The sequence below is a fragment of the Schistocerca cancellata genome, chromosome 6 (genome assembly GCF_023864275.1).
Source record: "Schistocerca cancellata isolate TAMUIC-IGC-003103 chromosome 6, iqSchCanc2.1, whole genome shotgun sequence".
NCBI lineage: Eukaryota > Metazoa > Arthropoda > Insecta > Orthoptera > Acrididae > Schistocerca > Schistocerca cancellata.
Genome location: NC_064631.1, coordinates 145494111 through 145638289, shown reverse-complemented (window position 1 = coordinate 145638289; position 144179 = coordinate 145494111). Strand labels below are relative to the sequence as shown.

Sequence of the window (144179 nt, the reverse complement as noted above, 5' to 3'; positions counted from 1 at the left end):
GAAAGCAATGGAAATGGTGTTTTGGAGATGAAGTTGTGAAGTAACAAGAATAGATAAATAAGATATGAAGTGCTACGAACACATATGAGAGTTACAAAAGATATTGTACAGAGAACTGATAAACGGCTAACATGGAACGGAGATCTTAGAAGAATGCCAGGGGAAAGATATCTGGAGACCTCCACGGCTACATTAGAACGATAGAGTGAGGCGTGTGATGCTGGACAGGGTAATACAAGAAGAGGACTGGCAAGATAGAAGGTGGAAACTTGAAACGGAGAGACGTCGCATTGTGTAGAAAATTCACAGAAAAAACAGAAGAGAACTTTCTTCTCTGAACGTGAAAATATTGTATTGTTTCGAATCTACATAGGGAGAAACGACCATCACAATAAACTAAAAGAAATTAGAGCTTGTACAGAAAGATGTAAGTGTTAATTTTCCCACTCACTCGTAGAGAGTGGAACGGTAGAGGAAGAGTCCTCTGTCGGGCACTTAAGTTCAACTGCAGAGAAGTCATGTAGATGTAGACGTGTGATTCGTCTGTGAGGTCTTGCGTTATTCAAGTAATTTGTAACTTTTACTTGTATATTACTCTAGGTCCGTTTCCTCTACATTCACATCTTTACTCGGCCGCACTGAAGTGTGTAGCAGAAGATAGAATTTGAAACGCTGATGGTCGTTTACTGAACAAAAGATCGGAACAGATTTGTGACTGGATTCTGGACTTCCTTGCATACAGAAGGGAGCAAAATGGACAGATGTAAAGCTAGTTTCAGGAGTACCTCAAGGAAGTGACGTAGATGATCCAGTGGATAACGTCCAAAGCTCCATGAGGGAATTCGCAGATAGTAAGATTGTCAATGAAAAGACAGCAACTCAGACAGTTGCTGGTAGGGGCAGGGACTGGCAGTTGACTCTGAACATAAATAAATGTAATGTAGTGCGCATAAAGAGGCGAAGAAATCCACTACTCTGCGATAATATAAATGGCGACAAATCAGTGGAAACAGTAACTACAATAGAATACCAAGGAGTAATCATGACGCGCGACCTGAACTGCAAAAACCACATAAAACAAACTGCATGGAAAGCAGATGGCGGGCTGAGATTCATTGGAAAAATCTTAAGGAAAAGCAACTATCCCACGAAAGAAAATCCTTACAAAACACTTGTCTCACCGATTCTCGAGTATGGCTAATTAAACTACGACCCTTGCCAGGTTCGATCAGTAGAAGAGATAGGAAAGATCCAAGAAGAGTAACGCTTTACATCACGGGATCGGTCAGTCGGTAAGAGAGAGTTGTGGAGATGCTCAACTTTAAATGCGAACATTTTTAGGTTAGGCTTTACCGTGACTGTTACTGACATTAAATGAAACAACAAGTTTACTGTTACCAGTCACCGTTTTATTTTATTTTTTCCACGACGCGTTTCGAAGGTTTAAACCTCCATCATCGGGTGGATTTACATTAGTTAGTATTACATATGTGTGTATGTTGTGTTACGATTTTGGAGGAACTTGTGGCACTGCCTAGTGGGGAAACAAGACACTATTTCAGAATATGGTTCTGGATAACTTTTGACAAAAAATAAACTGATATCTAATGGTAAACTTTAATAAGGAAACTAGAGTACCTCCAGTGATCACAGGTTCCTTTTTCTGTCGTAACACTTCACATGTATACTGCCACATTTGTAAACAAATATGGCGTCTGGAATCAGCTGGGTGCAAGGTTCGTACAGCAGAAGAGAAGACATAATCGCAAAGTGCAAAGAATATAGATCGTAACAACATTATTACAGAATAATCGTTTAAACCATTTGGGGGTGTTTGTTTTGAGCTGTCGAATATATGTGTGTGTACTTCAGGTGGTATATAAATCCAATTTTGAAAAGTAAAAACAGCTAAACATTCGTACTCGTTTATGCAATCAGGTGAAATGTTAAAATGGCTTTAACTTCATACTTGCTGTACGAACCTTGCACCCAGCTGATTCCAGACGCCATATTTGTTTACAAATGTGGCAGTATACATGTGAAGTGTTACGACAGAAAAAGGAACCTGTGATCACTGGAGGTACTCTAGTTTACTTATTAAAGTTTACCATTAGATATCAGTTTATTTTTTGTCAAAAGTTATCCAAAACCATATTCTGAAATAGTGTCTTGTTTCCCCACTAGGCAGTGCCACAAGTTCCTCCAAAATCGTAACACAACATACACACATATGTAATACTAACTAATGTAAATCCACCCGATGATGGAGGTTTAAACCTTCGAAACGCGTCGTGGAAAAAATAAAATGGTGACTGGTAACATTAAAGAGATGCTCAACACTCTACAATGGCAGACGCTACAAGAGAGGCGCTGTGCATCACAGTGAGGTTTACCATAGAGAGTCCGAGAGATTATGTTCTGGGAAATGTCGGGAAAGATATTACTTCCTCTAGTGAGATGTCCACAGCGAAAAGATCATAAAAATTAGGGCTGCTGTGGAAGTTTACTGAGTGCTATTCTTCCCGGGCGCCACTCGCGAATGGAGCAGGGAAGTAGGCAACAGATAGTGGCAGTACACACCGCCGCACGCCGTAAAACGACTTGCAAAGTGTAGATTTAGATATGTACGCGAAAAAATACTTTTCGCAACCCTCTGTTCGTGGACGAATTGCACTATTTTTATAGTCTGTGCTAATACACGAGTTGAACGTCGGAAGAGGTAATGTGCTTGTAGACTCGCTTTCAAACAGGGCTCGCGTTTGCGAGTAAAGCTCTCCGTGATGCGTAAATGTTTTCTTGTTACGCTTCTCGTTCCAGTTTTTTGAGAATTTCTGTGACACGTGGACTAAACGAATCCATGACTCCAGGTGCATATCGTCAGAGCTTAGAACGCCAGTTTTCCTACTCTGTCTCGACTTATACAGGGTGATTCAAAAAGAATACCACAACTTAAAAAATGTGTATTTAATGAAAGAAACATAATATAACCTTCTGTTATACATCATTACAAAGAGTATTTAAAAAAGTTTTTTTCACTCAAAAACAAGTTCAGAGATGTTCAATACGGCCCCCTCCAGACACTCGAGCAATATCAACCCGATACTCCAACTCGTTCCACACTCTCTGTAGCATATCAGGCGTAACAGTTTGGATAGCTGCTGTTATTTCTCGTTTCAAATCATCAATGGTGGCTGGGAGAGGTGGCCGAAACACCATATCCTTAACATACCCCCATAAGAAAAAATCGCAGGGGGTAAGATCAGGGCTTCTTGGAGGCCAGTGATGAAGTGCTCTTTCACGGGCTGCCTGGCGGCCGATCCATCGCCTCGGGTAGTTGACGTTCAGGTAGTTACGGACAGATAAGTGCCAATGTGGTGGCGCTCCATCCTGCTGAAATATGAATTGTTGTGCTTCTTGTTCGAGCTGAGGGAACAGCCAATTCTCTAACATCTCCAGATACTGTAGTCCAGTTACAGTAGCACCTTCGAAGAAAAAGGGACCAAAAACTTTATTGGCTGAAATGGCACAGAAAACGTTCACCTTAGGCGAGTCACGTTCATACTAAGTTGTTTCCCGCGGATTCTCGTCGATTCACTTCTGCCGTACTCAATAACACAAAAAGCTTTCTGTTGAGCGGTCGCCATCTTAGCATCAACTGACACTGACGCCTAGTCAGCAGCGCCTCAAGCGAACAAATGTACAACTAAATGAAACTTTATAGCTCCCTTAATTCGCCGACAGATAGTGCTTAGCTCTGCCTTTTGTCGTTGCAGAGTTTTAAATTCCTAAAGTTGTGGTATTCTTTTTGAATCACCCTGTGTATGGAGGCCAACGCTCTTCGTGGCCTTATTAATGACATTGTGAAACGACTGCTCAGCCCGTCCACATAGTCGTCTGCCTTTGGTTTCAGGTTGTCGCTGAAGAAACTACAGCAGAAGATGCTACTCGCACGACGCATCCGTAAGAGGGATGGGATAAAAATACAGATTTATAAAAACATCGATATTTTTTCCATTCTGTCGACATGCGTCACGAAATTTAAACTACCGATATGTCGATTAATCGAAATTGAATACTGAATATCGAATATCGACAACGATATTTTATATTGTCTGTCTTTTACTGACTCAAACGCACTTTAGTTCTCAGCAGCACGTTTCTTGCTCATTCTAGCTACCACCAATGTGCAGTCTGACAGTAAATGTCTTACAATGGGCTTAATTTAATTTCATTTTCACTGCACTGAATGGACACCAGATTTCAACGCGAATGTATCTGTGCTGCATATTCATGAAAGCTTATTTCTTCCGTGTGTCATCCATTGCAAATGATAAATCTGAGGTGCGAAACGCACGCGCTTGGTGACATCACTGTATGAGCATTGTGTAAATTACCGTTCCTTGCTCCCAACTACGAAGCGGAATGCGCCTCGATTAAAAAAAGAGAGGCACTCGGCAAAAGTAATGTAGACTCAGCACGAAAATCGCACTCATTTCTGAATTGGTATTTAGTGGAAAGTGGAGTTGTCTGGAATATTTATGGTAAGTACAATATTTCATGCTCAGAACACATATAAAAAGTGTTTCACCACCGAGACTTCCCTCGCGTCAGCCATTTGGCTTCTACTGGCTCGTAGGTCAGGCATTTGTGGCACGATTAGAGTTGTAATACTACCTTAGGTTACTGTAGACTATCGTAAGTGCAGACTGCAGTATTTTTCCTAGTGGCCTTGGCCACTTAATATCGTAACCGTATTACATGTACGTTCGGTGCGTTGCAAACCTATCGAGATTCCCCTAGGAACCGGAAGTGGTGAGCATTCTAGGATATACATGGTTATTCTAAATGATGGACTCATTTTCAAAACTTCGTATGTATTCAAGAGCAAATTCAAAATGAACAAGTTTTATACCAATGAAAAGAGGAAGTTTCAAAGTTTTTGGCGGTCGTGCAAAGGAAAAAGCACAGGCCGACCGCATGTGTCAGAGGATGACGTCCGACGGATTCAAGAAAGTTTTGTGCACAGTCTCAGTAAGTCTACCAATAGAGCCAATGGATAACTTGGAATTTCCCAACCAACGGTATAGAAAGTTCTGAGACGGCGTTTTCTGTACAAGACCCATCGATTACAACTTGTGCTGGCTCTCAACCCCAATGACAAAGAGAAGCGTCTCGTATTTTATGGTTACGTGCCAGCAAAGATGGAGGATGACGCATTACTACAAGGTGTAATTTTTAGCGATGAAGCGACGATCCACCTTAGTGGAAAAGTCAACAGACTCAATGATCGCATATGGGGTTTGGAAAATGCACATTCACCATTGCAACAGGAAAGAGACTCACCGAAGATCAACGTGTTCTGTGCCGTTTCCTGTACAGAGGTTTATGGACCATTTTTCTTTGAGGGAAAGAACTGTAACGGAAATCATGTACCTGGACATGTTGGAACAATGGCTATTCGCTCAATTTGTGGAAGATTCCAAAGACTTCATTTTCCAACAGGATGGAGCTCCGCCCCATTGGTATCGTGATGTAAAGGCTTTTTAAATGACTCCCTTCCTCAGCGCTGGATCTGTCGCATGGGACTTCAACACCTACCTGGCTCTGCATTTCTGGCCACCGAGGTCTCCTGATCTCACACCTTGAGACTATTTCTTATGGGGTTATGTGAAGGAAGCTGTTTCGCACTCAGTAACAGGAGATACGCTTTCGCGTGTGTGTTACGAGTTTGGCTACCTCGTCGATGTTTGACGTGCAGCCAACGCTGAGCACATTGAACATTTATAACATTTATCTCATTTCTAACTATTAAATAATTATTAAAAGCTAATTAATCATTAAATTTATTAAATTGATATCAAACATTATGTAATAAAGCTTTGAAACTTCCTCTTTTCATTGGTATAAAGCTTGTTCATTTTGTATTTGTACTTGAATAAATACGAAGTTTTGAAAATGGATCCATGATTTAGAATAACCCTGTATAATGGGCCACATTTTTGCTCTATATAGTTGTCACCAATCTGTTACTTAACAGTAAAGAGTACTTATAACAAAATTGGAATTGTCAATGTTAAATTCAGGTTTTATTTGGAAATTGTTGATCTGTAACGTGAAACAGAGAGATGCTGTAGCAAAACCTAAAAAGAAGCAATACAGATATATCATGTAGCAGTAGAAAACGAAATTTCCTACAAAAGAAGGTACAATTTAAAAAAACGCAAAACGAAAACGTATAAAACATCGCTTCAATACATAAAACATATTTCTGTTATTCATAAAAAAACGTACCCAATTGTAAATAATAACACGAATCTCTTCCCATTTCATCATGCTGAAGGACATACCATTGAGTACAAAACAGCAGCAATAATTACATAAATTTTTTATGTCTGTGCGTGTAAACCGTACCTGCATAAAATACTTGCTTTCATTAGATAAAAGTGCAGAAGTTATGTGATCATCTAATTTTTCTTAATTGTAAAATGAAATTTATATTTTGTAATGGCATAAAATACACACCGTACTAACACTGGATAACACCAGACAATGTGCGGGAGTAATTATGTGCAAAACAAACAAACAATCAAAAAACAAAGAGAAGTCGTCTCTCATACACTCATTTACGTTTCTTTCCCTATCAATGCTGCCAGACTATCGGCAATCCCACCATTTGCTACGACATATATGTACCATACCAAAACTGCAGAACCGCACCTCAGGTAGAGTGCAACTGAAGGCACGATCAATACGTATTCCCGAGAACAGTGCCACCCAGTGTAGCATATCGCATTGCGCATGCCATCTATTGACGATTCGGTGAAACAATTCTTGTGATATCTAGAACATCTACCGAAGAATGACGCAGCTTGACGTCCTCCTTCCAGTTACATTTTAGTTGTTTAGCTAGTTATCGCGACGTGACATACTAGACTGCGTCAGTGCAAAGCAGGACACTGTGCCGACGCTGTTATACCTGTATATGTCCCTGTGATTGCTTGCAAAATGCAAACTTCTTAGTAACAGTGTTTGGTTTGGCTTCAAGCTGATTTGAGTTTCCAGAATAACCATGTCTGCATTTTGGAAGTTCTTTTCAAAACACCACAATAGCGAACGCGTTTGCTGTATATTGTGTAGTGAAACTTATAAAATTTTCTGGTAACACAACCAACGTGTCTACTCCACCGAAACGTAAACGTAATTTTCCCTATTTTCAACTGTCGAAAAAAGCAAAATCGTGTCGTCAGTGTCAACTCCAGCAACGTTTACAAACAGGCAAACGACTTCTCCTGAAGGCAATATCGATAGTGCCTCTTCAGATGTTTCAGTGATGGGCCACATGGATATTCCACTGTTGATGATGTAACTAAATGTAATCGTCATACAAATTAATATTAATTAACGAAGTAGTTATCTAATTAATTAAATGATCAGTAATAATTGTGGGATTTCATACTCTTTAAGCTAAAAGGAATAGGCTCGATTCGGCCTAAATAATCAATCACACAATGCGAGGAAAAATACTGAATTCATCACACCTAGGAAAATCCAATAATTTCAGTTACATATGGATTAGGGACCAATCATCACCCACATAGAGATTCGTTGCACTCAGTGTAATTAGTACCACGTAATTAAAGAAGGAACCTGGGGCAAGACAAGGAAGGACAGGGCCACTGTGCAAAGTAAAACACATTCAGTCCAATAAAACTGTTTTACGGAGGATCGTAAGCAATCACGCAGGGATTCGTTATAGTCAATGATCTTTGCACTATCTAACAGAATGGTCTTTTATCTGTAGAACCCAGAGTGGAGAACAAATAGTGGACAGAGCCACACAAAGGGTGTGTTTGAACTACCGGACGTATGAAAGGGTATAAGGAACCAGAAAGAAAAAGATCCGCAACATTGGAAATAAATCATTCACATAGCACGCCACGACAAAGCCCTCTGCGAAGAACTGACACTGAACAGTCACATCGAAAGATGGAATATTAAACTTAGCAACAACTAACATACTAAGCCCACGTGGCCGGTAACTAAGGACAAAGAATATCTGCAGGATCGCACGTAATAGACGAAGTCAATTAGATTCAAAATGAGAGCCTCACTAAAAGCGTTAATAATTGCTAACTCGATATGAAAACGTTGATTTACTCATAATTACTAACACAACATGAAAACGTTGATTTAGTCACACCGGCCGAGATCTCAGCTCGCACAAAGCAACCTGACTTTGTATCGAGCAATCGTCGCCAAACTTTCTTCCTTAAGAGCTGATACTGACATTGTGGAGAAGCACCTCGGGACGTGTATGTACCGATCTTACTTTTAATTGGATGGTTGGTGTGTAGACTAAACTGCATGGTTATCAGTCTACTATTAACTGCTAACATACATAAAGTAATATGCTATGAGCCCCCAATAGACTACGTATAGTAAGAGCATCATAGGTTGGCCAGCTCCCCATGTGAATGACATCAGATTTTTGAGTTTTTAGAGTCAGCTGCCTCTTTTCGAACCAAACAGATGTCTTGTCTGAATCAATTTGTAATTTTTTGATCATCTGATGATTTTACAAGACGGTAAAGGAAAGGATCGTCTGCAAACAAACGAAGAGGGCTGTTCAGATTGTCTCCTAAGTCGGAATAGCCGTTAAAAGTCGGCACCATTCGAATCACTTTCTGTTTGAGATTGTTGCCATCCTCAGCGACCCCAACGTTGTGACACTATATTTACCTAACGAAGTGTTGCTGTGTTGTCTGCAATAAATGAATTATGCAATATGAGACATTATCACACATCTTTACTAAATGTTATGAATGCCATTTTTCTTCTACTTATTGCGTTGTCGTACAGAAACCTTAATTCAATTTCATATTCCTTGCTACAAATATGTACCGCATTTTTTATGGCGTATGTATTTCGAAGACTAGTCTTCGAAGTCAGATTTCACAAAAAAGTCATACAATCCAGGTACTGATAGCTCCGATTATGCATGCAGCGATGTATCTGATTTTCTATACGTCGAGTGCTTAGGGATCTGAAGATGATATTATTCAGATGCTGAAACTTATCAGGTAAATAAAATAACAACTTCTGAAAACATACGGCTGATGGTGATTTTTCTTTAGTAAATATCATATCGGCCGCTGTCCCGTACCCCCGATGCATCAATAGAGAAATATCAACTTCTTTCCTTCAGCAAACAGACTACGAGTATTATTAGACGAAATTCTAAATTGGACTGGTCACGTGACTGCAATGTGCAAGAAGGCATCGGCATCTCTCCATGCTATACAAAAATATAGAAAGCTCTTGCCTCTTGACCTGAAAAAGAAACTTCCACGAACACTTATTTTTCCAATTATTGATTAAATTGATGTTACTCCGTATGTCCTTTGTCAGGAAAGCTCACAGAGGCTAGAATTAATTATGAATGTCTTTAGTCATTATATCTGTGATGTTCGAATCTTTGACCGTATTTCATCATCTTATGCACAGCTATCCTGGCTGCATACAGACAAGTGCAGCTAGTTCCGTACCCTCTGTCTTCCCTACTGTCTAATTCACGAACACTGTCGTTCTTACATCTCTTCGACCTTACCGCTTTTATGTGAACAACATGGCACGAATATCCAAAGGAACTTCGTATCTTAGTTGAGGATAACACAGCCACTGCGATATCGTGTTTATTCATCAACACCGGGCAAGCCGTTTTCAAGTACAATGTTTTGTCTGTATGGGAATACACGTAATAGATGTACGAGTACAGGTTATCACACATGGTTGACGACAAATGGTGAGATGTGGCACATCACTCTCTCACTTTAGCAACACTCTCCGTCAGATTAATATTCATATTTTAGGTCATGATCTTGGTGTTCCCCAGTACTACATTAGTACGTGTGGTTTATGACTTTTTACATGCCGGCCAGTGTGGCCGAGCGGTTCTAGGTGCTTCAGTCCGGAAGCGCACGCCTGCTATGGTCGCAGGTTCGAATCCTGCCTCGGGCATGGATGTGTGTGATGTCCTTAGGTTAGTTTGGTTTAAGTAATTCTAAGTCTAGGGGACTGATGACCACAGGTCTCCCCTAGTGCTTAGAGCTATTTGAACCATTTTTGAAGTTTTTACATGAGGAAATTGTGGGTAGAATGTTCATATAACTGCATGTGTAGCCTGTGGAGAACTTGTACCCGAAGGTCCTTAGTGGAGACACTGGAGAACAGTGAGAAAGATGGATTACAGGCCATAAATGCTGCCTCCAGCGACCTGGCTGTGCGAGTGATTGTGGGAAGCAGTGCCCTGTGAATCGTACCTGCAGAGGACTATGGGCCATGGCATTCCCCTCTTCCCACTTAGATCAGAGTAGGACGGCGCTGGTTTGCAAAACATTTTACCTGGGCCACGCAACAGACCCTTGCAAAGACAGCCAGTGGGCGCAATGTGGGTGGAAGAAGCCATTTAAGAGAGACTGTTGTAATCTGAGCTTTTGCGCAAATGGTGGGACGGTCATAAAACTCCAAACATTCTTGTATTAGAAGCTAGGATGATACGGACAGAGTGGCTGGTGCACGTGTATAGTGGAAGCAAGACGGTAAATCGCCTGACGCCAGGAAGTCGCCAGGTTCTTTTAGCTAGCGCCGAAAACACGTATTTCATGTGTACGACTGTCTAGGAAACTTAACAGCTTTCCTTCAGAAATTGGAAAAGGACGACCTGTAAAGATTAGATCCCTCTTTAAATGAGGAGCTGTGGTTCCGTCTACGTAGACGTTTCTTGCTGAAACCTGACCACACGAACCGTGAGAACGACGCCTCCCTAGTCTAAAATCTTCTTTTTTCAGACAAGAGAGATTTTCAGTTGCTGATTGACTCCTCTCAGGATATGCAAAGCAGTGGCTTGCTCCCTCAGCGTGGGAACCCGAGTGCTGTGTCTGGACTGGCTACCGGGCCAGCAGAACAGTTAAGTGTGGAGATTCAATGAGTAGATAGTATACTACTGGCCATTAAAATTGCTACACCACGAAGATGACGTGCTACAGACGCGAAATTTAACCGACAGGAAGAACATGCTGTGATATGCAAATGATTGCCTTTTCAGAGCACTCACACAAGGTTGGCGCCGGTGGCGACACCTACAACGTGCTGACATGAGGAAAGCTTCCAACCGCTTTCTCATACACAAACAGCAGTTGACCGGCGTTGCCTGGTGAAACGTTGTTGTGATGCCTCGTGTGAGGAGGAGAAATGCGTACCATCACGTTTCCGACTTTGATAAAGATCGGATTGTAGCCTATCGCGATTGCGGTTTATCGTATCGCGACATTGCTGCTCGCGTTGGTCGAGATCCAACGACTGTCACCAGAATATGGAATCGGTGGGTTCAGGAAGGTTATACGGAACGCCGTGCTGGATTCCAACGGCCTCGTATCACTAGCAGTCGAGATGACAGGCATCTTATCCGCATGGCTGTAACGGGTCGTGCAGCCACGTCTCGATACCTGAGTCAACAGATGGGGACGTTTGCAAGACAACAACCAACTGCACGAACAGTTCGACGACGTTTGCAGCAGCATGGACTATCAGCTCAGAGACTATGGTTGCGGTTACCCTTGACGCTGTATCACAGACAGGAGCGCCTGCGATGGTGTACTCGACGACAGACCTGGGTGCACGAATGGCAAAACGTCTTTTTTCTGATAAATCCAGGTTCTGTATACAGCATCATGATGGTCGCATCCGTGTTTGGCGACATCGCGGTGAACGCACATTGGAAGCGTGTATTCGTCATCGCTATACTGGCCTCTCACCCGGCGTGATGGTATGGGGTGCCATTGGTTACACGTCACGGTAACCTGTTGTTCGCATTGATGGCACTTTGAACAGTGGACGTTACATTTCAGATGTGTTACGACCCGTGGCTCTACCGTTCATTCGATCCCTGCGAAACCCTACATTTCAGCAGGATAATGCACGACCGCATGTTGCAGGTCCTGTACGGGCCTTTCTGGATACAGAAAATGTTCGACTGCTACCTGGCCAGCACATTCTCCAGATCTCCCAGCAACTGAAATCGTCTGGTCAATGGTGGCCGAGCAACTGGCTCGTCACAATACGCCAGTCACTTCTCTTGATGAACTGTGGTATCGTGTTGAAGCTCCATGGGCAGCTGTACCTGTACATGCCATCCAAGCTCTGTTTGACTCAATTCCCAGGCGTATGAAGGCCGTTATTACCGTCAGAGGTGGTTGTTCTGGGTACTGATTTTTCAGGATATGTGCACCCAAATTGCGTGTAAATGTAATCACGTGTGAGTTGTAGTATAACATATTTGTCCAATGAATACCCGTTTATCATCTGCATTTCATCTTGGTGTAGCAATTTTAATGGCCAGCTAATTCGGCTCCCGTACCAAGGCTTTGTGGAAAGTGATTGTGATTCTGTGGCTGTTACCATCTTCTAGTCTTCCCCTGATGGAGTGAGACTTGTGCACTGCAACTTGTGGTGGACAAGAACCAGTAGCAGTTTCCAAATGTACCGACAGTGGAACTGTGTATCATGTCGGACATATTGTGCGTCACGTGGGTGAAATTATTCGTCCTGAGTCGGCCGTCTGTCGTTTGACAATTCCAGTACGCACCGTCGCGCCTGTGAGTCACATTCGTTTGGTCAGACATCACATTGAAATCTGCTGGGATTTCGGAGCTCTGATAGGGAAGTTCCCCGCTCTCTAATAATCAGAACGCCAGTCCGCGTAGTTTACAAATTTTCGTGGACGCGTCAGAACATTACAGCTAACTCAGCGCGCCGCTCCTCTCGAACAGCGCACCGTTTTCTGCTGCCACATGAATCGAGGTAAGAGGGTAAACTATTACTGCAGCTGCGTATGGTTGTTAAATGATATTTACAACTCCATGTTCTCCAGAGAACCACAGTTTGTGGTGTTCTTGGTCGTAGTTGATTCCAGTTGAATAGATTCTGCCTCACAGTGGATTCATGTAAACAAAGTCCAACTGCGTTGTAAAAGGGAGAATTTCTATGGTTTCCACCCCAATGAATGCTTTGCCAAGTAAGCACTGTCCCTTCCTGATTTGTGTTTGTCATTTTTTCGTAAAATTTATCAGCCCATTGTAAGTACAAAAGGATTACTAAAAACTTGTCATTATTTTTGTAAACTTAAATACGCTATTGTTCTCATTCATACTCATTCAACTATTTATTGTTTTTTTTTTTAATTGTGGTGATACATGAATACACTAGCAATTCAGAATTCAATCGTATTAAATTATTTAATTTGATTATTAATTTGAGTTCTGAAAGTGCCTGCAGACATAGGCAACAAAAGTGCCATGAATAAATTCACAAATTTCAGAACATAAAAATTAAGGGTGTAGCTCACAATTTTAAAGTTATTGACAAGGTAATACTTTCATTTATGTAAATATAACAATATTTAGCATCACTTGGACATATATTTGTGATTAAAGCAAGTGGCGGCTTGCAATGGAATATGACGTTTTTTGTGCTCATGTTTATCTTTTTAACAGATCGTCTAATGATGGGCAACGCCTGATACTTGTAATAAAGAGTTTGGATTCAAAACAACATTTGCACTGAATACCCAAGATCTCTTATTAGCGACCAGTCAGAGTTGTATAAGTTTACTAACTTAGGTGGATTTGGTGGGATCGTCGAAATTTCTGGAGTGTAGGGTAGAAGGCGAGGAAAGCGGTGTCATCAGCATAGTGAAGGAGATAGGCTGGTGGGAGTGGATTGTAACCTCCCAACAGAAAAAATAATTATATAACATTCACATTTAGTGTAAGCACCCAACAGTTTATTATACTGTAACCACGCAATAATTACGTGACTAACCTCCCAATAAAAAATGTGACTCATATGTAACCTTTCAATAATTAGCTGACTGTGAATCTAAACTGGTAGATTTGGACGTCAGCAATGCTGCGTCATGGGCCTGAAAGATCATTCTGAATAAACTGAAAATTCTTACCTCAATGAAGTCGCCGGATAACGCGTATATATCTGCTCCTATAAGAAATTTTTCAGGCACAGCCTAGTGCAATGCTGGCCGCTAGATTTGTCATGTATAAAAAGAAACAACTGATTTTTCTTTACGATAATCGGGATGACCATGGATTGGAGAAATTAGTAAATTCTTTAAATTCCGATGAATGATTGTCAAAAAGTTAATTTTATAAAAAAGATTATTATAAAAAGATTTTTAAAACATTTACATGAGACTTGATATAACAATAGTACTAATTTAGTTGTAACAAATTAGATATACGCGCAGCTGCTTTTACCTTACATTACATCGCTCAAGCACGACCGGCCCAACCGCCCGACTGCGAGCTACCATCACTACTGCCCACACTGTTCTTACTGCAGCCGACACTGCTCTTTGCAGCCGACACTGCTCTCTGGTCTGCGATTCTATTATAGGTTACGTATCGCATGCAGCGCGTGAACAATCCATCGAAATTACATCTGCTCGAGAGCGCAGTCAATAGATTCCTTAGTCATGGACCTCTTACACAACCCTCTACTGGAAGGGGGTAAAAATTTGGCAGCGATGGTGAGTCAATTGGACTTGCCATGAGCAACAAATTTTTCTATAATATCTTTAGTTTACTAAGTCTACAGTCACAGGGTATATACATATATATAATATTATTGGTAAATAATATAAGTACAGAACATATTAAGAAATGAAATAGAGTGCACACGCACTGAGTACAGAACATATTAAGAAATGAAATAAAGAGCACACCGACTGTATAAGTCTTTACCATTTTACAGGAATTTAAACGTTTTGAGAAATGAACTAAAGTGCACACGCATTGTATAAGTCATTACCATTTTACAAAAATTTAAACATATTGACAAATGAAATAAAGTGCACACGCACTGTGTAAGTCTTTACAATTTTAGAAGAACTAGGAAAGGAATGGGAAAGATAGCATCATGGTTGTATCACAGTTGGTTGCACATAGCTGCACTAAAAGTCCATATCTTTCTACAGAAGCACAACACCAAGTGAGACAATCTGAAGTTATCTTTCCTGAAGCCAAGACACTGAAATGTTGTACTAATATTGTATGTTATCATTTGGTAGTACATCAGGTACACCAAACAGTAGGACCATAATGACATCTCCTTCGGTCAGAGTGGTGGACAGCTTCGTGTCAACACCTCATTCTTGTAGAATCCATACTCTTACATAAATGTAGAACTAGTGCAAAAACCAAATATAGTGCTCCGTGATCATGAGGATGGACAGGACATACGGATATCGCAGTAATTGCTGGTAATTAGTTCAGAAGGTGAAGGATACATTGTCTTACGCTAGCCATCATTCAGAACTACACTAGAGTATCATCAGATTTGAATAATTATTGGCACTCGTTGGCCAGTTACAAAGCATTTATGTAGAACTATAGCTTATTATTCAGAAGTCATCTCATTACAGTAATTATTGGCATCATAAGTCATCTCATTACAGTAATTATTGGCATATCATTTATGAAGAATTACAAACCATTATTCATAAGTCATCTCATTACAGTAATTATTGGCATCATAAGTCATCTCATTATAGTTATTATTGGCACTCGTTGGCCAGTTAGTTTTATTATGCATTATTCAGAAGTCATAATTCAAAACAGGAGTTACTGCATGTAGCATTAAGCTGCTAGTATTTCTATATAATATCATGCAAGTGACATAAGATATATTTAAAACGTAAGACATTGGAACTAGTATTCAAGGTATTTAGTCCAATAATACATAGACATAATGGAATTAATACATCAGAAAAATTTGCATTATTTTTAGCACTGGAAATATGTCTTAAACAGGTAGCATTATTTAGTTGTATACTGGTAGTAATTGGGACCAGTAATAATTTTTTTGTGCTAGCAACACTTTGCGTTGGGATCGATAGTGAATTGCTGGGGCATGAAAATATTTGCTTTTGACTTATTGCTGGAAATAAGGATTAATAACGTCATTTGTCCTGAGTCAGTTGTATCAAGGTTATGAAACAAGTAGAGTATATGTGATCACATTCATGAATAATAGAGACAACTGGATAAAAAAATGCAAGTACTAGAACAGGTTTAATAACTAAGTGCTTGTAGCATATTAATATCATGAAAAGCTTCTCCTGGAGAAAATATAAAGTGGATTATTGGGCTGAAAGAACAAATGTATATGATGCTGAAAAGCAGTAAACTTCGAATTAACAGGTAATGAAACGTGTACTTAATATATATGTACTCTAGCTGTCTTTCCCAAAACATTCAGTCATTATACTATGCGACATAAGGCATACTGTCAAAAAGAACTGCAACAAATGCTTAAATAACTACATAGCATCTCTTAACTAATAGAAAATATAAAAACTTCGTCATTATCATCATCGGCAAAGAAAAACTTCATTATTCATATTACTATATTCTTCATACAACTATTCATCATCATTTATTATCATCTGCGAAAACTGGATATTTCATTATTCATATTCATATTACCGTTTTCCTCATACAACTACTCATTATCATTCATTATTTCATATATTATAGAGTTTTTTACATCTAGCATATTTCATCACTAAAATTAACATGTGTAGTTCTGTATGACGGCCTGCAATAATCATCTCGTATTCTGAAAGAAAAATAATTAGTCAAGACTGCTATCATACAGTGTGTATGGTATATTCTTGTTAATGATTGTTAATTCTGATCCATTTACCCTTCATGACAAGGTATTGCATTTTCTTTCGTTCATTCCGATGGTGAAATTTCCATTTCATAGTAAACCACTGTGGTTTGTTTATTTTACACGGTATTGCTTTCTGAAAATGATGAATATGGATTAATATCTTGCACTTAATTCATATACCCATTAAATGAAAACTTGTTTCTAGTCATATGACTAAGCATACAGCAAAGCATGACAGAAAACGTATTAGGTCAGAAACATAGACAGTTTTCAAGTGCAAAAATGTACAGACAATATCATAATGTAGAAGCAAAAAATGTAGGGTAGTCAAGATATTGAGATATCATAAGGAAAAAATGTCAAAGCTAACTGGTGTTTGTTACATCTTAAAGATTTCATAGTATGTACAGAGAAAATTCGACTTTCGATAGGAAAAACATCATATATACATAAAAATGGAAAAGTGCACGGTCTGATATATAACGACAAGAAAAGCGACCTGCTAACCTTACCTTGCCAGGCACTTGCCAATAAAAAATATGATGATCATCAGTAAGTGTTCATATAAATATCTGCAAATGACATTACGTTGTGATAAATCATAAAGTATGTTTATTCAATAAAGGGTTTAATATTGGAAATATGGTGATTGCCCTTGGTTTTTCTGGTTCTCAAAGTTTCGGCGTGTACTACATTGGTGTGAGGAATTCTGCGAATTCTATGTGGATCTGCGTATAGAACTCAAAGTTACTGCATCTATTATTTCCTCTGTTGGATAAATAGTGTGTGCGTACTGATATCTTCTACCCTATGTTTAAGTCACGGCGTGTACAGACCTGTTTTTTGCTGTCTTCTCCGGCGCTCTGTGGCACGTTTGATGTTGTTCAGCGCAATGTCAATTATTTCATGTTGGCGCAGTCGACGATATCTAGGAAAAGATACTAATTCTTTAATTTTGTTGAGTGGTTCAACATTTTTCAATGTAACAGTCGGAGATAGCATAGTAGATTCATTTGGTATGGAGTTAATTACATCCTGGATTAGAGTATGTGTGTGTCCCAATCAATATGCCTTTTATGGCAGTATATTCTACATAGTTTACCAATTTCTTTCATCAATCGTTCAGAAGGGTACGAAGAAGCCTGATACATGGATATATAGATCGGACAAATATTTCTAGCTCGTAACATACGTGTCCATATCGCAGACCGAAACTGTGGTCCATGGTCGAAAATTACTTTCAATACATACACTACATGAAATAAGAAATGTTTTACAAATGCTTTCGAAATAGACTTAGCAGTAGCTTTGCGTAACGGAGTAAAGGTAACAAATTCTGAAGTGAGTTCAACAGCGACAAAGATGTAGCAAAAACCTCTATTAGATCTGGGAATCGGACCAGAAATGTCTACAGCGGCCACGTCTCAATTTAATAGGCACAATGTTATGTAACGGAGGAATATGTGAAGTCGTGTCTGATTTAGCTTTCTGGCAGATTTTACATGCCGCTAAAACTCGTCGAATACGTTTCTCCATGTTGGCAAATTAACAGTTCTGTCTCAGTAAAAGAAAACATTTTCTGATTCCATAATGTGCGTAACTTAAATGAGTATACCAAATTAATTTGTTAACAAGTTCGTCAGGAATACGTAATAACCAGTTGTTGCTGTCAGGGTGAGAGCGGCGAAACAGAATGTTATTGCGTACAGTATAATTCCTATCTTGCCAAATGTGTTTAATTTCTTTGCATACGTTGTCTTCGCTCTGCTCTTGTGCTATGTCTCGTAATGACGACAAATGATATTTCCAAATGCAACTTGTTGAATATACATGAGGCTAAAATTTGCTTGGCAGAAGTCCGTTGCGACGTCTTGCTGATGGTTGCTGAGAGAACGGGATTGTGCGTCTGCTACAAAATTTTGTGTACCGGGAATGTGAACAATTGTAAAATTAAATTCCTGTAAATAAAGCTTCTATCTTCTTAACCTGTCATGAGTAAATTTAGCAGAAAGTAAAAATTGTGTAGCTCTATGATCTGTATATATGGTAGTATGTGTTCCATAAAGAAAAGGCCTAAATCTGATAAATGCCGATACAACACATAATGTTTCAAGTTCTGTAACAGAATAATAGCGTTCAGCAGGTGACAGAATTCGACTTGCAAAAGTGATGTTTTTAATTACTGTGGCACCGTCTTCTTCAATTTCCTGAAAAATGTCTACACCTAAAGCTGTGTTAGACTGTCGGTGGCAATGGAAAAATTTCTGGTAGGATCTAGGTGTGATAAAAGGGGTGCATTTAACAAGGCATGTTTCAGATTAATAAATTCAGACTGTGCTTGGTTATCCCAGGACCAAATAGAGTTTTTACCCGTCGACTGGCATAATCTAGGGGTGTCTAAAGCAGAGTAATGAATAAATGAGCATGTTTGGGTCGTCTCACGCGGTCTGCACGTCCAGCACGAACGCTGGTCCAACTGAGGCGCCAGGTGGAAATGGCATGGCAAGCCGTTCCACAGGACTACATCCAGCATCTCTACGATCGTCTCCATGGGAGAATAGCAGCCTGCATTGCTGCGAAAGGTGGATATACACTGTACTAGTGCCGACATTGTGCATGCTCTGTTGCCTGTGTCTATGTGCCTGTGGTTCTGTCAGTGTGATCATGTGATGTATCTGACCCCAGGAATGTGTCAATAAAGTTTCCCCTTCCTGGGACAATGAATTCACGGTGTTCTTATTTCAATTTCCAGGAGTGTATAACCTTTCAATAATTAGCTGACTGTGAATCTAAACTGGTAAATTTGGACGTCAGCAGTGCTGGGTCATAGCCCTGAAAGATCATTCCGAATAAATTGAAAATTAGATATGCGAGCAGCTGCTTTTACCTTATATTACATCGCTCAGGCACGACCGGCCCAACCGCCCGACTGCGAGCTACCACCACTACTGCCCACACTGTTCTTACTGCAGGCGACACTGCTCTCTGGTCTGGATTCTATTATAGCTTACATATTGTAGGCAGCGCGTGAGCAATCCATTGAAATTACATCTGCTCGAGTGCGCTATCAATAGATTCCTTGGTCATGGACCTCTTACAAGTTGTACAAGTTTATTAACTTAGGTGGATTTGGTGGGATCGTCGAGATTTCTGGAGTGTAGGGTAGAAGGCGAGGAAAGCGGTGTAATCAGCTTAGTGGAGGAGATGGGCTGGTGAGGGTGGATGGGCATATCAGCTGAGTACGGGAGACAAAGGAGAGGAGAGAGGACGTAGCCTTGCAGGACTCACACAGTGGGATGAGAGGTATGGAAACTGTGTTCGTAGTGAGAAAGGATGGGCGATTAGAAGGCAAAAATAGCGGATTTATGTGAGTTGAGTTGGAGGGATAGGAGATGGGTGAGGTGCAGGAGCAACCAGAGGAGAAATTGGAATGGAAGCTACTCTCATTAAAAGCAAGAAGGTGGTGTTGGTTGTAACCTCCCAGCAAAAATGTATGAGAAAAAGACAATAGTGTAACCTCGCAGAGAAATTTTCTTATAATGACAATAATTTGAAATGACAATTATAATAGTGTAACCTTCCCACAAAATTTTTAAAAATGGACAATTATTTAATATAAATAGAGCCAAGAGTAACCTCCCCGGAGAATTTTGAAAGACAATATTTAAATGTTAACGAGAATAGAACCTAGTCTAACCTACCAGCAAAAATATAAAGTCAATTCAATAAAAAAAAATGAAATCTCAATGACAATGAAAACGCAAATAGACCGAAATGTCGATCTTAGGCCCTGGTTAAACTCAAATTCTTATCTCAGTAAAACTGCATCTGCTCTTATTTTTCGCCATAGCTTGGAGGAAATGAATCGCAAATATATATATATATATATATATATATATATATATATATATATATATATATATATATATATAATTCCTTAAAGAATGTAATGCAACTGCACTGAACTCTCGCGCGCTATTACTCTCTCGCAACTGCTGACTACATGCTCTCTGGTCAGAGATTCTGCGGCTCGCCATCGCTGCCTATGAAACGTACGCATTTCATGGTTCTTCTGTGACGTCTCGTTGTCACTGTAGGCTTGTACCGCGGGAAGCAAGGAGATGATGTTGTTTGGTGGCCGGTATCCTCTTTCTGTAACATAACTGCATGCATATATTAAAATGGTTCTTTATTCATGAGAGCAAGAAGTTAATTAAGTTAAGATAGTCCAGATGTTGTGGTACAAGGTCTTACTAATCTGACTGGTTCTGAGCTACAGGCTGCGACTGGGACTCCCACTGCACTGCGACTGATGACTCGACTCGTTGACTCACGGATATCTGACTGACTGGGCCCCGCAGTCCGCGGCGGCGATCCAAATACCGGTGGCAGAGAGGGCATTGGAGGCGCGTTGGCCTCACTCCTGATAGGCTCGCTTGTTCCGGTGTCTACTATCGATCTTCTCGTAACCTCTTTGCTGCCCCGTGGGCTGGCGACACAGGTTCTGGTGTTTGTGGATGTCTCGAAAGAGGATGGTTTGGAAGACCTTGCTGAACACTGAAGCGAGTCAGGTAGGGCAGTAGGAGGAGGTATCAGCAGGGGATAACTCATCTGAGAATAATAACCCCAGGCTATGATTACACTTCTCCTACATGTGAGATAAAGTTCCTGGAGACAAATGTAAAGTATTTCCCGCATTATTACATGTAGTAGTTGACAGTTTATTAGTTTTGACACCAAAACCTGTAAATTATAGTCGTTATAATTAGGATACTCATAGAGAACATTTTAAAGCAGAAACATTCCTGGCCTTTCGACATGCTACTGATGGCGTGACGATTTATAGCACTAATCTCATCTATTCCAACTCCATTAACTGTACATAGTATGCAGGACGAGTTTAATAAAATTTTTATTAACTTATGTATTTGACCAAGATGGTTCAAAATGGCTCGAAGCACTATGGGACTTAACATCTGAGGTCATCAGTCTCCTAGACGTAGAAGTACTTAAACCTAAGCACACCCCACACCCATGCCCGAGGCAGGATTCGAACCAGTAACCGTAGTAGCAGCGCGGTTCCGGACAGAAGCACCTAGAACCGCTCGACCACATGACCAAGATGTTTTGTATTTTTAAATTATATTCAGTTGTACATTGTGCATCATTAACTGCCGCCACTGGCTAGTCCACACAGTTACCACCATGTGTAGCCGTAAAACATTAGTCGGCGGTTTTAATTACGACCGCCTTACTTGTTTCATGTACATAAGTTTTTTAAGTATAAACTAATAATAAAATGATACTCGTGCGACTGATGATTTGTCTTTTTATTGTACAAAGCATTTAATTTTGTCAGTGACCATGATCATCTTTTCTATTACATTGTTTAGAATTATATTTTCGTGTAGCTGAAGAGCTGCAAACTCTATGCGCTGAAGTAACAATAAAAAAAAGATTAATAAAGTGATAAACATACTAAGTGTAAAATAAAGTTAATACATGATTTCAGTGCATCACACATGTGAGGAGGATGCTGTAGATTTGTATGACGTACACTGAAATCAGCTGTGTTGTAATTGTAAACAGCGACCTCAGTGTTAACTCAACCTCTGACATGAATAGTCCACAGATAAAAAAAATATTTTAATGTTTTCAAATGGTTCAAATGGCTCTGAGCACTATGGGACTTAACTCCTGAGGTCATCAGTCCCCTAGAACTTAGAACTACTTAAACCTAACTAACCTAAGGACATCACACACATCCATGCCCGAGGCAGGATTCGGTCACGCGGTTCCAGACTGACGCGCCTAGAACCGCACGGCCACACCGGCCGGCCTTTAGTGTTTTAACTTGCATTTACTGGTATGTGTTTTATGACTGAGTCACATTTAAAGCTTATGCACGTTACCTTATTGTAACTGGTTCTTCTGATGTTTTCTTAGCACTGAAGATGGGCGCACGTGACCGAAATCCACATACGTAATAAACGTCATTTGCAACTTCTTGCTGTGCCCTTTCCTGCTTGATAAAATGATTTACTTTACTTTTTCGCTGTGGTAATCAAGACTTTACGACTGCGTCTCGTTGTGGGAACACATGTCAAGCGCGCCATTTTTCAGACATCACCGTTGAGAAGGTTCGCTCAGCCTTTGGCGCAGCGCCAGGCGTATGCGCACGTGATGACGTGACGTGCCCGCTTCATTACGGCAGCGCGCGTCCTGCCTTGGGCAGTCGACTGGGAGCGTTGCGCTGCACAAACACTACGCCGCCGCCTGCTGTCCGAATGCAGCTTAGGTGAGCAAACTCTTTGTTTACACTCAGTTTTCGGGCGCGCAGTGATCTCAGGACTGTTGAATACAGCAGTGTGCGCGTTACCCGGTTTGCAGATTATCCGTGATCAATAAAAAATCTTAACATAATCGAAACCTGAAGTATTCTTTTATAACACGAACAAGTACTTCCGTTTATAATACACTGTTCGTCATATGACTCATCTCTTATTTCTAAAACATCGGAACAGTTAAGCGAATTTTGCCCTACGTACTCCAGTAACAGACCAATGCATTTCAGTGCATCGACGTGCGTCGTAATGGGATCGTGTACTGCCGACATTTAGCTCTCTACCTTCGCCGAATTCACTTTCTTCGCAATATCCGTGATACCTACCTGCTCAAATCCCGGTTCATACGCCGGCCAGTGTGGCCACGCGGTTAAAGGCGCTTCAGTCTGGAACCGCGCGACCGCTACGGTCGCAGGTTCGAATCCTGCCTCGGGCATGGATGTGTGTGGTGTCCTTAGGTTAGTTAGGTTTAAGTAGTTCTAAGTTCTAGGGGACTGATGACCTCAGATGTTAAGTCCCATAGTGCTCAGAGCCATTTGAACCATTTTTTAACCGGTTCATACAGATCGCTGCTTCCATCATCTACTTGTTCATACCAAGGAGTTTGTTTCAAAACATACGTCAGACAAGAACAGTATCGCATTCCTGACTATTTCACCGACGTTTTACTGTTAAGAAAATGAGAAACACAGTCAGAACATAAGTGTATGGAAAAAGGATACGGAAGAAAACTTGACGATTATCTCCCGAAAGTGAACAGAAAGCAACTGATACGAATTGCAATTTTGTGACTATGTTTCCCCTTTGTGGCGAGTAACGCGTAAGTAATGCACTGGACTTTCAAATGCAACATGTGATAGTCTTTTGTAAACAGCAGTTTCCTGTAAAACTATTTGTACTCTGGATTATATGTGTTTTCTGTTAGCCTTACAGTTTCGGCCCGCTTAACCAGGAAAATCGGAAGCAGTGTGTACCTAACTTTATTTCTTTATTATTACTTAATTCCCCGAAAGCAGATGGACCGCCAGATTTAAAGTATCTGCTCGTCAACCGTACTGTTATTGAAAGTAATCAAGCTGAGGATAAACATACTTGTACCAAAAGGTGGTAAAAAATACGAATTTCAAGAATTGAACTAAACGATCTCCATTTGGCGATGGATATCTGGGATGGCGATGTAATGCAGCCGAAGATGGCGATATTGAAGATTTTTAGTTCGGTTCCACTACTTCGAGTAAAAAAGAAAAAAAAATCCGCTGTAATGGAACTACGGAACGGAGAAAAAATGTGGGATACGGGTGGGAAGCTGGGTTGATCGCATAGGATCTTACTGCGGTAATAGTGTGGCAGAGTAGGGATGCTGTGCATATGGTGTTTGTGGCAGCTAGAGGGGAAAAAGTGAAATGGGTGTGATTCTAAACCTATGTAACTGTAGCAACAGTGTGAAATGCTGAATGGTTAGTTAGTGTGAGCGAACTGTGGTTAAGAAACAGATTATATCTTCGATGATTAATAGTTCTTAACTTGTTAGATCTGTAAACTATTCAGTTTGTGGTAGGATAATCGAAAGACACATCATTCAGTGATAGTCAACGACCATCTCGCCAATATTTAAGTACACCAAACGTCTTTAAAATGTAGCAGTTGATTGGGATGTTCCCTAGAACTTAAGCCGAGTGAATGTGAAGGCTTCATTCACTCACGTGAGTTGCTCAATTTTCCATGGTAAACGAAGGGGAATGAGAGTCTTGTGTCGTAAATATAAATAAATACATGTCTTTTGAATGCATGGAGAGTATTATTTTGTATTCGCGCTGTTGATGACAACGATGCAGGGAAGTGAGGAGTTCAAAAAGGATATCACTCACATCCATGCCCGAGGCAGGATTCGAACCTGCGACCGTAGCGGTCGCGCGGTTCCAGACTGTAGCGCCTAGCCGACCGAAGTGGCTGTGCGGTTCTACGCGCTACAGTCGGGAACCGAGCGACCGCTACAGTCACAGGTTCGAATCCTGCCTCGGGCATGGATGTGTGTGATGTCCTTAGGTTAGTTAGGTTTAATTAGTTCTAAGTTCTAGGCGACTGATGACCTCAGAAGTTAAGTCGCATAGTGCTCAGAGCCATTTGTAGCGCCTAGAACCGCTCGGCCACTCGGCCCGGCAAGTGAGGAGTGAAACCCGGTCTTTCCACATCCGTTCGTCTTTGCAGGAACGGCTTAAGTTGGCGCCCAAATCAGAGGGCTGATCACCCTATTTGTGCCATGGAAAAATACAGGATCTATTAATAGTTGCTTTCAGGACACCAACATTAATAACCTATGTAGAAAACTTCACGATATTTATACCACACTCGCTTTTCTGTTTCCTATAGTAGTACGGCACGTAATATTTGGGCACCTTTTGTCATCTTCAAATGTTCATACGTTATTATTATTATTAGTGTAATATGCATTCCTTTCAAATATTGTGCTTCTGCCGAGGGCGCCATTTAGGCTAGGTGGCGAGTTTTTGCTTCTAATAACAAAAATTTACATCAGTTCAATCTATCGTTTGTATGATTTGTACATTACGAGACAAAGTGTCATTTTTCATCTGCATTGTCGGAGTATGTAATCGGATTCTGCCACACTGAACACAAAAACGCCAACACAGACATACCTGCACAGTTATTCCTTACAAATGCTTTTTGTTGGTCAAATATTGTTATGTTATTCAGATGCTACCGATTGGTTCAGGCGTCAATATTCATCAAAATTTACGTTACGATAAGTTATATGGGCTAATTTATATAGTTTTGATATAGCTGCAAATTTTTTCAGAGTACTTTGCGCCTGTTTATGAAAAATCATTCACCAGTGGAACACTGTTTGAAGAAATTTGCGTAGTTTCTTTCTAATTAGTCAGTATAACACTCCCAGCAGAAAAGTTGCATTTGAAAAGAGTCACTACTGCACAAAATAATGTAATGATAACTTATGATCACCTGAAGACACCTGCGAGCTTCCGAAACTCTTCGTGGCGAACTATTATTTGAAATAAAACAAAATGTCGAAAGCAGGAAACGGGTGAAGTCCTATAAATTTCTTAAGACAGACACGAACCTTAACCAGTACTGTTGTAATATGCGTAAATTTAAGTAGAATATTAAAGTATCTTTTTGAGACACATGTTCATGGTTAGTTTTTACTGTGTTCTACGTAGTGCTACACGTGTCAACAGACCATATCACCCCGAAAACGTAATGAAATCGGATCTGTTACAGTTTTAAAAAATAGTTCTATCTTTTTTTTAATATTTTCTGCGAATTCTCATTCATATATTATTAATGATATCAAAAAACAACTAGAAACAGACTATACTTGAAAGCAGCATCTAGCAAGAAAATACTGACGAAATGTTGTGTATAATAAATAGTGTTGCACACCCTTTTTAGCGAGATACCTTTATAAAGATATATCACGTACAGGATAGCTCACACAATGGTAGAACCTACATACATTGCACAGACAATGCAATGTAGGTAGCCATCAGTACCAAAGAAATAGAAAAAAGAAAGTGATGGTTCAAATGGCTCTGAGCACTATGGGACTTAACATCCGAGGTCATCAGTCCCCTAGAACTTAGAACTACTTAAACCTAACTAACCTAAGGACATCACGCACATCCATGCCCGAGGCAGGATTCGAACCTGCGACCGTAGCGGTCGAGAAAGAAAGTGATGCGTACTTTGTGTTCACATTTTGTGTAACTCTGAAGCGTAGAAACACTTGAGCTCTACTATCAATAGATACAAAACACATTAAAATGTCAAGTGTGAAACGGAGAACAGATTCAAATAGACTGTGTTAGCTCAGCTGTTTTATTAATCGGTTTTCTTACCAACCTCTGCAGAGCGTTATTAAACAGTGACACTGCATTCTTGGTACGTGATGTTTCGCAGGAAAACGAATGTGCATGCTATTGTGTTGGAACGAGAGTGGAGTGTAGAGGGGAGAGACGAAGGTTATCTCGTGGACCTGTCCCTCAAGGTCGCCATAAACACTAGCGGCGGAGGCTCTGGGCAAGTTAGCTGCGGAATCCAGGCACGTTGCCGCAAGAGCTCGTGTCTTGCTTTAATTCTGACTTAGCACTGGACAGTTCCTATGACACAACGCTCCTTCCTTTGCGAAATGCAGAAAATTGTTAACACATGAACGAAGTATTCTGGTGAACTTACTTCCATGCGTGTTGTGCAGTGACTATTCCACTATCACAACTACTATTCGGAACGGATGGGAAAAACCGACCAGTTAAAACCCATACCACTATTTCAGCTCTGAATAACCGGTATTTTTCGATATTTGTCTTGTCCCAGTTATAACAGGGTTTTTAGTTTTTAGTCATAACTGGCAACAAAACCGCCATATCAATTTGCCATAGCACAGCAGCGCAAATATTTTAGATTCTTTTTAATGGGTGATGTTCATTCGTAAAATTTCCATTGCTTAGAGCTATTGGGTTGCTATAGAAAACGGTGAAGGCTACCAGTGTTATTTTAATAACAATGCCGACAGGTAGAGAAGTGCAACAAACACAAAACATAAAAATCGCTGAGACCTTAATGTACCTCTTGCCATGTAGCGTGGCCGATCAAATGTGGTGTGCGCCCACGTGCTCTGTGCAAGACTTATCCATACTTCGTTTATTATTGCCAAAAGAATAATGTACGTGTTCCCTTGTGGCTTGCCCTGTTGGACGGTATGCCTGTAAGTGCACTGAGCAAGACCTGCCCTCCCCTGGTCTATACTTTAGTTTCATGCCATCTACTATCTAAATTGTTCATTTCAATTTTTTGAAAGAACAGTTTCAGTTTTGTCAGCAAAAATTCCTGTTAAAAAGTAATAAATATATTTGGCTGCAAAATGTGTTTTACATTCAGAATAAAGAAATTAACGCTACAAATTCAATGCAAATATTATTTTCTGGCACTTCTATAGAATAATAAAGAAACGAAATTTTAAACATGGCTGAAGCATCAACTGTTAAATCTTCACGGTAAATAAACACACCTTTAGAAAAGGATTGTTTAGAAATAGGAATAACTTCAGTAAAATCCATAACTATTAACAATGGATACGCCGGCCTCTGGTGGCCGAGCGGTTCTAGGCGTTTCAGTCTGGAACCGCGCGACCGCTACGGTCGCAGGTTCGAATCCTGCCTCGGGCATGGATGTGTGTGATGTCCTTAGGTCAGTTAGGTTTAAGTAGTTCTAAGTTCTAGTGGACTGATGACCTGAGATGTTAAGTCCCATAGTGCTCAGAGCCATTTGAACCATTTTGAACAATGGATACGACCCTATGTTAACTGACGAAATTGTTAGGAAAAAAACAGCTGTAAAATGTTCAACCTTAGGAGATAACAGGGCGATAAGGAGTGAGGGTAATAACTTTATTTCTATTCCATTTTTGGGGTACGTATCATACAAGATAAGGAGACTTCTACAGAAGGAATACGGTTACAGAGTTGATTTTTCCGTCAATAATAGTTTGACACAAAGAGTGATTCTTATCACTGGGACACGAGAAGAACTTGGTATTAGATCCGGAGTTTACATAATTACGTGTAACTACTGCCCCAACTATTATGTTGGACAGACAAGTAGGCCCATTAAAGTAAGCTATAAAGAACACATGCTAGGTAAAAATGGGGAAAACGTGTAAAATTCCACGTTTGCTGAACATCGGTTGCTCTTACAACATACGCCGTGTAAACTGGATGACGTAGAATTGCTCCACGAAGTGAGTAAGGGTTACAAGCTGGACCTGTTCGAGGAATTAGAAATTTCTAAACATCTATCTCAAAAAGATGGATTTATTCTTAACGAACAGGTGCAGCCTAGAAACAAATTTTTTTTGGATAGTTTCAAACCCCTTGTTGCTCTGACGTAATATAGTCTGGTTGACTAGAAGCTAGTTTTCTTGTCTGTTGATGCTGGTGAGATGCTCCTTTCCTGTCTTGTTGGGATATTACGTATTTTTGATTACTGTTGTTCGCGGTTTTCGATGTGTATGTGTGATTTAAATAATTCTGTTATGTTTTTTATTTATGATGGCAGATGGTTTCGATTTTCAACAACATCTTGTTCGTTTTCGTTAGTATGTATCCTAGCCTTTAACTTTGCGCGAGATTCTTGCGCGTAACACGGGTGCCCTCTCTCGTTGGACATGTTCCTTAGCGCAAGCTTCACCTGCTTGCCGCTAGGACACAGCCAAATTGATGTTCATATTTTCTATTGTATGCAGGTGTTTTCAATGGTTCTGATATGTTTTATTTATTAAGACAGAAGGTTTGAACTAGCACAACCTAAAATTTTGGCGCGCATGAGTATGTATCCCAGGTTTAAATGTGCGCGACTGTCTCGCGCATACCACAAGTGCCCTCTCTCGGTGAAACTGTCTGCCCTAGTGCTTCCACATTCTCTTCACGCTAGTTCACAGGGTAAATACTGGTAGTATGCTGCGTTCCCATCGACCATCTTTTCATAATTATGCTGTGCAGATGGAGGTGATATTTTAATTTTAACTAGTGGTGGCGCCTTTCGCACGATTGTTTTATGCATCTCCACTGCAGGATTTGATTTTAGTGACTAAAAGGTTTTGTGTTTGTAATACTTCGGTAATTTTCACGGTTACTTAAAGCTGTGTTTGTTTTTCTCTTCTATCTCAGTTATGTTGCTAAGTTTTTTGCTAATGAAGGTGTTTTCCTGTTCAGGTGTAATTTTGCTTCTGATGAAGGTATATTTAGATATACACAAACCGTGGTCAAGGATTTCAGTAAATCTTTATCCTGCATCTGTTTGGCTGTTATCATTTACCATGAAGGTAATAAAGAAAGAAAATTATGGCAACAGCAATAAATTACAAACTTCACAATTCATTTAAAGTTTACAATACAAACAGAAAGCAGCCGATCTACCGCCTGTGTTCAGATGATGTCGTACGTCATTCCTTTATCTCGCTGTAACGCTTGGAAACGGACAGCCCAATACGAAAAATTCAGTTGGCCATCCTCACTGTTCACCATTCAGCACTCACTATTCTTAATGTCCAAATAGTGGTGTGACCTTCGATTACAACGTGATTTTAAGTATAGTTTCAAAAAAAATTAGAAAGAATAAGAGAATACAGATTTGTTGTGGTATTCAACTCATCACTTTTCGATAAAAGCAGCGGACAGAGCACAGACTTAATTTTATTTACTTATTTTATTTGTTGTTATGATTCTACGTGCCTTGAAACGTATTATACAGATGTCTGAGGAGTGTTAGAATTTTTCAATCTTTGTTTGGTGTCTGTTTATTTCTGAACATAACAGTAAAAAGCCGAAAACCGATTCTTTTAATGACAACAGCCATCGCTTTTGTTCTGGCGTACCAGCTTTCAGGCCACAGACGTACTCCTTACAGAACACTCTGATACCAGGCATTTGGGACCGAAGATGTTAACGGAAGTATATGGTCTTCACGTGGTGGGATGATTAGTTTTGAAACTAACGCAATTGCAGAGATGTAAGGCCCGAAGCTCGCTTACTCCAGCAACAAAGAGTTATTAAGATATGTGTTCTGGTGCTCCGAAATGTCTTTACTGTGTCCAGCCGGCCGAGGTGGCCGAGCGGTTCTAGGCGCTGCAGTCTGGAACCGCGCGATCGCTACGGTCGTAGGTTCGAATCCTGCCGCGGGCATTCATGTGTCTGATGTCCTTAGGTTAGTTAGGTTTAAGTAGTTCTAAGTTCTAGGGGACTGATGACCTCAGAAGTTAAGTCCCATAGTGCTCAGAGCCTTTTGAACCATTTTGAACTGTGCCGATTCTGCAGTGACTGTAGAGAAAAACCATAACCGGATGCATTCATGGCTATGTGTCATTCAGATTAAACATTCGAGTTAATAGTCTGTTTTCAGATTCTGTTTTTGCGTGGGTCAAGAACTGCTATTTACTTCGAAGCGCAGTTTTCTCTTTTACGTCAGGAAGACCATTATTTATTAAGTAGATTGCTGCATGGTAACTCGACAGTTACAATGACAGAACTATTCGTAGCCCTCCGTGGAATACGTTGACACATAGACTGAGATGACAGAAGTCGTGGGGTACCTCTTAATTTCGTATCGGATCTCATTTTGCCCCGAGTAGTGCAGCAACTCGACGTGGCTTGGAAGTAACCCGCAGAAATAGTGAACCATGCTGCCTCTAGAGGCGTCCATAAGTGCCAGCCAGCCGTTGTTGGCGAGCGGTTCTAGGCGTTTCAGTCCGGAACCGCGCTGCTGTTACGCTCGCAGGTTAGAATCCTGCCTCGGGCATGGATGTGTGTGATGTCCTTAGGTTAGTTAGGTTGAAGTAGTTCTAAGTCTAGGGGACTGATGACCTCAGATGTTAAGTCCCGTAGTGCTCAGAGCCATTTGAACCATAGCTGCGAAAGTGTTATCGGTGCAGGGTTTTGTGCACGGATTCACCTCGCGATTATGTACCATAAATGTTCCATGGGATTCATGTCGGGCGACATCAGTGGCTAAATCATTCTCTCGAATTGTCCAGAATATTCTCCAAAACAATTGCGAACAATTGTGGCCCAGTGACATGGCGCATTGTCATCTATTGAAAGTCAACCATTGTTTGGCAACATGAAGTCCAAAAATGGCTGAAAATGATCACTGAGTAGCCATTTCCAGTCAATGATCAGTTTAGTATGGCTGTATTATAACGGCCAAAAATAGCCGAGACTCCGCCCATTATTGATACCCATTTCTGAATTTACGAAGTTTCTCAGAGCTTCCTTAGAAATTTTCCCCAAAAACATCGTTCAAGAAGGCACTTCCGCAGTGAAATAAAATGTTCCCCTGCGAGAGGAGTCTAATATCATCAAAGAAATAATGAGCAGCGATACAGCACCTCAGCAAAATGTGTTTCTGCATTTAGAACTGATGGGCAGTTTCCAACATCCCTCGAATATTAGTTGTTTATAGTTGTACTTCATTTTAATTCAAATGACTCCGAGCACTATGGGACTTAGCTTCTGAGGTCATCAGTCCCCTTGAACTTAGAACTACTTAAACCTAACTAACCTAACGACATCACACATATCCATGCCCGAGGCAGGATTCGAACCTGCGACCGTAGCGGTCGCGCGGTTCCAGACTGTAGCGCCTAGAACCGCCCAGTCACCCCGGCCGGCTTAATTTTAAGCAATCAAGCTTTTTTGTTTTTGTTGCTATCCAAGAGCAAAACGTAAACAAGCATCTCCGTTTACCCAACTTATTACAGTGAAATGACCTTCATTGGCGAAATGTGCACTATATTGACAAATTTTGTTTCGAGTTGTAGGATAACTTGCTGTTCACAAAAATCGAATCTAATTGACAACAGAAAGCAACATATATTCCCAAATCATGGACACAATAAGAAAGGAAAACAGCACATAATGCCGGACAATCATTGTAACTGATATTATGATACAGAGCGTATCTTACGATAATTTTATTCACAATATCAACATAAAAAACTTCCATATTTGACACCTTCAGTCCTAAAACATAATTAAAAATGGTTACTTAAAGCTGAAAAGGATACCATTAGATAGAAGAGAGATTCATTGTAGCATTCTAAAGACGGGCGGAAGTGAATAAAAAAAAGGAGTGGGAGACTGAAAACCTGCGTAGGTACAACAGCATAAAAAAAAGGGAAAAATTGTACGCTGAAAAATAATGGGAGATGAAACCTTACTCTACTGGCAAAGAGGACAATAGACTGTTCGTAATGACCACCGCCAGACTGAAATTCACCCACTGTTGCCACTGTCGAAAGTTCCACAAAATTCACGTCTTATCATAATCATACTGCGTCTGTAGGGTTTTGTGGGGAGATTTAAGACGTCAACCACACACAAAAATGCCATACGACTTTACTTTTTCTGTTCCTGCCCTAGGCTGGAAAAAAAGATTGGCTAAAATGAAACGAAACAAGAACTTCCCTCGCATATGTTGACGCTGTTGGTAATAACTGTAAATTGCACTTGTGACTGTTGTTGAAAGTTGACATTAAAATATAAACCACCAGCTGTGTGCGGGAGTGGGTATTTTATTTTGATAATTTAGAAACTACCTTCGTTAATGTAAGAAAACGGCCTTGCCGCAATGGTAACACCGGTTCCCGCCAGACCACCGAAGTTAAGAGCTGTCGGGCTTGGCTAGCAATTAGATTGGTGACCGTCTTGGTCTGCAGAGCGCTGTTGTCAAGCAGGGTGTACTCAACCCTTGTGAGGCCAATTGAGGAGCTACTTGACTGAAGACATAACGGCTCCGGTCAAACTGACAACGGCCGGGAGAGCGGTTTGCTAAACACATGCCCCTCCGTATCCGCATCCGGTGGCCGGTAAGTATCAAAAATGGTTCTAAGCACTATGGGACTTAACTCCTGAGGTCATCCGTCCCCTAGAACTTAGAACTACTTAAACCTAACTACCCTAAGGACATCACACACATCCATGCCCGAGGCAGGATTAGAACCTGCGACAGTAACAGTCGCGCGGTTCCAGACTGTAGCGCCTGGAACCGCTCGGCCACTGGATCCGGCTGGTCAGTATCGTTGGGCCTTCCGAAGCTTGAACGTACAGAGGAGTTTGTTAACCTGATAAGCAGAGACCTTTCGGACATTGTCTTTATTTAAGCTTTCACGTCGGTGTCAACCGAGCGAGGTGGCGCAATGGTTAGCACACTGGACTCGCATTCGGGAGGACGACGGTTCAATCCCGCGTCCGGCCATCCTGATTTAAGTTTTTCGTGATTTCCCTAGATCACTCCAGGCAAATGCCGGGATGGTTCCTTTGAAAGGGCACGGCCGACTTCCTTTCCCATTCTTCCCTAATTCGAGCTTGTGCTCCGTCTCTAATGACCTCGTTGTCGACGGGACGTTAAACGCCAATATCCTCCTCCTCCTCCGTCAGTTTCAATGAAATTTGTTCTTTAATCTACTTAACAATTTGTGAAACTGGCTATACCGAAGCACGCAATACAATTACAGTTATTTAAAAAACAAAATTTAACTTACCTAATATAATTTATTTAACATCTAAAAAAGCAAGATAAATTCCCATTTTCATTTTTAGGGTTACCTCAGTCGGTAGAAACGGAACCCGTGTAAGACCACTTTGTTGTCTCCTGAATGAGATTTTCACGCTGCAGCGGAGTGTGCACCGATATGAAACTTCCTGGCACATTAAAACTGTGTGCAGAACAGAGACTCGAACTCGGGACCTTTGCCTTTCGCGGGCAAGTGCTCTACCAACTGATCTACCCAAGCACGACTCACGCCCTGTCCTCACAGCTTTACTTCAGCCAGTACCTCGTCTCCTACATTTCAAACTTTACAGAAGCTCTCCAAAAGCGGTTCGCAGGAGAGCTTCTGTAAAGTTTGGAAGGTAGGAGACGAGGTACTGGCTGAAGTAAAGCTGTGAGGACGGGGCGTGAGTCGTGCTTGGGTAGCTCCGCTGGTAGAGCACTTGCCCGCGAAAGGCCAAGGTTCGAGTCTCGGTCCGGCACACAGTTTTACTCTGCCAGGAAGTTTCATATCAGCGCACACTCCGCTGCAGAGTGAAAATCTCATTCTGGAAACATCCCCTAGGCTGTGGCTAAGCCAGGTCTCCGCAATATCCTTTCTTTCAGGAGTGCTAGATCTGCAAGGTTCGCAGGAGAGCTTATGTAAAGTTTGGAAGGTAGGATACGAGGTACTGGCTGAAGTAAAGCTGTGAGGACGGGGCGAGAGTCGTGCTTGGGTAGCTCAGTTGGTAGAGCACTTGCCCGCGAAAGGCAAAGGTTCGAGTCTCGATCCGGCACACAGTTTTCATCTGCCAGGAAGGTTCACTTTGTTGTCTTTGTGTCCGACTGATGAAAAAAATTTTTCTCATAAACTGTTAGACGTATGAAGTTGAAATTTGTGACACACATTAAGATCTGAAGCTACAAAGTCGATGCAAAAAAATACGGCTATTTATATCACATTATTTATACCCAGAAACACAGTTATGCAAACCTAAAAGGCACCTTCCGTTGATGTAGAACCATAAAATTTGGCAAGAAGCGAGATTTCACAGTACAACCAAAGGAAAAGATGCGAAAACTGTTAATTTGTAATTATAACATAAGCAAAAAATTATCCAAGTATCTATCACGTTAACACTCCTTTTTCTTAGGACTGGGAAGACGTACATCTTGCCTGTATCGGTTGTTGTTGTTGTTGTTGTTGCGGTCTTCAGTCCTGAGACTGGTTTGATGCAGCTCTCCATGCTACTCTATCCTGTGCAAGCTTCTTCATCTCCCAGTACCTACTGCAGCCTACATCCTTCTGAATCTGCTTAGTGTATTCATCTCTTGGCCTCCCTCTACGATTTTTACCCTCCACGCTGCCCTCCAATACTAAATTGGTGATCCCTTGATGCCTCAGAACATGTCCTACCAACCGATCCCTTCTTCTAGTCAAGTTGTGCCACAAGCTCCTCTTCTCCCAAATTCTATTCAATACCTCCTCATTAGTTATGTGATCTACCCATCTAATCTTCAGCATTCTTCTGTAGCACCACATTTCGAAAGCTTCTATTCTCTTACTTGTGTAAACTATTTATCGTCCATGTTTCACTTACATAAATGGCTACACTCCATACAAATACTTTCAGAAACAACTTCCTGACACTTAAATCTATACTCGATGTTAACAAATTTTTATTCTTCAGAAACGCTTTCCTTGCCATCCCCAGTCTACATTTTATATCCTCTCTACTTCGACCATCGTCAGTTATTTTGCTCCCCAAATAGCAAAACTCCTTTTCTACTTTAAGTGTCTCGTTTCCTAATCTAATTCCCTCAGCATCACCCGACTTAATTCGACTACATTCCATTATCCTCGTTTTGCTTTTGTTGATGTTCACCTTATTCCCTCCTTTCAAGACACTCTCCATTCCGTTCAGCTGCTCTTCCAAGCCCTTTGCTGTCTCCGACAGAATTACAATGTCGTCGGCGAACCTCAAAGTTTTTATTTTTTCTCCATGGATTGTAATACCTACTCCGAACTTTTCTTTTGTTTTCTTTATTGCTTGCTCAATATACAGATTGAACAACATCGGGGATAGGCTACAACCCTGTCTCACTCCCTTCCCAACCACTGCTTCCCTTTCGTGCCTCTCGACTCTTATAACTGCCATCTGGTTTCTGTACAAATTGTAAATAGCCTTTCGCTTTCTGTATTTTACCCCTGCCACCCTCAGAACCTGAAAGAGAGCACTCCAGTCAACATTGTCAAAAGCTTTCCCTAAGTCTACAAATGCTAGAAACGTAGGTTTGCCTTTCCTTAATCTTTCTTCTAACATAAGACGTCCCCCCCCCCCCCCCCCCCCCCCCATGAACCATGAACCTTGCCGTTGGTGGTGAGGCTTGCGTGCCTCAGCGATACAGATAGCCGTACCGTAGGTACAACCACAACGGAGGGGTATCTGTTGAGAGGCCAGACAAACGTGTGGTTCCTGAAGAGGGGCAGCAGCCTTTTCAGTAGTTGCAAGGGCAACAGTCTGGATGATTGACTGATATGGCCTTGTAACAATAACCAAAACGGCCTTGCTGTGCTGGTACTGCGAACGGCTGAAAGCAAGGGGAAACTACGGCCGTAATTTTTCCTGAGGGCATGCAGCTTTACTGTATGATTAAATGATGATGGCGTCCTCTTGGGTAAAATATTCCGGAGGTAAAGTAGTCCCTCATTCGGATCTCCGGGCGGGGACTACCCAAGAAGATGTCGTTATCAGGAGAAAGAAAACTGGCGTTCTACGGATCGGAGCGTGGAATGTCAAATCCCTTAATCGGGCAGGTAGGTTAGAAAATTTAAAAATGTAAATGGATAGTTTAAAGTTAGATATAGTGGAAATTAGTGAAGTTCGGTGGTAGGAGGAACAAGACTTCTGGTCAGGTGACTACAGGGTTATAAACACAAAGTCAAATAGGGGTAATGCAGGAGTAGGTTTAATAATGAATAGGAAAATTGGAATGCGGGTAAGCTACTACAAACAGCATAGTGAACGCATTATTGTGGTCAAGATAGATACGAAGCCCACACCTACTACAGTAGTACAAGTTTATATGCCAACTATCTCTGCAAATGACGAAGAAATTGAAGAAATGTATGATGAATAAAAGAAATTATTCAGATAGTGAAGGGAAACGAAAATTTAATAGTCATGGGTGACTGGAATTCGAGTGAAGGAAAAGGGAGAGAAGGAAACATAGTAGGTGAATATGGATTGGGGCTAAGTAATGAAAGAGGATGCCGCCTGGTAGAATTTTGCACAGAGCACAACTTAATCATAGCTAACGGTTTAAGAATCCTGATAGAAGGTTGTATACATGGAAGAACCCTGGAGATACTAAAAGGTATCAGATAGATTATATAATGGTAAGACAGAGATTTCGGAACCAGGTTTTAAATTGGAAGACATTTCTAGGGGCAGATGTGGACTCTGACCACAATCTATTGGTTATGACCTGTAGATTAAAACTGAAGAAACTGCAAAAAGGTGGGAATCTGAGGAGGTGGGACCTGGATAAACTGAAAGAACCAGAGGTTGTAGAGAGTTTCAGGGAGAGCATAAGGGAACAATTGACAGGAATGGGGGAAAGAAATACAGTAGAAGAAGAATGGGTAGCTTTGAGGGATGAAGTAGTGAAGGCAGCAGAGGATCAAGTAGGTAAAAAGACGAGGGCTAGTAGAAATCTTTGGGTAACAGAAGAAATATTGTATTTAATTGATGAAAGGAGAAAATATAAAAAAGCAGTAAATGAAGCAGGCAAAAAGGAATACAAACGTCTCAAAAATGAGATCGACAGGAAGTCCAAAATGGCTAAGCAGGGATGGCTAGAGGACAAATGTAAGGATGTAGAGGCTTATCTCACTAGGGTTAAGATAGATACTGCCTACAGGAAAATTAAAGAGACCTTTGGAGATACGAGAACCACTTGTATGAACATCAAGAACTCAGATGGAAACCCAGCTCTAAGCAAAGAAAGGAAAGCAGAAAGGTGGAAGGAGTATATAGAGGGTCTATACAAGGGCGATGTACTTGCGGACAATATTATGGAAATGGAAGAGGATGTAGATGAAGACCAAATGGGAGATACGATACTGCGTGAAGAGTTTGACAGAGCACTGAAAGACCTGAGTCGAAACAAGGCCCCCGGAGTGGACAACATTCCATTGGAACTACTGATGGCCTTGGGAGAGCCAGTCCTGACAAAACTCTACCATATGGTGAGCAAGATGTATGAGACAGGCGAAATTCCCTCAGACTTCAAGAAGAATATAATAATTCCAATCCCAAAGAAAGCAGGTGTTGACAGATGTGAAAATTACCGAACAATCACTTCAATAAGCCACAGTTGCAAAATACTAACACGAATTCTTTACAGACAAATGGAAAAACTAGTAGAAGCCGACCTCGGGGAAGATCAGTTTGTGTTCCGTAGAAATACTGGAACACGTGAGGCAATACTGACCTTACGACTTATCTTAGAAGAAAGATTAAGGAAAGGCAAACCTACGTTTCTAGCATTTGTAGACTTATAGAAAGCTTTTGGCAATGTTGACTGGAATACTCTCTTTCAAATTCTAAAGGTGACAGGGGTAAAATACAGAAAGCGAAACGCTATTTACAATTTGTACAGAAACCAGATGACAGTTATAAGAGTCGAGGGACATGAAAGGGAAGCAGTGGTTGGCAAGGGAGTTAGACAGGGTTGTAGCCTCTCCCCGATGTTATTCAATTTGTATATTGAGCAAGCAGTAAAGGAAACAAAAGAAAAATATGGAGTAGGTATTAAAATCCATGGAGAAGAAATAAAAACTTTGAGGTTCGCCGATGACATTGTAATTCTGTCGGAGACAGCAAAGGACTTGGAAGAGCAGTTGAACGGAATGGATGGTGTCTTGAAGGGAGGATATAAGATGAACATCAACAAAAGCAAAACGAGGATAATGGAATGTAGTCGAATTAAGTCGGGTGATGCTGAGGGAATTACATTAGGAAATGAGACACTTAAAGTAGTAAATGTGTTTTGCTCTTTGGGGAGCAAAATAACTGATGATGGTCGAAGTAGAGAGGATATAAAATGTAGACTGGCAATGGCAAGGAAAGCGTTTCTGAAGAATAAAAATTTGTTAACCTCGAGTATAGATTTAAGTATCAGGAAGTCATTTCTGAAAGTATTTGTATGGAGTGTAGCCATGTACGGAGGTGAAACATGGACGGTAAATAGTTTGGACAAGAAGAGAATAGAAGCTTTCGAAATGTGGTGCTACAGAAGAATGCTGAAGATTAGATGGGTAGATCACATAACTAATGAGGAAGTATTGAATAGGATTGGGGAGACGAGAAGTTTGTGGCACAACTTGACCAGAAGAAGGGATCGGTTGGTAGGACATGTTCTGAGGCATCAAGAGATCACCAATTTAGTATTGGAGAGCAGCGTGGAGGGTAAAAATCGTAGGGGGAGACCAAGAGATGAATACACTAAGCAGGTTCAGAAGGATGTAGGTTGCAGTTGGTACTGGGAGATGAAGAAGCTTGCACAGGATAGAGTAGCATGGAGAGCTGCATCAAACCAGTCTCAGGACTGAAGACAACAACAACAACAACAACAACAACAAGTCGTAGGGTCAGTATTGCCGCACATGTTCCAACATTCCTACGGAATCCAAACTGATCTTCCTCGAGGTCGGCTTCTATGAGTTTTTCCATTCGTCTGTAAAGAATTCGCGTTAGTATTTTGCAGCTGTGACTTATTAAACTGATAGTTCGGTAATTTTCACATCTGTCAACACCTGCTTTCTTTGGGATTGGAATTATTATATTCTTCTTTAAGTCTGGGGGTATTTCGCGTGTTTCATACATCTTGCTCACCAGGAGGTAGTGTTTTGTCAGGACTGGCTCTCCTAAGGCTGTCAGTAGTTCTAATGGAAGGTTGTCTGCTCCGGGTCCCTTGTTTCGACTCAGGTCTTTCAGTGCTCTGTCAAACTCTCTACGCAGTATCATATCTCCCATTTCATCTTCATGTATATCCTCTTCCATTTCCATAATATTGTCCTCAAGTACGTCGCCCTTGTATAGACCCTCTATATACTCCTTCCACCTTTCTGCTTTCCCTTCTTTGCTTAGAACTGGGTTTCGATCTGAGCTCTTGATATTCATACAAGTGGTTCTCTTATCTCCAAAGGTCTCTTTAATTTTCCTGTAAGCAGTATCTATTTTACCCCTAGTGAGATAAGCCTCTACATCCTTACATTTGTCCTCTAGCCATCCCTGCTTAGCCATTTTGCACTTCCTGTCTATCTCATTTTTGAGACGTTTGTATTCCTTTTTGCCTGCTTCATTTACTGCATTTTTATATTTTCTCCTTTCATCAATTAAATTCAATATTTCTTCTGTTACCCAAGGGTTTCTACTAGCCCTCGTCTTTTTTATCTACTTGCTCCTCTGCTGCCTTCACTATTTCATCCCTCAAAGCTACCCATTTTTCTTCTACTGTATTTCTTTCCCCCATTCCTGTCAATTGTTCCCTTATGCTCTCCCTGAAACTCTGTACAACCTCTGGTTCTTTCAGTTTATCCAGGTCCCATCTCCTTAAATTCCCACCTTTTTGCAGTTTCTTCAGTTTTAATCTACAGTTCATAACCAATAGATTGTGGTCAGAGTCCACATCTGCCCCTGGAAATGTCTTACAATTTAAAACCTGGTTCCTAAATCTCTGTCATACCATTATATAATCTGATACCTTTTAGTATCTCCAGGGTTCTTCCATGTATACAACCTTCTTTCATGATTCTTGAACCAAGTGTTATCTACGAGTAAGTTATGCTCTGCGCAAAATTCTACCAGACGGCTAATCGGTAACAGCAAAAATCATTGGGATTCTCAATTTTCAGGTTGGATTAACCACCTATTATACATAATTAGGTTTATATGGAACCCTCGGTTCGCGAGTCCTACAGGCACTTTTCCTAATTTTTTTCATTACGGTAAGGATACTTCTACCTAAATTTCACCGTTTACCCCCTATTCTATGTGCTTTCCCCCCTTCACGCACCTTCCCATGCCAAATAAATGGCATTCACTAGAATACAAAACATAATTACTGCATACATTTCCTATTGTACCTTTTTATGACAGTCATCAAAATTCAAGAAGACAATGCTTTTGAGGAAATAGTATCAAAGGAGACATGTACAGGGTTATTACAAATGATTGAAGCGATTTCACAGCTCTACAATAACTTTATTATTTGAGATATTTTCAAAATGCTTTGCACACATACGAAAACTCAAAGTTTTTATAGGCATTCACAAATGTTCGATATGTGCTCCTTTAGTGATTCGGCAGACATCAAGCCGATAATCAAGGTTCTCCCGCACTCGGCGCAGCATGTCCCCGTCAATGAGTTCGAAAGCATCGTTGATGCGAGCTCGCAGTTCTGGCACGTTTCTTGGTAGAGGAGGTTTAAACACTGAATCTTTCACATAACCCCACAGAAAGAAATCGCATGGGGTTAAGTCGGGAGAGTGTGGAGGCCATGACATGAATTGCTGATCATGATCTCCACCATGACCGATCCATCGGTTTACCAATGTCCTGTTTAAGAAATGCCGAACATCATGATGGAATGCGGTGGAGCATCATCCTGTTGAAAGATGAAGTTGGCGCTGTCGGTCTCCAGTTGTGCCATGAGCCAGTTTTCCGCGGGCTACGCGTGAAACTTGCCCGCACGCGTTCAACCGTTTCTTCGCTCACTGCAGGCCGACCCGTTGGTTTCCCCTTACAGAGGCATCCAGAAGCTTTAAACTGCGCATACCATCGCCGAATGGAGTTAGCAGTTGGTGGATCTTTGTTGAACTTCGTCTTGAAGTGTGGTTGCACTGTTATGACTGACTGATGTGAGTGCATTTCCAGCACGCCCTACGCTTTCTCGGCGCCTGTCACCATTTTGTCTCACTGAGCTCTCGAGCGCTCTGACGGCAGAAACCTGAAGTGCGGCTTCAGCCGAACAAAACTTAATGAGTTTTTCTACGTATCTGTAGTGTATCGTGACCGTCAATGAATGGAGCTACAGTGAATTTATGAAATCGCTTCAATCATTTGTAATAGCCCTGTATTTTCTCTTGTATCAAATCCAAAACCAAAGCAAAGGCAAAAAATTTTCACCATGACCCCCAAAGGCAGTGACCAACACAGTCCGTTAAGTTGCAGTTGTCTTAAGTATTTAATAAACGGAACGCATTATTGCATTTCCTCATTGGTTGGAGTGAAATCACCGCGTTTGTAGTTCGGCGTATCACGAGTATTCCTGATCAGCACTGCGGCGACGGCTTTCTGTGTGACGCCGGTGTACGCAGCTGACTGCTCAGCGTGTCGTGTCGTCGTGCTGTGACACAAGAAGCAATTAAACGCATCCGCCTTGCCAGGGTCACTCATTCCGCGCTTCCTGCCGAGCGAGAAAATAACCGTTCACTACCGTCACGCATACCGCGAAACTTTTCATGCGTTTTACATTTTCCTATTTTTGTGTTATTCAGACAAGGTGTGAAAATCGCTCGTCTACATCTACATCCATACTCCGCAAGTCAACTGACGGTGTGTGGCGTAGGGTACTTTGAGTACCTCTATCGGTTCTCCCTTCTATTCCCGTCTCGTATTGTTCGTTGAAAGAAGGATTGTCGGTATGCCTCTGTGTGGGCTCTAATCTCTCTGATTTTATCCTCATGGTCTCTTCGCGAGATATACGTAGGAGGGAGCAATATACTGCTTGACTCCTCGGTGAAGGTATGTTCTCGAAACTTCAACAAAAGCCCGTACCGAGCTACTGAGCGTCTCTCCTGCAGAGTCTTCCACTGGAGTTTATCTATCATCACCGTATCGCTTTCACGATTACTAAATGATCCTGTAACGAAGCGTGCTGCTCTCCGTTGGATCTTCTCTATCTCTTCTATCAACCCTATATCAGATGTTAGACAACTACTTACCTGGTCTATTCGTGCATGGGGCGAAAGAGGAATGTTTATACGCGTCCGTTTCCAGGTGCTCTCATAATCCCACGTTATAGCTACCCATTCCTACTTATTCAATCTAGATTTCCCCTCTTTTTAAATTTAATGGTTTAATGATTTAAATTCAATGGTTAGTCTGTATCTATGCAGGCTTGTAATGTACTCATAGCAATTTCTTCCGTGGCCTCGAAGTTTTATTCTTGAGCTACAGATATTCGTTTCGTGCATAATATCACTGTTACCATCCGATCTACTTTTTTTACTGTTTTTATAAATCTCGTCTCAGATATTATAGCATGGCTTTTATGTTGCTTATTTGTAACCAATAGTTCGTTTCTACATAATATCGTTTGAACCGCAACTGTTTTAAGTTTTATCCCTTTTTTCCGTTTTGTCTCATGAATATCCATTTGGCATTTTTCATACAGGGCTATTACAAATGATTGAAGCGATTTCATAAATTCACTGTAGCTCCATTCATTCACATATGGTCACGACACACTACAGATACGTAGAAAAACTCATAAAGTTTTGTTCGGCTGAAGGCGCACTTCAGGTTTCTGCCGCCAGAGCGCTCGAGAGCGCAGTGAGACAAAATGGCGACAGGAGCCGAGAAAGCATATGTCGTGCTTGAAATGCACTCACATCAGTCAGTCATGACAGTGCAATGACACTTCAGGACGAAGTTCAACAAAGATCCACCAACTGCTAACTCCATTCGGCGATGGTATGCGCAGTTTAAAGCTTCTGGATGCCTCTGTAAGGGGAAATCAACGGGTCGGCCTGCAGTGAGCGAAGAAACGGTTGAACGCGTGCGGGCAAGTTTCACGCGTAGCCAGCGGAAGTCGACGAATAAAGCAAGCAGGGAGCTAAACGTACCACAGCCGACGGTTTGGAAAATCTTACGGAAAAGGCTAAAGCAGAAGCCTTACCGTTTACAATTGCTACAAGTCCTGACACCCGATGACAAAGTCAAACGCTTTGAATTTTCGGCGCGGTTGCAACAGCTCATGTTAGAGGATGCGTTCAGTGCGAAACCTGTTTTCAGTGATGAAGCAACATTTTTTCTTAATGGTGAAGTGAGCAGACACAATGTGCGAATCTGGGCGGTGAGAATCTTCACGCATTCGTGCAGCAAATTCGCAATTCACCAAAAGTTAACGTGTTTTGTGCAATCTCACGGTTTAAAGTTTACGGCCCCTTTTTCTTCTGCGAAAAAAACGCTACAGGACACGTGTATCTGGACATGTTGGATAATTGGCTCGTGCCACAACTGGAGACCGACAGCGCCGACTTCATCTTTCAACAGGACAGTGCTCCGCCGCACTTCCATCATGATGTTCGGCATTTCTTAAACAGGAGATTGGAAAACCGATGGATCGGTCGTGGTGGAGATCATGATCAGCAATTCATGTCATAGCCTCCACGCTCTCCGACTTAACCCCATGCGATTTCCTTCTGTGGGGTTATGTGAAAGATTCAGTGTTTAAACCTCCTCTGCCAAGAAACGTGCCAGAACTGCGAGCTCGCATCAACGATGCTTTCGAACTCATTGATGGGGATATGCTGCGCCGAGTGTGGGAGGAACTTGATTATCGACTTGATGTCTGCCGAATCACTAAAGGGGCACATATCGAACATTTGTGAATGCCTAAAAAAATTTTTGAGTTTTTGTATGTGTGTGCAAAGCATTGTGAAAATATCTCAAATAATAAAGTTATTGTAGAGCTGTGAAATCGCTTCAATCATTTGTAATAACCCTGTATTAGAGAACTTTGGCATACTTTGCCTATATCAATCTGTCATTCGCATCTGTTATCGCTGGCTCATTAAAGTAGCTACTTTATTCTCCGTTTAATCATCTTCTATTATTTTCTTGTCTCCAATGAAATCGAACATTTACTTCTTTTCCATTTGATTTTACATAATATTTTAAATTACGTAAGGACATAAATAATATCTTTCGAGCCGGCCGCTGGTGGCCGAGCGGTTCTAGGCGCTTCAGCCTGGAACCGTGCGACCGCTACGGTCGCAGGTTCGAATCCTGCCTCGGGCATGGATTTGTGTGATGTCCTTAGGTTAGTTAGGTTTAAGTATTTCTAATTTCTAGGAGACTGATGTCCTGAGATGTTAAGTCCCATAGTGCCCAGAGCCATTTGAACCAATATTTTTAGAGGGCTGCAACAATCCTTAGTAAGTTTTAACTAATGAACTAATATGATCACAATTGCGAAATGCGAAATAAACTCTATGATTAGAGAGTTCAGTCGTTGTGGGCCGCTTCAGATTTTTTTCATTTCCTTTTCGGTGTGATAGGTCAATTTCCTCCCTCTAGATAAATCTCGACATTAAAGTTTCAATTAATGTTAGTGCTGAGACTGCCGTACACGACGATGAAGCTGACGAGCTAAACCGGAAGGAAACTGAAAAGATCAGGTGAGCCTTAACGGCCAAATACGGTGAGCATACATTTAATTTCGAAACTGTGACTAATTACTATTATTAAAATATTTTACTGACAAGATATATTTCGTGTTCTGTCTGGTCTCAACTACCTGTCAATGTTGTAATATACTATTTTGTACTTATCAATACATATCTAACATTAAGGTCTCCAGTATAACTGTTTGTGTATTATTAACATTTATTGATGTGTTTTGTGGGCTACATTTAGCAAGTTTTTACCTGTGTATTTCTCAGTCTTATCGTAAGTTTTCTGCTTTGTTAGCTGAAAAAAAAAAAATGGTTCAAATGGCTCTAAGCACTATGGGACACAACGTCTGAGGTCATCAGTCCCCTAGACATAGAACTACTTAAACCTAACTAACCTAAGGATATCACACACATCCATGCCCAAGGCAGGATTTGAACCTGCGACCGTAGCAGCAGCGCGGTTCCGGACTGAATCGCCTAGAACCGCTTGGACACAGTGGCTGGCTTAGCTGAAAGTTTGAAAACAGAAACAGAGCAAACATATAACAACATAAGAGTGTCTTTAACTGAGAAAATAAAAAAATTGACCATGTATGTATCTTAACTTTTTTATTTCTTTTGAAGTCCACTGTCCATCCCCCAGAGGATTCCCACATATTAGTAAACACCCTATGAAATTTGAAAATGAACATTTTTTTGTCAGCATGTATATAGTTCGCAAACGTTTTCCGAGAACTTGAGAAACTTTCACGACTGTCGCTTAAGTGCCTACAGGCTTCCGGCCCTTCAACAAAAGTAGCGCTGGCCCAGCGACCAAAACAACTGGATGGAAAACGAAGGACCCATTTTCGATTCCTACATACATTCTATGGTTTTTTCATTTGTATTTTTCCCGGTGTCAAAATATGTGGGAATATGGAATTTAATAAGGTAAATAAATCAGAAACGAATAAGAAAAACGTGAGTAAATAAAATTCTCAAACAACTTGGATGAGTGATGAAGAGAAATTTTAACCCTAGTAGCGTAATAATCGACCTTCTATTCACTCTGTTACATATTCTCACATTCCTTCGAACAACTAGATGAATGATACTGATCATATAACCATTCGAAGCAAATATATTCGCTTCATCAAGAATATCTGATGTATACTATCATCTAGCAACTACATCGTTCCCAAGAACCATTGGAAAATGACTCATGTTACATTTAAAATATTTTTCTCACTCTTTGCCGCTTACCACGTATAGGATAACATTGCCTGAAATATCGATGCTAAAACTTGATCACAAATGATGCCATGGATCGGTATTGTCTCCGCGCAGTTTTGCAATCCCCACTGGGTTTCCAGACGCGAGCTGTAGTTATGAAACCCCGAAATAAAGCAGTCCGTGGTCCCATGTGATGAAATTTTGATGCATCCTCCTTGGAGATGTTTTCATACAACGAGGATTAAAATCATAATTCTTCAGTAACCGAACTTGTTTGAAAAATTTGTTTAATTACCACTGAAGGGCTAGGGAGTTGGTTGGGGAGTGGTAAGTTGCTGGGTCAATTAAACTGTATACACTTGAATAGTAGTTTATCATAAAAACACTGCTGAACTTCTTACAATCAGTAAAATAAACAATTTAATAGCGAGTGCACTGGTGATTAGTAAATCAGACAGTTCAACCCCAAGGCTCAAGACATCGATTAATACAATCCTTAAATCGCATGGTTGCAAGGTCGTGACTAAAGGGAAATTGTCCCCACTTTCGCAGACCTACAAATGAAATCGCCTTCCTTTTCTTACCAAAATAATTTAAAGTACTAAGCAGTTGCATCACCAATTATTAGTTGCCGCATGGCGTTGCTAGTTAACAGATAGTTACGGCTCAAGAACTTCAGTTAATCAAACAAATAACTTAGCAAGTCCACAAATAGCTTAAGGCCCAATGATAAATGCTTACCACGGCGAAACCCTTTCAAGTAATTAAATTTTACGCACTTCCCTAAATACCAGCTTACAGCAACACTAATGTATCTTAAGTGATTAAAATTTAACTTCGCAGAAAGCTTTAAACCATATTTAAGACGGATACGGGATAACAGAACCAGCGGCCGGCGGCCACGCAGACAAGTTTTACGATGGGTGAAGTAGCTTCAGGATTTACACGAAATTTAGTTAAGAGTACAAGAAGCTTATAAGTAACTATCTTACGGGGCTTTAAGCTTACGTACGAGGGTTGACTGAAAAGTAATGCCTCCACCTTCATAGCTCTTCAACAGTTGGCAGCATTGGTGTGCGGCAGGTACTGGCTTCTTCCGTAGCCTCTTCTTCACAGCTCCAGTTGGCGGGAAGCCTTAGCATTGACCAGTTGTGTTGTTACAGTGTTAAGTATGCAACCCTGCGCAGACGGTCTGTCAATGCGATTTCAGCAAAGTGGAGTCATTGAATTCTTGACAGCAGAAGTTGTCACCCCAAAGGAGAGTCATCAGAGAATGAAAGCAGTTTGTGGTGATGGTGTTGATGTGAGTACTGTGCGTCATTGGACTAGTAAGTTTAAAGATGTTGAGGCGCGAACATATGACCTGCGTGATAAACAAAGAATTGGACGTCCTGTGACAACAACCACCGAGTTTCACAAGCAAAATGTTGGCAGAGTGATTCAGAACGATCGTCGTATCACTTGGAGAAAAATTGCAAGCACAGTCGGCATTTCACAAGAACGTGTGGGATACACAATGGCTTTCCTTGGCTATCGGAAGATGTGTGCACGATGTGTACCCAGGATGCTGACTCCTGAAATGAAAGCACACTGACTTGCATCTGTTCCCGATAATGAACGACGATCTGCGGGGACATCATTATGCTCCTGATGAAGACGTTGAGAAAACTGTGAGACTGTGGTTGCGGGAACAGAGCGTCGACTTCTTCCGTGATGGCTTCAGAAAACTTGTTCACCGTTGGCAGAAATATATCCAATTGGCTGGTGATTATGTGGAAAAGTTAATATTGGTAATTGCGTTTGATTTACTAAAATATTCCCATCCAAACTCAATTAACGAAGATGAAGGCATTACTTTTCATTCGCCCTCGTACAGACATGCCACCGCGGACAAGCAGGCTATTAGCCTTATAAACACAGTGAGCCTTACGGCGCAATGGCCGATCAAAACTCCAGGTACGAGGCATGAAGTCTGTGAGACCCTCACGGCACGTTGCCCAGGACAGACGTATAAATCGCAGGGGAAACTAATTGTAAATATTAAACTCCCTTAGCCAATATCATATAAAATTAAAATATAGGACGCCAATACGACAAACAATCTTAGAAGATACAAAGAACAGCAGCAGTAACCGATCAAATACAAATGAAGATTAGCTAACCCGGTGTGCAGAAACACCAGGTTCGAATCCTGCCTCGGGCATGGACGTGTGTGATGTGCTTAGGTTAGTTAGGTTTAACTAGTTCTAAGTTCTAGGGGACTGATGACCACAGATGTTAAGTCCCATAGTGCTCAGAGCCATTTGAACCATTTGAAGAAAGACCAAAAACAAACACAATACATTCATTACACAGGTGAATAGTTGGACAAAAAAGTAATGACAAGTAATGCAGGTCTGCTAGATTCAGCTGGCCAGCTGTCTTACAAAAACAGACACCTTTTCTACAGATGTATGAGGAATTTACATTATTAAAAATGGCCTGATGAAAGCCATAAGACCAATTAAAGCACACATATGTGCTGTTTCGGACTCTATATCAGTCCCTGATTGATTACCAGAGGTCTGTGGACATTATGTTAAAAGATGCTGATTCAGAGAAATCTGTTGTAAACGCTATGGTTTGTCTCTTTGTGTTTTGTTCACAGCATTGCGGGAGCGGTCAAAGCTCGCCGACCGTCCACGTAAAGTTTAGCTGGAGGCGTGTTCCTTGGAGGCGGCCATCATGAGCGTGGTACTGCAGTCGTGGCTGGGGGACCTGGCGGCCGTCGTACTGGTGGTGTTGGCGGCCGCGTACGTGTGGTTCTCGCACAGCTTCACCTACTGGACCAGGAGGGGCGTGCCCCAGAGACAGCCGCAGTTCCCCTTCGGCAACGTCAGGCAGAGCGTCCTCGGGCAGACACGCTTCGAGTTTGTGGTGCAGGACATTTACAACGAACTCAAAGGTACTGTGGACCTTGTTGTGCTTTTATATTGTCACAAAGCAGCCACTTCTGATCCAATGAATACATGCAGCTTAAAGCAACAGTACACCGAGGAGCTCTCGAAAACACGTCGTTCTTGGTAGGATTTGTTGCAACAAAATTGCGGGAACTGCATGTATCTGGTTAAAGAATTGTTATATTACTACCCTTTTCCCCACTGTCATTCTCATCTTCCCACCTCTGTCTGTCTACCTCCTTCTCTCCATTGCGTCTGTCTTCTACTCCCACTCTCTTTGTCCATTTCTTCCACACTCTCTCTGACCATATCTTCCTCCCCCATCTCTCTGTCTTTATCCTTCTCCCCATCTCTCTTTCCATCTTCACCTCTCCCTCTTCCTTTTCCATCTACCCACTACCCCTCCACACGTTCCACCTGCATCCCCCCTCCTCCCCCTTCTCTGACCATTCCTTCTTCACCCCACTCAGTCCATCTCAAGCTGACCCTATCCATGCTCAGTGGCATGTGTAGCCCCTGCAGTAAAATAATGGAGACAGCTGCGACTTATTTGGCTACAGCTCCCACAACATGCCTGTCATGCAGGACAGTGTACACACCAGGGACTTGAATATCATTTATTTGACCCTGATTTACAGGTCGCCAAGCAAATCAGGTTGATAAAGCAGGCCAATTCTATTCCAACACAACATGCATGTCATGCAGGGCAACCTACATGCAAGGGCCTGGGAAACTGTTTCTTGTCCCTGACAGATAGGCTGTCTTGCAAAGCAGGCAAACTTCTCTCGAAAACGCGTCGTTATTGGTAGGATTGTTGTAACAAAAGTACGGAAAACATCATATTTCTGGTTAAAAAATTATTGTATTACTAGCCTTTTCCCCACTGCTTCGCCTGCGTATGACCCAGGCATGTATATTGAACACAACCTCTCCTCCCCCTCTGTGTGTACACCTCTCCCTCCCTCTGTCTGTACACCTCTCCCTCCCACCTCTGTCTATCTCCTTCTCCTCACACTGTCTCTCTTCATCTCCTCTCTTCCTGCCCATACAACATGCCTGTCGCACAGGACAACCTATATGCCAGAGGCTGGAAAAAATACGTTTTCTCCTGCATCTCTGCTCCTACTGAAGCCAGGAGGCTATATACATGACTGTGCTGATACTTGAGAGGCCTACTGTTTCTGTGTCACATTTGGTTAAAATTAATCTGAGAGTTTGGGAGATTCCCAACATACACATATACATGTATACATACACCATGCTTTATATTTAAAACAGATAACTAGCGTGTTATGAAAGTATCACCTTTCATGACATCGGCACGTCAAGGATCCATTAAAAATGCATTGTTCTTGGAATGATTTGTTAAAATCACGCATCAGTTAAGAATGTATCAACGATTAAGGCCTTTAGGTTGTCATAACGTATACTACATGGCCGAAAGTTGGATGCATTGAATAGGGAGGCGAAAGTACGAGGCAGTGAGTGCTGTGTACAGCTAGTTCACATCCCATTGAATTCAAAAAAAAATTTATTCCTCTTCGTGTTTTCTAAAAGGTTCTGGACCTTCCTTATTCGTGTAAGAGAAGTATGTTCTGGAATATTCAATATAATGTAAATACACTACTGGAAATTGAAATAAGAACACCGTGAATTCATTGTCCCAGGAAGGGGAAACTTTATTGACACATTCCTGGGGTCAGATACATCACATGATCACACTGACAGAACCACAGGCACATAGACACAGGCAACAGAGCATGCACAATGTCGGCACTAGTACAGTGTATATCCACCTTTCACAGCAATGCAGGCTGCTATTCTCCCATGGAGACGATCGTAGAGATGCTGGATGTAGTCCTGTGGAACGGCTTGCCATGCCATTTCCACCTGGCGCCTCAGTTGGACCAGCGTTCGTGCTGGACGTGCAGACCGCGTGAGACGACGCTTCATCCAGTCCCAAACATGCTCAATGGGGGACAGATCCGGAGATCTTGCTGGCCGGGTAGTTAACTTACACCTTCTAGAGCACGTTGGGTGGCACGGGATACATGCGGACGTGCATTGTCCTGTTGGAACAGCAAGTTCCCTTGCCGGTCTAGGAATGGTAGAACGATGGGTTCGATGACGGTTTGGATGTACCGTGCACTATTCAGTGTCCCCTCGACGATCACCAGTGGTGTACGGCCAGTGTAGGAGATCGCTCCCCACACCATGATGCCGGGTGTTGGCCCTGTGTGCCTCGGTCGTATGCAGTCCTGATTGTGGCGCTCACCTGCACGGCGCCAAACACGCATACGACCATCATTGGCATCAAGGCAGAAGCGACTCTCATCGCTGAAGACGACACGTCTCCATTCGTCCCTCCATTCACGCCTGTCGCGACACCACTGGAGGCGGGCTGCACGATGTTGGGGCGTGAGCGGAAGACGGCCTAACGGTGTGCGGGACCGTAGCCCAGCTTCATGGAGACGGTTGCGAATGGTCCTCGCCGATACTCCAGGAGCAACAGTGTCCCTAATTTGCTGGGAAGTGGCGGTGCGGTCCCCTACGGCACTGCGTAGGATCCTACGGTCTTGGCGTGCATCCGTGCGTCGCTGCGGTCCGGTCCCAGGTCGACGGGCACGCGCACCTTCCGCCGACCACTGGCGACAACATCGATGTACTGTGGAGACCTCACGCCCCACGTGTTGAGCAATTCGGCGGTACGTCCACCCGGCCTCCCGCATGCCCACTATACGCCCTCGCCTAAAGTCCGTCAACTGCACATACGGTTCACGTCCACGCTGTCGCGGCATGCTACCAGTGTTAAAGACTGCGATGGAGCTCCGTATGCCACGGCAAACTGGCTGACACTGACGGCGGCGGCGCACAAATGCTGCGCAGCTAGCGCCATTCGACGGCCAACACCGCGGTTCCTGGTGTGTCCGCTGTGCCGTGCGTGTGATCATTGCTTGTACAGCCCTCTCGCAGTGTCCGGAGCAAGTATGGTGGGTCTGACACACCGGTGTCAATGTGGAGTGTATAAGTGAGCGCTCTCTCAGGAGCGAGTTTGCTCGACTGCCTTTGCGTACAAGGCAACTTGCACTATTGCAGAAAGAGATTTTCCTCTTTCTTATTTAATATGTATTATTTTATAGATTCTAAAAATTCGAGTAAGAATGACATTAGGGGTTTACTAAAATGCGAGAATCGTGAAAAACTTTCTATCATATGTGGAAGACAAATCCGTATTGCGGAATTTGTACTGGAACTTTTATAAGCTGATATACTTATTGATTGGTAATGGAAATAACGTTGTTGTGTTATAAAATATTCATAGATATTGAAGTTTTAATTTATGTATGCTACAGACCGAATAACGTGACTAACGTATGGATAAGCGAGGAAATGTGCATTTTAATAGAACTAACATAGGAATTTTACACCTGTACAGTCACTAAACAAAATGTGTGATTTGCGAGCCATCACGTACCGTTTGCACAAGGCCGGGTTGTTTCTGAGCGTTTAGCAGCATGGTGGAGGTCAAGCCACGTCGAACTCTACGATCCACGTGACGACGGCTTTGGGTGAAGCCAGGTGGAGTACTGCTGGTGCTCTGTAACGCTGGTGAGAAGTGCGGCAGACCCACATCGAGCCCAGGATCCTCAGATTGGCTGGAGTGTCTGGCAATGGCACCCACTGAGCTGTCTCGCCGCAGCGAATCCAGTTCTGGAACCAGCTGGGAAGCTGACGACCCGTAGATCAGCAGCTTGACCTAGTGTGTGATGCTGCTCAAAGAGGCTGCAGTAGTTTACCTGTGCGGTAGGCTCCCGCCATTTAATCATTCTGGTCATGCTGTGTTATCCTAAGCCACGTACCAACCCAGTAAACCACTGGGCACAACAGAGCATTGCAGGGTGCTGTACCAGCTCTATTGCGATGTCCAGCTGCAGAAATAAGTCGGTGGCTGGCCAGCATATCCCTTGGCCACTTGCGAAGATCTGCCTGAAGCTCAAACCGCATCAGTATCCTCGGTTATATTCGTCTGCACTCATCTCATGTCGTGTTCGAACACCAGGTTTTCGAAAGACGTTAGACACTGACCACATTGTCTACTACTAACGAAGACACGATCACACAGGATGTCTTTGCAAATATGCTACTGGGATGAGCAATGTTTGACTAATAGGCCCTATAATTACATTGCAGTTACTGGGCGGCGAATGTTACACAGAAACAAATGTAAGCGCAACTGGACCCCTACTGTTTTCAATATACATAAACGATTTATCTCTTGAATCAAGGTTTATGAAGTTTATTCTTAATCTCATGCCACTGCTTAACATGCACCGAACTATAGCGCGTAAATTTACTGTCTACCTTCAGCACCAATACCAGTCGTAGTGAGTTATTATTATTGTCACTACATGAGTTGAAAGGTGGCTACACTGAGCCACAGCGCCAGAGATCGCGCCAGAGAGTATTGTTCCGCCGCCTCCACTGGCAGTGCTTATTGAGACGTAGCGGCAGGCAGTTCTTACCGAGAAGTTGTGGTGGACACTGCTTGTCGTGAAGTCAGAGTGAGATGTGGTAGTGGAGAGTGTTGTTCCATGTTTTATGCAGTGGTTTGATGGGAGAGATAGCAGATGTTGTTCTAATGGAGATATTGTAATGGTCAGAGTGCATTTCGTCAATATATATGGAGGTATTTTCTTTTATTCTTTTATTCTTTCAGTGACCTGAATAATGTGTCATTACAGGTTCAGTCAACAAAGCATCTGGCGTGTGTTCTTGTATTAGAGTGTAATTTTGGTTTTCTTGCACAATTATAGTATTTCTAATTTTCTTTTATCACGTCAGTATAATTGGTATTTAAAAATTCTTGTCTTGTTGAAGAAGAACCGTGCCAGATGTGCGTTGAGTCATACTACCACATACAGAACAGCTACACTTGCGCTTTGTTGGTTTCGTAGGTTTTATAGTTGCTGGGGACTTAATTAATTAACTGTGTTAACGAAAATTTTCTTACATTCTTTGTTGTCATTCTAAGCAGTCAGATTGCGTACTAATACTAGTCAGGGCCAGCCGTTTACCAGACTTGCGTAATCGGACAGACAGCTACAAAAAAATATTTGCATTCCTTATATATTTATAAATTAAAGCCCCCATGCAGAGTCTCAAAGCTGCAATCAGCGGAACGCTTCTGCCATTTCTTTGCATGCTTTTCAGACCAGAACGAAAGTCGTCGTCAGGAGATTCACAGAGAACTGTGTGAGGCAACCCAGTTTTCGGAAGTAGACATGTAGCACATGTAAATTAATAACGAAAGGCACATTTCATCGGAATATTTAGTCGGCACGGAGGAATATGATAAACCACATTACTAGTGATTGTTGGCAACTGACTAATGTAACCCTATTCCTCATTTACTCTTTTTTACGTATTTGTATGCCTTATATAAATTAGAGGACGTTGAAATTATTCTGAATAAGGCAGAAGGACACACGCTGCCAAAGCAGTAAACATGCTCACAGCCATTTCGCAGAAGGATGCCTGAGGAAGGCGTTGGTTAATAGCCAACGGGCCAGGCAGGTCTTTTCATTACCGCACTGGGATGTCCAAAACATCATCGATGAACACAAATAGGATCTCTTGTGGTGCAAGCCCCCTGCCATAAAACATTTTACAGCCCAAGCGAATGGGAATAAGAGGAACGTTTTTAGCAAAAGGCACTACTGAGTTTTTCTCCGTAAAGTACCGCACGCGACAGACACACCATGGAAATGGAATGGGAACTCGCAGTTTTCGGGCCTTTGAAGGCGTGAGATGCCACTGGGTATGTTGACTCAACAAAAACCAAATGTTTACTCGAAATAAGAATCATAGGGACTGGCTGACGTAAATAAACAAGAGGTTAGATAAAGAAGATTTACTGTACTGACGAAGACTATCTCGTTGGTCACAGACAGAAGGAGAGAGAGAGAGAGAGAGAGAGAGAGATAGAGAGATAGAGAGAGAGAGAGAGAGAGAGAGAGAGAGAGAGACTTTGTTCCGTATAAAATGATAGAACGCGCGTTGCTGGTTAACCAAATAGAGGATGGCTCAGGGGAGAGGACTAGCATGTTCTGAGGAGCAATTTTATAGGTCGGTTCTTGGAAGATTTAAAGCCTAACCTGTTGGGTCCACTCATATAGGTTGCCTAAGGGATGCTGCGTTCTTGGAATGCTATACAATAATTCAAGCAAATAACAATAGTAGTTTTATGTCAGTAAAGCAGATCTGACAATACTTAACTTGGAGATTTACAAGGAGTAGCCGCAAACGATGTTAGACATGCGAACAGTCATATTTTTGGCTATGCAATGTTCCTGCTAGTTTTACACGCGTCACTGATAACTAATGTCCGCACTGAGCCGATACTGAGTACTAATGCCCGTATACTGAGCCAATCTGAGCGGCCGAGTCTGGCAGAAGCGGTGCTTATATTCACTTCGGTTTGAGGGCGCTCCTGTCGTGGTGCGGTCCTATTCCGTGCACCATTGTCCGATGTCGTTTCACCGCCTTCCCTGGTCTTGCGATCTTCGTCTTCGTTCTGGCGCTTGTGGTTACGCCAGAACATAACCAATGTGAATACAGTACAAGGATCGAAACATGGCAATGATTCATTTCCTTGTAGAAGACATTCGATCAGAAATCACTTCATCCTACTCTTCATCTTGCACTTCAGACTTTGCCGTGAACTTGTGACGGCACGCCACCACCAGCGTTGATGTATCCAGAAACTTAGAGAAATTTCGAACTTATTTTGCACTTTTCCACTTGAGAACGTCGGTGGTGTCTCCAGTGGCTGATTCTGTAGCCATTTAAGCCTCCGCTTGCAACACTATGGTGAGATAGAGCCGCAATCGCAAGACGGAGCGGAAGGAAATTAGCGTCATTTTATAACATTTTGATCATTTCAGATTTCGCTTTGAAGACTTGCATTTTAATTCATTGAACAGTCTGCTTTTCAGCTCCGCCTTAGATGCGACGTATTCCCTTCTGTGGTGCTATTTACCTTTGTATTAACATTACGACAATCATTGAGAACATTTTGATTGTTGTTAGTCACTTGCGCGATTATCAAGATCCTTCACCATAAAGTATTTGTCAAATGTGCCAAGGTCTTCTTGTTGTTGTGGTCTTCAGTCCTGAGACTGGTTTGATGCAGCTCTCCATGCTACTCTATCCTGTGCAAGCTTCATCATCTCCCAGTACCCACATCCTTCTGAATCTGCTTAGTGTATTCATCTCTTGGTCTCCCTCTACGATTTTTACCCTCTGTGCTGCCCTCCAATACTAAATTGGTGATGCCGTGATGCCTCAGAATATGTCCTAGCAACCAATCCCTTCTTCTAGTCAAGTTGTTCCACAAATTCTCTACTCCCCAATGCTATTCAGTACCTCCTCATTAGTTATGTGATCTACCCATCTAATCCTCGGCATTCTTCTGTAGCACCACATTTCAAAAGCTTCTGTTCTCTTTTTGTGTAAACTATTTATCGTCCACGTTTCACTTCCATACGCGCCTACACTCCACACAAATACTTTCAAAAACGACTTCCTGACACTTAAATCTATATTCGATGTTAACAAATTTCTCTTCTTCAGAAACGCTTTCCTTGCCATTGTCAGTCTACGTTTCATATCCTCTCTACTTCAACCATCATCAGTTATTTTGCTCCCCAAATAGCAAAACTCATTTACTACTTTAAGCATGTCATTTCCTAATCTAATTCCCTCAGCATCACCCGACTTAATTCGACTACATTCCATTATCCTCGTTTTGCCTTTGTTGATGTTCATCTTATATCCTCCTTTCAAGACACTGTCCATTCCGTTAAACTGCTCTTCCAAGTCCTTTGCTGTCTCTGACAGAATTACAATGTCATCGGCGAACCTCAAAGTTTTTATTTCTTCTCCATGGATTTTAATACCTACTCCGAACTTTGCTTTTGTTTCCTTTACTGCTTGCTCAATATACAGATTGAATAGCATCGGGGATAGGCTACAACCCTGTCTCACTCCCTTCCCAACCATTGCTTCCCTTTCATGCCCCTCGACTCTTATAACTGCCATCTGGTTTCTGTACAAATTGTAAACTGCCTTTCGCTCCCTGTATTTTATCCCTGCCACTTTGAGAATTTCAAAGAGAGTATTCCAGTCAACATTGTCAAAAGCTTTCTCTAAGTCTACAAATGCTAGAAACGTAGGTTTGCCTTTCCTTAACCTATTTTCTAAGAGACGTCGTAGGGTCAGTATTGCTCCACGTGTTCCAACATTTCTACGGAATCCAAACTGATCTTCCCCGAGGTCGGCTTCTACCAGTTTTTCCATTCGTCTATAAAGAATTCGTGTTAGTGTTTTGCAGCCGTGGCTTATTAAACTGATAGTTCGGTAAATTTCACATCTGTCAACACCTGCTTTCTTTAGAATTGGAATTATTATGTTCTTCTTGAAGTCTGAGGGTATTTCACCTGTCTCATACATCTTGCTCACCAGATGGTAGAGTTTTGTCAGGGCTGGCTCTCCCAAGGCTATCAGTAGTTCTAATGGATGTTGTCTACTCCCGGGGCCTTGTTTCGACTTAGGTCTTTCAGTGCCCTGTCAAACTCTTCACGCAGTATCATATCTCCCATTTCATCTTCATCTACATCCTCTTCTATTTCCATAATATTGTCCTCAAGAACATCGCCCTTGCATAGGTCCTCTATATACTCCTTCCACCTTTCTGCTTTCCCTTCTTTGCTTGGAACTGGGTTTCCATCTGAGCTCTTGATATTCATAAAAATGATTCTCTTTTCTCCAAAGGTCTCTTTAATTTTCCTGTAGGCAGTATCTATCTTACCTCTAGTGATGGACGCCTCTACATCCTTTCATTTGTCCTCTAGCCATCCCTGCTTAGCCATTTTGCACTTCCTGTCGATCTCATTTTTGAGACGTTTGTATTCCTTTTTGCCTGCTTCGTTTTGAGTTTTTGTATTTTCTCCTTTCGTCAGTTAAATTCAGTATCTCTTCTGTTACCTAATGATTTCTACTAGCCCTCGTCTTTTTACCTACTTGCTCCTCTGCTGCCTTCACTACTTCATCCCTCAAAGCTACCCATTCTTCTTCTTCTGTATTTCTTTTCCCCATTCTTGTCAATTGTTCCCTAAGGCTCTCCCTGAAACTACCTGCAACCTCTGGTTCTCTCAGTTTATCCAGGTCCCATCTCCTTAAATTCTCACCTTTTTGCAGTTTCTTCAGTTTTAATCTACAGTTCATAACCAATAGATTGTGGTCAGAGTCCACATCTGCCCCTGGAAATGTCTTACAATTTAAAACCTGGTTCCTAAATCTCTGTCTTACCATTATATAATCCATCTGAAACCTTTCAGTATCTCCAGGCTTCTTCCATATATACAACCTTCTTTTACGATTCTTGAACCAAGTGTTAGCTATGATGAAGTTATGCTCTGTGCAAAATTGGACCAAGTGGCTTCTTCGTTCATTCCTTACACCCATTCCACACTCACCTACTATGTTTCCTTCCCTTTCTTTTCCTAATATCGAATTCCAGTCACCCATGACTATTAAACTTTCGTCTCCCTTCTCTTCCTGAATAATGTCTTTTATCTCATCATACATTTCAACAATCTCTTCGTCATCTGCGGAGCTGGTTGGCATATAAACTTGTACTACTGTGGCCGGCGTGGGCTTCGTATCTATCTTGGCCACAATAATGCGTTCACTATGCTGTTTGTAGTAGCTTACCCTCATTCCTATTTTTTAATTCATTATTAAACCTACTCCTGCATTACCCCTATTTGATTTTGTTTTTATAACCCTGTACTCACCTGACCAGAAGTCTTGTTCCTCCTGCCACCGAACTTCACTGATTCCCACTATATCTAACTTTAACCTATCCATTTCCCTTTTTAAATTTTATAACCTACCTGCCCGATTAAGGGATCTGACATTCCACGCTCCGATCCGCAGAACGATAGTTTTCTTTCTCCTGATAACGACGTCCTCTTGAGTAGTCCCCGCCCGGAGATCCGAATGGGGGACTATTTTACCTCCGGAATATTTTACCCAAGAGGACGTCATCATCATTTAACCATACAGTAAAGCTGCATGCCCTCGGGAAAAATTACGGCTGTAGTTTCCCCTTGCTTTCAGCCGTTCGTAGTATCACAACAGCAAGGCCGTTTCGGTTAGTGTTACAAGGCCAGATCAGTCAATCATCCAGACTGTTGCCCCTGCAACTACTGAAAAGGCTGCTGCCCCTCTTCAGGAACCATATGTTTGTCTGGCCTCTCAACAGACATCCCTCCGTTGTGGTTGCACCTGTGGTACGGCTATCTGTGTCGCTGAGGCACGCAAGCCTCACCACCAACGGCAAGGTCCATGGTTCCCTCGTCCTGAATTGTGACCTGAGACCCATGTCGACGCCCGCCGACTCCTCACACACAACTGATCCTGCCGGCTCGCTACACACAACTGAACTGAACTCTCGCGCGGTCAAGCGCAGACTAGCAACGATAACTAACTCTCTGGTCAGAGATTCTGTCATGCCTCGCCATCGCTGTACTGAATACATACGTGTTTCAGTCTTTAGAATTCAGTTTTCTAAGCACAAAAGGCTGGGTGACCAGGCTGGCAAATGGGAAGGCCACAGGCACGGCCAATCGATTCGGCTCGTATTTGGCAGGTCGGTTGCGTACAGCCTAAAACGAAAGACTAAGATATTTGGCCTAAGGCCCTTCGCTTTTGAGAAAACCACCTGTAAATTTCATTATACGCATTGAATTCAAAATTGACGGGATCGATAGGTCATTAAAAATTGTACATTTTTCATCAATATTTTCTTAGAAACTGTTACGGCCGCCACTTGCTTACCCATAGGCTAAACTCGCTGTTCAAAGACTGCGCCGCTGGCATAGCAACCAAGGCCTCTGCCTGCGAAGCAAAGAACCGCTGTTCTATTGTAAAACACATTCTGCAGGTCTTTTTATTTGTATTTCTTCCCGTGTCGCCATTGGTACGAATACTAGGATTATGAAGATAATCAATAAGGAATGATAATGAGGTTGACAAGCACATTTCTGAAACGCTATGAATTAAAACTGTACGTCTCGTCGTATGAAAACAGTTCAGAGTGACGATAGTGTGCATTCGTCACGAGAGACTACAGAGTGGCGACCGCAGTTGGTGAATCTGGGCGCTTCCAGTGCCTGGTTTGGCGCCTAGTTTGTGGATCATAGCTCAAAAAACAAGATTGGTCACATCTTGTCACTCTTTCCAAGAGATTAGGATCGTTTCCAATTGTGTTCGAAGCGTCAATATATACAATTCACCAACTTCTTTTGTTCTATCGTGAAAATTTTCAGCACCAGTTTCGCATGCAATTTAAATGGGTTGTATAAAATTTGCCTTACGCATTCTTTATCAGCTTCTAGTTTCAGCAACCGATAGAATTCTCAACAGACTGTCAGATCGAATCAGCTTACTTACTTTTTCGAGATTGTCATCCACTTTTGACGTTGAAGGGTGTCCCTGACGTGAGTCATCTTCAGCGTCTTGTCGGCCATCTTTGAAACGCTTGAACCACTCAGAAAATCGCGAACATTATAAACAGTCTTCGCCATACATTTCTTTCAGTAAAAGATAGGTTTCAGTAGCACTTTTTCCAAGTTTCATGTGAAACTTCACAATTCGTTGCTTCGGTATTACATTTAACATTTTCCTGGCAAAACCGAATAACAGCTCTTACACAAACAAGTCACGGCCACACTGGTTTGGCTACAGACACCAGAGGTGCCGCATTCGACTAAGACAACTTCACGCTTCATAGTTGTTGCCCATTTATCTTTGGCACATGCGTACTTACTCTGTGACAGTATCAGTCCCGTTATTTTATATTCACTCCTCGTGGGCCTCCTTTGTCAGCTGCATTTTTGTGTCTACTCTGGTCAGTAGGTTCACCTCCGTTGTCAATGGACTTGATTCCTGCACCTAGGTCAGCTAATTCCCTCTGAGTGGCTTCCTCCACGAACATAAGGATCAGATCAATGTGAATGTTATTCTGTTTCGTAGTAACACTAGCAAATAATTCAATGTGCGAAATTCCTAGCTTTCAGAGTGTGTCTCCTAATAATAAGACTATTATAATTCGTTTCGTAATTAAGTGTTTTGAATTAAATTTTAGATGTGATATGCTTAAAGAAATCTTTTTCTCTTCACACCTTATTTTAGTGGAAAAAATTTAAACGCTAAATTTATGCAGGAACAGCAACAGACAGCAAGGAAACATTGTACTTTTGTACTCCTTTAGCTGATAAATCGATGTACTTTTCAATAGTATTTTCTGATTACCAGCTGCCTTCATTACCATAATACCAGTAATGATTAGATATTTGCAGAAATAGCGCTGTTGTTCTCACTACAGTCTAATTGAAATTACTTGATAGTTGACACTTCTCATGTTAGATCTGATTTCCTCCAATCAGAGAGCTCAACGTCACGCCCAAACCGTTCGTCATTGCCAAACTGCCACAAGAAATGGTCAGTTCACTTCGAAATCCTTGTCCTGCATTCATTCTTGATGTGGTTGGATCCTGAGTCACAGGTCTGGCATTTTTATTTCGTATTTCGTCATACATTATAACCACAGCAAAAGCAAAACACACACACACACACACACACACACACACACACACACACACACACACACATAATGATGCTAATGAAATACGTTTCATACGCAGCACTCTCTAAACGCTACTGGATATTCCCACAAGACGTGATTCAGCGGTTACCATAATCACAGAGGTCGGATCACGTTTAAGAAGCTTCTCATGACATTGCGTGAAACCAAGTTTTTGAAGCCTGCAATTCATGGTTGCGGCTGGATGATCAGAGTCAAAAATATGTCTTGTTTCAGTATTGTATTGTAACGGTATGGTTAGAGTATAATCGTGCCATGCTTGGGGTTGTAGGTTCGAGTCTCGTCAACCGTCTCAAATTTTTTTCGTTTCTAAATCTAATCAAAAGAATTTGACCATCATTTCTGTTCAGTTAATTAGTTTAAATGTTGCGTTCTTATTTCTGATTCTTTGCCATGTCATTTTCATCATCGTATTGAATTTTTATTTGCTGTTGTTTTTCTACCTATCATTCTTTTTTTGTCTGTAATCTACTTATGTCGCCTATGATTTGCAACCAAATGCCAACGAGGACTGCTCACTGTTTGCTAACGCGACAGCCTGTGACCCAGTCAGAGCCACAGTTTCAAGTAACAAACGCTAGCGAGAAATTACCGTTTGCTTCTAGCGCTGTAGCTAGACTTTTTCTGTCTTGAGTTTGCTCGTAGAGGTTAGCTTTAATAGCCGTGAACAAAGCGATCGTCATTTTAGTTGTGCCACAGACTGTTTACCACCGCTTTCTTGTGTACATTTCACATGTTGAGATTGTGGTTAGCTTAGGATAAGAGTTTAAATTCAGATCTATAAAACGTGTCTCCTGTCACAGTTCTGTCATTGGTCGCTTAAAATCGCTGTTGAGAGAGCATCTCGCATTTCCGACTTACCTCGCGGCTGGCATTTCCAACATTGTTCCGCGTTACACATTAAGAACATTTGCGAAGTGATTCGCCATGTTTGTGTATTGCCTATAAGCGAACAGTAGCCGGCGGCCGATGTGGTAACACTATGGCAGCCGTCAACCATCAAGTAATTTTAAACGAACTATAGCAAATAGAGCTCCGTGTACACAATGTAAAATAAATATTGCTAGCACTTAGGTCACATTTTTACTGTTCACCAGACATCATTCGCCCAACACAATCACACTGATGGAAAGTAGCACACTGAGAAATAATCTTATTTCGTATTAGAAACTCCGATGACAGACATTCTAACTACTGTACTGACCGTTTCTGACTCTTGTCTTCTGTTGTAGGTGAAAAATATTTTGGAATGTACGGATTCAGCAGACCACTACTTGTCTTGACGGATCCAGACCTCATTCGACTAGTGCTGGTCAAGGACTTCGATTCTTTCAACAACCGAGGCGTTCCTTTCAATGATCGGGAGCCACTGAACCATAATCTGTTCTTTTTAACTGGTGTCAAATGGAGGAGGCTGCGAAACAAGTTGACGCCGACATTTACGACGGGGAAGCTGAAGATGATGTGTCAGGTAAGAAGGTGCTTTGCCTCGAGATACGACAGGTTGTAATTATTAACAGATTACAGTTACACGACCGTTTCCGTTTTACTTACTTCTGGAAGCTTTGTTGGTTGCTGTGAGGCTTACTTAGTCTATGAGGTCTTTGCTTTCTTTTATTGTTCCTTTCTTATACGAAATGTTAGGTGCAGGTTGCTGTACTACGTATTTAGTTCATTTCAGCATGATTCTAGTCAAACACTGATGTCACCACAAACCAGGATCATGTGGCGATGAATTACGTTGATGGTTAAAGAAAAAAAGCACTGAAATCTAGGTGGAATGCGCCAGATTTGTGACTTTTTTTTAAGCTGCTACATTAATATTACACCACTCGCATGTGTCAGAAAACTGTATTTGTGTTGCAGAATTCGCCCTTTCATTTTCTCGACATATACTCAAGTGTAGACAGTGAGCGATTTTTTTTCACTTTTTAATAAACTATGGTCGATTATTAGGTTGACTGAATGATGGTTGCAGTGACTGCACAAAATATCTGCGATGAACTTGTTTTTTGATAAGTGATCTCTGTTCTACCTGGATACAGAAATCTGGGCTTGGAGTATAGAACTTACGCTTATCTACAGGTTCTTGTCGTCTGCATCATATGTCATGTTGCGGTAAAGAAGAAAAGTTTCAGTCGTAGCGTAATTATGGATCATTTGCATATTTCTGATTATAAACGTGTCTGAACCTGGGTCGATCAGATAAACGCAGTGTTAATGCGCTTTATTAGAAGATATCCGCTCAATCAGAACACTTCCTTCCGTCACATAAGATGCGAATTTTAGTCTCTTGTGGATTTGTTTCTACAAATGATGGCAGAAAATTTAGTTCTAAAAATGGCTCTGAGCACTATGGGACTTAAATGCTGAGATCATCAGTCCCCTGAAAATTTAGTGCTCCAGGAATATTTCGTATGCTTTGTATCTTCAGGAGGCGTTCCCTGTTAAAAATTTACAATTTTTTTCCAGTATTAATACAGAAACACATTATCTGTCACCTAGTCTATCTTGTACAAGCCTTATCTCTGTATAGCGGCAGCAACCTCCATGCACTGAACCTACTTTCTCTATTGAAGCCAGGTGCTCCCTTTAAAATGTTTAACCCCACTTTCTTCCTTTCTTTTAGTCAAGTTGTGCAACAATTGTTTCCTCAATTAGATACAGTGCTTCCTCATTATTTACCCAATCAGCCCATCTAATCTTCAGCATTCACTTACAGCACCACATTTCAAAAGCTTCCATTTTCTTCTGGTTGTTGTTGCTGTGGTCTTCAGTCCTGAGACTGGTTTGATGCAGCTCTCCATGCTACTCTATCCTGTGCAAACTTCTTCATCTCCCAGTACCTACTGCAACCTACATCCTTCTGAATCTGCTTACTGTATTCATCTCTTGGTCTCCCCCTACGATTTTTACCCTCCACGCTGCCCTCTAATACTAAATTGGTGATCCCTTGATGCCTCAGAACATGTCCTATCAACCGATCTCTTCTTCTGGTCAAGCTGTGCCACAAACTTCTTCTGGTATGAACACTTTATATCGATTACGTTTCACATTCGAATAGGGCTACACTCTACTCAAATAGATTCAGAAAAGAATTCCTAGCACTTACAGTTGTACTCAGTGTTGCACTATTTCTCTTGTTCAGGACTGTTTTTCTTGTTATTGTCAGTATGCATTTCATATCCTGTCTGTTTTCACCATCGTCACTTGTTTTGCTACCCAAATAGCAAAACTCGCCAACTACCTTTAGTGTATGCTTTGCTAATGTAATTCCCTCAGCATCACTTGACTTAAATCCACTACTTTTCACTTTTGTTGGTTATTCATCTTACAATATCTTTTCATGCCACTATCCATTCAATTCAACTGACCTGCCACGTCCTTTGCGGTCTGTGACGGAATTATCATAACTACGTAGTATGCATAAATAAAGATAATCTTAACAAATGAGTTATGAAGAAACAAATGCGCCGTGGACGCACAGTGACTGCCCGATTGCACCAGAAGAATGGAAAACTACCACATGCAGGTGACATCACTGACCGAGTCATGAATGGCCTTCCAATCACTTGGGTAAAGTATAAGGTTCGTCGAAACTACTTCATCCTAATAACGTGCTTACAAACTCTGTCTCGTATACTGTTCATTTAATGCGCCATTTCTCACTATATTCTACATTGATGAGTGGGGAAATTTTCGAGCGCCATGATCCGCAGCAGTCTGCATCATCACATCAGCTGCCAGTTGCGGGAACATCCCTCTTCAGAGACCGCAAACCTTGCGTCTTCTCCAGAATCCGCAGTCCAACTGTTCTCTAGTGAAAAAAATTTCTCCTTTCTCTCTAATAGTCGGTGCAAATACTGTGCACCAATGAAAACGGCTCTGAATAATTCTGGACAATGATACTGTCATTAAGAATATAACTAGCTCCCCGTGTAACTAATCTTTAAACACCCATGTAAGCAGTTCCTAAACAATGTTACTCTTCCACTCCCCAGTTTAGTTTGCGACTCCATCCAATATACGTCTCCACATACGAATTTCTTGAAAACTGGCGTCCTGACGTACCCAAAATTTTTAGATTCAGCAGTGAGTGTTCTTACAACATTTTAGTCAAGAAGGTGTTCATCTTACCTAAAGTGGCACCAGGAAGTCGACCCAACATTTTACAAAGACAGAAAAGAATCTCTGAACACACAATTCTGCGGTGTCACAACTCACGGAGCTCAGAGGTCAGTATCTGTGGTGGACTTCCACCCTCACGGCTTTCCAGTAAGGCAACCCGTCAGCGAAAAAGGAAGCTCCTTTTAAATGTGTTTTGACCAGATGCCACAGCTTGTAAAAACAAAGATTTTGTACCAGCGCAGTTGCTCTTTACGGCACGTTACGTGACTTATTTTAATGCTGACGTGTACTCCATATTGTGCAGGATGTATAATGCGAAAAACTACCGAAGTGTGACTCATAGGCGACCGGGCCAAACAGTGCTTCTGGTTGTTACTCTACATGCTGCGACCGGACACTTCTCCTCACGTCCTTCGATTTCTCTTCTGAAAGGCGAGCCGCCACGGCCATGTCGTCCGACCGGATTGCGAGTCACGGCCTTGGCCGTCTCTGGTTACCCTTGTTCATCATGGAACCAGCTAAATAATGGAAAATGTCACGTGCAAGACTGCTACCAGTTAATGCAAAAATAGACTACGTATCCTGGCAATCACTCATTACAACCGTTAATAGATAGGGATAGAATTCAGGTAGTGATGAATTTAAATCAACTCTGATTGAAACATGAGATGTGACATTCCAGAAATGGACTGAAGGGTATCAGTGACTTCCTATGATTTTCTGTGTCTAGAACACAGGGTTCAGCATGCTGCTCGCAACAAAATCTACAAAATGGTAGTAGTGTTTTTAGATTTGTAATACTTTTTAATATAAGTAGCAACTTCGCCTTCAGTTCCGCTTTTCAGCTTGGTTCGTGCTCCCTGAACAACTATAAATTCTAGCGGAAAGACCTGACTTTTCGTAGGCTTAGTGAAATGAAACAAAACTACACAACCACACTTAATAACTAGACAAGCGAGTTTCAACCACGCAGTCATATTGCCATATGTGACCGATTCGACACATGCGATCCATCAAATTGCTTTGGAACTACAAGTGACCAGCAATTGACGGCCCGGTCTTACATTTATGTTATTTTATGTTATGTTAACCGGGGACCTAGATACGATGGAGAGGCTCCGTCCCCGCCATAGCCGCAGTGGTCCACAACCCCACGACTACTACCGCAATCCACTTCACCCCTCCGCCGCATAACACCGAACCCAGGGTTGTTGTGCGATTCGTTCCCCGGTGGACCCCCAAGGGAGCGTTTCACACGAGAAGAGTGTAACCTCTATGTTTGCGTGGTAGAGTAATGGTGGTGTACGCGTACGTGGAGAACTTGTTTGCGCAGCAATCGCCGACATAGTATAGCTGAGGCGGAATAAGGGAAACCAGCCCGCATTTGCCGAGGCAGATGGAAAACCGCCTAAAAACCATCCACAGACTGGTCGGCTCACCGGACCTCGACACAAATCCGCAGGGCGGATTCGTGCCGGGGACTGGCGCTCCTTCACGCCCGGAAAGCTGTGCGTTAGACCGCACGACCATCCGGGTGGGCTGATCTGACATTTACCGACACAGGATGGTCTAAGGACAGATAACATGTCATTGCAACGGACCGCAGTGATTCGGTTTGGATGCTTACGAAACTATTTCTGACAGCACGTCAGAGTGGCGAACTAGTGTTGCGTCTAGCGTTAATGCTCACTCGAATTTTTCAACCCAGGTAGTGCTCTAAACTCCCGGTAGTTATCAGTGCAGGGGCTCTGGACGCGGGGAAGAACTATATTCACGCTCGTTCAGGTAGGCGACGATGAAATGGCCCAAACGTCTAATTACCTGATCATTGTTCCACTGCAGGGTGTAGGATCGAATCGTGTGAACGTGAACCTGAAGAAAACGGGAAAGCAAAGCTAGATTCCAAAGAACATGTAAAAAAACACCCGTCTCAGCAGTTTCTGGGAATGATTTTCGCTAGTGATTATAAAAAGGATGTGAGTCATGTTGCTTACGTGTAGTGTGGCAGCTGTTCTGCTCTTGTCTCCTTCAGTTTCACTTTGCAAACCCATCTGGAGTCATACATCTGCCGACACGCGAAAGTGTAAGTTCTGACGTACTACCATTTTTAATGAAAGATGTCTACATCTACATGGATACTCTGCAAATCACATTTAAGTGCCTGGCAGAGGGCTCAACGAACCACCTTCACAATTCTCTGTTAGTCCAATTACGTATAGCGCGCGGAAAGAACGAACACCTATATCTTTCCGTACGAGCTCTGATTTCCCTTATTTTATCGTGGTGATCGTTTCTCCCTATGTAGGTCGGTGTCAACAAAATATTTTCGCATTCGGAGGAGAAAGCTGGTGATTGGAATTTCATGAGAAGATTCCGTCGCAACGAAAAACGCCTTTCTTTTAACGATGTCCAGCCCAAATCCTGCATCATTTCTGTGACACTATCTCCCATATTTCGCGATAATACAAAACGTGCTGCCCTTCAGTCCTATCCGGTAAGGATCCCACACCGCGCAGCAGTATTCTAAAAGAGGACGGACAAACGTAGTGCAGGCAGTCCTGCCAATAAAACGCAGTCTCTGATTAGCCTTCCCCACAACATTTTCTGTGTGTTCCTTGCAATTTAAGTCGTTCGTAATTGTAATACCTAGGTATTTAGTTGAATTTACGGCTTTTAGATTACACTGATTTATCGTGTAACCGAAGTTTAACGAATTCCTTTTAGCACTCATGTGGATGACCTCACACTTTTCGTTATTTAGGGTCAACTGTCAATTTTCACACCATTCAGATATCTTTTCTACATCGTTTTGCAATTCGTTTTTATCTTCTGATCACTTTATTAGTCGATAAACGACAGCGCCATCTGCAAACAACCTAAGACGGCTGCTCTGATTGTCTCCCAAATCGTTTATATAGATAAGGAACAGCAAAAGTGCCTATAACACTACCTTGGGGAATGCCAGAAATCACTTCTGTTTTACTCGATGACTTTCCGTCAATTACTACGAACTGTGAACTTTGACAGTAAATCACAAATCCAGTCCCGTAACTGAGACTATATTCCATAAGCACGCAATTTCACTACAAGCCGCTTGTGTGGTACAGTGTCAAAAGCCTTCCGAAAATCCACAAATACGGAATCGATCTGAAATCCCTTGTCAATAGCACTCAACACTTCATGCGAATAAAGAGGTAGTTGTGTTTCACAAGAACGTTGTTTTCTAAATCCGTGTTGAGTGTGTGTCAATACACCGTTTTCTTTGGGGTAATTCACAACTTTCCAACACAATATATGTTTCAGAATCCTGCTGCATATCGACGTTAACGATAAGGACCAGTAATTTAGTGGATTACTCCTACTACCTTTCTTGAATATTGGTGTGACCTGTGCAACTTTCCAGTCTTTGGATACGAATCTTTCGTCGAGCGAACAGTTGTATATGATTAAGTATGCAGCTAGTGCATTAGCATACTCAGAAAGGAACCTAACTGGTATATAGTCTGGACCAGAAGACTTGCTTTTATTAAGTGATTGAAGTTACTTCACTACTTCGAGGATATTTACTTGTACGGTACTCGTGTTGGAAGCTGTTCTCGATTCGAATCCTGGAATATTTACTTCGTCTTCTTTTGTGACGGCATTTCGTAAGGCTGTGTTTAGTAACTCTGCTTTGCCAGCACTGTCTTCGATAGTACCTCCATTGCTATCGCGCAGAGAAGGTATTGATTGTTTCTTGCCGCTGAGATATTTCATATACGACCAGAATCTCTTTGGATTTTATGCAAAGTTTCGAGACAAAGGTTCGTCGTGGAAACTGTTATAATCATCTCGCTTTGAAGTTCGCGCTAAATTTCGAGCTTCTGTAAAAGATCGCCAATCTTGGGGATTTTGCGTCTGTTTAAGATATTATTGCTAAAAAGAGCGTAGAAAGGTGTGTGAGATCTACCGCGATTTGTATTAGTATCCGGTGGAGGATTTCTCGCTTGACGTCACGAGCTTAAAGATGACGTTTCATAAATTGGACAGGTGGATGTCTTAAGCATTCTGCCTCATCCAACAACAGCATCGCGCAACACAGAAGGAAAGGCCGATGATATAAGAGTGAATAATGTATCCGCTAGCATAGATGCCGCAGGCATGAATGGCTGTTCGTGTACAGCGGATATGTTGACTGATCTATAGCGAAAAAAATGTTGCAAATCAGTAACTCTGTTGACCACGATTTGACACTATGTGGTGTGGTACAGATGGCAACTCACTTCTGTGAGACGAAAAAAAATTGAGAAGTTTATTAAGATTCACAATGTTGAAACTTAGTTTAATTTTGAAGTTTTGAAAGTTTCCGTTTTCAGTTTATTAGGTGGTAATACTCACGCCAGTGCTGAGAGATTTTCGCTACTGCTGCTGATAAAGAAACTCAACATTAAGACGATCAATCTCTTGTTCACATCCCAGGACAGAATCAGTGTATCCCAACTGTCTGCGTCTAGAGCACATTCTATGTGCACATGTGAAAAAGTTTTCTAAATGGGTGCCAGCCAGCCATTCGCTTCGTGGGACACGAAAACCGCCTAAAAACCACATTCAGACTCTCCGGCACACCGGCCCTCGTAGTTAACCCGCTGGCCGAATACGAAATGGGGCGGCGCGTCTGCTTTCCTGGAAGCGTGCCTTTAATGCGCACGGCTAACCGGGCAGCTAAAATACGAGCACGTGAATTCGGCGGAGTCCAGCGGAGCGGAGCGATGTCATACCAGAGTCCAGCGACAGTGGTGGCTAGGCGATGGTGGCAGCACAGCGTGGCTGGTGATGACTGATGATATAACTGTGCCGTACCAGTAACCTAATCCAGAATCTGGTCTTTCGCAGGCAGTACTCTTACAAACTGAGCTACCAGCCCATGAGGCACGATCTGTTTTCGCAGCTTCCAGTCTTCCAGTGCGTCTCTCACACTTTGCAGGAGCTGTACTGCATACCTTCCTGGACTAGTTAGGTAGTCTTGTTTCTTCCAAAGCGATAAGAGATGGCGGCTTTAGATGCTACAGTTTTCCGCGGCGGTATATACATACTATTTATTTCTCTTTTATAATATCCCATGTCCAAATAACCACATTTATTTTTTCTCCTCCAATTTCGTAGCCACAACGCTACATCTTCATGCACCAACTGCGGGACTCGATCTATTATAAGTCTGCAGGCATATCATGTGACCATGAGGCAGCATCTGCATTACTAACCGAATAACACTGTTCACGGCTCAGGGTTCAAGGTTCACGTTCTCAGTTGCATGTTGCCTGTCTAAAGACTTTCAGTGGCAAAAAATAATATTTCGCATAATTATTGACAAAAGTAAAATTTTTAAAATACTGTGAAACATAACTAGCTCTTAACTCACACGAAGTGTTGAGTGCTATTGACTAGGATTTTCAAATTGATTTCGTATTTCTAGATTTCCAGAAGGCTTTTGACACTGTACCTCACAAGCGGCTTGTAGTCAAATTGTGTGCTTATGGAATATGGTCTCAGTTATGCGACTGGATTCGTGATTTTCTGTCAGAGAGGTCACAGTTCATACTAATTGACGGAAAGTCATCGTGTAAAACAGAAGTGATGGTTCAAAGGGCTCTGAGCACTATGGGACTTAACATCTGAGGTCATCAGTCCCCTAGAACGTAGAACTACTTAAATCTAACTAACGTAAGGACTTCACACACATCCATGCCCGAGGCAGTATTCGAACCTGCGACCGTTGCAGTCACGCGATTCCAGACTGAAGCGCCTAGAACCGCTCGGACACTCCGGCCGGCAAGCAGAAGTGATATCTGGCATTCCACAAGATAGTGTTATAGGCCCTTTGCTGTTCCTTATCTATATAAACGATTTAGGAGACAATCTGAGCAGCCGTCTTCGGTTGTTTGCAGATGATGCTATCGTTTATCGTCTGGTAAACTAATCAGAAGATCAAAACAAATTGCAGAACGATGTAGAAAAGATTTCTGTAGGATGCGAAAATTGGCAATTGACCCTAAAATTGAAAAGTGTTAGGTCATGTACATGAATGCCGAAAGGAATCTGTTGAACTTCGGTTACACGATAAATCAGTCAAACTAGAGGCCGTAAATTCAACTAAATACCTAGGAATTACAATTACGAAGAACTTAAATTGGAAATAATACGAGCACGTGGAAAATGTTGGGAAGGCGAACCAAGGACAGCATTTTTTTGTCAGTTCACATAGAAGATGCAACAGATCCGCTAAAGAGACTGCCTGCAATACGCTTGTCGGTCGTCTTTTCGAGTACTGCTGCGCGGTGTGGGATCCTTACCAGATAGGGTTAACGGAGTACACTGAAAAAGTTCAAAGAAGGTCAGCACGTTTTGTATGATCGAGAAGTAGGGAAGAGAATGTAGCTGTCATGATACAGTACAAGCGGTGGACATCATTAAAATAGAGGCGTTTTTCGTTGCGGCGGAATGTTCTCACGAAATTTCAATCACTGCCTACCTCCTCCGCGTGCGAAAACATTATGTTGGCGACGACCTACATAGGGAGAAACGATCATCACAGTAAAATAAGAGAAATCAGAGCGTGCATGGGAAGATCTATTTGTTCGTTTTATCCGCGGGCTGTTCGAGATTGAAATAATAGAGAATTTTTGTGAAAGTGGTTCAATGAATCCTCTGCCAGGTACTTAAGTGTGATTTGCAGAGTATCCGTGTAGATGTAGATAAAAAGAAAAACTTTTATCACTTGCTACATTTTCGCTGTTCATGCAGTAAAACTTCAACATCAGACGTGATGTACTTTAATTTATTATTTCATTGCTGCTCACGCTTACTCGCAACACATTTTGCAAATTTACACACATACACAGTTGAATGGCCCTGCAAATTTATACAGCTGTACGATACACAATTCAGGATATATGACATCATAAACGATGAGATGCGGGAAAAACTAGCTGTTGCGTACAACAGAGCGCAAATTACGCAGACTACACTAATTCAGTATTTGATGGTTATACATAGCCTTCAGTGACTTCCAACGAAGTTTCAAACCTTTACCAATTTTTTTTTCTCGCTTATATGCTTAATGTCAGATATTTAACATTTCAATTCATTTGTGAAGTAATCAGAAGTTTGAAGCTGCTTTATACATGAGGGTTCGTTTTTTTTTTTTTTTTTTAAGGAATCGGGAGTTTACTCGTCTATTTATAAACGGGTATAGTATACCTCCATTCCTTGCAGGATTGGCGTTCCGGAGAGAAAACGTTGTGATCGTTTCAAGAATGAGTCTTTCGCTATGCAAGGAATGTTTCGAAAAATTCCTGGCCGATTAAACTTGTGTACTGAACCAAGACTCGAACTGGAACCGATCTGCGGGTCTCGATCGCGCCTGGATAGCTCATATCCCGCGAAAGATAAGGTTCATAGTTAGTGTTCCTGTACGGCGCATTATTTCAGTCCGTCAGGAAGTTTTAGAAGAGGGCTTCGCACTACAGAGTGAAAGATGCATTCTAACAAACTTACACATTTGGCTAAGTCTCTCGACGCTTACAATAGATGTTTCCGTCGACTTTTTAGATTCAATTAATGGAGTAACTGTACAAACCGATACACTGACGGCAGCCGATTTCAATCTTGCAGACGATGCAGGACTGTGGTCGGGAGATGCTGGAGGTACTGGAGGAGTCGGCAGGCCGAGGCGAGGTGCTGGAAATGAGGGAGGTGTCCGCCAGGTACGCCACGGACGTCATCGCGTCCGTCGCCTTCGGTGTGGAGTGCAACTGCCAGAGGAACCCGGAGGCCGAGTTCCGACAGTGGGGGCGCAAGGTGTTCCAGCCCAGCCTCAAGAACAGATTTTCCATGTTCATGCACGATTTCCTTCCTACTCTTGCCAAGCTGTTGAGGTAAGACTCTCACTTGCGCCATACTGCGTCTGTCAGTGCTCATTTACACGTTCTGGAAAGCACACAAGGCGCACTGTAAAACCAAAGGGAAAAGTCGTGTATGGTTAGACATGCACAAAGCGCACAACAGCACTACACACACACACCATGGATAGAACTAGCATGGGGTCGAGGGATAAAAAGAAATCCGAAATTCTTGCTGTCTCTGTGGCACTGCATTATACACTAGAGCAGGGGCGGGCAGGAATTCTGCACGTGTGCGGTGCACATGCACGTGTGCAGTTAACAGGTGTTCTGCGTGCACACAGGGGCAAGCTGGCCACCCGCTTCTGACCCCTCCCCACCATACCGTCTCTACGCTTCTTGCCCTGTAATGCGTTTTGTTTCCTGGCCTGCTCTATTAAATGAAGGAATAAGGTTAGTAGGAGTGTTTGAAAGTAATCATGGTTTGAAAGAGTACTTATTACCTACGATACGTTTTGTTTAATTATCACAGGTGGAGTTTACAATACGTTTAATGTCTGGAACAAAATTTCTACATACAGACAAACGCAAACAGTTACGTAAATTTTCACTACTGATTGCTCTTAACCGAGACTTATTAATTTTCATAACAGAAAAAAATCTCTCACAAAAGTATGTCGAGCCCAACATTGACTATCTTCATGGCTTCACGATGGAGACGAGGAAACTCTTGCTGTGGAAAGTCGTGGTAAAGATCTATTACACGTCTTGCCAAAAGGAACTTGTCTCTCAGACGAGAAGTACACTGTAGATCTATTAATTCCATTAGCAAACTGAGATGAATATCATCTACAGAAACTAGATTCTCTCGAGAACTATTCAAAACCTTGGGATAAGTAAGATATATCCCCAAATCGCTTGAAAAATTCCACTTTTATTGCACTAAGAACGGCAGCATACTGAAATTTATTGTAATGGCGTTAAATATTAAACTTCCGCTCACCAGCGAGAATACTGTCACATATTATACATTTCCAATTTTCACGTTTTTCCACAGAGAACAAATGATTCTCCCATTCCTTTTTAAAAGATAGCAAATCTCCAATTCTCCGTTTCCTTGATTCACTCTGCATTTTCCGGTTATTGAAATACAACGTTCACAACGTAGTGGTCGCTTCGCTTCAACGTCCGCAGCTTAGCCTGGTACTACACTGCCGCAATCTGCAGGCTGTCGCCACTGCCCCGTTCGACGATTGCACGCGAGCAGCACACGTGCAGCGCTGTGTGCTCATGAGCCGCGTGCAACGTTTGCCCGCCCCTGCCTGTAGCAATTCTGGACGTGTGGGGTCTCGCATTGTCCTGCTGGAATAGCCAAAATCCGTCGGAATGCACAATGGACATGAATGGATGCAGAAAGGATGCTTACGTACATGTCATCCGTCACAGTCGTATCTAGACGTATCAGGGGTCCCATATCACTCGAAATGCACACGATCCACACCATTACACAGCCTCCACCAGCTTGCACTGTCCCCTGCTGACATGCGGGGTCCATGGATTCATGAGGTTGTCTCCGTATCCGTACACATCCGTCCGTTCAATACAATTTGAAATAAGACTCCTCCAACCAGGTAACATGTTTCTAACGTTCAACAGTCCAACGTCGGTGCTGACGGGCCCAGGCGAGGCGTAAAGCTTTGTGTCGAGCAGCCGTCAAGGATAGACGAGTGCACCTTGAAAGGTGGCTACACTGAGCCACATCGCCAGAGATCGCGCCAGAGAGTATTGTTCCGCCGCCTCCACTGGCAGTGCTTATTGAGACGTAGCGGCAGGCAGTTCTTACCGAGAAGTTGTGGTGGACACTGCTTCTCGTGAAGACAGAGTGAGATGTGGTAGTGGAGAGTGTTGTTCCATGTTTTATGCAGTGGTTTGATGGGAGAGATAGCAGATGTTGTTCTAATGGAGATATTGTAATGGTCAGAGTGCATTTCGTCAATATATATAGAGGTACTTTCTTTTATTCTTTTATTCTTTCAGTGACCTGAATAATGTGTCATTACAGGTTCAGTCAACAAAGCATCTGGCGTGTGTTCTTGTATTAGAGTGTAATTCTGATTTTCTTGCGCAATTATAGTATTTCTAATTTTCTTTTATTACGTCAGTATAATTGGTATTTAAAAATTCTTGTCTTGTTGAAGAAGAACCGTGCCAGATGTGCGTTGAGTCATACTACCACATACAGAACAGCTACACTTGTGTTTGTTGTTTCGTAGGTTTTATAGTTGCTGGGGACTTAATTAATTAATTGTGCTAACAGAAATTTCCTTACATTCTTTGTTGTCATTCTAAGCAGTCAGATTGCGTACTAAAACTAGACAGGGCCAGCCGTTTACGAAACAGCGTAATCGGACATACAGCGACAGAAAATTAAAAAGTATTTGCATTGCATTCTTATATCTTTATTATAATAAAGCCCCCATGCAACCTTCGGCTCCGAAAGCCCATATCGATGATGTTTCGTTGAATGGTTCGCACGCTGACTCTTGTTGACGGCCCAGTATTGAAATCTGCAGCAATTTGCGGAAGTATTGCACTTCTGTCACGTCGAACGATTCAGTCGTCGTTGGTCCCGTTCTTGCAGGATCTTTCTCCGCCCGTAGCGATGCCAGAGATTTGATGTTTTAGCGGACTGCTGATATTCACGGGACTCTCGTGAAATGGTCGTACGGGAAAGTCCTCACTTCATCGCTACCTCGGAGATGCTGTGTCCCGTCGCTCGTGCGCCGACTATAACACCACGTTCAAACTCCCTTAACCTTGATAACCTGTCATTGTAGCAGCAGTAACAGATCTAACAACTGCGCCAGACACTTGTTGTCTTATATAGGCGTTGCCGACCCCAGAGCCGTATTCTTCCAGTTTTCATGTCTCTGTATTTGAATACGAATGCCTGTACCACTTCCTATTGCGCCTCGGTGTATATCGTGGCAGGGAACAACGCGAAAGGAAGAAAATGGACGTTGTGGGCAAAAAAATGGATGATCAGACGGAAAGGGAGGAGCAGCATCATATTTCTTCGAAAATAACTTCTTTCTCAGGACAAATACTCGTTTCGAAACTAACGGAGAATGAACAAGGATGATTATCGATTCCTACTGGACCCTGTCCAATAAAAATTAACGTAGAAGGATACTGCGATAATGAGAGTAATTACTTCATCTGAGAAGTTATCGGTTACTCAAATATTCGATCACCCTGGTGAGCTGAAGTCGGTCAAGGAACTATACTTTTGATGCGCGAACATTCTCACAGCCAGCACCAATTCTCTTCACGGTCTCGATGACGTCATTTTAGTAGTGCTGCGAACGCAGAATTTTTACTTTATTTTTAATTTTCTCCATTGTTGTCTGCGGCCTGCGCTATTAACATAAAGCATATTTTGTTTAACGCTCTATCACCTTCGCCCCTGTGGTGATAATCTTTACTCCTGATGCCAAAAGACACGGCTTCAGTTCGTATTGTTCAAGTAAAATATACGATCATTGATTCCTTTCGAAACCATGTCGTGAGCGCGCTACGGGAGCTATAAGTGCACAGCTGCAGACGTGTTCCTCGCTTTAAAGCACATCTGTGAGTGAACGCTTCTGTTTATCAGTGACATTCATGTATCATCATAGGCGCTTTCGCGCACAGATGTAAACTTCGTTTTGCTGCAACGTGCAGTGGTAGGGTGTGGGTAGCGATTTAAGGCAGTCTGCAGAATCCGTGGTCTCTTGCGCACTTACAGTGTGCGTCTCGTCTTCACAGCGACAAACAGTGATAGGGAAGTTACATAGGATATGAGGTTTACTTACACGTTGTGGCAGAGAGGGGGAAGATGACATCCACGTTGCCAAGCCTTACAAAGTAGTACTGCAACTAACAACGATTAAACATTGCATGCCAGTGAAGCGTGGCTACATTGCAATTTGGAGGACACCATTAATGACAGACGCTAGTGTCACTCGAAGCTTACCGCAACGGATGCCGAGATAACGTGTGTTCCATAAAACTCTATTCGACCAAGAAACTAGATTGGAGTCGACAAATGAACATTGGAAACACCATGTCGGATTTGGCCGTTTTTACTTATACATTTGGTTTTTTACGTATTATAACTTGTATCTTCTGACAGGATGCGATTTCAAGCCAACAGATTATTGAAAATTTGTCACTAACATTTGCTCGTGATGCGCTTTTACTCTCTCCGGAAAAAAATTATTCAGTTTACTACAATTGCCATCTCTGGACCAAAACTGAAAGTTTTGCACGGCATGTAGGCAAAGGAAAATAACGCAGTGTACATTGTTACATTAATTCTAGAAAATTAGTAATACAATACGATCCTTTATTGGACAAAATTCAAATAAGTTCAAGGACTAACACTGATTATTTATAGTTACTTTCAACACTTAACGAAAATGCAATTTCCTGTGTAATAAGACTTGCTGCACTACAACTACACAATGTACACTGAACAGGCGACGACACATTATGACCACTACCCCTCGTGACATCGGTTGCCACCTGTCCTCGAACATATCTGCGTCCTCTACACCTCCCGCAGCCTTGGTTCCCCTCATCCTCTGGTTGCTCCTTTCTTCTCCAACCCCCGCCCTCTGCTGCGCCTTCACCGTTGTCCCCCCCCCCTACCCTTCACCTCTTCAATCTTCATCTCCTTTCCCAAGGTGGCTTCCGTCAACTCTCCCTCCCGGATGATGCCCTCTCTCTCTCCATTTATCCCTCCTACCAACTCTGATCCTTACCTCCCCCTCCCTTCCTCTGTCCTTTCCCTGGGCTCCCTCTTCCACCCTTCCATACTGTTTTTCCCCACCTACCCCGTCTCTGCCTCCCTTCTCTCCCCCAAGTCCTTTTTGCTCTCTCCTCCCCTGCCTCTCCCACTCCTTCTCTCATCTGCCCAGCCCCCCCCCTTTTCTATATCCCCTCCCTCTAACGACCCCCCCTTTTTTCTTTTCTCTCCTCCCCCCTTCTCCCCCTCATACGTTCGGGTCCCCCCCCCCCAATCTGCCGCCGTGTCACCTGTTATAAGTGAGTGTTCAATGTTGTGCATCCTCTGTCAGTCTTGTGGACAGCCACCATATTATTGCTAGTTGTGTTTTTTATCTCATGCGAACAGAAACCAGACTGTCACCTTGTTATTTTAATTGGTTCTGTCTCCTTCTTGTGTGTCTTCATCCGCATCGTCACTGCAGTGTTTTTATATTTTAAATTCCACAACTTTCCGCCATTTTACAGTTTTTTTACAATGTCACCGTTTCATCGCCTGTTTTTGATGTTTGTTTATATTCTCATTATGTTTCTTAACTTTTCTGTAGGCTGTAGAGCACCGTATTACGCTGCTGGGAGGGGTGAATTGAAATCCAATAAAGAAAAAAAAAAGTTGCCGCCTGGTGGCTTTGCGGGTAGGTGACACGGTAGCAAAAGTATGTAAGCAGAACAGACGTGGATGGGGGATCACCATAGCGAAGATATGGTCTTTGTGTTGTCGTGTGAATAGGGCCTCCCATCGGGTAGGCCATTTTCTGGGTGATGATGATGTTTGGTTTGTGGGGCGCTCAACTGCGTGGTCATCAGCGCCCGTACAATTATCCAATCTTTGCTCAGTCCAATTTCGCCACTTTCCCGGATGATGATGAAATGATGAGGACAACACAAACACCCAGTCATCTCGAGGCAGGTGAAAATCCCTGACCCCGCCGGGAATCGAACCCAGGACCCCATTCGCGGGAAGCGAGAACGCTACCGCGAGACCACGAGCGGCGGACCCATTTTCTGGGTGCAAGTCTTTCGATTTGACGTCACTTCAGCGACTAGCGCGTCGAAGGGGGATGAAATGACGATGATTAGGACAACACAACACCCAGTCCCCGACAGGAGAAAACCTCTGACCCAACTGGGAATCGAACCCGGCGCCTTAGGATTGACATTCTGTCGCACTGACCACTCAGCTACCGGTGGCTGCAAATGGGGAAATCCATTGAGACAAATGACTTTGACAAAGGGCAGATATTCTCACACAGAGCCTTTAAGCGAGTATCTCGAAAACGACGCAGCTGGACGCATGTTCATGAGCTACCGTCGTGAGCATCTATGGGAAGAGGTGGGGCAGTGAAAGTCCACTAGGCGCCAAATGGTTGGATGTCCACGACTCTTCCCAGAACGTGGGGTTTGGAGGCTTGTTTGGTCTGTAAAGTAGGGTAGATGGTGATCTGTGGCATCTCTGCCAAAATAGAGCAATGCGGTGTTTCGGAGGACATAGTTCACCGTACATTGTTGAACATGGAGCACTACAGCACACCACCCCTAAGTGTTCACATGTTGACCCAGCGACATCGTCAATTAAGATTTCAGGGGGCACTGGACTATCGGGATTCGACTATCGATCAATGGAAACGTGTCGGCTCTTAGAGTAAATTACATTTTTGCTACTCTAGGTCGACGGTCGTCTTCACAAACAGTGGCTCGAAACGAGCTGTGTGTCACGGATGCAGGCTTGTGGTAGCAGTTTTATACTGTGAGAGACATTCTCCTGCACTTGCGTAGGACGTGTGGTAGTCATCGAAGACACACTGACAGCTGCAAACCACCTACATCCCTTCATGTTTGATGTCTTCCCCGTCGGCGATGTCATCTCTCAGCAGTGTAATTGTCCGTGTCTCACTATCAGAACTGTACTAAAGTGGTTTGAGGAACATTATAGTGAACTCACGTTGATGTCTCGGCGACCAAATTCGCCAGATGTAAGTCCTACGGAATCCATCTGATTCGCTGTCGGGTGCCATCACAGCTTTCGCAAATCAGCGGCTCTATATTTACAGGAATTACATACCTGTACGGAGACATCTAATGCCATATATCTCCAAACACCTACCAACATACTATCGGATCCCTTGACACCCAGACTCAGTGATGTATTTCTTTCCAAAGACGGACAAACAAGCTTGTAAGCAGGCGGCAATAGTATTTGGCTAATTGGTGTATATCGTGAGACTAGAACACTTACACCATACTTTTCACACCACTCGTCGCCATAGTCTTCAGTATCGCAATGATTTCAGGAGAGCATACATGTTTATTATTAACAACTTGGCAAAAATGCCATGTAGACTGTAATATCCTACCCACTCGTCTAATACAGGGTGCCTAGGAAGCTGATTTCTTGGATCACTAGGCAACAACTCAAGCAAATCGTATTAATGGAGTTTATTACAGTAAGTTAAACTGACATAACTTAATACTCTAATTTCCGTTATCTTTGAATGGTGATCATTGCGCGATTTGAAAGTTGGTGGTAATAATATATGGTCTACATTCTCGGCGAATTTTGGAATTTAGTAAGCAGCCCCTTTCGTTAAGGGCGTCGTATATTTGCAAGTGCATCCCACTTGAAACTTTCTATGAGATCTGTAACGCTCTTGGCTAAATGTACCAGTCACGAATCTTGCCGGTCTTCTTTGGAACTTTTCAATCTCTTGAATGAAACCCAACTGGTAAGGGTCCCACACAGACGAACAATACTCTAAGCGGGAACGAACTAACGTATTGTAAGCAATTTCCTTTGTTGAAGATTCTACCAATAAACCGCAATCTAGAGTTTGCCTTGCCCGTTACTTGTGTAATCTGATCATTGCATTTGAGATCATTTCGAATAATCACACCCAGCTACTTGACGGATGTTACCGCTTCCAAAGACTGGGCATTTATTTTGTACTCGTACGTTAATGGGGATTTTCGCCTTGTTATACGCAGTAGGTTACACTTACTAATATTGAGAGATAACTGCCAGTCATTACACCACGCATTTATTTTCTGCGATTCCTCATTGATTTGTTCGCAACTTTGGTGTGATACTACTTTCCTGTAGACTACAGCATCATCGGCAAACAGTCTAATGCCGCTGTCAATACCATCAACCAGATCGTTTATGTAAATCGTAAAAAGCAGCGGACCTATTACGCTGCCCTGGAGCACACCTGAAGTTACGTTTGTTTCTGTTGAAGTCACCCCATTCCGGACGACATATTGCTCTCTTTCTGTTAGAAAACTTTCTATCCAACTTTACTTTCTACTGGCAAATCTGGGACAGTAGTCTTATTTTAGAGCAATTTGTAGGTATCTTTCGTTTCAAATGTTAAAATAAACAGAAAGTAACTAAGTAGGTAAACAGTCAACTTCCTTTTAATTTGAGTTCAGTTGTTACTTTATGTCCTTTTGTAAATAAGAAAGAATGCTACGGAAACTACATTTCCATTTTTGACCTACACTCTCGTTCAGCTATACGAACTGTCCCCGTTGATGTACACCAACGCCTGTAAACAGCTTAGGGTCTTGATTTAATTATCATTTCACTCTTGTTAAGGGTGTTTCCTGAGTCCATATTGATTAGTCAAACTTTAGTTAAATCGAAAAGTCAATTATTAGAAGTTTCCGTTAGGTATTTGGAACTTCGATTTCTCGAGAATCGACTTTATTGTACTACATCACCTGCAGATGTGGTGATTTCGCTCTTACTTTCAGGATTGGTGGCGGAACGGAGGAAGTGTCGCAGTACTTCCGAAGCATGGTGAGAGAGACGGTGGAGCACCGTGAGAAGAACAGCGTGACACGCAATGACTTCATGCACCTGCTGATACAGCTCAAGAACAGGGGCTTCGTTGACGAGGAGAAGACGCATGCTGCCACGGATCAAAACAAGGAGGTCGACAACTGGAGTGAGTTTAGGTTCACTAGAAATCCACATGGATACTCAGAATTTGATCTTTGAGACAGTATTACATAACAAGCAAAGATTTTTATATAAATCAAGTTAGAAGTAGCTCACATAATAGAATTGTATTTTAATGAAGCTAAAATATATAAAAGTTTCCTAGTCATACAAATGTATCTTGGCATGTCGAGTACATAACGTTACAACGGCTTCGTTGAATCAAATTTCGTCCTTCGTCACGAATATAGTCACAGATCTGATCTATTAATATCACTGAAACGCATAATATCCATATTTCTGTATCGTAATTACTGCAAGTGTAAATTGTGAGGATAACATGCCACTCTTCTTATCTACAGATCAGAAACGTACAGCAGAGATGTCCTACCACTACATTTTGTAATCCTATGGTTAATTCTGTACTACCATCAACAATATCTAATTCTGAAGCCTCTCCACCCCCCCCCCCACCCCCCTGTGATCCAGCCGTGTTTCAGTATATTTCGCCGCGCGGGATTAGCCGAGCGGTCTAGGGCGCTGCAATTATGGACTGTGCGGCTGGTCCCGGCGGAGTTTAGAGTCGTCCCTCGGGCATGGGTGTGTGTGTTTGTCCTTAGGATAGTTTAGGTTAAGTAGTGTGTAAGCTTAGGGACTGATGAGCTTAACAGTTAAGTCTCATAAGATTTCACACACATTTGAACATTTTCAGTATATTTCGGTTCGATTCCCTTAATACAAGGATCGATCGCAACCTACCTGGCGTTATCCGTGTGTTTGAGAGTCCTCATATTTACCACTTTCCATCCTATTTGGGATCCATTTATGATCTCATCATCGTCTCATATCAAAACATCTTACTCTGCTTTCCATTACTTCACCTGGGATGGATGTCATTCTGACTCTGCTACGAATTTGTACGCATGGGACACTGATGTTATGTTACTAACGCTCTTCTTCCTCTTAGTCTGTTTTTTACGTAGACTACTTACATATTTTAGCATGATGTTTGTCAAGTGGTCAATATTCATTTACACACACGTCAATCAATAGCTGGGACGAAATGGTACACTTTGAAACTAATTTGAGTTTGGTTAGTCTAAAATAGTTTAGGTACTTGAGTGTTCCGTAGACGATATTTACAACTTCTCACAATGGTGTTGAACGAGTCAGTAGGTTTACAAATGTTATACATTTTCTCATTGAAAACATGGGTATGTGCTGACTATTTACGTAACTAGATTTTTAATTTAATCTTGTTGTTGTTGTTGTTGTTGTGGTCTTCAGTCCTGAGACTGGTTTGATGCAGCTCTCCATGCTACTCTATCCTGTGCAAGCTTCTTCATCTCCCAGTACCTACTGCAACCTACATCCTTCTGAATGTGTTTAGTGTATTCATCTCTTAGTCTCCCCCTACGATTTTTACCCTCCACGCTGCCCTCCAATACTAAATTGGTGATCCCTTGATGCCTCAGAACATGTCCAACCAACCGATCCCTTCTTCTGGTCAAATTGTGCCACAAACTTCTCTCCTCCCCAATCCTATTCAATATTTCCTCATTAGTTATGTGATCTACCCATCTAATCTTCAGCATTATTCTGTTGCACCACATTTCGAAAGCTTCTATTCTCTTCTTGTCCAAACTATTTACCGTCCATGTTTCACTTCCATACATGGCTACACTCCATACAAATACTTTCAGAAATGACTTCCTGACACTTAAATCTATACTCGATGTTAACAGATTTCTCTTCTTCAGAAACGCTTTCCTTGCCATTGCCAGTCTATATTTTATATCCTCTCTACTTCGACCATCATCAGTTATTTTGCTCCCCAAATAGCAAAACTCCTTTACTACTTTAAGTGTCTCATTTCCTAATCTAATACCCTCAACATCACCCGACTTAATTCGACTACATTCCATTATCCTCGTTTTGCTTTTGTTGATGTTCATCTTATATCCTCCCTTCAAGACACCATCCATTCCGTTCAACTGCTCTTCCAAGTCCTTTGCTGTCTCTGATAGAATTACAATGTCATCGGCAAACCTCAAAGTTTTTATTTCTTCTCCATGGATTTTAAGTCCTACTCCGAATTTTTCTTTTGTTTCCTTTACCGCTTGCTCAATATACAGATTGAATAACATCGGGGAGAGGCTACAACCCTGTCTTACTCCCTTCCCAACCACTGCTTCCCTTTCATGTCCCTCGACTCTTATAACTGCCATCTGGTTTCTGTACAAATTGTAAATAGCCTTTCGCTCCCTGTATTTTACTCCTGCCACCTTTAGAATTTGAAAGAGAGTATTCCAGTCAACATTGTCAAAAGCTTTCTCTAAGTCTACAAATGCTAGAAACGTAGGTTTGCCTTTCCTTAATCTTTCTTCTAAGATAAGTCGTAAGGTCAGTATTGCCTCACGTGTTCCAGTATTTCTACGGAATCCAAAGTGATCTTCGCCGAGGTCGGCTTCTACTAGTTTTTCCATTCGTCTGTAAAGAATTCGTGTTAGTATTTTGCAGCTGTGGCTTATTAAACTGATTGTTCGGTAATTTTCACATCTGTCAACACCTGCTTTCTTTGGGATTGGAATTATTATATTCTTCTTGAAGTCTGAGGGTATTTCGCCTGTCTCATACATCTTGCTCACCAGATGTTAGAGTTTTGTCAGGACTGGCTCTCCCAAGGCCGTCAGTAGTTCCAATGGAATGTTGTCTACTCCGGGGGCCATGTTTCGACTCAGGTCTTTCAGTGCTCTGTCAAACTCTTCACGCAGTATGGTATCTCCCATTTCATCTTCATCTACATCCTCTTCCATTTCCATAATATTGTCCTCAAGTGCATCGCCCTTGTATAGGCCCTCTATATACTCCTTCCACCTTTCTGCTTTCCCTTCTTTGCTTAGAAATGGGTTTCCATCTGAGCTCTTGATGTTCATACAAGTGGTTCTCTTATCTCCAAAGGTCTCTTTAATTTTCCTGTAAGCAGTATCTATCTTACCCCTCGTGAGATAAGCCTCTACATCCTTACATTTGTCCTCTAGCCATCCCTGCTTAGCCATTTTGCACTTCCTGTCGATCTCATTTTTGAGACGTTTGTATTCCTTTTTGCCTGCTTGATTTACTGCATTTTTATATTTTCTCCTTTCATCAATTAAATTCAACTAAATTAACCTACAAAAATTAAAATCTAATAAATACACCCCTAATTATATAGGTACATAGATGTATTATCTTACCAGATAGCAGGGAATATCCCAAAACCGGAGTCGAGATGGGTAATGACGAATATACTTTATTCAGAAAGCGCGATACCTCATCAAGTTTACATCGTATCATAGCTCAGAATGTAATGCTTTCTTTACTCGCCAACAGTTAGTGTGCTCTTTGGCCAGCGATGCGTGGCGCTATCGATATCCCCATAAAGCCCCCCCCCCCCCCCCCTTCCTTAGTGAGAATGTGAACGGCGGCTTTGGCGTTTGGCAGTATTGGAGTGCGCAAGTGTACGTGAGAAGCCATGTCATGGCTGGCTGCAATGCAGGACACAGCTGGGCCGCTTCTGATAGTCGTTTTGTGTGTGGCGCTGGTGGAGCTGCCAGCTGATGGCTGGCAGGTGGCGTACTGACACTCTGGTGGTGTGGCTGAGAACGAAGGGAGTGGCGGCAGTTAGGTAGTCTCTGCAGCAGTATCTGCCCCAGCCTGTCGTGGAGGTGTAGATGGCGATCGTGGTAGAACGCTCGGGCAGGTGAAAGGCGGGATGATATGGAGGCTCAGGCGATCTCATTGGGTAGTATGTATGACGGACATATGCAACATTCCGTGTTACAGTGTCATCTTTGCAGACAGAGATGCATAGGTCGTTAACGACGAGTTTGACGGTAATGTCGTTAGAGTTGAAGTCTCTGAGGGCGAACCTATTGGTAACAGGGTGTACCGCATTGGGGTTGGCCGCCTACGCATTGCGTAGTGGCTGGCCGTAGCCGACGTTTTTGTGGCATTCAGGACGATATTCTCCCGGAGAACCCATGCTGATTTCAAGCGGTTAACTGAGACAGTCGTTGGTTTCTCATTCAGGGGTGACATTTGAGAAAATACATGGACATCTGTAAGCTAATGTAAGTTTTACTGTTTGAGAGGTAATTGAAGCAAATTTTGCACAGGTTGTCATTATGTTATTGGCTATAATGTGTAGTTTCAACTTTTTGTTTAATAATTAGATCAGAATGCTGCTGTATACTTTTAGAAAACATTGAATCACATGAGAAACATTTTCTCAATGGTTACATTACTTTTTACTTTCAAAATTTAATGGGCTGTTCCTGTTAGTTAGATAAACAAATCCGTGTAACAGTTTCTTAATATCAGTCTAGGAACTCTCACAAGAATTTTTTGAATTTATGTGCGTAATATGTAGCAATGTTTACTTCACAAAAATTTAAATGAATTTGACAGTGATGCACGTTGACACTTTTGTTGCACTGGAACTTATGGTGTAGTATGTATAAAGTCTGCAGCAAATTTTACCTTTTTATATGCAATGGTTCAGCAGAAAATGTTCCTTATACTCTGGAAAATGAATGTTGCACTTATGCCAGAAACAATTACCTTAAAGTTGGTTATGACCAAACACTTAGTCTTTTTGGTCTTGTTGTATCTCTTTTCTTCTATTCTGATCCTTCTGTTATGCTCTTTCTGGTAATATCCTTCGCTGACATTTCAGGACTAACATTACGCACGTCAGTCTTCTTCAACAGATTTCTGTGAAGCAAACTGAATCAAAACCTAATCACAAAAGGGTCCAGGCTCTGGGACTGTTACCATCGCTAAACATCAGACAAGGATCATATGAGTAAATTTTAGCAATAGTAGATGCATAAAATGTTATCTTCAGGCGTTTCTTCAAAATGAGGTTATTACAGCTTGCATTCAGGTAGTGTGTTCCAACACGTGTATATTTCTGTAATAGATCGTAATTAATCTCATCTTCAATGGGCCCACAGCCTTTGATTCTGTACAGATGTCTTTTCTGGTGACAGTAAATAATAAAATAACGCAAACAATAACAGAGTCGTGGAGCAAAGGAGGCATTTCACTGCGCCTTGGTTGAAACAAGATAGCTTTTACATCATTTGTAACACGAACTGAACTCTGAAAGCTGGAGACAATATTTCTAACATACTACAGAACTATCTAGTGGCAAAAAATTTCAATATTTTTTACAAATTTTTGATGCATCCCCTTTTATCAGAATGTCAGATGCATGTGTGCCTCTCGTAAGAAACCTGAAATGTCCTGCGCTGCTGCAGCATCAGCCGGACCATGTCATCCTGTAGCATGATGTGTTCACAGTGTCAAACCACATGTTGTGTACAAAGACCTTGGACTACAAGTGCGGAGCGGGAGGTGGCACGTGGATATATCGAACGTGGTCCTTTACCTGCTGAACCAGCGCAGGTAGGTCCATTTGCTCCTGGTCTTGAATGAGTAGAACAAAATCAGTAGAAAGTAACAGAGTTTCTACGTATAGTATCTCGGCGACGGACAATTGCAAATCCTCCTTGAAGGTGGTTCAGACGCCGGCCGAATAGTACCGATATTAATGCTTCGGTTCACAACCTGCCATGGCACATAACGCTGACATTGAGACTCCTATACCAGCACTCGACTAGCCCATTACTCAGGGGGGCGATAGACTGTAGAGTTATTGCATTGATTCCATGGTTGTGCATGTCTTCCGACTTTCTCACGTTGGCATGGTGCACATGCCTGTGTCCAGGTGTGGCAGTCTCATATGATGCTGGGTGACACAAAGCACTCTGTAATGATGCAGACTGGCAGTCTGACGCCCTGAAGGGACTGGCTGTCGAGTTGATCCAAAACTCCATGATACATTGTTTTTGGCACGAAGGGCCATATGCTGTTGAGAGAGATACCACAAAGGATCGTCGTTTCAGCCACTGGACTGAGACATCCGATCTGTAAGCCGGTAGCGTCTTTTTTATATCAGTTCTGCTATGCTTGCATCGCTACACTGGTCGATGGCTACCTTCTCATAATCGATTTGGAAGGAGATGGCATTTACTCACCAGCGATAAAATTGTCAGCCCCGTGTAGGTGGCGGAAACCCATAGTGTACTGAGCAACAAGATCCATGTGTCGGTAGCTCTAGGGGCTGATGTCCTTTGACGGATGTTGTATGGCATCGACAAGTGGTTTATGGTCTGTTATCCTTCAGTATCTTCACAGACGTAACTCACTCTGCCTCGTAAAGAGTGAGAAGTTCTCGGTCAAAGGGTGGCTATTTAAACTGAGGGGATGTAAGTTTCCGTGCGAATAATCATAGTGGGCTGTGCGTCTCCAGCCATTGGCTGTTGCAGTACGGCGCCAATAGCAGTGGCGCTTGTGTCTGTGATGTCTGTGAGTTGCGTATCTGAAATGGAATGCACCAACGTGACTGCTCGTGCAAGGCAATCTTTCGTTACTACGAATTCATCGTTCGTCTTTGCAGTCCACTGAGTCCTCCTTCTAACTTTGTAAGTAGGCTGTTTATGTTTTCTTATTGGCAACGTTACGTAGCGCTCTGTATGAAAATCACTGGCTGTGCTGTGAGCAGTCTGTGTCCAGTTTGCATTGTTGTCAGCCATTGTAGTGTTGGGCAGCTGGATGTGAACAGCGCGTAGCGTTGCGCAGTTCACTGAAATTTTACTGTGATGAACAATCTGGACTGTCTTTATGGACTGTGAGAAAATTTTAGCTTTTGACCAACATTGTATAAATAAGTGTGTGCATTTGATATCTTTGTTATTGTAATTATGAAAAATTTTTTCAAATCATTATTGGCCACTGCCCAAAACAATTTGTAAAATTTTTTGTGGGGAGCATAGGGGCTATGTAAGTAGGCTGTTTGTTTTCTTATTGGCAACGTTACATAGCGCTCTGTATGAAAATCACTGGCTGTGCTGTGTGCAGTCTGTGTCCAGTTTGCATTGTTGTCAGCCATTGTAGTATTGGGCAGCTGGATGTGAACAGCGCGTAGCGTTGCGCAGTTGGAGGTGAGCCGCCAGCAGTGGTGGATGTGAGGACAGAGATGGCGGAGTTTGAAATTTGTAAAAATTGATGTCATGAGCTGCTGTATATATTATGACTTTTGATGACTATTAAGGTAAATACATTGTTTGTTCTCTATTAAAATCTTTCATTTTCTAACTATGCCTATCAGTAGTTAGTGCCTTCAGTAGTTTGAATCTTTTATTTAGCTGGCAGTAGTGGCGCTCGCTGTATTGCAGTAGTTCGAGTAACGGAGATTTTTGGTGAGGTAAGTGATTTGTGAAAGGTACAGGTTAATGTTAGTCAGGGCCATTATTTTGTAGGAATTTTTGAAAGTCAGATTGCGTTGCGCTAAAAAAATATTGTGTGTCAGTTTAAGCACAGTCGTGTATTATTTTTCAAAGGGGACGTTTCAACTTCCTTGTTAGATCCTGCAAATATGATGGTGAGGGTTGCTTCTAAAGCCGCTGTTTGTAGCAGGTGATGTCGGTAAAAGTTCAAAATTCCTAAGAATCGATGGAGCTCATCATAATTGTAGGGGGGGGGGGGGGAGCTGTCTTACGTTGCTGATTAGGCCTGGGGTCAGTCTGATCCTTGCAGAGGTACCTATGTGCCAGAGGAAGGTAACTTACGTCTTCTGTAACTGATCACTGTCCTTACTGATCAACGCACCTCCGTCTTTTAAGGCAGTGAGAACTTGTTTCAGGTGTCAGTTGTGGCTTTCGGGGAATAGCTGAAATATGGAAAACGTTATCCAAATGGGCGTAGCAGAAATCATACCGAAGAAGTATCCCATAAATGAAGACCTGCCGCATCTGAGCTGCATTCTCCTACCTATATGACATGAAAAGATACTCAAAGAGACATAACAGTGTGATAATCCCAATTTTTATGATATTGTCTTGGTGTGTGGGGATTTTTAGGTAATCTTCTCTACAATCAGTCGCACTGAATGAAGTGTCACCCACTAATGAGTGCATGAACTCGTGTGTGTTGGATACCAGGCAGCCGTCTTAGACTATAGTCACCATACAGTCTGGAAGTTCCATTTTTCTTCGTTACTAATTTGATCAGCGACACCCATGGGTGTTGGACGGTGAACTATGCCTGCCTGTAACAGTTCATCAATGATCAACCGTAATGGCACGGAAGTTAGCCGGAGCCAGTTGGTACACCTTATGATGTACTGGCGATCCGGCGGTAAAGATAAATGTCGAGTGACTAGGGCCTCCGTCGGGTAAACCGTTCGCCAGGTGCAAGTCTTTCGATTTGAGCCACTTTGGCAACTTGATGATGATTAGGACAACACAACACCCAGTCCCTGGGTGGAGAAAATCTCCTACCCAGCCTGGAATCGAACCCGGGCGCTTAGGTTTGACATTCTGTCGCACTGACCACTCAGCTACCGGGGGCGGACATTCGGCGGTTGATAGTATACGATGCACCATGCCGTGTATTATGTATCACACAAGCTTAGACCTTCGTGTGAGGTTGAGTGAAAAGCGTCGTGAAATCTATGTCCAAAGCGCTGCACGTCGAGGAAGAGTTTGCTGCACTAACCTTTGGTTGTGCTGCACACTGATTCGTTTGCCGTGTAACTGCTGGATGTGTGCGTCGAGGGGCATGGTTGGTCGGTGAGAGCAAGGCCAAGTGCTCTCCCTCACATTCGTCAGAGTAGCAGGTGCTTGAGACGACCTTGAGGTGCTTGTGTGTTAATGCAAGTACAACAGATGAGTCCTCGGAGAACCGTGTTCTTGCGGAATGCTTCAGAAACTGCACAGCAGCCGTTGTAGCGCTGATATGCCAGCAGTAGTTTTTCTTCCGTTGTGGAACACTGCCTCAGTGTGTCAATTTACTCAAAATCGGCATCCTACTGCGTGAATGGTCACCTGTAATGAGGTCACAGATGTAACTTGCGTGTGGCAGATCCACACATTATTAGCCATTTGAAGTTGTAGTGCTGACGTTTTTTTTTTTTTTCGAATGTTGATGTGCTCTCCTTTGGTAATGTCACATCTGGTGTCTACAAAAAAAGTCCTTTCCTTCATTGAGGCATAAGATGTGCTGTTGGTCTCCTAGCTGTATGGTTGAAGGGGTGTGTGTGTGTGTGTGTGTGTGTGCTTGAGTCACTTGTAGTGACTGTAGGTGACCTTGACAGTACAATGCCAGCCGGTGCGCCTATTGCAGCCTGCATCTGGAGTTCAGGAACGCATATGGGACGTGACAGTTACGTGTGATGACACCAGGCTGACAATGGTACCAGCATAGCTACGGCCTTGAGGTTTCTGAGGTGCTGTGGCCTTGTTCCAAGGTTGATGTGGTCTGTGGGCTGCCAGTTGCTCTTTTGGCATGAGGGGGTGGTGACGTCCTCATCGCGCTTAGTAGTGAAGAATCGAGTCGGATCGCTTGGCAGGGTGCCCAGTTGTTGTCGCATATTGTTGTTGTTGTTGTTGTTGTGGTGGTGGTGGTGGTGGTGGTGGTGGTGGTGGTCTTCAGTCCTGAGACTGGTTTGATGCAGCTCTCCAAGCTACTCTATCCTGTGTAAGCTTCTTCAACTCCCAGTACCTACTGCAGCCTACATCCTTCTGAATCTGCTTAGTGTATTCATCTCTTGGTCTCCCTCTACGATTTTTACCCTCCACGCCGCCCTACAATATCAAATTGGTGATCCATTGATGCGTCAGAACATGTCCTACCAATCGATCCCTTCTTCTAGTCAAGTTGTGCCACAAACTCCTCTTCTCCCTAATCCTTTTCAATACCTCCTCATTAGTTATGTGATCTACCCATCTAATCTTCAGCATTCTTATGTAGCACAACATTTTGAAAGCTTCTATTCTCTTCTTCTCTAAGCTATTTATCGTCCACGTTTCACTTCTATACATGGCTACACTCCATATAAATACTTTCAGAAACGACTTCCTGACACTTAAATCTATACTCGATGTTAACAAATTTCTATTCTTCAGAAACGCTTTCCTTGTCATTGCCAGTCTACATTTTATATCCTCTCGGCTTCGACCATCATGAGTTATTTTGCTCCCCAAATAGCAAAATTCCTTTACTGCTTTGTGTCTCATTTCCTAATCTAATTCCCTCAGCATCACCAGACTTAATTCGACTACATTCCATTACCCTCGTTTCGCTTTTGTTGATGTTCATCTTATATCCTCCTTTCAAGACACTGTCCATTCCGTTCAACTGCTCTTCCAAGTACTTTGCTGTCTCTGACAGAATTACAATGTCATCGGCGAACCTCAAAGTTTTTGTTTCTTCTCCATGGATTTTAATACCTACTCCGAATTTTTCTTTTGTTTCCTTCATTGCTTGCTCAATATACAGATTGAATTACATTGGGGAGAGGCTACAACCCTGTCTCACTCCTTTCCCAACCACTGCTTCCCTTTCATGCCCCTCAACTCTTATAACTGCCATTTGGTTTCGATACAAATTGTAAATAGCCTTTCGCTCCCTGTATTTTACCCCTGCCACCTTCAGAATTTGAAAGAGAGTATTCCAGTCAACATTGTCAAAAGCTTTCTCTAAGTCTACAAATGCTAGAAACGTAGGTTTGCCTTTCCTTAATCTTTCTTCTAAGATAAGTCGTAGGGTCAGTATTGCCTCACGTGTTCCAATATTTCTACTGAATCCAAACTGATCTTCCCCGAGGTTGCCTTCTACCAGTTTTTCCATTCGTCTGTAAAGAATTCGCTTTAGTATTTTGCAGCCGTGACATACTAAACTGAGAGTTCTATAATTTTCACATCTGTCAACACCTGCTTTCTTTGGGATTGGAATTATTATATTCTGCTTGAAGTCTGATGGTATTTCGCCTGTCTCATACATCTTGCTCACCAGGTGGAAGAGTTTTGTCAGGACTGGCTCTCCCAAGACTGTCAGTAGATCTAATGGTATGTTATCTACTCCCGGGGCCTTGTTTCGACTAAGGTCTTTCAGTGCTCTGTCACACTCTTCACGCAGTATCATATCTCCCATTTCATCTTCATCTACACCCTCTTCCATTTCCATAATATTGTCCTCAAGTACATCGCCCTTGTATAGACCCTCTATATACTCTTTCCACCTTTTTGCTTTCCCTTTTTTGCTTAGAACTGTGTTTCCATCTGAGCTCTTGATATTCATACAAGTGGCTCTCTTTTCTCCAAAGATCTCTTTAATTTCCCTGTAGGCAGTATCTATCGTACCCCTAGTGAGATAAGCCTCTACATCCTTCCATTTGTCCTCTAGCCATCACTGCTTAGCCATTTTGCTCTTCCTGTGGATCTCATTTTTGAGACGTTTGTATTCCTTTCTGCCTGCATCATTTACTGCATTTTTATATTTTCTCCTTTCATCAATTAAATTCAGTATCTCTTCTGTTACCCAAGGATTTCTACTAGTCCTCGTCTTTTTACCTATTTGATCCTCTGCTGCCTTCACTACTTCATCCCTCAAAGCTACCCATTCTTCTTGTACTGTATTTCTTTCCCCCAATACTGTCAATTGTTCCCTTATGCTCTCCCTGAAACTCTGTAGAACCTCTGGTTTAGTCAGTTTATCCAGGTCCCATCTCCTTAGATTCCCACAATTTTTGCGGTTTCTTCAATTTTAATCTACAGTTCATAACCAATAGATTGTGGTCAGAGTCCACATCTGCCCCTGGAAATGTCTTACAATTTAAAACCTGGTTCCTAAATCTCTGTCTTACCATTATATAATCTATCTGAAACCTGTCAGTATCTCCAGGCTTCTTCCATGTATACAACCATCTTGTATGATTCTTGAACCAAGTGTTAGCTATGATTAAGTTGTGCTCTGTGTAAAATTCTACCAGGCGGCTTCCTCTTTCATTTCTTACCCCCAGTCCACATTCACATACTGCGTTTTCTTCTCTCCCTTTTCCTACTACCGAATTCCAGCCACCCATGACTATTAAATTGTCGTCTCCCTTCACTATCTGAATAATTTCCTTTATTAATCATACATTTCTTCAATTTCTTCGTCATCTGCAGATCTAGTTGGCATATTCAACTTGTACTACTGTAGTAGGCTTGGGCTTCGTGTCTATCTTGGCTACAATAATGCTTTCACTATGCTGTTGGTAGTAGCTTACCCTCATTCCTATTTTTTTATTCATTATTAAACCTACTCCTGCATTCCCCCTATTTGACTTTGTATTTATAACCGTGTATTCGCCTGACCAAAAGTCGTGTTCCTCCTGCCACCGAACTTCACTAATTCCCACTATATCTAACTTTAACCTATCCATTTCCCTTTTTAAATTTTCTAACCTACCTGTCCGATTAAGGGATCTGACATTCCACGTTCCGATCCGTAGAACGTCAGTTTTCTTTCTCCTGATAACGACGTCCTCCTGAGTAGTCCCCGCCCGGAGATCCGAATGGGGGACTATTTTACCTCCGGAATATTTTACCCAAGAGGACGCCATCATCATTAACCATACAGTAAAGCTGCATGCCCTCGGGAAAAATTACGGCTGCAGTTTTCCCCTTCCTTTCAACCGTTCGCAGTACCACAACAGCAAGGCCGTTTCGGGTAGTGTTACAAGGCCAGATCAGTCAATCATCCAGACTGTTGCCCCTGCAACTACTGAAAAGGCTGCTGCCCCTCTTCAGGAACCACACGTTTGTCTGGCCTCTAAACAGATACCCCTCCGTTGTGGTTGCACCTACTGCACGGCTGTGTCGTTGAGGCACGCTAGCCTCCCCACTAGCGGCAAGGTCCATGGTTCATGGGGGGGGGGGGGGGGGGTCGCATATTGTGTGGTGTGGAATTATTCGTGGTGTTAATTTTCTAGCAGTGCAGTAACACTGTAAACATTCTGTCCAAGAGAGCAAACCGTTTTTCCGGGGATTCAGCTTTGTGTGATATTATTGCCAGATGTAGTTGTGGAGGAATTTTAACAGTCCAGAGTGTTCGGAGGGCGGCATCTGGCATGAGGTTAAAGTCAAGTGTAGCTCGAAGCAATCGCCAAAACTGATATGGCATTCTATTAGCCAACTGTCTGTCATAGATAGCCTGTTTTAACTGCCACTATCCACTGCCCATTAGAATCGTCGTAATAGTGCGAATTTGGCTGTGTCTTACTTGTTGTGGGTAGGTGGTGCTAATATGACGTCACTGATAGGTCAACTCGTTTTGCCTAATGACAAATCAGGGTCACAGAGTGAGTATCGTCATCTGAAGTGCTTAATGAACTGAATACATACTCAAGAGTGGCGATCTATAAAGTGGGCTGTTTTGGTCGAAACGGTTGCAGTTTAGGCTGGGAGCTGAGGCTGTGAGGTAGGTAACGGCTATAATGTGGCTCAGTTACGGTCGGCCAAGAATGTATCAGTGACGAGATATCTTGTCGAGATCGTGGGTTGGTAGAAAACGCAGCTCCCGAGTTGCAGTACCCATCCAATTGTGTGGGTGCGTACGAAGTGGCGAATGTCCAGTCACATTACGTGGTGTAGGATTAGAGTTGGCTCGAGAAGCTCATCACAGTTTGAAATAAGTTCTGCTTGCTGATTGTGTGCACGCCATTGTAAATTTGCGGTAGATTCCTGTGATTGCGCATTAATCCCAGATGCGATGTTCCGTGGAGCTGGAATAGCTGCATTCACAACAAAAGACGGGCGAATTGGTAATGTGCATTAAAATGATTCAAACGAAAACTTTTACAGCCTGTTTAAAGGTTGATGTGGGGTCAGGACTATGGATGTATTTCACTACCGGGTGGTGGGGAACGTCCTAATAACGGAGCCGAGACAGATGATAGCGAATATGCATTATTTACAAAGCACGATACTTCAATATGTCTCCATCGTGTAATGACTAACAGTGCACTGCTCTATTTCACTCGCTAGCAGGTGTTCCTCTGTTCTCTGGACAGTGATACGTGTCGCTATCGATGTCGCCAACGGTAATACCCATTCAGTGATTCGTCTGTGAAGCATAAACAGTTTTCACACAAAAATTCTTTCAATTTGTTTCTAAAGCTTTGTCGACCATTACCTTTACTTCGCAAGAGAGATGTCCAGATATGTTTTTATAGTTGCAAACATTGATTCTTTCTGTTCAACGCTGCGGTTAGCCTACGGATAATCCAGGCTATTTTTAGTCCTAGCGTTATATTATGAATACTAGTATTATTTTCAGATTGTCTGGTTTTTCACTTAAGTTTATCAAGAGACTAAATGTATTGTGGGGTTGTTAATATGTCAAGTTTTTTTTTAAATATTTGCCTGCATATGATACAAGGACGGTATCCATATAATACACTGCTGGCCATTAAAATTGCTACACCAAGAAGAAATGCAGATCATAAACGGGTAATCATTGGACAAATATATTATACTAGAACATGTGATTACATTTCCATGCAATTTTGGTGCATAGAGCCTGAGAAATCAGTACCCAGAACAACCACGTCTGGCCGTAATAACGGCCTTGATACGCCTGGGCATTGAGTCAAACAGAGCTTGGATGGCGTGTACAGGTACCACACGATACCACAGTTCAACAAGAGTAGTGACTGGCGTATTGTGACGAGCCAGTTGCTCGGCCACCGTTGACCACACGTTTTCAATAGGTGGGAGATCTGGAGAAAGTGCTGGCCAGGGCAGCAGTCGAACATTTTCTGTATCCAGAAAGGCCCGTACAGGATCTGCAACATGTGGTCGTGCATTATCCTGCTGAAATGTAGGGTTTCGCAGGGATCGAATGAAGGATAGAGCCACGGTCGTAACACATCTGAAATGTAACGTCCACTGTTCAAAGTGTTGTCAATGCGAACAAGTGGTGACCGAGACGTGTAACCAATGGCACCCCATACCATCACGCCGGGTGATACGCCAGTATGGCGATGACGAATACACGCTTCCAATGTGTGTTAACCGCGATGTCGTCAAACACGGATGCGACCATCATGATGCTGTTAACAGAACCTTGATTCATCCGAAAAAATGACGTTTTTCCATTCGTGCACCCAGGTTCGTCGTTGAGTACACCATCGTAGGCGCTCCTGTCTGTGATGCAACGTCAAGGGTAACCGCAGCCATGGTCTCCGAACTGATAGACCATGCTGCTGCAAACGTCGTCGAACTGTTCGTGCAGAAGGTTGTCGTCTTGCAAACGTCCCCATCTGCTAAATTAGAGGCCGAGACGTGGCTGCACGATCCTTTATGCGGATAAGATGCCTGTCATCTCGACTGCTAGTGATATTAGGCCGTTGGGATCCAGCACGGCGTTCCGTATTACCCTCCTAAACCCACCGAGTCCATATTCTGCCAACAGTCATTGAATCTCGACCAACGCGAGCAGCAATGTCGCGGTACGATAAACCGCAGTCGCGATAGGCTACAATCCGACCTTTATCAAAGTCGGAAGCGTGATGGTACGCATTTCTCCTCCTTACACGAGGCATCACAACAACGTTTCACCAGGCAACGGCGGTCAACTGCTGTTTGTGTATGAGAAATCGGTTGGAAACTTTCCTCATGTCAGCACGTTGTAGGGGTCGCCACTGGCGCCAACCTTGTGTGAATGCTCTGAAAAGCTAATCATTTGCATATCACAGCATCTTCTTCCTGTCGGTTAAATTTCGCCTCTGTAGCACGTCATCTTCATGGTGTAGCAATTTTAATGGCCAGTAGTGTACGTTTCGGTATAAGTGTGGAATTGCCTCAAAAATTATTCCTTATGACATTAATGAATGGAAGAGTATAATGCAGTGCAATTTGCTGATGTTTTCATTAGTTACTACATGCAGAGCAAATGTTGCTTAACAGTCATTTGAGAAAATCTCCAGCATTCGATTTCCAGTTTAAGTTTTGGTCTATATGCAGATACATAATATGCCCGACCGTCGTTTTTCCTTCTACGTTTGTGTTCCTCCTCCAGACAGGGCGGTTAATACAGATATAAATGTTGTACTTCATCATAGCCAGGCATTTGGTTTGCATTTCTGGATGTATGATCCGGGTTTTTCTTATCATTGAAAATCTACGTCGCACTTCTACATCTACATCTACATCTACATCCATACTACGCAAGCCACCTGACGGTGTGTGGCGGAGGATACCTCGAGTACCTCTATCGGTTCACCCTTCTATTCCAGTCTCGTATTGTTCGTGGAAAGAAGGATTGTCGGTATGCCTCTGTGTGGGCTCTAATTTCTCTGATTCTATCCTCATGGTCTCTAAGCGAGATATACGTAGGAGGGAGCAATGTACTGCTTGACTCCTCGGTGAAGGTATGTTCTCGAAACTTCAACAAAAGCCCGTACCGAGCTACTGAGCGTCTTTCCTGCAGAGTCTTCCACTGGGGTTTATCTATCATCTCCGAAGCGCGATTACTAAACGATCCCGTAACGAAGCGCGCTGCTCTCCGTTGGATCTTCTCTATCTCTTCTATCAACCCTATCTGGTACGGATCCGACACTGCTGAGCAGTATTCAAGCAGTGGGCGAACAAGCGTACTGTCACCTACTTCCTATGTTTTCGGACTGCATTTCCTTGCGATTCTTCCAATGAATCTGTCTGGCATCTGCTTTACCGACAATCAACTTCATATCATTCCATTTCAAATCACTCCTAATGCGTACTCCCAGATAGTTTATGGAATTAACTGCTTCCAGTTGCTGACCTGCTATATTGTAGCTAAATGATAAGGGATCTTTCTTTCTAGGTATTCGCAGTACATTACACTTGTCTACATTGAGATTCAATTGCCATTCTCTGCACCATGCGTCAATTCACTGCAGATCCTCCTGCATTTCAGTACAATTTTCCATTGTTACAACCTCTCGATATACCACAGCATCATCCGCAAAAAGCCTCAGTGAACTACCAATGTCATCCACAAGGTCATTTATGTATATTGTGAATAGCAACGGTCCTACGACACTCCCCTGCGGCACACCTGAAATCACTCTTATTTCGGAAGAATGACATGCTGCGTTCTGTTATCTAGGAACTCTTCAATCCAATCACACAATTGGTCTGATAGTCCATATACTCTTACTTTGCTCATTAAACGACTGTGGGGATCTGTATCGAACGCCTTGCGGAAGTCGAGAAACACGGCATCTACCTGGGAACCCGTGTCTATGGCCCCCTGAGTCTCGTGGACGAATAGCGCGAGCTGGGTTTCACACGATCGTCTTTTTCGAAACCCATGCTGATTCCTACAGAGTAGATTTCTAGTCTCCAAAAAGTCATTATACTCGAACACTATACGTGTTCCAAAATTCTGCAACTGATCGACGTTAGAGATATAGGTCTATAGTTCTACACATCTGTTCGACGTCCCTTCTTGAAAACGGGGATGACCTGTGCCCTTTTCCAATCCTTTGGAACGCTACGCTCTTCTAGAGACCTACGGTACACCGCTGCAAGAAGGGGGGGCAAGTTCCTTCGCGTACTCTGTGTAAAATCGAACTGGTATCCCATGAGGTCCAGTGGCCTTTCCTCATTTGCGCGATTTTAATTGTTTCTCTATCCCTTAGTCGTCTATTTCGATATCTACCATTTTCTCATCTGTGCGACAATCTATAGAAGGAACTACAGTGAAGTCTTCCTCTGTGAAACAGCTTTGGAAAAAGACATTTAGTATTTCGGCCTTTAGTCTGTCATCTTCTGTTTCAGTACCATTTAGGCCACAGAGTGTCTGGACATTTTGTTTTGATCCACCTACCGCTTTGATATAAGACCAAAATTTCTTAGGATTTTCTGCCAAGTCAGTACATAGAACTTTACTTTCGAATTCATTGAACGCCTCTCGCATGGTCCTCCTATGTGAGCATTGTGACCGTTTACTAATGAGAGCAGTTCTGGGACCTTTCTATAGACGCTCCTGCAGTTTACTATTAGCACATTAATATTGTTATTCCCTGTTGCATTTTGCCCACTCCTACCTTGCCGCGTCTCAGAAGGCGTCTTGTCGGACCTAGGGAGGGAATTATCTAACCAAAAAAAAAAACCACATGTGCACTCCACACGTACTCCGCTGCCCTTGTAGCCGCTTCCGGCGTGTAGTGCACGCCTGACCTATTCAGGGGGACCCTACATTTCTCCACCCGATAGCGGAGGTCGAGAAATTTGCACCCCAGATCTCCGCAGAATCGTCTGAGCCTCTGGTTTATGCCTTCTACTCGGCTCCAAACCAGAGGACCGCGATCGGTTCTGGGAACGATACTACAAATAGTTAGCTCAGATTCCACCCCGCGAGCGAGGCTTTCCGCCTTCACCAACTCCGCCAACCGCCTGTACGAACTGAGGATGACCTTTGAACCCAGACGGCAGGAGTCATTTGTTGCCGACATGAGCAACAATTTCCAGTCGGGTGCACCCAGTGCTCTCTATCGCCGCCGGCAGGGCCTCCTCCACATCTCAGATGAGACCCCCCCCCTCCCCTGCAAGCGCATAGGAGTTCCATTTTTCCAGGTGTCTGAGAACAAATCCACAGCTCCTCTTGTAAGTCGTTACTTTGATTAATGAGGACGCTATCGTGTATTAACATACTTAAAAGAAATTGGGCGACCGATGAGGGAAAGTGCCAGTGGCAACACTTGGTTTCAAGTTATTGTTGTCGGCCTGCATATCAACCGCTTGCAAGATGCTATGAGAATGTATTAGTTGCCAGCACTGGCTTTAGTTGAGCACTAAAGCGTTATCTTAAATATGGCAGTAAACAGTAACTTTGTAGGAAGTAGTAATTCTGGTGAGCCATATCGAGCAGTGCAGCCTGTTTACTCCTGGCATGTGACTCCTCAAACCCTCCTCCATTCACAGACCGAGTGGTTGATTCTGAAGAATCAATCCTGCAGTTAGTAATGATTCGTCGGAGTGGTGAAGTCCAGAGGCGTGCGGTAAGATGTCAGTGATGTTTCTGTTGAAGTTTCATTCGGTATGCTCTCTTTTGTCAAATGACCAGAAAGCACATAGTCTTCAGAGTTTTCTGATTCCGAAACACAAAGCCCATCATGATTTAAACCTTTCAGAAAACAATAAAAACCCGCTGGCACAATCATATTCTGTGCACGTAAGTTCTCTATTGCCACTCTCCCAGTTGACTATACATATGTTTCTAGCTTCGAATGCAGCCTGTACAGCTTCACTAAATTCACAAAGAACTTGACAGAAGTGTCTTAAGTAATTGTTTCCACTTCACAGTTGGGGAAAATCTGTGTTATTTCGTATTTCTGTGGTGAGTCACTGACTTCAGTCACTCCCTCTATTATCTACACAAAATTTGCAACAGATATCCCCATGGGAGTGTCAGATTTGGAAAGCGCACAACATTGTAGTACAAAGTCGTCACTGGGTTAAGAACCAGAGTGAAGAGGCAGGACTAAAACTTTTAACCTCTTATTGAACACGATTACGTTAGCGTTTTTCCGAGCACTTAGCGTGTTGTTAACTGCTTGTCGCATTACAAACTCGGACACTACTAGATCTCAGCTGCAACAAAGGAGTGTTAAACATTAGTGCAGTATTAGCTACGCGGTTCAGAGCAACGTCAGAGCACTTTCCAGATGCGTCTACCCACTAACAGCTCCACAAAGAGTCTTACAAAACACGCCAATAACGGCGTGTGACGCTGCTTGGCCAGTGCAGCGACACCAGTGGTAGTTCGACACATACTGCAACTACGAGGGGCGTTTGAAAAGTCCATGCAAAAATAAAAACAACTTACGTGTTTGGGGTAAACCCTCTTTATATTTCGACGTAGTCTCCTTTTAGACTTATACACTTCGTGCAACGCTGTTCTAATTTGTTGATCCCTTCCGAACAACAGGAATTGTCCAAGTCTGCAAAATAGCTATTAGTTGCTGCAATCACCTCCTCGTTTGAATAAAATCTTTGTCCCGCCAGCCATTTCTTCACATTTGGGAACAAATAGTAGTCGGAGGGAGCCAAGTCTGTAGAATAGGGGGGATGTGAAACGAGTTGGAATCCTATTTCCATTAATATTCTTTAAAATAAAGCCAAACGTGCTCAGTGTAAATAAAACTTTTGTTACAGTCGCGAAAGACGGAATATTTCTCAGTATTACATACGACACCTATGTGGTACTTAAATGAGCTATTGTTATACAGTAAATTTTATATGAAATTTAGGTATCTTGTCCACATTTCATTCTCAACATTGTGGCAACTAAAATCGATCATACGGAAAGTATACTCTATGGACTTTTACCTCTGCAAACCCTTCAAAATTTCGTGCAATGGTTTACTATATTTAATGCTGTATAATAACTGCGTTGAACATCGAAACAAAATTAAGTCATTTATGGGGGGAAGGTATCAGTCAAGAATATGTGTAAAAATCTAATTTTTGAGCCAAATAGTTTTTGTGGAATCGAATGATAAGGGTGTCAAAGCAGTCGGAACACGATGTGTCTGCACAGGCGAGCAGTGCAGTGACAAAATCGCGCACAGCGCGGAATGCAGGGAACACGTCTTTGTAGCAGCGAAAGGGTTAATGCGGCCGTGGTGGCTTTACTTCATGAACTGCGCGCTCCCCCCTAAACGTAAGCTTGCGAACTATGCTATACTATGGCGCTGCTTCTATTGGCGCGTGCGTCGTGTGCAACTGGCAACGCAGCAATCTCCCGCGTCTGGGCGGGCAAGCGCGAACCGCCAAGATAAAAGAATTGAACTATAGCAATCTCATGTACCTTAACTCTTCTGTCATCCATCGCCATATCATGGATCTTATCAATGATTTCTGGAGTTGTAACCTCCACAGGGCGTCCAGAACGTTCAGCAATACTTTTGCCCATATGGCCACTCCGAAAATTTTGAAACCACTTATAGACTGTTCTAATCGAAGGTGCAGAGTCACCGTAATGTTTATCAAGCTTCTCTTTAGTCTAGTGAGGCGTTTTACCTTTCATAAAATAATGTTTAATCACCACACGAAATTCTTTTTTCGTCCATTTTTTGACAGTCACTCGATTTCCTTGATTCACACGAATGCCAAACAAAAAATAGACCAATATGGCTGAAACTTGGTGTGCGTTCTTTCCAAAGATCCTACTAACTAAAACATGACCTCGATTCGCGCCAGTGGTGCCATCTCTCTGATTTTGCGCGGACTTTTCAAACGCCCCTTGTATTAGCGGCCAGATTAGTAATGGAATTTATCCCCAGGCAGCAGCACGCTATCATGCTGCTATTAATATTTTATTGTTGATTATACAGGGTGATTCAAAAAGAATACCACAACTTTAAAAATGTGTATTTAATGAAAGAAACATAACATAACCTTCTGTTGTACATCATTACAAAGGGTATTTAAAAAGGTTTTTTTTTTCAGTCAAAAGCAAGTTCAGAGATGTTCAATATGGCCCCCTCCAGACACTCGAGCAATATCAACCCGATACTCCAACTCGTTCCACACTCTCTGTAGCATATCAGGCGTAACAGTTTGGATAGCTGCTGTTATTTCTCGTTTCAAATCATCAATCGTGGCTGGGAGAGGTGGCCGAAACACCATATCCTTAACATACCCCCATAAGAAAAAATCGCAGGGGGTAAGATCAGGGCTTCTTGGAGGCCAGTGATGAAGTGCTCTGTCACGGGCTGCCTGGCGGCCGATCCATCGCCTCGGGTAATTGACGTTCAGGTTTCATAACTAACCTTTTTCGTAGGACTCTCCATACAGTTGATTGTGGAATATGCAGCTCTCTGCTAGCTCTGCGAGTCGATTTTCCTGGGCTGCGAACAAATGCTTGCTGGATGCGTGCTACATTTTCATCACTCGTTCTCGGCCGTCCAGAACTTTTCCCTTTGCACAAACTCCCATTCTCTGTAAACTGTTTATACCAACGTTTAATACACCACCTATCAGGAGGTTTAACACCATACTTCGTTCGAAATGCACGCTGAACAACTGTCGTCGATTCACTTCTGCCGTACTCAATAACACAAAAAGCTTTCTGTTGAGCGGTCGCCATCTTAGCATCAACTGACGCTGACGCCTAGTCAACAGCGCCTCAAGCGAACAAATGTACAACTAAATGAAACTTTATAGCTTCCTTAATTCGCCGACAGATAGTGCTTTGCTCTGCCTTTTGTCGTTGCAGAGTTTTAAATTCCTAAAGTTGTGGTATTCTTTTTGAATCACCCTGTACTTCAGGCTGGTCCTTTGATGTACAGTAGAGCGTGGATTATTCGAACGTCGGTCAACTGAACGACCGCTTAACCGAACTGTGTACCCGCTCGCACCTGTTACTCTCCCAACCCTACCGTCCATCATCCCTCTCACTCCCAAACCAAGTTTCCCACAGTAGTCGCCGCACTGGGCCACCGCTGGCGGAACATTGCTTCTAATAGGGCCTTCACAAGGCCAAGCCGCCAGTCGCTGTGTTTCAACTATCAGCACACTTCTGTCGGCTTGGCACTGGCAGTAGAAGTAGTGGTAGTATCAAAGCTGTTCACAGCAACAGCTGCGCCAGCTTAGGCCCGTTGCACACTTATGCGGATGGTCCGCGCTCCGCGTTCCGCGCGCGGTTGGTAGTCACGTATTCCAATGGGGCACCACACAGTCCTTGCGCGCCGCGGACCGTCCGCGTCAGTTGAGTAAACAGAAACAAGTTGGTGCGTGCACAGTCCTGCGGATACAGCGCGCGCAGTAGAAGCAGAGTACCTCATTTCAGCCGTAGCGTTCGACTAGTGTGGTAAATACGGGTGTGATTTAAGAAGTTTCCAGAATGTCTTGTGAAATCGATACCGACATGTTAATTGCCGAAGTTGAAGGAAGGCCTCACATATGGGATCCATCGCATGGGGTCTACAAGAACCGTGAAATGCGATTGAAGGCGTGGCTAGACGTCTGTGCAAATAAAATACTCGGCTTTGAAGGTCTGAACGAGGCAGATCAGAAAAAGTGTGGTAAGTAGACGCATATTTTCCTTGCGTTTTTTATTGTAGTTCTATACAAAATACATTGATTTACAATTATAGAATTATAGTCATTCACAAGTTCCGTTTATGCACAATACAAACATTGATTATGTAGAAAAACCGTGCACAAGCGCAAATGTCTGTCATTGAGATAAGTGGCCTGTGTTCAGTGAATTTTTGATTCCTGCCAGGGCACAGCTCCTCTACCGACAAAATATTCCGCAAATTTATCTCGTACAGTATTGCCCGATTTACTGACAGCTGTAGTTTCTGTCACATCTTCGAAGCCGGTAACATACAGGGTATCTTCAAAGTTGTATCCGTCTCTTACTCGAACAAAATTGTGCAAAATGCAGCACGTATTGACAATAGATACTGCTAGATCAAGATTGACATTCAGGGGCCGGTGAAAAACCCTCCATTTGTGGCTTAATATTCCGAAAGTACATTCAATAAACCTTCGGGCTCGGGTAAGTCGGTAATTGAAAATCTTCTTTTTGGCAAATGGCTCTGAGCACTATGGGACTTAACATCTTCGGTCATCAGTCCCCTAGAACTTAGAACTACTTAAACCTAACTAACCTAAGGACATCACACACATCCATGCCCGAGGCAGGATTCGAACCTGCGACCGTAGCAGTCGCGCGGCTCCGGACTGAGCGCCTAGAACCGCTAGACCACCGCGGCCGGCCTCTTCTTTTTGTGAGTCATGTTTTTTTGTGCATACGGCCTTAAAACATGTTGTTTTAATGCGAAGCCTTCGTCTGCCACAAGAACATAGGGGTTCTGGAGAGTCGTGCGTACCTGGAAGTGGCTTTGGTGGGGGTAACGCTAATGTTTCTTTTTCCATTTTCCTCCAAAAGACGCTGTTTTTAAAAATATGTGAATTACAGTTCCTTCCGTATACTCAGACATCAATGAACGTGAAACAATAGTTAGTGTCACAGATGGGCATAAGAATAATGGAGAAATAATTCTTGTAATTGAAGAAAAGTGATCCACTTTTGATAGGTTTTACTAGTCGAATATGTTTTCCATCCAGGGCTCCGATGCAATGAGGAAATTTAGCGACATTTCGGAAACCATGGCTAATTTCGTTCCATTTGTCTGTTGAGGGCTCAGGCATGCAGTCTTCTCTTAACGTAGTCCAAACAGTGGCGCTCACCTGCCTCGTAATCTGTCGAATTGTTGATGTACCCATTAAATAAGAGTAATGCAGATCTGTAAATGTGTTTCCGCTTCCAAGATACCTGTAACGTGTAAAGCATATATTTGATGCTTATGTACATTCACAGAGGAAAGTAGAATTAATTCTAGGTATTACGTCGGCTACGCTGACATGAAACCTTAGATGTATTCCTTCTTAAAATAATATATGTACGCGTCCTCAGTAATAAAAGACTTATCGACCTTGTTATTTCAGTTGACAAGGTCCAGACGAGATGGAAAACTGCACGAGATGCCTATTTTAAAAGCCTCACTAGAATAAAGCAAACTAGGTCCGAATCAGCAGCAACTAAGAGACCAAAATACATCTACCATGAGCAGTTACACTTTCTTGACCGTCTCCGAGATGCACCAACAGAGAGTAACTTTGACTCAGTATCGGTCGTGCAAGATAATCTGTAACAATGCACTCGCAGAAAACAGTCGAGACGAACCCTCTGAAGAACAAACCGATGATGTCCGACTGAATGTCAACACCGAAAAACAATCCTTCAAGAGGAAGAGGCCTATCAAGAACACAACATTTGAAGATAATTTACTTACATTATTAAAAGATGGTAAGGAAGAAGAGGAATACGACGACCGAGCATTCTTTGTTTCGCTGTTGCCCTCTGTGAAGACATTAAATGTTGATCAGAAGCCATTATTTCGCACTCAGGTACTTCAACTGCTTATGTCGATTAAGTACACAAATCAGGCTAATTTAAACATACACCCCCCAGCTCCCATCAGCTCTTTCCAGTATCCACCTACCTCTTTTACCTACGCCCCACCTTCAATATCCCAACAGCATCCTAACCAATCAATGCAGTACCGCGAGGATCCGTCCGTACAGACACAAGTTGCGACTCCCCATCCCTCTCCAGCCCAATCAACGTCATCATCATCTTGGGAGATGTTATAAAAATTATTGGAATTCAGTAGTAATACAATACAAATGTAAAATTGTCTATTGCCAAACGAATGTAATACCTAGCTGTAGCAAAGCTTTGAATGATTAAATATATTATTAAAGTAATCGTCATTCGTATACATATTCATATTCTTACCTTAAGGTTACTGCTACTAGTTCTGTCGGAATAATAGGTATCCTTCTGAGACTTTAAAGTGTCAGGTCGTCTTGTATTTTGCCGACAAGCTCGTCAAAGCAACGAATAGACATACGAAAATATGTATTAAATTTGCCTTCGTCTTTGCGCAGTTCGGAATACTATGTGACGAACGCTCCTTTCGTACATCTTTGCTCCACCGTAGGATGCACCCGAAACCGTCTCTCGCGCGTGGAATTTCTCTTTTTGTATATCATATAGGCTGAAATGACTTTTACTTGCAGCGAGCTCATCTCTATACATCCGGTCAAACAGAGCGATGTGTTACACCACAGATGAGATCCAGCACAGTGCAGGGAAGACCGCGTTCACTCGACTGCACACAACCGCGCATCCGCCCGACTGTGTGAACCATCACGCGGGTCCGCCAACCGCGCGCGGACCATCCGCGTAAGTGTGCAACGGGCCTTCAGAGTTGAGGCGTGCCGCTCCGCGCAGTTTGAAGGATTGCGCGCCCCCCAAGAAGAGCTTCTCACGGTGCAAACACTCACCTTCTGTTCTGTTACGACCACGTGTGTGCTGCTGCGTGAAGAAGTGAACTTGACGATACAAAATGTTTAAACGTAAACGTGTTGTCCTTTCTATGAGGGACAAGTACGAGATTATTACCATACAGGGTGATTCAAAAAGAATACCACAACTTTAGGAATTTAAAACTCTGCAACCACAAAAGGCAGAGCTAAGCACTATCTGTCAGCGAATTAAGGGAGCTATAAAGTTTCATTTAGTTGTACATTTGTTCGCTTGAGGCGCTGTTGACTAGGCGTCAGCGTCAGTTGATGCTAAGATGGCGACCGCTCAACAGAAAGCTTTTTGTGTTATTGAGTACGGCAGAAGTGAATCGACGACAGTTGTTCAGCGTGCATTTCGAACGAAGTATGGTGTTAAACCTCCTGATAGTTGGTGTATTAAACGTTGGTATAAACAGTTTACAGAGAATGGGTGTTTGTGCAAAGGGAAAAGTTCTGGACGGCCGAGAACGAGTGATGAAAATGTAGCACGCATCCAGCAAGCATTTGTTCGCAGCCCAGGAAAATCGACTCGCAGAGCTAGCAGAGAGCTGCAAATTCCACAGTCAACTATATGGAGAGTCCTACGAAAAAGGTTAGTTATGAAACCTTATCGTCTTAAATTGGTCCAAGCACTGTCTGCAGCTGATAAGATTAAAAGAATCGATTTCTGTGATTTTATCCTTGCTCAAATGGAAACAGATGAATCTTTCGTTTCAAAGATTGTGTTTAGTGATGAGGCAACTTTCCACACTAACGGGAAAGTCAACCGTCACAATGTCTGTAAATGGGGCACTGAGAATCCGCGGGAAACAACTCAGTATGAACGTGACTCGCCTAAGGTGAACGTTTTCTGTGCCATTTCAGCCAATAAAGTTTTTGGTCCCTTTTTCTTCGAAGGTGCTACTGTAACTGGACTACAGTATCTGGAGATGTTAGAGAATTGGCTGTTCCCTCAGCTCGAACAAGAAGCACAACAATTCATATTTCAGCAGGATGGAGCGCCACCACATTGGCACTTATCTGTCCGTAACTACCTGAATGTCAACTACCCGAGGCGATGGATCGGCCGCCAGGCAGCCCGTGACAGAGCACTTCATCACTGGCCTCCAAGAAGCCCTGATCTTACCCCCTGCGATTTTTTCTTATGGGGGTATGTTAAGGATATGGTGTTTCAGCCACCTCTCCCAGCCACCATTGATGATTTGAAACGAGAAATAACAGCAGCTATCCAAACTGTTACGCCTGATATGCTACACAGAGTGTGGAACGAGTTGGAGTATCGGGTTGATATTGCTAGAGTGTCTGGAGGGGGCCATATTGAACATCTCTGAACTTGTTTTTGAGTGAAAAAAACCTTTTTAAATACTCTTTGTAATGATGTATAACAGAAGGTTATATTATGTTTCTTTCAATAAATACACATTTTTAAAGTTGTGGTATTCTTTTTTAATCACCCTGTATATTCCTACTGAAGTTGCCTTTGTCACTTTGTAATACTAAAAGAGATGCCCGTTTTTATGAATAAATTTACTGTACAGTACTTCTTTTTGGCAAATAAACATGTACAGTTCGATTATCCGAACAAACCAGTTTTCCGAACACCCATGTCCCCCAATTACTTCGGATAATCGACGCTCTACTGTACTAGGATCGTGCGTTTGGCTCGGCTAGGAAAACCCAAGTATGTTGTGTTAAAGTGGTGCCTCATACTTCGTAAGTATTCGAAAACGTCATATTTCAGCTACCTTGAGCTGCTGATAAAATACGCCGAAGGTGTGAAATTTAATAATCAATGCCTCAGACAGGGCCAGTTAGAGAACATTTCTGCACAAGAGCGACATATCATATGCCCCCACACCTACCTATCCCTCAAGAATTAGTTACCATTCCTTGGTCTCTTGGTAAGACCTGTAAATTTAAATCCTGTGAGTGTGGAAATGGATTCTCTTTTCTTTTAAAATTATTGCTACATAGATCGTCGTCTATGACAGAAAAAATTCTTAAACTTATTCCAGAGCTAAATACGCTCCAAGAAAAAAAAACGACGCTGCAGGAAGGAATTATCAAAATGGCACAGAAATCGATAGATGTGGTGTACAAGTACAAACAAATGATTGCAACTTCAGACGTATTGTATGATGTATTCGAGAGAAAGAGCTCAACAAACTGAGCAAGTCAGTAAGGAGTTGGTTCTCCTCTGACCTTTATGCAAGCAGTTATTCGGCTTGGCATTGATTGACAGTGTTACTGGATGTAGTCCTGTCCAATTGGTGCGTTAGATCGACAGAATTCCTAGCTGATCAGAGAGCCCTGCCTTCAATGCTCCAAAAGCCGTCAATGGGGGAGCGATCCAGCGACCTTGCTCGCACGAAGACAAACTCTCTCCGTGTGCGGGCGGTCAATATCTTGCAGAAATGTAAGCCCAGGTTGGCTTACCATGAAGGGGAAGCAAACGGAGCGCATAATATCGTCGACGTACCCCTGTGCCGTAGTGCTGCCGTGGATGACAACCAAATGGGTCCTAGTATGAAAATTACTCTTGGTTTTCAGGCCGTATGATGGGCGACAGTCATGTCGCTATCCCACTGTTGTTCGGGGCGTCTCCGGACAGATATTCGGCTGAAATCTCATTAACTGGAGTAGAATTGTCTTCAGTTCCTCTTCGAATTGAGCCCTGATGACTAGCGATGACGTTTATGGAGAATACATAAATAACATGATCATATGAGCCTGTGGCACTCTCATCTGGGTATTAATATATAGGACAGTAATAATTATAACATTCAGTTCACGACTTACTTGCATCAGATCTAAGGCAGGCGTTATTCGTTGTTCAATTTTTGGCGCAAAATTCTCAGCAGCGAATGAGTAAGTTCCATTGTTGTGCTCTCCGCACGTTCGTGGTCGGTATCGAATTCAGCGAAGCCAGCTAAACTGTCTTTTCAAACATTATTCCGACCCACGGTGGATTTTTGTCCGCACAGTCAATTATATATTTAGTTTAACGGAATTCATCGTGTTCCGTAGATATCATCAAGAATGAGAACCTTCAGGGATACGGACTGAATCGAAATATATATTAACAAAAGACAAAGAAATAATAGCAACTTAATGTGTATACCGTATTAAGGATGAACTATTACTACATTGCTTAATGCTATTCATGATGATGGCAGCTAAATTTAATTAAGTAAATTGGACATAAAAAATGCTGCTGCTTCCTCATTTATAACGGATGGCTTCTGCTTATATGCTAGTGGCAGATTGATAGTTAGTTGATTACAGTGGTATTTTCCAAAGAAAATATTTGCCACTCGGTTCACAGCTCAGTTTCAGAATTCTCTGGTTATCCTGTATTCGTGCTAGGTCAATAAGTATTTTTTCAGTGCTCAAGAAACCATGTCATCTCCACACTAATGCAAATACAGTACCCAGCAGTGAACGCTTCCTGATTAATAGGTTCCCTTACAAAACCACTTACTTTCTTTACCTTACAAATAATACAAACTATCTAAGACTCTGCAAAATTCAAAGGTACTGAAAGCTCAACACTCCACATAATAAATGGAAGTTGATAACAGTGTCCAAGCAATATACCGGTGTAACCAGTAAAAACATGTTAGTCTAATACTGAGGTTATAATGGGTTGCTTTTCCTGTTTCCTTCTCAGAACTGTCACTGGATGATGTGGCAGCACAGGCGTTTCTTTTCTTCCTCGCTGGCTTCGAGACGTCGTCGACGACGATGAGCTTCGCGCTGTACGAGCTGGCCCTCAACCCAGACGTGCAGAAGAGACTGCAGGAGGAGGTGGACGCCACGATGAAGAAGAACAACGGACAGCTGACGTATGAGGCCATCTCGGAGATGTCGTACCTCGACAAGGTCGTCGCAGGTGAGTCGCCAATATCTACGGCCATTCATCTGAGCTACTATTACAGGTGTTCCTCAGACAAGGGCCAACTACTTCGTCTAATGCAGTGGCTCCCTCTCCGGGGTTAGTTACCCCCTCAGGGGTAAAATGAAATTTTCTGAGGTTTAAATATATATTCAGGTTTGTTTCGGTCACGGAACTAAATTAATTTTAAACGGTTATTACTATTATCACTTTTCATAACACTGTAATAATGGTTACATAAGTTCCCAATAACTAAATTTGTTTTTCAAATACTAACATTAATATGTGAAACAATGTGGTGGATGTTACAACCGCGCGGAGTGGCCGCGCGGTTTGAGGCGCCATGTCACGGATTGCGCGGCCCCTCCCGCCAGAGGTTCGAGTCCTCCCTCTGGCATGTGTGTGTGTGTGTGTGTGTGTGTGTGTGTGTGTGTGTGTGTTTTGCTCTTAGCATAAGTTAGTTTAAGTAACGTGTAAGTCTAGGGACCGATGACTTCAGCAGCTTGGTCCCTTAGGAATTCACACATTTCTACATTTTGAACATTTGGATGTTAGAGCTTGTGAAACGAATATATAAACTCCATGTTCTTCACGTAATCCACCCACCACATACATACTCTATTCTTTGTACCATCATTCTACGACGGTAAAATGGAGACAAACAGACCATGTACGCTTAAATATACCACGCAAATGGCTTCTCTGAGTTGCAGATAGTTCCCACAATGGATCAGATGTTGTTTCATTTACTTCGCAATAGATAAATGAAGTAATTGGCAGTGCGACACAACAGTAACTATGTAATAGCTACTAAATTGCTCTGATTGCCTACACACTATTATCATTCTCTTTACCATCTTATTATTGGTGGCAATGACTGGACACAAAAGGGTTGCCAGCCCTAAGTTTTCTACTACCCGCTATTTCAGAAGTACGGAGTCCAGCAGTCAAGTGATTTACAAACAATAAGTGTAGAGTCCTCATTCTAATTTGTTTAGTTTTAAATGGGGGTGTGACATCGGGATGAAGCAGATGACTTTTTGGGGAGGAGTGTTGCAGAGAAAGCATGTCTTGTAACAATTATCTACCCTCAATGCAGATAGTTAGCTTTCCTCTCTCAGAAGGTGCTGTGGGCAACACTCGCATCCCATTAAGAATTGTATCATTCTGTACAAAAAAAGTTGTTAGAAATAAGCAGTACCAATTGTCGCACCGACTCAGTAGTTCATTGTTTAATAAAACACTACAAAAACGAAATTTTTCGTGATTTTAAAAATAAAAATGTTGAAAGAAAGTTGTTTTTCATTCTACAGTTACACACCTATGTCAATTATCATGATGGCAGGGGATAGTTTTATATCTTGGATACTTACTAAGACCTGATTACACTCAGGGATAATGATCTTCGAACCACTGGTCTAATAACGCCATGTAGAAAAAATTTCAAATGACATTCAAACAGTAATGGGAGCTGTGGCACTGTGTTGGATGCGTACAGTTTGTTCAAACCTTATTAGTTTTACCCTATTGTGACAGATTTTGATAACACCGTCATAATGATAGCTTGTAACAGTTATTCATAACACAAACAATTACAACAATATCAAGTTATTATACATAAATTTGTCCTTCATTTATGTACCGATTCTTACAAAACTAGCACTGAATATAACTAAAACGGTTGTCACTATTTTTGTGTCCACCTAATAAGATACTACTTACTGAGTCTGTCTACATCAAGGTAGATAAACTGTAATATTATCGGATAAGATTCTCCAGAACCATCAAAACACTGATCTTTTTCCTCCTATTGCCCCAAAAGTATCATCTTTCTGAATAGCATTGCTGTCTTTGGCAAATCAAAAGTTGGGACACTACAGTAGTAGCGCAAACTGCATTCTAGGGGTTTATTAGTGTGGGTTGCATGCACTCAGGGGCAAACATTATTGATTTATGACCCCCTCCCATTAATCCACTGTTCTATCTATGGTTTATGGGCCAGCTGAGGGGGTCATAAACCACTTAGCAGAACAATAGGTTAAGGGGAGAGGGAGGGGTTCATAAATCGATCAAGTTTGCCCCTGAATGAATGCAAGCCACACTAACAGAGTGACCTAGAACACAGGTTGCCCTGCTACTTATTACAAGTCAGAATGTAATTGGGATCGAAAATATGTACAGCTGAACTGAAAGCACTGACAGTATGATGTGTTTTGCTCAGTCACCACTGTACTTGTTTCCCGTAACATCACTCCATGTTTCCAATAGTGGACAAGTGCAGTAAATCATGGCTGACTAGTAGCATGAGCTCTATGAAATCGGGACAGATGGCATCCCTATGTCTGTATGTTAGTTGCATTTGATTACGGTTCACCAGAAATGCACGTAACATCGCTGCTGGCGAAAAACTTATACAGCTCCACTTAAATAAATGCAATAAGTAGTAATCTCACATTATCCTATTTTTGTAATACTAAAAATTGACCTATAACTTTATTACCTAGTGAAAAATTCAACTGGGAGAGTGCCTCAAAGTTTGGAATACGTTTTGTTGTGTTTCTATTCATTGTTGTCATGCTGGATGACTTCAAAGTTGAAAAGTGTTTAAAGTATCCCAAAAACAGTGGAGCTTTCTCCAGTACAAGGTTAAATATGCGCCAAGCCTACAGTATGTATGAATTATCACACATGCTCATAGGGGTACCCTACCATCATCACTGCTGAAATAACGAAGACATTTTTGGTCGATCAGCTTGAACTTCAGGTATTTCAAATCAGTTTCATATTTTTCTTAGCACTGTGGAACTTTCTATAATCCCCAGATCGTGCTAGTGATCGTATGCTGCAACCTAGATATTCTATTTTTATGATGGTAGGTAGCAATACATCATTACTTTTGTCTCAAGAAAAAGTCTCTAAATTTGTGCCATTGCCGTTTTCAGATTTTCAGTTAAAACAGATAGCCAGAAAAAAATTACATTTTCATAATTTTATAAACATCTTTTCTAAACGATTTCTTTCAAAATCACTACACCACATATAACCTATGTAGTAACGACTGTTTTTGAATGAACAAAACAACTATTTTTCCTTGATTATTTCTTAATTATTAAATGTAATGAATGTGCCTTCATGGCCAAGAATGTATACAGAATGGAAATATCCATTTGACGCTATTGCCACTTCAGTGGCAATATCCACTGCCCTCTATGTGATCATCACCCAGATTTTAGCATCTATCAGATCTTTCTACAAGATGACGAATCCATCTTCGCAAAATCCTCCTGAATGGGAGATCTGGAATTTAATGTGCACAGAAAATGTATTAGCCTAATTACTTAGTTAAGATCTCACGCAAAATACTCCAAGAAACCTGATGAAAGTTGTCTGACAATTGAGGTTTCATGAAACGCCGGTTTTTAATGATATTTTTCGGTCAATTTTCTGTCCTAGTTCGTTGCTGATTACAGATCATCACTCCGTTCTTCCACTCTTAAGCAAACAACGCAGTTGACACACATCATCTTCACTCATCACATCTGGTCCACATACATCACGAGTGTTGCAACGAATTTAGACTGATTTGAGATATTTTTCGACACTAGAAACCATATTAAAGAGGGAATTTCATAAATATCGAGATTTACAATTGCAGTTCTCGTTTCTAACGGCTAGTGTAGGCGAAGATAAGCAGTCCAGCTTTCTCGTTGTTATTCCTCTGCTCACACTGACCTACTACATGAGTCAGTGCAATGTGTAGAAGCCATTGACAGGCGAAGAAAGATGCCAGATGAAGGAGCTTCATAATTTGCCGTCTGGTATGTGTAGTAGCGCTGCAAGCAAAGCGCAAACGTAATCTGTGGGCGCAGAGGGCGCCACTTGAATAGACAGAATGTCTAGAGGGACAGCATTGCGATGATGGTGGGGTAAACTGAACAATTCGGCACTACATTTTATGTCGATAAAATAAACGGAGATGATGCTGGATAGGGTCAAGTAACTTCAAAGTAACATACAACTGTTAATGTTCACCAATAGCAGTCACGAAAGAAATTCTAATGGTTGTCTACAAATACTTGATACATGAAAAGCACTCAATAAGTAATGCTACACTTTTTTCTCGGCCAGTTTCGGTTGAAAGAATGCAGAATTTGTAGTCGGATATCGTAGACCATTCCCGCGTCAGCCCCTGTACTTTCATAAAGTACCGATGCGTGGCAGCGCTATACATAGACTTTAAAATGGCGTCTCTAACGGACTTCAAGAAGAATGTAATAATTCCAATCCCAAAGAAAGCAGGTGCTCACAGATGTGAAAACTACCGAACTATCACTTTAATAAGTCACAGCTGCAAAATATTAACGCGAATTCTTTACAGACGAATGGAAAAACTGGTAGAAGCCAACCTCGGGGAAGATCAGTTTGGATTCTATAGAAATGTCACAACACGCTCAATAGCTCGGTACGGGCTTTTGTCAAAGTTTCGAGAACATACCTTCACCGAAGAGTCAAGCAGTATATTGCTCCCTCCTACGTATATCTCGCGGAGAGACCATGAGGATAAAATCAGAGAGATTAGAGCCCACACAGAGGCATACCGACAATCCTTCTTTCCACGAACAATACGAGACTGGAATAGAAGGGAGAACCGATAGAGGTACTCAAGGTACCCTCCGCCACACACCGTCAGGTGGCTTGCGGAGTATGGATGTAGATGTAGATGTAGAATACTGACCCTACGACTTATCTTAGAAGAAAGATTAAGGAAAGGTGAACCTACGTTTCTAGCATTTGTAGACTTAGAGAAAGCTTTTGACAATGTTGACTGGAATACTCTCTTTCAAATTCTGAAGGTGGCAGGGGTAAAATACAGGGAGCGAAAGGCTATTTACAATTTGTACAGAAAGCAGATGGCAGTTTAAGAGTTGAGGGGCATGAAAGGGAAGCAGTGGTTGGGAAGGAAGTGAGACAGAGTTGTAGCCTCTCCCCAATGTTATTCAATCTGTATACTGAGCAAGCAGTAAAGGAAACAAAAGAAAAGTTCGGAGTAGGCATTAAAATCCATGGAAAAGAAATAAAAAGTTTGAGGTTCGCCGATGACATTGTAATTCTGTCAGAGACAGCAAAGGACTTGGAAGAGCAGTTGAACGGAATGGACAGTGTCTTGAAAGGAGGATATAAGATGAACATCAACAAAAGCAAAACGAGGATAATGGAATGTAGTCGAATTAAGTCGGGTGATGCTGAGGGAATTAGATTAGGAAATGAGACACTTAAAGTAGTAAAGGAGTTTTGCTATTTGGGGAGCAAAATAACTGATGATGGTCGAAGTAGAGAGGATATAAAATGTAGACTGGCAATGGCAAGGAGAGCGTTTCTGAAGAAGAGAAATTTGTTAACATCGAGTATAGATTTAAGTGTCAGGAAGTCGTTTCTGAAAGTATTTGTATGGAGTGTAGCCATGTATAGAAGTGAAACATGACGATAAATAGTTTAGACAAGAAGAGAATAGAAGCTTTCGAAATGTGGTGCTACAGAAGAATGCTGAAGATTAGATGAATAGATCACACAACTAATGAGGAGGTACTGAACAGAATTGGGGAGGAGTTTGTGGCACAACTTGACTAGAAGAAGGGATCGATTGGTAGGGCATATTCTGAGGCATCAAGGGATCACCAATTTAGTATTGAAGGACAGCGTGGAGGGTAAAAATCGTAGAGGGAGACCAAGAGATGAATACACTAAGCAGATTCAGAAGGATGTGTGTTGCAGTAGGTACTGGGAGATGAAGAAGCTTGCACAGGGTATAGTAGCATGGAGAGCTGCATCAAACCAGTCTCAGGACTGAAGACCACAACAACAACAACAACGGAGGTGCGTTCCAAGCAGAGAGCTGTCACTGAGCTTCTTATGGCGGAAAACCAGAGCATCACAGATATTCGTAGACCCTTGCAGAATGTGTATGGAGACCTGATAGTGAACAAAAGTACGATGAGTCGTTGGCGAGGCGTCTATTATCATCGCAACAAGATCGAGCAAACCTGTCTGATGTTCCGTGTGCCGGCTGGCCGTACTCAGCTGTGACTGTTGCAGTGTTCAACATGCAGACACTCTCATTCAAAGTCACCCATGGATCACAGTCAAACACCTCGCTGCTCAACTGGACATCTCTGTTGTGTGGTGCTGTTACACTCGTCCATCGGTTTGGGTACTCAGAGTTTTGTGACGACTGCATTCATTGCCGCCTAACAGAAGACTATAAAGAGCAACGAAGGACCATCTGTGAGGAGCTGCTTGCACTTTACGAGTCTGAACATGACAATTTATGTCCAACATTGTCACAAGCGGTGAAGTATGGGTTCATCACTTAGAACCAGAGAGAAAACAGCAATCTTTGACGCCACACAACCTCTCCTCCAAAGAAAAAGTTCAAAGCCGCACCCTCAACTGGTAGAGTCATGGCGACGGTCTTCTGGGACTGTGATGGGGGTTATTCTGTTTTATGTCCGTCCTCACGGTGCAGCTATTGACTCTGAGGTGTAATGTACTATCCTCAGAAACCTGAAGAAACGACTTCAGTGTGTACGTCGCCACGAAACTGCAAACCAACTTCTCCTTCTCCATGACAACATAAGACCTCACACAAGTCTACACAACCGAGGGAAGATCGCGAAACTTATTGGAATGTTCTTCTTCATCCGCCCTACAGCCCGGATCTTGCATCTTGCGACTTCTGTCTGTTTGGCCCACTGAAGGATGCGCTCCAAGGGAAGCAGTGTGTGAATGATGGGAGGGTTACTTACGCAGCAACACGCTGGCTTTGACGTCGACTAGTAGAGTGGTACCATGCGGGCATACGGGCCCTCCCAATCATGTGGCCTAAGGCCATTGCATTCAATAGGGACTATGTTGGAAAATAGGGTTCTGTAGCAAAAAGAGTGTGGAATAATATTGTGTATTATAATCCTGCATAAAACAATCTGCTTTCAGAAAAAAGTGGTACATTACATATTGAACGCCCTTGTGCAACGAGTGTGAGCAATTTGTGTTTATAGACGTTTGCATTCATTGCATTCACCAACACTGAACAAATATTGATTAAATTCTCCACTAGTGCCGCATCACCCAGACCATTTAGTTCAGTACTGAATGCCAAGACTCGATGGAAAACTGCTTCTTTGACCACTTTCGCCACAGAAAACACTGGGCCAATGTTGAAATGTCATATGAAAATATGACTACTTCGCTTCGAAATTTTGGTCATACAGGCAGAATTCTTTATGTCAAATGCCGTGAAAAAGTGCTGTACAGAGCAAATATGTGACTGAAAATCGCAGTGAGAGACATATCATGGAGGCAGAACTGGCAGATCCTTTCCATTTGCATGACACTCACATACACATATCCTGTAAACTGTCACTGGGTCTGGAGTACACAGTCCTGCGCAGTGGTTCCATCTCCAAGGTGACGATGACAGTGAGGAACAAACAGAGATATATCATGAACTAAAGAAATTTCCAGCAGTGTTTCAGTTTGGAAATGGAAATTATTCAGCTTAATCAGCTGGGGATGAGACATGGCTTTACCCTACCACCACATCATTCAGTCTGTACCGTGAGCAAGCAGTATTGGGAAACAAGGGCAAATTTTACCAGGAATAAAGCAGCTCAGAAAAAAGAAACAGAAGCTTCTATGATTTGCCGATGATTCTACAATACTATCACAAACGGCAAAGGACTTGGGTAAATTTTAACAGGAATTTTTTGTCAATGACTTTACAATACTATCACAAATGGCAAAGGTCTCTCAGACGAAAACAGTTATTCCAGCTGAAGATGTACATAGATGTCAGTACTGAAAAGGGAGTATTGCGACGTGTGATTTCAAAAAGCATTTTTCAGAATTAATGACCAATTTAAGTTTTGGAAAAAATATAGAAATTTCGAAAAAGCGTCGCGAAATTTATGGTGTCGTCCTAAGAACTAGGTCCCATGTCAAAGTTGGTACCTAAAGATTTCCCTGAGGTAGCAACAAATGAGAGACCAGTGTAGCCACACTCTCAGGAGGTGTCAGAAGATTACTTAAATCAGAACGCAGTGACGCTCAGCCCACTCTGCAATCATCGCTTACGACGACATCATCATCTTAGTCAGATGCAGCAGTGCGAGCTGTATTAGAATCGACAACTGTATACTGAAATTTACGGTCAATTGTATGTTGAGAGGAGACTATCATTCTGTACTGCATTAAGTGATAAGTTATGGAGTTCAGCGACAGTAACAAATACATGTGTCTTTCCTGTGGACAAGGATTGTTTCCAAGTTAAGTATTTCAGATTGTTCAAATTCTAATAAAGTGCTCTAATGTTTTGTGTGTGTTGCAGTATCTGCTCAGTCTCCTCCAGAAGTAAATCTAGGCTTGCTATGACACACTATATTGTCGAAGCGAATGTATCAAGTGTTTCTCTGTCTGGTTCATTTAGTTTACCATTGGGATGGGCGTTATGTCTCTAGAACAAATACAAAAAGGACCACCACCTTCCATCAAGGATTAGTCACTCTGGTGTTGGCTAAGGTTTTGGTGCGGTTCATGAAACTTTTCTATGTCATTATGTGTGTACTGGACCTATCCAAACTCCAATGCACCACTTCCACTATCAGTTTGCAAAACCAAATTTTGCCGATCCTGATTTACTTTGGAGTAAAGGCTGTGGTTCATATCAAGTAATAACGCACGATACCAAAGCATTCGACCCGTTCGTATATGCAGCTGATAATCCTTACAGCACGACGTGCCAAAACAAGAAGGTTATTAGCCTGATAAAGGACGAGGTGAACTGTTCATTGATTGTGGAATTTGCGGGGCTGAGATCGAAAATGCATGTATACCATACAGATATAGAAGCCATCTATAGGTGGGCTAAGAGTGCACATTACGCTGCATCAAAGGATTTCTCAGAGATGCCTGCTAAAGGATGGTGGCGCCGCTCTGCACGTGGAGCAAGTAGTCTGTACATCGTTAGGTCATGAGGTCCATACTGCACTGCAGCTGAAGGCTGAACTGTCACATCATGACAACAACAGTTCATCTGAGGGGAAAGTGATCAGCACTTCTTATATTCACACTATTCACTTTTATGATAGTGAGCGAGATGGTTCAAATGGCTCTGAGCGCTATGGGCCTTAACATCTGAGGTCATCAGTCCCCTAGAACTTAGAACTACTTAAACCTAACTAACCTAAGGACATCACACACATCCATGCCCGAGGCAGGATTCGAACCTGCGACCGTAGCGGTCACGCGGTTCCAAACGGTAGCGCCTAGAACCGCACGGCCACACCGGCCGGCGATAGTGAGAGAGAGAAAGAGAGTTGATGTATTTACACTGTATGGGGAATAGTTGAATGGACTATTGACATAGATGTGTCTATGTGTATGCCTATATATACCGAGTACTACATACTTGTCGGTGTGATTGTGGTTTTTTCTTCATATGCTGCAAATATCACCAGTTAATCTTACTTTTTCCCATGCATTGCATATATTGTATAGATTTATGTAAATAACCAATAGGAAATGCAGTTTACTATTAGAGTAAAGAACAGTTATTTTGTAAGGTAACTTCGCTAAACAATGTTTTTTAAAGTTTCTTATTAAACCAGAATTTTGTTATATGCATTTTGTTATTTACAAAGAGAAAGGCCCTGATTTTTCCGCAACTGTTTGCAGACCTAGAATGAATGATGAAACTCACACAACTCGGATAGTAAGCAGAGGGAGAGGGAACTTGATTCCTATTGACCGAATGACCTCAGCATACAAGAACAATAGTCCTTTGTCCCAGTACTAGGCATGTGGTTTGATCTTGTCTTTGTGGTCGGGGGGTGCGGGTGGGGGGGGGGGAGGATTATAGGAGGCGGCTTAGCTTATCAGTGACCTCAGCATACTAAAACAATACCCTGTCCTACTACTCGACAGTCCTTCTGGATGATGCCACTGTCATTTTGGATGACAAGAAACCTGAAGGGATGCAAAAGGTCCCCAGTAATGTTCACATTGTCCACAGCTGTCACGGTGACATCAGTTACTACCTCTGGTCACAAGGAAGCCCAAATCAATGCCTGCCATAGCACGACACTGCCCTCATTTTCCTGTGCCCATGGTGTGGTGCATGTTTTAACAAGAAACGTGATCCACCGGTCAGGTGACACGCTTCCATTGCTGCACGTTCCAATCTTGATGATCCCGTGCCCACTGCAATCGTAATTTGGCCATGTTATTGGATGAATGTGGGAACATGTAGAGGTCGTCTGCTGCTGAGCCCCATTTCCATGTGCCTGCATAGGGGCTGTATGTAGTCTGTCGCCAGATCTCCCGCAGATCTCTGTGTATCCTACTTCACAGAGTGAGCAAACCTCCAACCTCCACATTACGTGATGAAGCATTGATGTCCAATAACCTGTTGCCAACTCACGGTTTCACCATCCTTCAACAACTTTCCATAGATGGTCTCGACAGTAGCATGTGAATAGCCAGACCAACTCAGCCATTTATGAGATGACAGTTCCCAGGTGCTGGACCATAAGAATTTCCCATTTGTCAAAGTCGCTTATGTCAATAGGTTTCGCCATTTACAGCCTCTGTAGGAACTAGAATGTTTCTTCATTCATTTCTGCTTTATAATTTGTGTTCATTTCCCTAATTACTTCACTACGCATTACAATATATTTTCTCTGCAACCTAAGAACTATTTAAATAATTATATTCGTAATTCCATTGTAAATTATTTCAACTTTCTCTACACGCAAAATCGTCTCTGTCCTACGTGGATGCCAATATCAAAATCCCAAATCAGGGCTTTCAACTGTGTCACGGAAGACTGGCTTCATAAACTTAAACAATGATTTCTACTCATGGCCCTTTATTCTTATAAATCAAGACTTTTCATCATTCGTGTACAAAATTGACAATCAGATTAACATGTCCCTGCTTATGCAAAATAATAAAACGTTGACAGAAATTTTCAAGCTACGCTCTAAGACAAAAAACCTCTCCACGAATTGGTCACAAATTGATATTCACACAGATATCGACGGAAAATGCCAAACTGTAAATTTTGGTGGCCAATGGATGACTGGGCTCTGCAACGCAACCAGCTATTTTAAAGCCATTTTCATCGATGTTTTCAAATAATTTTTCCGTGACAAAAAAAACTGCTTTTGACATATACAGAGTCCGCCTTAAAATGGATACACTCTTTGTCAGTCTCTATCGAGACAGCGATGTTGTCGTTCCATCTTAGTTACGGATGTGTTGTAGTATGGTCTTTGCCTCATCACATGTTAGTACTTTGATCTCAGAATTGAGAAAACAAGATCGCTGGAGCACGCTTGACATTCGAGCAACGAAAATGTATGGTAAGGCTGCTTTTCAAGTTTGATAATGCCGTTGAACTGCAACGTCAGTGGAGACGGAAGTTTGACACAGAACCGCCAACCCACCTAACAATGAAACGCATCATTGACAGGTTTGAATTGCATGGAACGATTTGTGGTATTCGCAAAGGAAGGTCAGGTAGACAGTGTACAGTTACAAGTCGTGCTTCGTTGGCAACGTTTGTTAATTCTCCACAGACGTCTGCTATGCAATGTGCACATGAAGTGGCGGTTAACAGTACAAGCGTGCGAAGAATTCTGAAAGCTGCAAAGTGGAAAGTTTACATTCCAAGATTGCTGCACGCGATTAATGATGACGATCTTGATCGCCGAATGCAATTTTGGGAATCGTATCAGCAAATGGTAACTGATGACGAATAATTTGTGACGAAGAAAGTGTGGAGTCACGTGGCACAATTTAAACTTAATGGAACCATGAATCGGCATAACTGTGTGTACTGGGCACCTGGAAATCCCCATGTTTATTTATGTGGATAAAGCCGTCAATCTACCAGGGGCTTATGTGTGATGTGGGCTATCATGTAGGGGCTTAGTAGGACCCATTTTCTTTGATGCTACTGTCTCTGGAGAAGTGTACCTGGAAACGTTACACACATCAGTTTTGCCAGATATACCCACACTTTATGGAGCTGATGAAGAGGTCTTCTACCAACAGGATGGGGCGCCACCACACAACCACTTAGCTGTACGAGCTTTCCTGGATGACAATTTTCCAGGGCATTGGACTGGACGAAGAGGGCCCATTGAGTTCCTTCCACGGTCGCCAGATTAACAGCTATGGACTTTTGCTTGTGGAGGACTGTGAAGGACAGCGTCTATCAACGTAACCCACGCAAGCTGGAGGAACTTCGCCAGGAGACTACAGCGATATATGCAGCGGTCTTCACTGCAACATTGACGTAGTTGCGGCGACCTCTCGTCGTTCTGTTATGTGTGTAGCCGCCAACGGTGAACATTTTGAGCATTTAAGGCAACCATGTTCTAAACTAAATGTTGTATAAATCTGTGATCAATTATTAAACGTAAAATAAACACGTAAGTAATACTTATCGTTCCTTAAAGTGTGTATACATTTTTCTGGCAGACTTTATATATAAATAAATTGTCAAAGAATAAGTGACAAATTGGGATCCTAATAACAATAACCTTCAACAGAAAAGTAAAGCAGGGCAGCTTATTTCATGGCAGACCGGTATTTTTTTCCATAGTCAGCTTTCTATTGGCCATCATATGCAAGTGTTGCCTTGTGAATAATATGATACATTTGTTTATTCCTGTCATTCTCAATTCTCCCCATATACAGAACAGTATTGCCAATATGATCATGATGTGTGGTTAGTGGAAAGGATCCAACAAACACTTACTATTCTTACATCTTCATTGAGAGCAGTATGTACGGTGTGAGCATTTTAAAGCTTATTTTTACTTGCATAAAACGGCACGGAACGTTAACAGGAAATTCTACTGTAGCAGTTACATATTGACGTTATGTTTGCAATTAATCATATCATGGAGTATTAAGAGCGACAGGCTGGCCGCTGTGGCCGAGCGGTTCTAGGCGCTTCCTGCCTAGGCGAATCCTGCCTCGGGCATGGCTGGGTGTGATGTCCTTAAGTTAGTTAGATTTAACTAGTTCTAAGTTCTAGGGGACTGATGGCCTCAAATGTTAAGTCCCATACTGCTCAGAGCCATTTGAACCATTTGAAGAGCGACAGAATCTAAACATTATATTGATAGCATTAAAAACACTGCCGTTAGAATGTGACCACGGTTTTATTCTTGCTAAAGAACCAACCTTACTGTTTGTTTACTGAATTTTTATGGTCACGATCTTGTGCTTACAGAGGCACTGAGGAAGTATCCTCCGGGTGCAATTCTTGTTCGCAAATGCAATCGCCAATACCAGTTTCCGAATGGCGGCCTTGAACTCGACGAAGGGATCGCCGTTATCATACCGACCTACGCTATGCACCATGACCCCGAGTACTTCCCAGAACCTGACCGTTTCGATCCAGAGAGGTTCTCGGATGAGCAAAAGGCGAAGAGACACCCCTACGTCTACTTGCCGTTCGGGGAAGGTCCCCGCAACTGCATTGGTAAGTCCAGATATCTTTGTTTTTTTCTGTGATTCAAGCATGTCAGAATATAACTACGTGGGCAAATGTATCTTCAGATTTAGGGTTTAACGTCTCATTGATGATTACGACTCATTAGCTCGGAATGACGACGGGTAGGGATGGGAACAGGGCGAGTGGTTATACTTCATTTCAGTTTTCTCCTGATACTTACTGTCCACCTCGCATCAAAGGCCAATAAACTACTGAGTTAGGTATTCTGGTAATAATCGTAACCGAGTTACTTGCTCCAGTTGCCCACATTTCCAGTTCCTCGTAGCAGGAATAAAACTACCACTTAATAGCCAGTGTCAGGTTAGAGGAAGTAGCCACTGAACTTACGTAACTAATATTTTTGGACAGAATCCGTATATTAAAATTTCCTTCGTCTCACATGCACAGAATAACATTTCAGCTAATTTGTTTTCTTCTTCCAGCACCTACCACAGTTCAGAATCAAAATCCTTTTCACAAATCTACAAATCCTATCTCTATTAGCCAGCAGCCGGGTCAGTCAAAGGTAGTTTAGCTCACCAAATGGAATGTTTAATACTCAACTCGCCACAAACACTCTCTAAACCGGGACAGATGAGGCAAACAACTATCGAACGTTCACGCGAAAGTTCAGTTTTGTACAACGAGAATCAAGTACGACCAAAGTCGCTTTCACGAGAACTTAAAGTTCTGTCGCATATAACCATTCGAGGCTCACGCTCACAGTTGCAACTACCATCACAAATGGACACATCACGAGGTTCCCCCCAGGGGGTCCACAACTCTTTTGTGGATACGTGCGTAGCGAGTACGGGACCCCGAGCTAATGTGGCCTTCCTTCCTTTCCGGGCTGCATACCTTCCCTTTCCGCATCCTTCCCCATCCCGCATCTTCGCCCCTCCACCCCTCACCTCTGGCTCTTTGCTTCCCTTTCTCCCCATCTGGCAGTATGGTTTGTGCCTACGTCCGGAGACGGACGCTCGAAACTGTTCCAACTTCCTTGCTTTCTACACTTGCAAGTCTTCGTCCTTCCTCTGTCCTTTTCTTTTCCTTTCCTCTTCTCTTTGCCCTTTTCTCCGCTGCGGCGTTTGAGACCCCTCTTCTTTCCCTTCCCATTCTCTTTTTTCCTCCCTGTGCGTGTCTGAAGGCCGACCCACGCACTTCCATGCGTAGCCGGTGACGAGGTAACGCGTAATTCTCGCCCCGGGTAGACAGGTAGGACACGTACGTACCCCCTAGTAACAGCCAGGCCCAGGGAGGGGTGATTACCCGAGCTGATACCTTCCGAAAGTGCCGATTGGTCCCTCCGTCCGTTTGTCAGGAGGTGTGACCTGAGGTGTGAACAATCACCTAAGGCGGGAGTGCCCTCAGTGAGGGCCCCCACAAGGGAGGAGCGCGCCATCTTTCCCAGATGGGGAGAAAGGGAAGCAAAGAGCCAGAGGTGAGGGGAGGAGGGGCGAAGATGCGGGATGGGGAAGGATGCGGAAAGGGAAGGTATGCAGCCCGGAAAGGAAGGAAGGCCACATTAGCTCGGGGATTCTTCCGCAATGGTTTCCTCACCTTCCACTATGTCTGCTCACAAACGTAAGTATACTGAGTCTCAGCCACAGACGGTTCTTCCATCGTTGCCACAGTTCCTTGTTGTTTCTCGGTCTGACGAAGGTCACGACTTCTCCACGGTCAACCCTTTCATTATTCAGAAAGGTGTCGACGCAATTGCAGGTCCTGTAAAGTCTTGTTCCCGATTACTGAATGGCACCCTGTTGTTAGAAACTAACAGTGCCCTCCAGGCACAAAAATTGCTGCGTACTTCTCTGCTCCACACCTTCCCTGTCCGGGTGGAACCACACCATACCTTGAATTCCTCACGTGGAGTCGTTTATACACGATCCCTCGATGGATTGTCTGACGAAGAAATTCAGCACTACCTGTCTGACCAGGGCGTAACGGCTGTTCATAGAGTTATGAAAAAGGTTGACACGAACATCATTCCAACCCGCACTGTCTTTTTGACGTTTGACAAAGTTCAACTCCCATCGAAAATCAAAGCGGGCTATGAGATAATTTCCGTTCGCCCTTACGTCCCAAACCCTACGCGTTGCTATCGATGTCAGCGGTTCAATCACACCAGCCAGTCCTGTTCCAATCCGGCCAAATGTGCTACGTGTGGCAAGGATGCCAATGAGGGTGCTTGTCCACCTCCATCCCCTCGCTGCTTCAACTGTATGGGTGACCACGCTGCTTCCTCTCGAGATTGCCCCGTTTTTAATGAGGAAAAGCTCATCCAGGAAATCAGAGTGAAGGAAAAGGTGTCGACCTTTGCTGCTCGAAAATTATTCGCCAGTCGACAGCCCACCGTGCCTCAGACAGGAAAATACAGCACTGTCCTTGCTTCTCCTCGGCCAACAAAGGAGGCGGCCACGCAGACTTGCGACCTCACCTTTAGTGCCACGGTCGTCAGATCGGCCAGCGCAAAGATCGCCCGTTCAACCTCACCACTTTCGCCTGCCCACTCTATGGTTCACCTTTCGTCGGGTTCTGCTAAATCTCGAGCCCAAAAGTCAGACACCAAGTCTTCGAAAGAAGAGCATACTCGTGAAGAGTTTTTACGTACCGCAACTTCACAACCATCGGTTCCTCCTTCATCTAAACATCATACTTCCAAGAAGGCTACAAAGAAACCCAGTTCCTCTCCTTCTCCGCCAAGGCGTGTCCCATCTACAGCACCACCTGGCGGAAATCGCCCTCGGCCGTCTTCTGTGTCGCCGAGGCGCACTGCTGGTGGCCGATCAACCGGCCGATCGCTGGTGGCAGGAGCTGCTCCTGACCAACCTATGGATCAGGATCTTCTGCCTTCGGCTGAATGCCACTCCATGCTGTCAGTCGCAAGCTCTGAGCAGTCGAGTTGACAGCACCCTTGGTCACATTCCTTCATTTTCTGTTCACCCCATGTCCATTATCCACTGGAATATCCGCGGCATTCGAGCCAATCGGGATGAATTGTCGATCTTCTTACGATCCTACTCGCCAGTCATCTTCTGTCTTCAGGAAACAAAGCTGCGTCCCCATGACCGCTTTGTTCTCCCTCATTTTCAGTCCGTCCGATATGACCTCCCCTCTGTTGAAGGCACTCCTGCCCATGGAGGACTCATGATTCTTCTCCATGATACTCTCCATTATCACCCAATCCCCTTAAACAGTTCCTTCCAAGCTATCGCCGTCCGCCTTTCCCTCTCTGGATACACGTTCTCTCTTTGTACTGTATACATTCCATCGTCCACACCAATGACACGAGGTGATCTCCTTCATCTTCTTGGTCAGCTTCCACCCCCCTATTTGCTGGTTGGGGACTTCAATGCCCACCACCCGCTTTGGGGATCTCCACATCCTTGTCCACGTGGCTCCCTATTGCTAGACGTCTTCCACCAAGCGGATCTAGTTTGCCTCAACACTGGGGTCCCCACATTTTTGTCTGCCTCCACGACAAATTTATCTCATTTGGACCTTGCGGTCGGTACTATTCCGCTAGCTCGGCGCTTCGAATGGGTCGCCCTTGATGATACACACTCGAGTGACCACTTTCCATGTGTCCTTAGACTGCAGCCTCAACTGCCATATATGCGCCCGCGACGCTGGAAGTTTGCCCAAGCCGACTGGACACTTTTTTCGTCTCTAGCGACTTTTGATGACCGTCGCTTTCCCAGCGTCGACGACGAGGTCACACATATTACCGACGTTATTCTTACAGCTGCGGAACGTTCAATACCAATTGCCCCGGCGCCCCCCCCCCCCCCCCAGTTCCTTGGTGGAACGAGGCATGCCGTGACGCACTACGTGAGCGGCGACGTGCTCTTCGCATTTTCCGTCACCGTCCTACTTTGGCCAACTGTATCCGCTACAAGCAGCTCCGTGCGCGATGCCGTCGCGTCATCCGCGATAGCAAGAAGGCAAGCTGGAAATTCTTTATTAGCTCATTTAACACCTTCACTCCCTCCTCGGAAGTTTGGAGTCGGCTTCGACGGTTCTCAGGCGCGCCTAGTTTCTCCCCGGTCTCTGGGCTCACTGTTGCGCATGATACATTAGTGGACCCCGTCGCAATTTCTAACTCATTGGGTCAGCACTTTGCTGAGATTTCGAGCTCTTCCAATTACCCGCCAGCGTTTCTCCCGAAGAAATGTTCAGCGGAAGCGCGACCTCTTGCTTTCTCCTCTCCAAATCGCGAAAGCTACAATACTGTTTTCTCCATGCGGGAACTCCAACATGCACTCTCTTCTTCTCGCTCCTCCGCCTCAGGACCGGATGGTATCCAGGTCCAAATGTTGCTGCATTTATCAACCCATAGTCTGCGTTACCTCCTTCGCCTTTATAATCGAATTTGGACCGACAGTACTTTTCCCCGACGATGGCGGGAAACCTGGAAAGGACAAACATCTCCCCTCTAGCTATCGCCCCATTTCTCTCACGAGTAGTGTCTGTAAGGTTTTGGAGCGTATGGTGAATTACCGTTTGGCTTGGTGGCTGGAATCCCGCAGTCTTTTAACACCTGCCCAATGCGGATTCCGAAAGCATCGTTCTGCAGTTGACCATCTTGTTGCTCTCTCCACTTATATCATGAACAATTTTCTCCGGAAACGCCAAACAGTAGCAATATTATTTGATCTGGAGAGAGCATACGATACCTGTTGGAGGACAGGCATCCTCCACACACTGTTCTCTTGGGGCTTTCGAGGTCGGCTGCCCCTTTTTCTTCGCGAATTTATGGCAGAGCGCACATTTAGAGTGCGGGTGAACACTACTCTCTCCCGTACTTTCTCCCAAGAAAACGGGGTACCCCAGGGCTCCGTGCTGAATGTTGTACTGTTTGCCATTGCCATCAATCCAGTTATGGATTGTCTCCTTCCTGATGTCTCGGGCTCCCTCTTTTTGGACGATATTGCGATCTACTACAGCTCTCAACGGACCAGCCTTCTTGAACGACGTCTTCAAGGATGTCTCGATCGCCTCCACTCTTGGAGCATCGAAACCGGCTTCCGTTTTTCTCCCAGTAAGACCGTTTGTGTTAATTTTTGGCGACGTAAGGAGTTTCTTCCACCCTCCTTACATCTAGGACCTGTCAACCTTCCGTTTTCAGACGTCGCTAAATTCTTGGGTCTTATGTTTGACAGAAAACTATGCTGGTCCTCCCACATTTCGTATCTTTCGGCTCGCTGTCTGCGATCCCTCAACACCCTCCGTGTCCTGAATGGTACCTCCTGGGGAGCGGACCGAGTGGTCCTTCTCCGCCTCTATCGCGCCTTAGTGCGCTCGAAATTGGACTACGGAAGCATAGTCTACTCCTCTGCTCGGCCGTCTATTCTTCGGCGTCTCGACTCTCTCCACCACCGTGGATTACGTTTAGTGTCTGGAGCTTTTTACACCAGCCCTGTGGAAAGCCTTTATGCTGAGACTGCTGAACCTCCGCTGTCCACTCGGCGAGCAGTCCTTCTGAGTCGTTATGCCAGCCATCTGTCTTCCATGCCTGCTAATCCAGCCCATGATATATTTTTCGACGCCTCCTTTGATGTAGGGTATGCAGGCCGCCCCCCCTCCCTACTACCACCGGGAGTCCGCTTCCGTCAACTGCTCCATTCTCTTTCCTTCCGCTTTCCTAAAACCTTCTTGACAACTTGGGGTACAGCACCGCCTTGGCTCCGTCCCCGGATCTGCCTGCTCCGTGACCTTTGTCGATTTCCCAAGGATGGTACCCCTTCACTTGTTTATCGTCGGGCATTCGCTGCTCTATGTGCGCAAATGACGGAAGCCACATTTATTTACACCGATGGCTCGAAAACATCGTTAGGTGTAGGGAGTGCCTATGTTGTTGGCGACACCCCAAATCACTTTCGGCTTCCCGACCAGTGTTCGGTCTATACTGCGGAGCTTTACGCTGTTCTCCGGGCTGTCCACTACATCCGCCGCCATCAGCGGATACAGTATGTTATCTGCTCAGATTCTCTCAGCTCTTTACCGTGTGCACCCTCTGGTCCACCGGATTCAGGACTGTCTGCGCTTGCTCCACCTGGGGGGCGTCTCGGTGGTGTTCCTCTGGCTCCCGGGACACGTTGGTATCTGTGGAAATGAGGCGGCCGATATTGCAGCCAAGGTTGCAGTCTCTCTTCTTCGGCCAGCAATTCAATCGATTCCCGTCGCCGATCTCCGGAGCGTTTTATGTCGTCGTGTTGTTCATTTATGGCGCGCGCACTGGTCGACACTTCCCCACAATAAATTGCGGGACGTAAAAACTCTTCCTTGTGCTTGGACCTCTTCCTCCCGACCGCGTCGTCGGGAGGAGGTAATTTTAACTAGACTCCGGATAGGGCACTGTCTTTTTAGCCATCGACATCTTTTAAGCGGCGATCCTCCCCCACTCTGTCCCCACTGCTCTCAGTTGTGGACGGTCAGACACCTTTTAATTGAGTGCCCCTATTTTACTCCGTTACGCGCCCGTCTACAGCTGTCGCCTGATATATCGTCAATTTTAGCAGATGACACGCGATCGGCCGATCGCGTTCTAGAGTTCATTCGTGCCAGTGAAATGACGTCAGTCATTTGAAGTTTTTTTTTTTTTTTTTTTTTTTTGGGACAACCTACCCCCTTCTGTAGTGAATTTTTAAGCCTTCCTTCTGCTTTTAGTTTCTCCAATTTTATGACTTTCGTTCCCATTGCTGCTGGTTTCCGTTTTCGGTTTTTTACTGCTTCCTAAGTCACAGACCGGGCGCTAATGACCATAGCAGTTTTGCGCCCTAAAACCAAAACAAAAAAAAAACAAAAATCACGAGGTTCCAGCCAACTGGCACACTCTTCCTGACCGACTGCACTCACTCACTCTTGACTTCTGAAGGTCTTTCTGGACCTTGTTTCGCGTAGCTTGGTCATTCATAACACCTAACCTACATATAATCTGGGATTGGAAAATTTAGACCTCGCGTTTCTTTGTGTGTATTTTCTTGTTGTCACCCAATTTTGTAAAATTGCTCTTGCTACTTGCCACAGAATTGCTGTTCAAGTACGATGTCCAGCCAGCGAATGGTCGGTCGACGGTGGACAGGGTTGCCCAGGTTGGCAACGTACCTATTCTCTGACTGCTGCGCCAAAGCGTAAAATTGGTGAGCCGTCTGTTTAAATCTGTCGTGAAGGAATGGTATGCCTGCCATCTCATGTCATGCACTTCTCTAGTGCTCGGTTCTCGCCTTGGGAGATAATAGTGAAAGGTGTAAAGCTTTGTTTTGTATCCGCTGTAGTGCTTCGACACGTTTATTGGCTCCACTGTAAAATGCCACCCTTCATTCTGAGAGGAGAGAAAAATTTTAGTTACCACTGATGCTGAGTGAGGGAACTATATAGTATCTCAGTTTCTGACTGTGGTTGGACAGTGCTAATAGCGAATTATCAATCATACCATAGGAGCAATTTAATAGTTTGGACCTCCACCATTCGCAAATACGAAGACGAGTGAAACAAGAAAATTTCAATTACAGTTAATGAAAGTTCACTTAGCCATTTAGCTGCTCCGTATTATGAGATACTCAGCTTTGATACCCTCGGGTGAGGGGGGCGGGGGGGGGGGGGGGCTCCTTGCGTCGCTCTAGTATATTTTTGAAATAAAATACAGAGTATAAAACTTTTCTTGTCATGTACCGCGGTTAATTACCAAGTACATAGGTGCAATATTCATTGGCTGTCTGACAGCCTCCGAAAGACTCTCACACAAACTTGCTTCTGAAAGACAATAATGCAGACTGACCACGTGGTTCATACGTCTCTTTCTTTGGTATAAAACAAAACAATCGAATACTTTAGTGAATGTAAGATTCACAAAATAACAGTTAAGTCATGAAACGATTTTAGTTACTTGCATCAAAAAATTACCCTGCTCGTTCTGATAATCAGTTTGCTTAATTTCGTATATACACTCCTGGAAATTGAAATAAGAACACCGTGAATTCATTGTCCCAGGAAGGGGAAACTTTATTGACACATTCCTGGGGTCAGATACATCACATGATCACACTGACAGAACCACAGGCACATAGACACAGGAAACAGAGCATGCGCAATGTCGGCACTAGTACAGTGTATATCCACCTTTCGCAGCAATGCAGGCTGCTATTCTCCCATGGAGACGATCGTAGAGATGCTGGATGTAGTCCTGTGGAACGGCTTGCCATGCCATTTCCACCTGGCGCCTCAGTTGGACCAGCGTTCGTGGTGGACGTGCAGACCGCGTGAGACGACGCTTCATCCAGTCCCAAACATGCTCAATGGGGGACAGATCCGGTGATCTTGCTGGCCAGGGTAGTTGACTTACACCTTCTAGAGCACGTTGGGTGGCATGGGATACATGCGGACGTGCATTGTCCTGTTGGAACAGCAAGTTCCCTTGCCGGTCTAGGAATGGTAGAACGATGGGTTCGATGACGGTTTGGATGTACCGTGCACTATTCAGTGTCCCCTCGACGATCACCAGTGGTGTACGGCCAGTGTAGGAGATCACTCCCCACACCATAATGCCGGGTGTTGGCCCTGTGTGCCTCGGTCGTATGCAGTCCTGATTGTGGCGCTCACCTGCACGGCGCCAAACACGCATACGACCATCATTGGCACCAAGGCAGAAGCGACTCTCATCGCTGAAGACGACACGTCTCCATTCGTCCCTCCATTCACGCCTGTCGCGACACCACTGGAGGCGGGCAGCACGATGTTGGGGCGTGAGCGGAAGACGGCCTAACGGTGTGCGGGACCGTAGCCCAGCTTCATGGAGACGGTTGCGAATGGTCCTCGCCGATACCCCAGGAGCAACAGTGTCCCTAATTTGCTGGGAAGTGGCGGTGCGGTCCCCTACGGCACTGCGTAGGATCCTACGGTCTTGGCGTGCATCCGTGCGTCGCTGCGGTCCGGTCCCAGGTCGACGGGCACGTGCACCTTCCGCCGACCACTGGCGACAACATCGATGTACTGTGGAGACCTCACGCCCCACGTGTTGAGCAATTCGGCGGTACGTCCACCCGGCTTCCCGCATGCCCACTATACGCCCTCGCTCAAAGTCCGTCAACTGCACATACGGTTCACGTCCACGCTGTCGCGGCATGCTACCAGTGTTAAAGACTGCGATGGAGCTCCGTATGCCACGGCAAACTGGCTGACACTGACGGCGGCGGTGCACAAATGCTGCGCAGCTAGCGCCATTCGACGGCCAACACCGCGGTTCCTGGTGTGTCCGCTGTGCCGTGCGTGTGATCATTGCTTGTACAGCCCTCTCGCAGTGTCCGGAGCAAGTATGGTGGGTCTGACACACCGGTGTCAATGTGTTCTTTTTTCCATTTCCAGGAGTGTAATTTCAGTGAATTTACAGTACAACAATTCAAATTATTTTACTTAATTATAAACAAATTACTTCGAATGAAATATTATTAACAGTATTTCGGTTTGTTCTCAAGTTGAACTACCATTTTAAATTATCATAATGAATAAAAATCGTAGCTTTTCAGAAATATGAGAGAGGTAAACATGTGGTGCAACATGACTGGATATCACGAAATTTCAAAGTTGGATTGTTAACGAACGGCTTATTCCGCTTAGTTGCTAATATAAATCGCGTAATGTATTAAAGTGAAGTGTAATCTGAGATAATAAAGTCATTTGTACTAATTGTTAAAGGGCAGTTTACTACTGGAACTGGGTATTGACATAACAGTGTAAAGTCCAGAAAGTTAAAAATTCGTGCTAAAGTGACCTCTCCAGAGGCTGTTAATATGAGGAAGGAATTTCAGATAGAGGTGGGTAGGTAGGCTCATTTCAGTTGCCCCACGCCACAGCGGCGTATCCAAGAAGAGGTCGCATAAAGGCCAGATACAGTGTTACCCCCTGACCTGTGGGTAGAGTCGAACTGGTATGTAGTGGGGGTACAGCGTTTCCATGCGTCCCAGTGCTTTCCCTCTGACCTCTCGGACGTGCGGTTCCCACGTTAGATGTACATCGGGGTGTCACGCCTAGTTATTTTCCGGACACACTGACTCTGTACGCTCTGCTGGGGTTGCTAATATATCATCGGTGCGGACAGTAAACGAAACACTCGCTTTTCGACCGCCAGCGTACTTTACTACACGCTTGAAAAGCACCGTTCTTGGCGCATTAATTTCTGATAAGACTTCCAGTTGGACTGCCTTATTTTTTCTACAGTAAATAATTGGTTCAAGAACGTACTACTTAACTTATGAATCTCTATTCCGATAAATGAAGCTTGTGTGATTTTTTAGCCTTTGTCCACTGAAATACGCTTTCTATGTCTGCTGTACTCATTTACAAAACATTAGTTTCTTTGACGTTTGATACATATTTATTATTTTATAACCATAATATAGTGCTGTAATATCTAAGCCATAACTTAATTCAAAAGAGTTACATTTTATTAATTTTTCTGTGCTGCAGGCCAAAATTTACTTATTTTGGCTAACAGCTTTGGGTGGGGGTACTTTATGCTCACCTTTTGAAAATATTGTAATATGGTGAGTTACTTTATATATTAACATTCTGAAAGAATTTTTTTTTTGTTTTTAATGAATTCTCCTACCATATTCCATCTATGTTTTAAATTTTTCACTTAAACTGAATCAAAAATTTTAGCTCTCAGTGGTAGTTACTTTTCCTGGTGAATTTTGTGTTCAAAATTTCTGTGTTCAGGGACTTACTCAGATAACAGTATCCATCTAAAAAGTATGTTGAGATTAAAAGTGAATAACAATGAACGAAATTTGCATTTTTTTATACTTTTTGGTGGTCATCATAAAGTCAGTAGTACATGTTATTGAAAGTGCGTTGATGTTGCTAAGTGTGTGCTAAAAGGTATTTTCAGCTTCTGGCACCTCCTTACAAATCAGTATTTCTTTAAAAATTGTCTTGTGAATATAATTCAACAACAAAATTTTTTAGGGTGATCACGAAGCACTCCCCTGCCCCCTCAGTATTGCATATTATGGAAAATACCTCAGTATTACTAGTGTCAGTGCTCGTCCAGTGTTCCCTATAAATTTCTGACTAAGGAACTGAAGGTCTTTCTTTTATTCTTGCTTAAGAGGCTATGTGAGACATGTGGAAGAGTAAATTAATATATATTTGATTACCTTGAGAGTTATGTTGTTCCACTTCACTTTCCAGTACAAGTATTGGAACAACTCTTTTGCATTTACTGAGATGTATTTTTTGATAGCAAGTAGGTATACAAAGTATTTCCTTTTTCCCCATGGCACTTTTGATTGAATAATGTATTATCATTTTACATATATTTTTGACGAAGATGTGACAATGGCAATGAACTTGATATTATTCTTATCTTCCAGGTATGCGACTGGGCCTTCTGCAGGCCAAGATAGGACTAGCATATCTTACATCCAAGTATGAGGTGCAGTGTTGTGAACATACCACAGTGCCTATTGAGTTCAATAAGGTATCCTTCATCCCGATGCCTGCTGGCGGAGTACAGCTGCGCCTAGCCAAAAGGGCTTAGGCACAACAAAATTCATGTACCATAATTTTTTAATTTAATGGTTGTAAGAGGTGAAGACTGCTTGTTTGGCTTTAATTTCCCACCTTATATGCATATTCTACCTAATAAAAAATTACATGTCCATTGCTTTTATTCCAGTTAGTATATATAACAACGTGCAATAAATAATTACTGTTTCTTTTTATTGCATTTTTTTTGTCTTCACCTATAACACTTTCACCTTCTTTTAGATGTATCGAAAAGGTTGCTAGAGTCAGAGGAAATGATTTAAGAAAATTGTACTTACATAGCTTTCCTAAGACAATTTTTAAAAAGACATGTAAAAGATTTAGAGTAGCGGCAAATATTAACAGTAAGGTCTGTATACAGTTTATATTACCTTCTTCATAAACGTCAGTCTTCTTCGTGGTTTGCTTAGAATCATGCATAACATGATCCATAAATTTCCTACGGGGTATTTCTGCCTTTCCACACCATTATGTGCTATGAACAGCAAATTTGTGGGACTTACACATGTCACTGAGGTCACTCTGCATTGTTCTTCATGTGAGCATTCTACCAAATTACAGTGGAGGTAGAGAGAGAGAGAGAGAGAGAGAGAGAGAGAGAGAGAGAGAGAGAGATATGAGGTCCCATACTCCAAGGAGCTTAGGGAATGATGCGGGCGACCCGCACCGCTGACTAGGCAAGGTCGTAGTGGAGGTGATTTGCCATTGCCTTCCTCCGACCATAACGGGGATGGATGATGATGATGATGATGATGATGATGATGATGATGATGAAGACAACATAAAAACACCCAGTCATCTCGAGGCAGGGAAAATCCCTGTCCCCACCGGGAATCGAACCCGAGACCCCGTGCTGGGGAAGCAAGAACGCTACCACAAGACCATGAGCTATGGACTCAGTTGAGGTAGAGGTAATGATAAATGTGTTTCTTGGATGATCTGACGTTGTATTTGAAAGTCAAAAGATACATTTTTCTTGTAAGTCTTAGGAATTCTTCCTCATTTTCACAAAAATTTAGTTATGGAATATGAATGACATTAGATTCAATGAAACTCTTTATTTCAGCCATTTTCCATTGATGTGAAACATATTTAATCCAAGAACATTCGGTATAATTTGGCTCTGGTAAACACAATCACCAATATCATCAAATTGGAAGAATGTTTGTCTTAATTATTTGGCCATTAATGTGTGAAATGTGTGTGAAATCTTATGGGACTTAACTGCTAAGGTCATCAGTCCCCTAAGCTTACACACTACTTAACTTAAATTATCCTAAGGACAAACACACACACCGATGTCCGAGGGAGGACTTGAACCTCCACTGGGCCATTAATGGACTGTTTATAATCACCATTGTATGAGAATAAGCTTCGTTGTTTTTCACAAACAATTTTTTCGAGGGGTGGGGGATGCTGGGGTGCTCTGGTGGAAGGCTGTCACCTCAAGATGGTAACATTTTGTATTTACAGTCTAATTACAAATAAACATTCTTTCACTATGCTTGAAGCTTACACTATTTGGAAAAAAATCTTTCACAAAAAGTCCTATAACATAATGGCAACGCTAATGAACATATTCAAAACTAGCTATCCACATTCTTATTGGTTACCAGTAGTCGTGGTGTTGAAATCAAAAGTGATGCACAGGATGTGAACATATTATTTTCACACCTGGAAAGAAATTTTCCTACTACTGCACCAGTCTGTGACTGTGGCTCTTAACTCACAAATGAAATAAACATCCTCATATTTGACTAATAGTTGAAAGTACTCAAAGTGGAATGTTTCAGATGATACTTACAGAATTCCAAACAACTTTTACATTGGATTGAGAGTCTATCAAGTGGCGAATAGCCCCAGGATTACTGTAAAAGAACTCGGGTAAATCCCATTCATGATTGACAAAAGGTGCAAGAATGTATCCACAGAATTACAGACACACATACATAACAACCATCTGTTGAATTATTCTAGTATATTTCCTGGCCACAAACATCATCTGATTTCTGATTAAAAATAATCTTTATGAAAGAATTAGCATGTTTTCTGGAAAAAGAACTGGAAAAACATGCGATGTTTTGCATCTTTGCAATACTTAGCATAGGTGAAGAGATACATTCTAAAAGTGGTTGCAGATGTGTTCAACTGGCATGTAGCTCAGGGCTCTGAGTAGTGTGCACTCTTGATCTATTTCTGGCCCTACCCTAAGAATTCGCCCTGCAGGTCCAGGGGTTAGAATAGGCCCGAGGTATTCCTGCCTGTTGTAAGAGGTGACTAAAAGGAGTCTCACATGTTTTGGCCTTTATGTGATGGTCCCCTGTAGGGTTTGACATCCATTTTTCAAAATTTTCCCGAAGAGTGAGACAATAGGGGAAGAGTGCCTTACATGGTGTGTAGTGTCCATCCTGCGCTGAGACCTCTCGCATCCTTCATTGACGTGGATCTGCACTCTTGCTCATTCTCCAGCTGTTCGGTGAGGTCACCCTCCTGGTTGCATTTTCCTCCATCCTCTGTGCAGCATCGCTCGCTGCACTGTCGATGATAATGGACATCCTAGCTTGTTTGTGCCTGATATCCAGCATGGTACCCAGTCCATTGTGGTGGGGCCACCACGTACCCTGTTAGCTGTAGCCCCCTGACCACACAGGGATCACTCTGCTGCTGAATCTGCCATTAGCTCCCTACCTATGCCAAGGAGTAGATGCCCGTCACCCTTAGGCATCGGGACTCCTGGCAATGGCCATCCTGCCAGGTGGCCTTCGCTGCAGCTGGGTGGCACCCATGCAGGAGGCCTCTGGTTGGAGTGGGTGGCATCAGGGCAGATGACATGCCATGAAGCATAGTATGTCGTCTCTTGCTGGTGGTCAAACACCAGCATTCTCTAACTTGTCAAGGTCTAACTTAATTGCTAAGAAATACGACCCCAAATGTTAACTCCGTGCCCCGCTTCCCTGGTCACACCATGGAAGGAACGCTAGGCTGAGGATGGCAGTGAAGCTTATTCACTCCGGTATGTACGAGAGTTGATGGGGAATCTTTCTTGTCAATGAAACTTCAGTTTTTTGTGGAGCATTTAGAGGACAAGCTTGGGGAGGTAAGGGCTTGTCCAAAATGCAGTCAAGGTCGGTATTGATTAAGTGCCCAGTCACAAGCACTACTCGCCTGTTTCCATCACGCCCCATAAGAGCTCAAATATAGTCCAGGGTATCATATTTCACAGGGATCTTCTTTTACAGTCTGATGATTAGCTGTGCGCCAATGTAGAGTGGCGAGTTGTACATTTCGTGCAGCGCATCCACCGGGGTCCGAGGGATAATCAGGTTGCCACCAGTGCCTTCATCTTGGCCTTCGAGGGTGACACAATGCCCGAGAAGGTCAAGGTGATGGTCTACCGTTGTGATGTAAAGCCATATATCCCTCTCCCATTGTGGCGCTTTAAGTGCTGAGAGTTTGGCCATATGTCTTCCCACTGTACTTCCAGCATCACCTGTTGGCATTGTGGCCATCCTTCACATCCAAATACACTCTGTGCCCTATCTTCCATCTGTGTCAACTGGGGTGAGCACCATTCACCGTGCTCACCAGACTGCAGGATTCTTCAGAAAGAAAGAGAGAAAAATAATGGAATACAAGCCCCTGGACTGACTGACCTAAAATGAGGCTAAGAGAAAATATGAGAGGCTACATCCTGTGCATATGACGTCAATCTACACCCCCGCTACGACAATGGTTCTACCATCTTCTATTGCGCCGTGTAGAGGCTCTCAGAGCTGTCAGACTCCACCTTCCCCCTTGATGTTGGATGGGGGGGGGGGCACTTCCCTCCCTGTTGCTCCTGCACAACCTACTTCAAGCAACCATCCACCAACCATCAAAGACGTCAGTCTCCACTTCTCAGCTGGTAAAAGGTAAGACTTCTTCTGCTCCTCTCGCCAGGAAGGGATCCCTTGGGTCACTCCCTTCCCAGGTTCCTACCAGTGGCAAAGCTGACACCCACCAGTGGCTGAAGCAACCACATGTTGCTGGTCGTAGGGCTTCATGTTCCTCCTCAGTCCCTGAGCCTGAATCGGTGAAGCCCTCCCATTTGGACAAACCTAAGGAGCAGCATGAGAAACCTAAAAAAAAAGTCTCCCACGAACCAAGGCACTGCAGTGGCATCCACACCACCACTACCTACAAGCTCTGTGTCTGAGGATGAGGTGGATATTCTGGTGTCTGTTGAGGACCTAGATCTCGATGGAACCTCAAACACAATGGATGTCGATCACACAGGTACTCATCTGGTGGCAGCAGGTGACACTGAGGCGTTGACTGCCTCACTGAGTTTTTCATACCTTCCCATTCTCACGATCACGTAATCCTCCAGTGGAATTGTGGAGGTTTTTGCCACCACCTGGCTGAGCTATGGCAACTGTTAAGCTTTACACCTGCTTTCTACATTGCCCTCCAGGAAACTTGGTTCCCGGCAATGCGGACCCCTAACATCTGTGGCTATAAGGGATATAATAGGGTGCCAGGTGGAGTTTGCATCTATGTCCTGAACTCAGTATGTATTGAACCTGTGCCCCTTCAAACCCCTCTTGAAGCTGTGGCTGTCAGGATATGGACGATGCAGGAAATAACTGTCTGCAATGTATATCTTCCTCCAGATGGCGATCATTTCTGCGGCGGAAAACACGATCCCTCGTTCTTTAGGATGCCCCCAGCGAAAGACAGCCCCTTGGTGGTCGCCAGAAGTCGCTGAGGCCAATAAAGAGCGTCAGCGAGCTCTACAGCAACATAAGCGGCACCCTTCCCTAGAGCATCTAATAGCCTTTAAGAAGCTCTCTGCCTGCATTCGCCATCTTATAAAACGATGGGAACAGGAGTGTTGGGAGAGGTACATGTTGACTATTGGATGCCATACGTCACCTTCCCAAGTCTGGGCCAAGATCAGACGTCTTGTTGGGTACCAGACCCCAACAGGTGTCCCTGGCATTAACATCAATGGCATGTTATCTGTGGTGTCACCGCCAGACACCACACTTGCTAGGTGGTAGCTTTTAAATCGGCCGCGGTCCGCTAGTATACGACGGACCCGCGTGTCGCCACTGTCAGGATTGCAGACCGAGCGTCGCCACATGGCAGGTCTAGAGAGACGTCTTAGCACTCGCCCCAGTTGTACAGCCGACTTTGCTAGCGAAGCTACACTGACAATTACGCTCTCATTTGCCGAGATGATAGTTAGCATAGCCTTCAGCTACGTCATTTGCTACGACCTAGCAAGGCGCCATGACCAGTTTATATTGAGATTATATAATGTATCAACAAGAGCGATGTTCACCAATTGTGGATTAAAGTTAAGTATTCCAGAAGCTATGTACTATTTTTGGCTACTATAATTCCTTGTCATTTTCCAGACCTCACGCCAGCCTGCGTGAGCTTTAATGCGTGCATTTCGGCCTCCTCTAGCAACACGGTGTTGGCTCTTCTGCTAACACATCATTATCCACCAATGCAAATGCAATTGCTGAGCACTTTGCTGAGCAGTATGCCCCAGCCTTTCGCACCCTCAAATGACAGATGGAAAGGAAAGTCCTCTCGTTCGCTACATGCCACCGTGAACCTTATGAACCTTATAGCGCCCCATTTACAGAGTGGGAGATTCTCAGCGCCCTTGCACATTGCCCCAACGCAGCTTCTGGGCCAGATCAGATCCACAGTATGATGATTAAACACTCCTCATCTGACTACAAGTTACATCTCCTCATTATCGTCAACCGGATCTGGTGCGATGGTGTCTTTCCATCACAATAGCAGGAGAGCACCATCGTTCCGGTGCTCAAACCTGGTCACAACTCACTTGATGTGGATATCTACCCACCCATCAGCCTCACCAACTTTCTTTGTAAGCTGCTGAACAAATGGTGTGTCGGTGGTTGGGTTGGCTCCTGGAGTCATGTGGCCTACTGGCTCCATGTCAGAGCGTCTTCTGCCAGGGTCGCTCTACCACTGTTAATCTTGTGGCCTTAAAGCCTGCCATCTGAACAGCCTTTTCCAGCCGCCAAGATCTGGTTGCCATCTTTTTTTACTTACATAAAGCATACAA

The 144179-nt window shown here is 43.0% G+C and overlaps 1 protein-coding gene across 2 annotated transcripts; it reads left to right on the top strand.

Annotated features, from left to right (window-relative positions):
• The first annotated feature begins 22960 nt into the window (after positions 1-22960).
• On the top strand, positions 22961-138264 carry LOC126191368 (cytochrome P450 6a2-like). Of its 2 annotated transcripts, XM_049932212.1 has the most exons (8): positions 22961-23044; positions 49481-49777; positions 63735-63973; positions 74281-74543; positions 83085-83278; positions 112750-112971; positions 126275-126526; positions 137914-138264. In XM_049932212.1, exons 2-8 carry the CDS (start codon positions 49558-49560, stop codon positions 138078-138080), a joined length of 1557 nt encoding a protein of 518 aa, XP_049788169.1. In that variant the 5' UTR covers positions 22961-23044; positions 49481-49557; the 3' UTR covers positions 138081-138264. The 2 variants fall into 2 exon arrangements, with proteins under 2 accessions (XP_049788169.1, XP_049788170.1); XM_049932213.1 differs by lacking the exon at positions 126275-126526.
• The last annotated feature ends 5915 nt before the right edge of the window (positions 138265-144179 follow it).

What these genes read in the sequence shown, in the direction of transcription:
- LOC126191368 (XM_049932212.1), top strand. Translation starts at nt 49,558, where the DNA reads ATGAGCGTGGTACTGCAGTCGTGGCTGGGGGACCTGGCGGCCGTCGTA. An exon ending in CATTTACAACGAACTCAAAG is followed by an intron (nt 49,778 to 63,734) that starts GTACTGTGGACC and finishes CTTCTGTTGTAG; the next exon opens with GTGAAAAATATTTTGGAATG. An exon ending in CAAGGAGGTCGACAACTGGA is followed by an intron (nt 83,279 to 112,749) that starts GTGAGTTTAGGT and finishes TTTCCTTCTCAG; the next exon opens with AACTGTCACTGGATGATGTG.